At 57.0% G+C, this 121,637-nt stretch overlaps 2 protein-coding genes across 4 annotated transcripts in view; one reads left to right on the forward strand and one right to left on the reverse strand.

Moving 5' to 3' along the window:
* GBX1 (gastrulation brain homeobox 1) overlaps positions 1-347 on the forward strand; it is a 6,971-nt gene extending 6,624 nt beyond the window's left edge. The window contains exon 2 of the mRNA XM_005532093.2: positions 1-347. This exon is cut by the window's left edge and continues 177 nt beyond it. Coding sequence (XP_005532150.2) covers positions 1-347 — 347 coding nt within the window.
* A 6,956-nt stretch (positions 348-7,303) lies between these two features.
* Positions 7,304-120,218, reverse strand: AGAP3 (ArfGAP with GTPase domain, ankyrin repeat and PH domain 3). Of its 3 annotated transcripts, none has more exons than XM_088054141.1 (18): positions 119,939-120,218; positions 78,731-78,789; positions 73,904-73,991; positions 73,632-73,717; positions 73,327-73,468; positions 71,919-72,053; positions 68,936-69,063; positions 61,086-61,241; positions 56,262-56,354; positions 48,146-48,250; positions 43,338-43,521; positions 27,291-27,464; positions 21,926-22,087; positions 11,268-11,422; positions 10,726-10,816; positions 10,150-10,372; positions 8,847-9,102; positions 7,304-8,578 (listed from the first exon to the last, which is right to left on the reverse strand). In XM_088054141.1, the coding sequence occupies exons 1-18, from the start codon at positions 120,216-120,218 to the stop codon at positions 8,354-8,356; spliced, it is 2,742 nt and encodes a 913-aa protein (XP_087910267.1). In that variant the 3' UTR covers positions 7,304-8,353. The 3 variants fall into 3 exon arrangements, with proteins under 3 accessions (XP_087910267.1, XP_014116165.2, XP_087910272.1); XM_014260690.2 differs by lacking the exon at positions 119,939-120,218 and adding an exon at positions 89,019-89,829; XM_088054146.1 differs by lacking the exons at positions 7,304-8,578; positions 8,847-9,102; positions 10,150-10,372; ... (5 more) ...; positions 48,146-48,250; positions 56,262-56,354 and adding an exon at positions 57,632-57,766.
* Between the last annotated feature and the right edge of the window lie 1,419 nt (positions 120,219-121,637).

Raw genomic sequence — 121,637 nt, forward strand, 5'->3', positions numbered from 1 at the left:
CCGAGCAGCCCCCGCCGGGCTCCGGGGCCGGGAAGAGCCGCCGGCGCCGCACGGCCTTCACCAGCGAGCAGCTGCTGGAGCTGGAGAAGGAGTTCCACTGCAAGAAGTACCTGAGCCTGACGGAGCGCTCGCAGATCGCACATGCCCTGAAGCTGAGCGAGGTGCAGGTGAAGATCTGGTTCCAGAACCGCCGCGCTAAGTGGAAACGCATCAAGGCTGGCAATGTCAGCAACCGCTCGGGAGAGCCCGTCCGCAACCCCAAGATCGTGGTGCCCATCCCGGTGCACGTCAATCGTTTCGCCGTGCGCAGTCAGCACCAGCAGATCGAGCAGGGCGCCCGGCCCTGAGCCCGGCGGGGCCCCCGGACCCTGGGGCGGGTGGCGGCGGCGCGGGGGGGGCCCGAGCTCCCACTCCTGTGTACATGTACCTTATTTATTCCGTGTAAACTCTGTACATACGGCAGCGTGTCCTTCTGTCCGTGCCATGGGGAATGCGGCTTCTGGCCCTCGGGTCCTGGCCGCCCGCTGGGCCGGGCCGAGCCGGGCCGGGCCGGGCCGGGCCCGCGCTGCCACTGGCACCCACCCATGTATAGCTGTGATTTCAATAAATTATTTTCTATGGAGCAAGACCACGTTTTCCTCGCTGCAGGGACGGGGATCCCGCGGCCCCGGCCCGGCGCTGGCAGAGGAGAACAGGGAAGGGAGAGGGATGGGAACAGGGACAGCGACAGGGACACGGGCATGGGCAGCGGGCAGAGGTCGGGGACGGCGAGCGGACAGGGGGAAGGGGAGGCTCCGGGGCCGGGGTCTGCGGAGCCGGAGGCTGTGCGAGCAGCAGCTGTGCCCTTGCGGGCTCCGTTGCACCCGCCGCCGTGCCGGTGCCGAGAACAGGCGGGGAGGAGACGAGGGCCGGGAAGCGCCCGGGAGCATCCCCAGGTCGGCCCTCCCGTCGGCGGAGCCGGGTCCAGGACTGGTTCGGGACCGCCTCCGCAGCTCATCCCGGGGTGGGGGAATGTATGTGCTGCTGCAGACTCTCAACACGGCTGCGGCCCCTGCCCTGGCTCTGACAGCCAGCTCCCTGGTGCCGACAGCAGGAAAAGGGGCTCGCACATCCAGGCCAGCCGTTCATTCTCTGCTCGTGAGAGCTATTGCATGAGATGCTGCTTCTGAAGCCAGCCATCTCAGATACTGAGCCCAGCCCCAGAACCCCGTGAAGATCCAGTTTTGCACAGGGCACAACAGCACAAGGGCCTCCCTGGGTGTGGCTCCCTGGGCTCCCAGCTTGGGGAAACTCTGTTCTGGTTTGACAAACATCATCAGTGATGGGGCAAATGGTAGCAACACCCTTTGCAATGCCACCAGAGGTTCCTGGAGAGGAGGAAGGTTCTCTCCAAGGTTTTGCTGAGGTACCAATTGCTCACAGGTTTGATAGGGAGTTTGGGTCACAAACGGTCCAGCCAGCCATTGTCACCTTCCTTGGGAGAGCAGGAAATATCCCTGAGAGCCAGAGCTGACTCCACCTTCCTGAGCACCCTCCCTGAAGCCACAGCAAGGGCTGGGCCATCCCTGTGCTGCCTGGGGAGCAGTGCTCCCGTTCCACGTCCCTTCCCTCTTTGGCAGGTGCATTCTGTTCACCTGGAGTGTGGGGTACATGCTCGCTCAGCCTGTACAGCTGAGTCCTCCTGCAGTGCCCTGGAGTTTCGGAGCAATGGGGGGTGGCTGGCCCTGCCCCTTGGCTGTGGGCTGCAGTTGACTTGTGTGGCCAACAGACACAGCTCAGATCAGAGCAATCACTTGGACAAAGCTGTGCTTCTAGACATCCTTGTGGGTGCCTCTTTCCACAGAAAAGAGAGTCCTCTTGCTGCAGGTCCTGAGAGGGCTCTGTGGGATCCTTTCAGGATTTGGTTTCTCAGCATAGCTGGCTTCCACTGCAGGACACCTGCCTCTGTCCCTGCACCACTGGCCTGGAAACAAGAGAGTATCCTAAGGAAATGCCTGGCCTGGTGTTGCTCACAGCATCCCCAGCATGGATTTGCCCTGTTCAGGTAGCAACATCTCTTGGCATTCCCTCTGGATCAGGGGAGTAAATGTCCTTTGGCAGCAGTCCCCAGTGCCTTGCTCTCAGGAGAAGTGTCAGTTCCCTTTTCAACAAGCTGAGGTAGAGCTGCCTGCACCTGCACCACTTCTCCATCCTCAGGTGGGTGTTGGTCTGAGACAGGAACTGACCTTAGCTGTGCTCTGTGGCTGCAAAGGGGACACAGCTGTTTGTAGTGACTGCAATGGCTCTGGCTGAGCCATGAGAGGTGAGAACATGAGCTGGTACTCACCTCTGTGTGGGAGGGCAGGAGCAGGGTAAAGCCATTCTGCAGCTACACACAGGGCTCTGCCACTACAAATGTGTCCACATGAGGGGTCTGTGCCACTGCAGCTGATCACAGCACAGCAGTGCACGTTAACCATGGAACTCCAGAAAGTGTCCACAGCTCCAGGGGCAGTGACATTAGAAGGAGTCAAATTTTATTTCAAGGTCCAAGAACTCCCTTATTCCCAGTGGGCATTTCTAACTGACGCTGGCCTGATATGTCCTGCCCAGTGGCAGCAGTGGTTTGTTGTGTCTTTAACTGACCTCCCCACACGTAGAGGCCACTGCCCACCCAAAATCTGTGTGCAGAGCACTCCCACTCCACTGCATGCTTATCTGTGGACTGCTGCTGAGGTGGTTCCAACACCTACAGTTTTTAGCTGCATGGAAGATTTTTTCGTTGTTGTTGCTGTTCTATTAGACCAATCTCACAGCCCATACACACTGCATCCCTACAAAAGCCATGTTAAAATCCCCACAAATGCTGCAGAGGTGCAGCTCTGTGTAGTGCTGCTGGAGGTGACAGATGCATGCTGTCACCAGCGCTGCTGGAGAGAGCTGCAGAGCAGCAGAGTGTTCCTGGCACCGAGCAGAGCAGAGCAGAGCTCCCTGTAAACCCTGAGCATTGTGATGGCTCTGGTGCCTCCTGCACAGCTGAGAGCAAAGCACTGCACAGTGAGCACATTGCACAGCACTGCCCACACTGTGCAGTGAGCACATTGCACTGCCCACACTGTGCAGTGAGCACATTGCACTGCCCACACTGCAGTGAGCACATTGCACTGCCCACACTGCAGTGAGCACATTGCACTGCCCACACTGCAGTGAGCACATTGCACAGCACTGCCCACACTGTGCAGTGAGCACATTGCACTGCCCACACTGCAGTGAGCACATTGCACTGCCCACACTGCACAGTGAGCACATTGCACTGCCCACACTGCACAGTGAGCACATTGCACTGCCCACACTGCACAGTGAGCACATTGCACTGCCCACACTGCACAGTGAGCACATTGCACTGCCCACACTGCACAGTGAGCACATTGCACTGCCCACACTGTGCAGTGAGCACATTGCACTGCCCACACTGCAGTGAGCACATTGCACTGCCCACACTGTGCAGTGAGCATGGTGCATGGCACTGCCCACACTGTGCAGTGAGCACGGTGCATGGCACTGCCCACATTGCAGTGGGAAGCAGTCTGGCCACTCCTCAGATGGGAGAGCTGTAGGAGCCCCCATGACCAGCTCTGGGTGCTGGGTCAGACTGGGGCTGGCTGGGAGAAGGAGGGCCACAATGAAAAACTGGGCAGTAAAGACAGACCCAGGGCAGTTGAGCCATGAAGCTGGACAGGGCCTTGGGATGTCTCTGCTCCAACACCTCCTAGAAGCTTGTCCCATTCAAGATGCTGAAGAACTTGCCCATCTGACTTCCAGTATCTCCAAGGGTGGGCAACCCCACCTCTTCAGGCCCTGTAACAGTGCCCAACCACCTTCCTAGTATGTTTTTTCACTTGCATCTATCTGGAATTTTCCATCTACCAGCCTCTGTCTGTTCCTGTGTCCTGGAATCCCCACACACACACTGGTACACACATATGTGCATGGATACACACACACACACACATGCACACAGAGTAAAAGGTAGACACAGGTACAGAAACACACAGAAATAAATACAAAGAGTGTGCATATACATGGGCATGCGCTTGTTTATATAAATGTATTTATACACACTTATATATATATATATATCCACACATTCATATGAACAACTTATTTTGCCCTAAGGAAGGCAAGTTCAGCATTTACAAGTGAATTCTCCCTACTCAAACCTGTCCACTTGTTTACCTGTATGGTGGTTCTTAAAGAACTGGGAAAGGAGCAGAGACTGCATCCCACAGAGTGTTTATTCACTCAGCACAATAAAGCTGGTCCTCAGCATTCCCTGACAAGGGGCTGGTATGAAGATGTGATGGCCCACAATAAGGTGCTGGTGCTGTTCATTAGCCAGTGGCTCCAGGACTAGCTCAGGTGCAGGAGAGAAACAATGGGCAAGAGAGAAACAATGTCCCAACGGCTGGAATCTGGGAAGGGTCGTGAGCTCCCTCTGACCACTGCCCAACTCCTCTGCAGCCTGTGCCAGCTTGTCCAGTGTCCCCATCAGCCAGGGTGGAACTCCTCTCAGGGCTTTGTGACTGCCTGTGCTGTGGTTGTCTGCAGGCTTGATACCCGAGACTGGGCACAGGGTGCAGGTGTTGTAGTGAGTGTGTTGGTGCTGTACCTTAGTGAACACAGGCCAAGGGAGCTGGGACACTGTCACACCTGTGCCTTTTTCCCCAGAGGAAAGGCTGACTGGACACACGAAGGCACAGCCCTGTGGCAGGATCTCTGCTCTGGCCATCTCTCCTAAAAGCATCTCTGCATGTGCTCAGCATGTGATTCCAGCAGCCTCAGGGTGGGTGGTGCTGCCCCATGCCCTACAGATCCCCAGGAGGCTGTGCCTGCTCAGCTGGGGCTGCAGGAAGGTCTGTAGTGCTTCGATTGTAAGTTGTACTCTCTGGGGCTTTTTCTGGCTGTGCCCAGGCTCTCTGGGAAGTGCTGCTAACCTGTGTTATGGCTGGTTTCCAGACTGAGGCTGCAGACCGTGGATTTACTCAAGGCACGAGGCTGCATCCCATGTCTCCTGTGCTGGGGCACCCACCTCCCTCCCCTGGCTCCAGCCTCAGCTCGATGGCGAGTGCTGCTGGCTGCCTGGGGCAAGGTCCTCATGGTGCTGCCACAAGATCCATGCCACGCACGGATCTGCAGCGGTCACTGGTGCTGCTCGGGGCCACGGAACACAGGGACAGTCCCACTGCTGCTGCCTTGGCACAGTCTTCTGTATACAGCAGAGTAGAGGGATGGCTTGTGCCTTCCCTGGCATCAGCCTGAACACAGACACCTGTGCCCCGAAAAACAGGCACAGTGCCCCTAAACACACACAGCTCCTGCCCCTGAACACAGACACACACCTCTGCTCCTGAACACGGGCATGGAGCTCCTGCTTCATTCAGCCTGTCCTGGCCCAGGGCCACCTGAAGCCACACTGGTCACCGTGGCACCCAGATGTGCTCCAGCACTGGAGTAATGCTGGGCTGGGGCAAGTCAGGACAGGGCACATTTGGCTCCTTGGGACGGTGTCAGAGCCTGCAGGGATCTGGTGGCATTCTCTGTCCCCAGGTGCCAGCAAAAGGGCATCACCGGGATCCTCAGCACCTGTTTGCAATTTGTGGGCAGCAGGAAGGCATCTGCCTGTCCCCACAGGGCTGTGCCCACACCAGTGCCTCTGCCAGCAGAACCTGGCTAGGGCTCTGGGTGCCCTGAGGGGGCTGCACCCCCATGAGCACTGCAGTGGGGGGCTGCTCAGGGCTGTGTGGCCCCAGACCTTGGACATTGGTGATCTTTGTGGGCCCCTTCCAATTCAGGGTATTTTGATTCCAGAGCCATCCCCGCGTGGCTCCTGGCGGCGTGGTCATCACTCGCAGCCCCAGCCCAGCAGTGTGGGGGCAGGCCAGGGCTGTCCTGGGGTCAGAGCTGGGTCCAGCCTGGGCACTGGGGGCCTGGGGCAGGGCTGGGATGGGAAGGGAGGTGCCAGGGCTGGGTAGGGCGGGATCCCGCGCGGGAGATGATGTATGGGCAGATGTATCAGATCGCACAAGATAAACAAGCAGTGAATTTCATCAGGGCCCATCATGGCTTTAATTTGGCTGCCTAATGAGTCAGATCCAGCCGCGCAGATAAAAGTTGTCAGAGCCGCAGCCCTAATGAATTTCTTGCCACTTGTAATCAAGGCAGCTTGTCTGAGGGGGATGATTAATGGGCCCCAGAGGAGCTGCCGTCCCTCGGCTTCCATTCCCGTTAATGCAGTCGCCAGGAAATTAACCAAACCCAGCACTGGGCTGGGGCCGGGGCCGGTGTGGGGGCACCCATGGGCACCACGAGGGGGTGGGAATGAGGGGTGACATGGGTGCAGGGGCCAGGCTGGAACTGGGGACCAGGAGCAGGAGCAGGATGAGGGTGACGACATGGGCGCACACAGCCAGAACACATCAAGGAGTGGAGGGGCTGGGGCCACCGTCTGCAGCCCCCAGCAAGGCAGCCCTCTGCCATGGGAGGGGCACAAGGAGAAAGCAGCAGGGGTTTGACAGGGACATCTGAGGGTACCTGAGGCAGCTGGGGGTGTCCTGGCACCTCCCTTTCTTTCAGCACTGCCACACAGGCTTGGGGCCCAAGGCCTGTGGCCAGTAGAGCCTGGACCCCAGCACAGAGACACTGCAGCCCTGAACTGCTGTTTGTGCTGTGGCCTGGGGTGCAGCCAGCCCAGAACTGTCAGCACTGGGGCTCTGCTCTGCCCACAGCTATGAGAAGCATGCGAAGTCAGGGCTGGCAGAGCAGACACACAGTTGCCTTCACTGCTCAGGGGTCTCTGCCTGTGCCTTGGGACTCGACGATCCCCAGTCTTCTGCAGCCGCAGCAGACTCCTTGCTCGCTGTGGCAGCCCATCACTCCCTGCTCATCTCTGCCTTCCCCCGTCCCAGCTTCACACTTGCTACTCAGTGCACAGGGGCCAGCTGGCCCAGCACTCCTGCCCTGCGTGTCCCCTCTCCAGCACAACCCTCTGCTGTGCCCATCTCCCATCCTGCCAGAGCTGTGCATGCCTCTGGGGCCACGTTCTGGCATTGTACCTCAGCGCCCAGGGTCGGCACATCTCCCCTCCACACCTAAGCACACTGTCGTGTCCCAAGGGCCTCGTTTGGCACAGGACTGCTGTTACCAGAGCCCGAGCCGGAGGAGAAGAGGCTGAATGTTTGTCAGTGTTGGCAGGAGAGTCACCAGACCCAGCTGCAAACCAGGGCTGCATCGGAGGCCCCAAAGGCAGCACACTGAGACTCTGGCCTGGCAGGAGGTGGGTTGCTTTATTGGCCTTTATCTCCTTGGCTGCAGATAACACACACAGGGCAACTCATGGAAAAGAAACCATATATACAGAGTGTCCATATAAATATTTCCAATGTACATTTTATACACAAGTGACAGAGACATTCCATAGCAGTGTCCAAAGCCTTGAGGTTCCAGCATTCAGCTAGAGGCTTGACCCTAATGCAAAGGGAGATGCTCCTCTCCTCCTCTTGCTCAGCTGGAGACCAGCCCCACCTGGGCAGCAGCGGGAGCCAGCGGGAGGCTCTGATGGAGACACTGTGTATGGCTTGGAGCTTTAACCTGGAAGGACAGTGACTCTACAGACAGACAGACAGACAGAGCTGGGGATCCTGGGGTGACCATCCTCCTCCCCCTCCAAGTCACCAGGGAGGCTGGGGAGGCCTTTGTCCAGGGGCTGCGCTGGGGAGATGCCATCCTTGCATCAGCACACGGGGAGCAATATCGGCATGTGCATTCCTCCTGCACCGGCCCCAAGCAGAGGAGCATGGGGGTGCAATGGAGAAACACACACCTCCTGCTGCCCCCCACCTCATCACTGCAATGGGGGGTGTGGAGAGGCCAGCATGGAGGGAGAGCAGGAGGAAAGTGCCCAAACAGACCTGTCTGAGGGCGCAGGTGCAGCCGTCAGCCTCCTTGGTACTGCTGCACAGGGGAGAGCTACACACCTGAACTGCCCCCAGCCCCTGCTTTATCTGCAGATGGGGGTGGCAGGAGAAACTGCCTCCCCATCCATGTACCGGTCACGAGAATGGGGTGCACTGGAGCCACCCCAGTGATTATGCAGGAGCTCCTCCACAAGCTGCCAGCATTGGGTCTGCGAGAGGTGGCTGGAACCAGCGCAGAGGAGCAGGATGCTGGCTCCCAGCCTCCTCCTGGCTGGAATGGGGGTTCTGGTGCAGGCAAACACCATGGGGGCCCATCTGTGCTGCTCTCAGAGCCACTCCTGCGGCCCTGGTCCCCGGCAGGGCTAGAGGGCAGCTGTGGCGACCAAAGGGCCCGTGCAGGGCTAGACTGTGCTGGGGCTGGTGCTGAACTCAAGAGGCGCCGCGGTGCAGGCGTTGTTGTTGGCATTGGCGTTGCGGCGGGGCAGGCTGGGGGTCAGAGTGGCGCTGCTGTCGCTGGGGCAGCCGTGCTGCAGCAAGATGTCGATGCACTCCTGGCTGCCGGCTCGCCGGGCATAGGCCAGTGGGGTCAGGCCCCGAGCATCCCGGCTCTTCACATCCACTCCGTACTGAGCAGGAGAGAAGCAGCTGGTCAGCGTAGCCGGGAACAGCGTGCCCAGGGACATGGGAGTGGCACAGAGCAGAGGGGCTCTGGGGAAGGCAGGAAGAGGGTGCTGGGAGGGTGGGCAGGGACAGGGTGCTGGGAGGGTGGGCAGGTCAGTTCCTGTGGGCACGTGGGGGAACCCACGGAAGCATGATGTAAAGGGTAGCAGGGAGGTAGGGAAGCACCTGGAGAGCACAGAAGGGCTGCAGTGGAGGCTGCAGGTTCAGTCTTACCCAGATGAGCAGCAGTGTGAAGACCACGTTGGCCATTGCGCAAGAGAGATGCAGCGCTGTGCGCCCGTCTCCATCTCCGTAGGTCTCGTTCACTTCCTCCTTGGTGCCATGGGCCAGAAGCGTCACCACAAGGCGCAGGTCATCCTCCACCACGGCCCGCAGCAGCTGCTGCCCCAGGGGGATGTCAGACTGGGGCAGTGGGGCCAGAAAGAGCTTCTGCTCATACTTAGCCCGGATCCAGTGCTCCTTCTCCTCCCTGCCAGACAGGACATTGTCACTGTCACAGTTGAGACAATTTGCCTGGGCCCCATGCACAAAAGGACATGAGTATCAGCTCTGCCATGTGACCATACTCGTGTGAGCAGTGGACATCTGTCACACCCAGGTATGTTCCGCATATCCCCTGCCGTGCCCCTGTGCCCACAGCTGCCACTTGAGGTTCCGTCGCCCCACTCTGGACACCTGCCTGGCACCTGCTTGACTCACACTGCACCTCCTGACAGCCGCCTACGGACACTGTGTGCTTACATCCGTGCCTGTGCAGCAGCAGCGTCCTGCACCCAGACCCCACACCCGTCTCTACGCACCTCCGTGCTGGAGCCCCTCGCCCGGTGCCGTGTGCCCGTGCTGAGGCAGCTCGGAGACCGTCCCTATCCCGTGCCTGTGTGTGTGCCACGGCCAGTGGCAGGAAAAGGTTAGTGCTGCACACGCCAGCCCAGTGCCACGGGAGGCACCTTATCGCTGCCGCCGTCTCGCCTGCTGCAGACAAAGGCTGTGTCCGCGTCCGTCCCGCCGGGGCGGCGGATCGATGCGCGCCGGCCGCCGCTATCTGCTGCCATTCTATCCATCTGCATCTGGCGGGTGGCCATCAATGCCCCGCGCAGAGCATGCTCACTCCCACCAACCCCTGACCCGCGCTCCGCCGCTGATAAGCTGCAGAATGGGCTCTTGTTGGGATGAGTGACAGCAGAGTGGCTCCGATAGGGACAGAAAAGGGCCTGAAAGGGACAGACCCTGGAGACCTGCACGACGCTGCCAAGCCATCTCTGTTAACCCCTTCGGCTGTGCAGCCAGCCTCAGCTCTCAGAGTCACCGCACGGCTGTGGCTGCCATGGAGCCCCACTGCCCCACCAGGGTGGCAGGAGACAGTGGTCAGAGCCTTGCAGGCAGGCAGGACCCTCAGCGCTGGAGCATCCTGAGGAATCCTTCCTGCCTCAATGGCTGTTCCCAACCCCTGTAGTGTCCCCCAGCCCTCCTGGTATTGTTCCCAAGAAGCATCCCTGGGGTTCACCACCTCCCTTACCGACTGCTCTCAGGCGTGGGCTTGGGGTACCCCTCCACCATTCCCTCCCAGACAGCGTTTGCAAGTGCGTTGCCGATGGCAGTCATGACCATAAGAAGCTCGCTAGGCCAGTCATCCAGGTCCAGGGAGCGCACACGGGACAGGTGGGTGCCCAGGTTGCGATGGATCCCAGAGCACTCGATGCACATGAGAGCACCCAGGTTCAGACTGGCCCAGTCCGGATCTGAGGGCAGCAGGATCAGTGGGGGAGAGTTAATAACCTGCCAAGACTCACCAGCCCGTCTCCTGTGGTTCAGACTCGTATTTGCAGGCACCTGCCCACCAGACCCCTTCCCAGTTCAGTGTCCCTGGGAGAGGTGCACATGGAGGGGCCAGGACCTCAGGCTGGCCACTGAGTGGTCACAGGCCAGTGTGGCAGTGTGGTCTGTACCCCAACCCCGAGGAGCAGCTCCACTACAGGAGAGGACAGGACAGACACACAGAGCAGGTCTTTCTGGGCTGAGAGAGGGGGTGCTGGGGTGGCTGGAACCCCCTCCCCTCCTGGGTGAGCCCCCCGCCCAGTGTAGCATCTCTTACTCGGTGCATCGCAGTCCACGCAGAAGCTGTTCCCACGTGCGGTACGGACGGCCTGCATGGCCTGTGCATCGCCCTGGCTGCCCAGCCGAGCCTGGAAAGAACCCCACAAAGCCCCCTTCACTGCAGGCCAGACACCCTACCCCATCCTGCACCCCTCCTGGAGTGCCACACCCGCTCCATGAGGCTAGCCAGCATGTGGGCTCTGACAACAGGGTCTGGAGTGGCCAGGTGTGTCCCAGAGGAGCAGGGGACAGTGGGCCAAAGTGGGGAGAAAGGGCAGAGATATCCAGGGAGGGAATGAACCATGTAGGATCCACCCACATGGGATGCAGAGTACTCTGTGGGGCCAGGGCCAGGCAGGGAAGAGGTGACAAGAAACCTGAGGAAACTGCATAGTCCCAGAGATGGGACTGAAATCTCACTGGGAGAAGAGGGATCAAAGCAGGATTCAGTGTGGACAGACAGGCAAGTGTGGGACATGGAGGAATGTGGCAAAGCAGATGCCAGAGAAGATAGAACAGAAGTTGGCCAAGGCCTCCTACCTTGTTTTTGCTGCTCTCACATCCCTGCAGGCTGGCCAGGATCTGGCTCTCAATGGCCTGCACCCAGAGCTCCCGCTCCTCTGATGTTGAGGCTTCAAAGAGCCATGTCTGGCCCGTCAGTGACACGATAATGAACTCAAATGGCTCATCTGGTTCTGGAAGAGAAAGGTGTGCCATAACACGGGGCTGGGAAGGAGGACATCTGCCACGGGACAGATCCTGGCAGTCCACCACCATCCCCATAGGGCTGAGGCAGCAGCAGAGCCCAGGAGGCTGGGACAGGCAAATGCCTGCAGAGAAGAATCAGAGCTTGGTGCCAGTCCTCCCTCCCTCTGCCCCACACAGCTCCAGTGGCTTGTGCCCACTCTCCCTGCCCTGTGTCCCACCCTCAGAGAAAGCTGCCAACTTCTGGAGCCCTGAAATCAGCTCCTCCACTGAGCCAGAGCCTGCAGACAGCCCCTGCACCAGTTCTCAGTGCCCGCCCTCGAGCAGCTTTGGAGCAACAGGCCCTGCACACGGAGTAAGCCAGGCAAGAGGGGTCTGTGTGGGGGCTCAGCACAGCTCCTCACCTTAAAACGTGTTCTGCCCTGCTAACACCTGCCAGCATGGCTCTGCCTCACACAGCCCCCCACGGGCACAGTTCATGGGGTGTTGTGTCAGCCTCACACCCAGCACCAGCATTTACCTTTTATTGCCAACTTCAGTAGTTAGTGCAGTAAATGACTTAACTAAGCGGGGCCTGAATGGAATGACTAATAAACGTTATGTCACAGCACACGCTTCAGCTCATAGCAAAATGATTTGTAATTACCTAATTAGCGTTATGCAAATAACACCCTCATCTCCATAATGTGCCTTCCCAGCTCTCTATTAAAAGCAGGGAGTCAACTGCTCAGCTCCAGAGACAGCACGGAGGCCGAGGGGCCTCTGGTCCACATCAAGGCAGAGCTGTGCTGGCCTCGAGCCTGGTGGGGCCAGGCATGACGTGGGGAGGTGAGCAGGGAAGTCTGGAGGGCTTTGAGGGGAGTCCCCTTCTCTCCCTGACTTCTCTGCAGCACAGAAGCCCCTCACTGCAGAGGGCAGCAGCAGAAAGGCAGGGACCGAGGAGCTGCTGCAGCCCACAGTGAATGGCTGCAGAGGCCCCCAAGGGCACGGCCACCCTCAGCTGCTGTGGGGTCACCTGGCCCATCTGAGCCAGGCTGCGTCCATGAACATCCCCAGAACACTGTGCAGCCTTGGGAGGTCTTAGGAAAGCCAGGTCTGTAGGGCATGATGGGACTGCACAGCCCTTCCTCCCAGGCTTGTGCTCAGCACCTGCACTGACAAGTGCCAGGCCTGGAGATCACCAGTGCTCCTGAACTGGTGTGGGAGCACAAGGCTGGGTTTCCACACCATCAGAGCCTGGGGAGGATGGAATTACTCCGGCACGAGGGCTTGTCCTGGCTTGCCCTTTCCAGATAGGATTTTACTCATTTCACCCTAAATCAGCCTGGGACCCCCACTCTGGGGAAAGATGTCTGCAACTGCCTCTCTCCTGCTGGACTCTCCTTTCTCTGTGATGTACAGGCATAACTGGGATATTCCACTTGTCCAGCACTTTCCTCCAGCTCTCAGCCACAGGAGAGAACCCACAGACACCAAGTCCCAGCTCAAAAACAAGATTCTTGGAAAATATACAGCTGCTAGCTTGTGAATACTGGGAGAGGAATAAACAGCCCACAGCCAGGCCAACAGGCATTGCCTCCTTTGCTTGCTGGCACCAGCCTCTGTGAGTGCTGCCAGAGCCTGGCATGGGCAGGGAGCCTCCGGACTGCCGGGGAGCCAGGACCACCTCCCCACAGCCACAGGACTGGTGGCTGCCTAGGGCCAAGCACTACCAGCCAGGAAGGAATGGGCAGCAGCTCCCTGGGGCAGAGGCTGCCCAGGTGCTGCAGGGAGCATTTGCAGACAGCACTCTTGAGGAACACTGACACATCAGAACAAGCCCTGTTCTCCTCAAATCTCATCCTGCCTTGGTCTGAGCCACCTGTGGCTGCTGCCACTGTGTTGCACAACCCAAGCCAGCTGCCTGGACTCAGAAAGCACATCATGGCCAACAGGACACAGTGAGGATTCCTGCTGTGGGCTCACATGGCTCCATCCTCCTTGTTCCTGTTTCCTGTTTGCTCAGCACCTTCCCACCAAGCAGGCAGGCAGGAATCCCAGTCTCAGCCTTCCTGCACCTATACGCTTCCCAGCGAAGAAAATGCCTGCTCTGCCTACCCGGAGCTCTGGTGTGGGGGTCACTGCTGCTCCTTGAGGCACCGTGCTGAGGCAGGGCACTCCATCTCTCAGGGCTCCCAGCACTCTGCTCAGGACATTCACAGTAGGGCAGGAGGTTCCCTCCTTCTGGGAGAGAAATTTCTGTGGCTCCAACCCAACTCAGACATACTTTCCTACTATCACAGCTGAGGGACATCCCAGAGCTCTAGGGCTGCTCAGTCCCAGCCGTGGGAGCAGTCCCAGTCCAACCAAAGCCCTGGTGCCAGCTCTGCAAGACACAGGACCTCCATTCCCTTCCTTCTTTGTGCCTTCTGGATTCCAGCTTCATGCCAAACAAAGGCCCTGTTGCTCTCGGAGCTTGGAAAGAGCTATCAAAGGACCACAGCTTTTCTGCTGTGCTAAGACAAATTCCCCACCTCATAGTGCAGGATGGCACTGTGGGGCTGGATCTCTGGAGGCCCTAGGATAGCATGACTACGACAGAAGAGCGTGGCACTGCGGGATCACACCCCTGGGTTCACATCTGAGGACCAGCAAAGCTGGGAAGGGAATCAAGGATTTGCAGCAGCTTCGAGCACTGCGCAGGCCCACCTTCTGGGATGGTCTAGGACCAGTTCCTGAGCTCCTCAGGGCACCCATACAAGTTGGATCAGACTCAAGCTGTTGTTTTAGGGGAAGTGCTGGGCATTCTCAGCTTCTTCTGGGGAGAGGTACCGATTTCCAATGTGGCAGGGCCATTTCTGGCTGGATGAAGGGGTAGCACCAAGCAGATGACATAAGCAGAAGGGTCCAGACTACCTCTGCTGCAGCAGAGCTGGCAGAACTCCCTCCCCGGCTCCACACATGGGCACAGGCTCCTTCTCAGAGGCCAGAGAAGTCCAAGAGCTTGCCAGCTCTGATTTGACAGGGCTCAGACCTCAGAGGAAGCCGCTCCTACAGGAGTGGGGAGCCCTTCCCAGCTGCCTCCGAGTGAGCAGCTATCCGGGGGCCAGATGGCAGAGCCCGGCCCCCCAGCCCTGCGGCTGCCCCAGTGCGCTGGTGGGAGCCCATTACACCAGCTACATTAGAATTAGTGGGCAGTGGAAATGATAGCACTGCCTCTCTCTCTCCTGATGATTTTTTGATGATGTTTTAAAGACTGAGCTCCGTGAAGAGTTGCTGAGCAGAGTTTGGTGTGAGCTAGCTCTGCTAATGGGTGTTAACCCCACGACCCCCCTTCCAACACCGGGCAGGAACAAGGGCTCTGAACAGGAGCAGGATGAGGGAGGGCATGGCTGGGACAGCAGGGCCACATGGCATCCAGACCCCACCGGCAGCCTAGGGGACAGGCAGGGACCGCAGGGAGATGAGCAGCCCCAGGACAGTCACCCCCCCTCTGCCAACACGTCAGCCTCGGGGGGAAGCATCCCCCGGACAGCAGAAGAGCACCACGGGGCTGCCATGAATGAGGGAATAGAGACACCCTGTGTGTCCAGCCGGGAGCCAGACCAAAGGGACAGCAGGAGGGTAAGGAAGTGCCCACCAGGATGCAAGGGAGCTCGCACGTGCTGCTCAAGGCAGCTCTGGGGCGAGGTGCACAGTGGAACAGCGTGCCCCACTGACACCTGTGGGATGCCAGAGAGGAAAAGGAAGGGGAGCACCAGTGACACAGAGTGCTGCCTTCACAGCTCGTGCCAAGTCCCCTCTCTATGCTCTGAGTAGGGGAAAGTAAAGCTCTGAGCAGAAGGGGTACACCAGGCAGCTAAAAACACCTCAGCTTTAACAAAGGGCTGGGGCAGAACTTGGTCCTGCTCTGCAAAGGGCTCTGGTTACACCCTGCATTGGTGCCCAGCCCAGACACCCTCCTGTGGGGACCCTGACGTGGAGCAGCACTACTCACCTCCTTTCCCATGGACACCCTGCTTCTCCATGGGGTGCAGCAGGTCACCCAGGCAGCGTGTTCCCCGGGGAGCTGCAGCGGGACAGGCTGGCCCCATGCCACAGCCCTGCCCAAGGTGCCCCCACACAGGTTGGGGCAGCACTCTCAGAGCACAAGCAGCAATATGGAGGGCTGCTCCCCTGTCTCAGAAGCATCAGGATACAAAGCAGCTCTCGGAGGAGCAATGGCCCTCTGCTCCCCTCCAAGTGCAGCAGGACCGTGTTTCCAGCACTTGGACACGGCACTGTCCAGTGCCTCTCTACACAGGGCACTGGACAGGCTCCCCCACCCCAGCCCAAAGGCCCAGGGCAGCACTTTCTTCCCCCATGGGAAGCGGGAGTGGCAGGAGCATCTCCATGCCAGCACACCAGGCAGAGAGCCTACCATGCCAGACAGCTTCCCAGCTGGCTCCTTCCTGAGCAGTGGGTGCAGGATAGTGTAGGACACCTTCCCTGCATCCCAGCAGGTCTGGCAGAGAGGAGCAGGAGTCCACTCAACATCAGCAAAACAGGAAGCAGAGCTGGCACTGAGCCCCACTCTTGAAGCAGAAATCTCCTCTGTCACCTCTGCTCTTCAACATCTCCCAGTCACATCCAGCCTCTCCCGCATGCTGACCTTCTCCCACTCCCATCCCTTCTCCCACTTTTTGCTGGCATAGTAGAAGTTGCCTCCAGAGGCCCTGGGGAGTGGGTAGTCACACAGGGAGGAGGTGGGGGGATGCCTCCAGCATGTGGGGCACACGGCAGAAACCAGGGCAGGTTCTGTCTGACATCCAGGGAGACCCTGGCCCACAGCTCTCCTCTCTGCCTGCCAAACCTGTGAGGAGGGTCCTGGAGCTGGCAGCCCCTGGCCTCAGGATGCTTGTTTGCAAGCTGCGACTGTACCATATCATTATGAGGTGTTTGGGATATCAACAAATTAGCAGGCGTCTGGGAAGGGAAGGATGCAGCACCATTCGTAAATGTCAGCTTGCTACCTCCTCATTTTGCAGATCATTAAACCCAATATTCCCAACCTGTATTAGTGCGACACGGACAGGCCCCTCCGCAGGGACAGGAGAGCACAGCAGAACAGCGCTGTGGAGACCCCCAGCCTGCTGTCCCAGCACCCCCAGGGCCCAGAGAGCCCCAGGCCGAGCTGGCACGGCAGCACGGGGGACGGCAGCCGGGCTCGAGAGTGGATGGGCACACCGAGCTGTACAGCGGGGTCTCAAACGGGTGGGGTGCGTGTGGGGAAGGACATGGTGTGTCAGGAGGAGCAGGTGCTCCCAAGAGACACCACAGGTACACAGGGCTGTGCAAGGGAGTCGTGGTCAGGTCAAAGAGAGTCATTTGTGTGGACATGGCAGGGAGGATGTGATGTGGGGTGCAGCGGGGGCAAGCCTGGGAGGAGGCAGAAGAGCCAGGGGCTGTGTGCAGGCATCGGGGAGGGAAGGTCACAGGAGGGAGGGCACGGACAGCGCAGGCTTCATGGTGTGAGCAGAGGCTTGTGGCAGGGTCAGGGGTGCACACACGTTACCCCTCCCTCTCAGAGGGGTAACACGGAGCTGTATAAGGTCTCCCAGGAACCACAGACTAGAGGCTGGGAGCTGATGGAGACAGGAGACCAGCTGAACCAGCGAGATGCCCAGCACATACTGCCTCCCTCCCGCCAGGACAGAGCAGGGAGCTCCGGGGTCCATAACGAGCTGGAGTGACTTGTTAGCACTGAATTAAGAGGCTTGGTGGAAGGAAGCGCACGGGTGACACAAGCTGTGTGGGGCAGGCGGGAGCTGAGCGATAGCAGCTGGAATCCCCAGCAATCTGGTGAGCACGGCTCAGCCTCACACTCCTGGCTTGCCACGATCGGCCTCGACAGCCCCTGACAGTTGGCATTAATCACGCACATCGCCCCAACACAACTCTTTACTGGCCATCAATTTCCTGTGGGTTTTAAAACTAAAAAACAAAGACAAAACCGCGTCGTTTGGCCGCCACTGAGAAGCACATTAAGGGGCTGTCAGCTTCTCGCCATGCACCCTGCATCACTCTTTAAGCACATGAGAAGTTCATTATCCCCGGAGCTCTGGCAGCCATGGGGAGACTGGAGCAGGGAGCGTCGCAAAGGTGCTGCTGCCCTCAGCTGTGTCTGGTGGCTCCTTGGCCCTCCTGGCAGCCTCAACAGGGGCCGAGGGTCCAGGCAAAGAGGAGTGTGGCTGCAGGGGGGCTGGAGGCTGCTCCATGGCAGGACAGGGCACTCCTGGCCACAGAGCTTTGCTAGGCTCTGATGAGAGCAGACTTTCCTGATGGTCCTTGCAGGATGACACTGCACCTACACCATGGGGATGAGCATCTTTGTCCCCTGACAGCCTGACACGCGTTTACCAGCCTGTGGGTGCTCCCTGACAGCCTGAGCTGCACTCCCCAGCTTGGTGACATCTCCGGCAGCCCAATCCCACGCCTGCCATAGTTTGTGGATGCTCCCTGGCAGCCTGACACGGAGCTCTCTTTAACATGAGCCCATGTAAAAAAGCAACAGCTCGTTTGATTTATGATACTTCAGAACAACTAAGATTCAATTGCTCTGCACGTCCCTGGCTCTGATTACCTCCTAAATGAGATAAACTGATGGCAATTTATCCCCAGACCTCACCAACTTTCCCAGGATGCTAACCTGAGCTGCTCGTGCCTAGCTCACGGGCGTGGGGTGGGTGCAGGCAGGTGCAGGCAGCCTGAGCACAGCACAAACCTGTCCCTCACATACCCCCAGGCTGCTCCTGCCCGTAGGGATGCTGTGACAGAGGCTGACCCTGATACCCTGCCTGGCCCCATGCAGCTCCTGGTGGGTGGGAAGTTCTGGGGTGGTGTCCCTCCACAGTACTCCCTGCACCAGCACAGCCACACTGATGTGAGCTAATGGAAACCACGGCTCCACACTGGGCTGTCCCCATGTTCCTGCCACAACAGTGAACCCTCCGCAGAGGGATGAGCACCACAGGGGAACAGCAGCTTGGCCACAATGGATGGCAGCTCTGCCACAGGGCCCAGCAGCCCTGCTCCTGGTGCAGCAATTCCACACTTTCACTGCGTTGACTATGTGGAAGCAGAAAACTTGAATTGCCTGCTCTGAAAAAAAACGCCCTAACTGTTCAAAAGCAGCCAGAAAAAATTCAAGGGTGTATCAGTTGTACTTATGGACACCAGTCCATGGCACAAACCATCGGCTGTGCCCATGGTGTGGGGCAATGTTCAGCCCAGGGTTCACGGTTGGACCATGCAGACATTGGGATGGGACCTCAAGCAGAGGCTCAGCACCTCCTTGTACTTGTTGCCAGTCTCCTGCCAGTCATGCAGGACAGCAACCCATCACAGGTGGCCACCCAAGCACCAGCCCCAGAGTCACCTGCTCTTCTGCCTCTGCCCTGGCCTGCTGGTCCTGGCAACGAGCTGCCACAGTGTCCAGAGCCGAGTCAGTTCTTGCAGCAGTCCTGGAGCTCAGAGCAGGAGACCAACCAAGTCACTCACAAAGGCACCAGGGGCAGGAGCCATGCAGCAGACATGTGGCAGGCAGGGAATGAAAAGGATGTGTGACCCAGCTCCATAATTCATACTGAGCACAGGGATGCACACAGTCCTCTCTTGACCAGGATGTCTCCCTCACACCAAAATGGAGCACACAGCTCATTGATGCTGCAACTGGCTAAAACCAAGCTGGGAAGCTCCAAGTGCAGCAACAGTGGCTGCTCCCATGGACTCCAAGCACGGTTCTACTGGCACAGACGCTGCCCACAACAGCAGGTCCTGTTGATGCAGGGCAAGTTGGGAGCGCGACAGAACTGACCCAGCCTCTGGGACTCCAATTTTGCAATTGGATCAAATTTCCAATATTTCGAGATTATTTCAAAACATAAATGCAAGTTCAGTTTGTCAATACCTGACCAAAACCCAGAAACTCACAATGCAGCAGCCCACAGCACCCCTGTGCCCCAGCACAGGGCAGGGAGCAGCTGGTTCCGTCAACTCTGCCCAACTGCAGCACTGAGCTAGCAGATGTTGCACCCAGTCACCCACTGGAGAAGGACACAAGGGCTTGGAAAGTCTGCATTCACGCTGGAGACAGGGAGGATGGGCTGCCTGTGTGCCTGCGGGTTACAGATGCCCCTTCTGCTGTGCCGTGCTCTCCTCACCCCTCCCATGGTGCTTGCACCGCTCCTTCCCTCTGCAACCCCGGAGCTCAGCCACCTGCTGCCATGCACTTTGGCACCAGCAGCTCTCAGAGCGGGGATTCCTCCTGCTCCCGGTACCGGTGCCAGAGGCGCTGGCAGCCGGAGGATCCACAATCTGCAAGGGCTGTGCAGCGACAGATGAAGTTTGGTAACTTCGCTGGCAAATGAAGTTCTGTGTTGATAAACGCCAAGGAATGCACGTTGTAGAAAAAGGTTACATTGCTGGAACACCTGCTAGGGCATTAAATTAACCATATCAACCTGAGACAGGGCCTGTACTTTAGGTAAGACAGACCTCCGCCCAGCTCACCACCACAGCCAAGGACCAGTGCAGGAAACAACAAAAATGCTCTGATGCCCTCATGCTCGCCACATGTCTCCACCCCCATCACTCCACTTCCAGGGATGCTGCCAAACCAGGAAGGACAGAAATAGTGAGTGTGTGTCTGAAAAAACATCCCTATGAAATGATGGAAAAACTGGGATTGTTCAAAGACTCCTGGCCTGGGCACACAAGGAGAGGGGTGACAGTCCTCTAGCCTGTGCATCTGGGAGCAAAGGGCTGGGAATTCTGCCAAGCACACACGTGTTGTTGAAAAGGAACTAATCAAATTTTAAGACTTCAAGCAGTGGTTAGTCTGTGTTACTGCTTCATAAAAGTGTTCCCACATTCAATTACCTTTTCCAATAGGAAATTGCATTACATTCTGTGTAACGTGAGGTCCCAGCATCTGCACCTCTCACATTCCGTCAGCTGCGCTGAGCAGCCGCAGGACCCAGACCTCCCCTGCAAGCGCTGACACATCAGTCCTGTGCTTCTTGGTCTTTGTTGTGGTCAGATGAGAGCTCTCATGTCCACATCATAAACCCAATCAGCTTTGGGATCAGAGGTCAGCTTTGGGACCTCCTCTATAACTCTTTCTTAGCATTTTATTTACAGGATAGGACATACTACTCCAGCATGTGCTTTCTCAGTCTTAAGTGTGGGGGTGCAAAATCATCCCCTCCTTCACTATCCCACTATTCACACAAAGAATGAGCCTCTCCTTTGGCCAAGCACTGGGCTGAGAACTGCAAACCAATTTGGGAAAGGCAACAATGGGTCTGAGGAGGCAACATACACACAGAGCTAAGAACAAAGTGCAACTACAGGCAACGCTTCTTGCTATCCAAGGGACACCAGTTTGACAGACTCAAATGATGCTCAAGGTGCCTCAGCCACTGCAGAGGTGAAGCCTGTCTTAGACTTGGTGCATTTCAGATGCAGACAACTACAACAGCAAAAGAGGAGCAACAGAGCTGCACATCATCAAAGCAATGATTCCAAGAAAAAGAACTTGAGCTGTTCTGCTATGGGACACCTGGGCTGCTGGACTGCAGGCAGAGATGAGATTTGGAGCAAGATGCCAGGACAGCTGCAGCACCTTCAGGTACAGACTAATATTTCCTGGTTTGTTTTGCAGCAACTGTTAGCTTCAAACACTCATACTGAACCCTGCTCCCCTCTGAATTACATCTTTACTTTGAGTAAGTTATTGAGCGCTGTGGGACAGGATGACCAAGAGTAAAGTCATATCTCACTTTTTCCAGTGGTTAACCACAGATGCTGGTTTGCAGAACATGGCTGCCAGGCTCATCTCTGCCTGGACAAATTTGGTGTCTTTTCCCAGCAAAATGCTTCCCCATGCCTTGCAGCCTCCCTGTCAAGTTTTGGGTCCCTCTTCAGCAACCACAGACACCAGAATTTCTCAACACAAATCTATCAGTACTCTGAGCATTGAGAAAGCAACACACCAGCCTTCAGCTGGTCCCCTGAAGAAGACAAGCTTTTCCAAAGGACTCTTGTCTTGAGGCAGGTGCCCAGCAGAGGTGTTTTAAACTATGGAAGTTTGGCCAATTTACAAGTCAATTGAAATAGGTCCTTGCAGTGGAAAGTGTCTGAGAGCACACCTTAACCATAGGGTGCACTTTCAGGTCTGCTACTAGAGTTAACAATTTTAATTACCAGTGACTGACTGTGCACACACAGGCATGATGGTGGTTCTGCACAGCATGTGGGAAATGGAGGGAGAGGCAGATCAGAGAAGCTGGCTGCTTTTTCCTCAGCCCAAGCTACTTGGACAAGGAGTGCTCTGAGCCCCAAGTCACCACTGAGCCCCGCATGAGAAGGAAGTACTGCAAGCCCCAGGCACTCAGAGAGCTCCACAGGATGCTTGGCTGCCTGGCACTCTGAACACTGAGCCAGCAGAGCTGCCCCTCGCAGACCCTTCCTACCTTCTGCTGCCGTGCTGGGGCCATCAAGCCGAGTTGTCCCTGTGCTCTTTTTCCTGCGATGCTTTTTCCTGTTGGCATGTGGTGACGGAGGCGGTTCCAGCTTTGGGCTGGCAGCACTGGAAATGTTTGGGCTGGAGCTGAGTGAGTCGGCAGTACCGTTAGCTGGGGACAAAAATCAAGCAAGTCATGTACAGTGGGACAGACAGTCTCCTCTTTCCAGAGACACTGAAGAGTTCTGGAGCCAGCTCCAGTACCTGGCTGGCTCGACCCAAGCAACTCCATGAGACAGGGCAGGACCTGCCCAGCTCTGTGGCACAGGGCCACTCCCACACCCACTCTAGCTCAGGGCTGGCAGCTCCTCGGGCAGCCAGGCTGGATCCGCTCCCCATCGGGATCCACGCAGAGTGATCACACAGGGACAGCGCCGGCACCCACGCAGCAGCACCTCTGGAGCAGCCCGATATCCCACCCCCAAACGCATGTTCCCAGGGAAGCAGTTCCCTCACAGGGCAGCGTCCTCACAGGGCTGGACAAGCGCCTTGGGGAGGGACAGGCCCAGAAGGTGATCTTGGCCTCCCAGGGGCAGATCCAGCCCCCAGGATCTGCAGAGCCTCTGCAGAAGCGTTGCCCTCCCAGCACTGCTCTGCCAGACGAGGTGACTGGGGTTGCCACACTCAGGAACCCGAGCATGATGGGCTCAATAGGCTTCCGATACGGAGCTGAAGAAGCTGCATCCCCAGCAGCAACGCACCAAATTTATCCTCAATCATACTGTTCCTTACAATTAATAGCAGAATTAGAAACAATCAGGGAGCTGCCTAATTACTGTCAATTAGAGTGCGCTAATCAAGCTCCGATCACACACACACACGCTGCCGCTGCACTCACCATTAAATGTCAAATTTCATTAGAGACCAGCAACAAAATCAAAAGCCTGACATTCAATTTCAGCAGCACACACAGCGCAGGCTTCCAATCAGCATAAAAATGCAGACTCCGGGGAAGGCAACGAGGCGCAGGAGCCCTCGCTGCACTGTTAACCCTCTCCTAAATCCACTCCTGCCTCTCCAGTGTCCACCCACCCCCAGGGCATAGATGGCAGCTCCATGCCCAGGACCTCTGCCCCAGGCAGCCTGCCATCCTCTCTGCCACAGTCCAGTGTCTCCATCAAGTCCTGACTTCCCATTTCCATGTTCTGTGGCACCTGGAGTTAAAAAAGGAATCACTGCATTGCACAAGGGCAGCAGCTCCAGCAGTGGGATGGCAGGGACCTGCCAAGCCTTTCTACCACCCAGCCCATCCTCTGCTCCCCTGGTTCACCCTGGTTTGGTCAGACTGGATTTTGGGGCTTAATCTGTCTCAACAAACACCAACAGGGGGTGGAGGCACAGAGGGACACAGGCCAGGACCGGCCCCAGGCAAGGACTGAGGTGCAGCTGGTGTCCCCCTCACACAGCTGAAAGAGGTTGCAGCATTGGAGCTCTCCCAGCTCTGGTTTCTCCTGCACTGGCACACACCAGTAGGGTGTTTCTGCTGCTATTTATCCATGGGGAAATAGCTCACCCTTGACAATTAAGAGAGATAAATCTAATAAAATCAGACTCCAGTTTTCTACATGTAAATTACTGATCCTGCTACAGGACTGTGCTTAGAGCAGGTGTGAAGCACCTTCAGCTCCCAGCCATATGTCACAGGGGACCTGAACTTTCTCGTCAGTAGTTACATGTGGTGCCTCCATCCTCCCTCTGCTGCCCACCTGCTCACCAGGATGCTCCCTGGGCCAAATCCCACACCTCTGGCACCCTGACCCACTCCAGGCTCAGTGAGAGGGGCCACACATTTCTGCACTCTTCCTGCCGTGAGCCTGGCAGCTCCTTTCACCCACGTCCCTGCTCTTACTGCCCAGCAGCCAACGCCAGAGCTGGGGCCCCTGTAGGATGGGGGCAGGATTGCAGTGGGGTGGGGGCACCATATGCAACACACTCCCTCTGCTAGAACAGGCATTGCTCACTCTCCTTCCCCAGTAGGACATCTGAAGGCCTCTGACCCACCCAAGGACTTCCAGAGCCCCATCTCTCCAACGGAACCTTCCACAGGCACACCTGGGACCTCCAAACCAGTAAACCTTAGTGGAGGACCCTGGGACCCCACAGGTGAACTGCAGAGCTCCTGCATAAGGGACAGATATAGAATGTGCTGGAACATGTTTATATGACTGTATGGCCCCATCCCATGGCTCTTCCATGTACTCTCCAGGGCACAGCCAGAGCAGACATTCTGTCCCCAGGAGCTGGGATGGCAGCTTACAGCCTTGCTACATGCCCAGAATCAGCTCTGAGCACAGGAAAATTCCTCACCTGCCCTGCCATGCAGAACTGGAAACACAGCAGAGCCTGGACACTGGCAGAGCTGGGGCTCAGGGGTGCTGCAGGACAGCCTCACTCAGCTCAGCTCCTTGATGGAGGGGTGGTTGTGCTGCTTAGTTCAGCACATGCTGCCGTGTGGAAAGCGCTGCCCACCCAACAAAGGCCTCCTCTTTCATGACACTGAGAATCCACTTCTGTCAGCTGTGGGGGACACAGAGCAGGGATGCAGTGCTGGGAACTGCCTGGAATGCAGGGCTTGGGGTCCAGCACAGTGTGGTGGGACCTGAGAGTAGGTGAATAGCCACCATGCAGGACAACAGTGAGCACTGAGATGACATCTCACCACGTCACTGGCAGGAGCAGCAGCATAGAATCACAGAATGGTTTGGGTTGGAAGGGACCAAAGTCACGAAGTGCCACCCCCTGCCATGGGCAGGGACACCGTCCACTGTCCCAGGCTGCTCCAAGCCCTGTCCAGCCTGGCCTTGAACACTTCCAGGGATGGGACCACCACAGCTTCTCTGGGAACCCTGTTGATTTTCACCATCCTTTCCTTATAAAACACCTCTTCCTTATATCTAGTCTAAACCCACCCACTTTTAGTTCAAGAACGTTATTCCTTTTCTGCTACAACAGATCGTGCAGATCAGCTCTCATTTGAGTCTTCAGTTACTGTGCATAGAGGAGGGAGATTGGTCCAGGTGCTGTGAGCATGGACAGCTCCTCCATGGACAAGAACAGGACAGGAAGCAGAAGGATGGGGGCAGATGGACAAGGGTCAGAAGGACAGGGAGCAGAGGGGTGGGGGCATGGGCTGGCTTGCTCTCCTGTGCCACCCAGGGAAGAGCAGGGCACAGCACGGCCGCACCAGCCCCCGGCTCCGCAGAGGAGCAGCTGGGAGGAAGGATGAGACCTGCCATGACAACTCCTGGGGCAGGAGGGAACTGGGGCAAGGAGCCGCTCTCCAGAGGGCTCACGTCACAAAACCGATCTGTGCCAAGGCATGTGCCAAGGCAGTGCTGCGCGAGGGCATCAGACATGCTGCTTGTGCAGATGGGGCTCGGAGGTCCCGCTGCCTGCGCTCATGGCTCCTGGGGGCCAGGCCAGGTGGGACCCTCTCCTGGCCCGGAGACAGGCAGACACTCCCATGTCCCGTCCCCTCAGCATTGTGCTCCCTCAGCACTGTGCTCCCCTCAGCCCTGTGCTCCCTCAGCACTGTGCTCCCTCAGCACTGTGCTCCCTCAGCACTGTGCTCCCCTCAGCACTGTGCTCCCCCTGTAGCTGTGCTCCCCTCAGCCCTGTGCTCCCCCTGTAGCTGTGCTCCCCTCAGCCCTGTGCTCCCTCAGCACTGTGCTCCCCCTGTAGCTGTGCTCCCCCTGTAGCTGTGCTCCCCTCAGCCCTGTGCTCCCCCTGTAGCTGTGCTCCCCCTGTAGCTGTGCTCCCCTCAGCCCTGTGCTCCCTCAGCCCTGTGCTCCCTCAGCCCTGTGCTCCCTCAGCACTGTGCTCCCCTCAGCACTGTGCTCCCTCAGCACTGTGCTCCCCTCAGCCCTGTGCTCCTCTCAGCACTGTGCTCCCCCTGTAACTCTGCTCCCCTCAGCACTGTGCTCCCTCAGCCCTGTGCTCCCCTCAGCCCTGTGCTCCCCTCAGCACTGTGCTCCCCTCAGCACTGTGCTCCCCTCAGCACTGTGCTCCCCCTGTAGCTGTGCTCCCCTCAGCACTGTGCTCCCCTCAGCACTGTGCTCCCCCTGTAGCTGTGCTCCCCTCAGCACTGTGCTCCCTCAGCCCTGTGCTCCCCTCAGCCCTGTGCTCCCCTCAGCACTGTGCTCCCCTCAGCCCTGTGCTCCCCTCAGCACTGTGCTCCCCTCAGCACTGTGCTCCCCTCAGCACTGTGCTCCCCCTGTAGCTGTGCTCCCCTCAGCACTGTGCTCCCCTCAGCCCTGTGTTCCCCTCAGCCCTGTGCTCCCCCTGTAACTCTGCTCCCCCTGGCACTCTGCTCCCCCTGGCACTCTGCTCCCCCGGCATGGCTGCCCTGCTGCCCCCGTGTCCAAGACGAGGGGGCTGCCGGCACATCCCCGCTCAGCGCTGCGCCCTTCCGCTCCCCTCGCCCGCGCTGCCCCATCAGCAGTAACAGTCTGATTAATTCGCTTCCAGCAGGGAGCTGATGGGGCCAATGATGGAGCCGCTGCATCAGGCGCGCTGAAATTGATAGTTTTTCACAGTTACAAATGAGGAGCCTCCTCAGCTGCAAATGGCGCCCGCACAGTCGGACTCCGGTAATGATCATAAAGAGGCTCCTTTAAACTGCGAAAGCCCCTGGGAGCGGGCGGGGGGGCGGCTGCCGCGCTAATGAGAACTACAAGGGGCGAGCAGGCATGGAAATGGCTCCTCCACTCTTGATGTGCATTTAACTGCTTTTTTAGTGCGGCGGCAGAGCCAGGAACGAAGGAGTGATGAATGCAGCACAAAAGCATTTATTTTCCAATTCGGCAAAGTGGCTACGTTGGGAAATGTATGAATTATTTTAATTCACTCAACTGTCCTGAAACATCACTGAGAGTGAGTGAGCGTGGGGGGAGGGGGCGGGCCGCGCTCAGTGTGTGCTCCAGAGACAGGAATCACTTCTATTCCTTCAACTGCCCCGAAATCTGGGGGACGGGGGTGCCAACAAGGTGCAGTGTTGGGGGAAAGCAGTGGTACCCCAGTACAGAGAGCTCAGAGCAAAGTCAGAGCAGAGGGCTTGGAGGCATCCTGCTGCAGAGCAGTACCCCTTGGCTGGAGCTTCCCAATGCCTTGCAGGACAGCTTCTTCTCTGGCTGGGACACTGCCAGCTGACCCTCACTAAGGGGGACAGCCACAAGGAGGCCCAGAGGCTGTGTCTGACACTCATGAGCAAACTCTGGGCTCACAGCCACGGGGAAGAGCTCAGAACTGCCCCACTGCCGAAATGAGTTCCCGTACCCGGTGCAGCTGAGGGGAGAAGGGCCAGAAGTGCTACTCACCGGGGTTGGGGCAGCTGCCAGGGATGGCCACAGCCTCGTTCCACTGGTCTGCACTGGAGACAGAGTAGGAACGCTGGTGCATCCCGTCTGGCTTGGAGCTGAAGCCCACAAGGTTGATGCCACTGATGGAGCGCTCGGAGTGCAGGGAGGTGCTGCTGGTCGAGTGGGGAGCACCTGCAAGAGAGACGAATGAAGCACTGCCTGGAAGCACTGTGGGAGAAGGCAAAGCTGTCCTGTACTTGATGTCACACTTTTTGGGTGGCTCCACATGAGGACAGGCTCTCTCTGGCTCTCCTCTTCCAAAGGGTGCTTGTGTATCACCCCAAAGGTGCTGACAGAAGAGCCCCGGACGCCCCACTTGCCAGAGGGACCTGCTGCTTAGAGGGTTGCAGAGTAGCACCCCAGGATGCACAGCTGGGGATTCCGGCACACAGCTTCCCCGCAGCTGGAGTTCAGTCATGATTTTCACTACAGCCTTCGGCACCTGGGCAAACCCAAACCCATCCCACAACCAGCACACCCACTTTCATCTCTCATCTTCACTTTATTGTGTGTCCCTGGCAGGAACTCCAGCCATGCTGGGGGCACTGGGAGAGAGCCTGAAATCACATGGACAGTGTCAAAGAAACAAGCAGGGGAACAGATGTCTGTAAGGTGGGGATGGCAGGTGGAAGGTCCTTTTCCCACTAGCTCAAAACTACTGCGGCTGAGCCCAAGAACCTGAACCCTCAAGAGAGGAGTGCTTTTGGGACTAGAGGCTGTCAGAGAGGACAAGATCATGCAGTGATGCAAAATGGGTCAAGTGTTTCAGGATTATAGGAATACCCAAAATGTCCAGAATAGCAAACAATGACAGGGAGCACACACCCTCCCGTTCAGTCTGCAGGCAATCTGCCACAGAGAAGGACACTGGCCCAAGGGATCCCACTGCACCTGCCCACCACCAGCCCTGTCCCATGCTCCCCTCAGGCCATTCTGCTCCAGCCACTGCAGAGCAAGTATTCTGGGAGCTCAGGGGTGAGAGAAGGTGGGTCCCTACTCCAAAGCTACATCTCCTCCTTCCCTGCCTGGAGGCACAGACACTGAGCTGGGACTCCCACTGCAGCCCACCTGGCCATGGCCCAGGGCAGGGCCACAGAACAACAGCTCCAGATGCTGCACATCCACAGCTCCAGCCCTGCAGTCATGATGAAGCTGGGCTGCGAGGAACCAAACACTGCTCCGATGGGACTGGTACCAGTGGGAGCCTTCCATGGAAGCAAATGAACTCCTGTAGAAGCAGGTCCTCAGTGGGAGCTGCTACACCCAGCACAGCTCACCTGTCTTCCTGTGTGAAACCAGATTCACTTGGCCCTCATGGACCCCAGGATGGCTGAGGTAGAAAGGAGCTCTGGCTTCATCCTGTACAGCCCAGTTCAAGCTGGTCCCCCCAGAGCCAGTGGCCCTGGACCGTTTCTTATGAGTTTAGAGCATCTCTAAGAAGGGGGATGGCATAGCCTCCCTGGGCAACCTATCCCTGCACTGCGCCACCCTCTACAAAGAGCAGAGCCCCACAAAATCCCATAAGAAGCTCCAGAGATTGTACATAAATACATGTTTCTGTCCCTGCTGTTTCCATGAAAACCCAAGGGATGCTATTCAGATGTGCCCAAGCGCAGCCAGGGCTAATGAGTGCCTTACAGGACAGCTCAAGAGGCCAAATACCCCCCCACTAAAGGCAAGTGCTGAAAGTAGGGGTGATGTGGCCACCAGCCCTGCATCAGGCATGCCTGCCACCCACCATCCCCACCACCACTACTGTCCTTAGCAGCAGCAGCAGCAGCAGTACTCCTTCATCACCAGCTTGGCAGGCACCTCCCACGCTCCTCTTCCCCGTCCTCATCCTGGACCAAAATGCCCTTTCCCTGCAGAATTGTGCAGGGATCCCCTGCGAGCCTTGCCTGCAGATCCTGCCTGCCAGCAGTGCCAATGGAGAGCTTGCTGGGACACGGAGTCCTGCACCCTGAGCTGCCAGGACCCTGTACCCTAAACTGCCAGACCCTGATGCCCTGCACCCTGTGCTCCCATAACCCTGACCCCAAGCTGCCAGGACCTTTCTTGCAGAGCCACATTGCCTGCCTCCAGCCTGGCTGCTGCATGTTCCCCCTCCTCCCCTTGCTCAGCGCCACAGAAACACGTGTAAAACCATGACACTGACTTTGCCTCTAATTAGCCCTTAATTTACAAGACACACTCGGAAGGGTAATTAGCTGGCGCTCTGCTCCTGACTGCTGCATCCATCTCCTCTCTGCCTCCTCGTGGGAGGGAGCCTGCTGCTGCTGAAGCAGGGACAACGCTGCTCTCCTGGGACCAGGATGAGCTTGGTCCTGGGAACAGTGCTGCTGGGCTGGGCTAGAACTGGATGGGATGGGATAATGGGATGGGATGATGGGATGGGATGGGATGGGATATGATGGGATACTCAGAGCTCAAACAGTGTCTGCCAGCACAAGCCCCAAGCACCCCCAGCCCTGGTTATGGCCACAGGCATGGAGCAGAGGAAGGTGAAGAAGTGAGAGCAGGAACAGAGGGCCTGGGAGAAGGTCCTCCTGCAGAGGGAGAAGTCCAGCAGGGCCCTAGGGAATGCAGATCTGACCCCTGCACCCCCACCCAGCCAGGCCAGGAGCCCCAGCCCAGCAGGACATGCCCTTTCATCACACTTCTGAGAAGCAGCACAGCCTGCCACAAATGCCAATGTTTCATTCTGAAACAAGCAACAGCTTCCATCAGCCTCTGCAGCCCCTCCAAGCTCCCTGCACCTCACTCCAGCTGCCTGGAGTCACCCAGCTGTGGAGGAACTCCCTCACAGCCCAGCCACTTGCTCACTCACAGACCTCACACTGTGCAACTCCAGCTTCTCTGAGGGAGCTGCTGGGTGGTCCCTCCAAGGCCAGAACTCTCAGGAATCGTTTTCCTTTGGAAGTGACACCCTGACATGGATATGTTCCCTGTAAATCGGGTAAGTGACAGGTGACATGTAAATACTACCTGCCCCTGAGGCAACACCTGCAGGAACTGAACTCCCAAACTGCTGACAGTTCCCCAAGTCTCTCTCCCAACCCCCCCAAAAGAAACCCACATGGCTCCATGGTGCCTTTTCAGTACAGCCCCACTGATGATGTGGCACTGGATGGAAAATTACCTAAAACCAGAATGGCCTTTTCCCAGGCATGATATGTGGCAGCCCAGATGCTTTGGTGGAACACCTGGATCAGAGCAAACTGGGAATTTTTCATTAAGGTGTGGCTGCCCAGGGAACAGGATAAAGAGGAGTTGGCCAAAAGTACACCACCAGTGGGGAAGGAGATCATTTGCAGTCACTTGAGAATATTTTTAGGATCTCTTTAATATTTTCAAGAAAAAATTGGCAAAACAAAACACAGAGGCTGGTGAAATTTCCTGGTGACATGCTGGATGCTGCTGTCAAGCCCTTATAGTGTAGAGGAAACTAACTTTGGCACAGGGAATGGGCTATGCTGAATTTTAAAGAGGCACGAGCTTGAGAGCACTTTTGGGATCCCCCTGGGCCCATGACCAAGTACAGGACAGGTGTTTCCTCTGGAGTGCCAGGCCCTGCTCCCTCACAGGCAGAGGGAAGCTGCTGCTGCACCACAGTGCAGAGGGACTGTCAGCTGCAGAGGGACTGTCAGTGTGGCTCAAGAGGGTGATGGAGGTGCTCCAGGATGGGTGAGGACACCCTGGCATGGAGCAAACCCTGTTTTCTCTGGTACTGCAGAGGCCAACAGCACAGAGCAGAATAATGTTATTGACTGTCTGCCAAACAGTGTCCCAAGGAGTCATCTGTCACTCTGCCCCTCAACCACTTGTTGCCAACACATCATTTATTCCAAATAAAAAACAGGATTACTGTGAGTCACTTTAGCCTACTGGCTCCCCAGAGCCTGGCTGGAGCCTGCAGCTGAACATGGCTCAAAGCCTCCCCAAAAGCTATGACTACTCAGGACCCTGAGCTGGACTGGAACACAACTCCTGCCAGTGGGAAACCTCTACTCCCAGAAACCAACGGGTTCTTGAAGGGAGGTGAGAGCCAAGGAGCCTGGTAGAGGTGCCTGCCTGTGAAAACACTGCTGGGGAGGATATAAGTCACCCCCAATGTCCCTGGGCCAGCAGCTGCTGTGGCTGGAACACGGTGATCCTGGGTGCCCCCGAGGCTGCTGTTCCCTGAGCCACCTGTGCCACAGAGCCAGTCCAGAGTCAGGAGTCTCTGTCAGGTTGGGCTTCCAAACAAAGCACTGCATGCTCTTACCTGGATACTGTTGGCTCCTTGCTCCTGAACAACTTCCATGAGTCCAAAACACATGGGCTGGCTCCTACCAACCGGGAGCCCCAAGATGCAGACGTGTCATTTGAAAGACACCGACCTCTGTGCTCTCCTCGGGAGCCCACCATGCAGAGCACCCATACACCTCCCAGACACGGTGGGGCACGTTCCAGGGTGACAGACAGGTGTTCTTCCCAGCTCTGCCAACTGTGAATGTCTGTGTGGAATCACTGATCCCAAGTGGGCCACTGAGGTTTCCCAGCCCAGCTCCATAGCAGGGCCATCAGGATCTGCCAGCTTGCACACAGCAGGAGCCATTGCCTTGCACTGGGCCTCACAGATGCTCTGACACAGGGAATCTCCCTCCTCTCTCAGTGCTGCCTTGCAGAGCATGGTTTTGGACATCTGCACGTGCTAAGTAACTAAGTGACACCTCAGCTCCTACCAAAGCTGACTCACGGTGGGTAAAAACCGTCAGGACAAAAAACTGCATGGTGCTGGTGTCTCTGGGACAACTGAGAGCCTGGGCTGGCTGTGGCAGCAGGACAGGACACCCCCCATTCCTCAGCCAAAGCTGCAGGACACGCAGGATGAGCCAGTGCTTCTCCAGCCAACACACCAACTCACCTCTGGTTTAGAGGGCGACCGGCCCCCGTACAGCCCTACAGGGCCCAACAGGACGAGCCTGGGAACGGGTACTTCAGTGACACTGCCCCCAAAATCCTGCACCGAGAGCACACAGCCAGCCTGGGAACTGCAGGCAGCTGCAGCTACTCCGTCTGTCTCCAGCCTGAGCTCTGCCTGCACCAAGCCCCCACACAGAGCCCTCGCTGCCAGCTGAGCCACCCCACTCTGCCCACGGAGCAGCTCCATGGCCAGGGAAGGCGAGCTCTGCAAGGAGAGGCAGATTTGTGGAAGAGCAATGGCAGGCCTGGGGCCAGGGAGTGGCCAAAGGAGCCCCCGGACTGGCCAAGCTTTGCTGCACAGCCCAAAGTCACATCACAGGTCGGTCCCTCCGTCACTCCTGCCTGAACAATGACGGACCTGCCAGAAAATCTGATCCTGACTTGAATATTGCCAGTGCCAGAGAGATCACAGTGATGCTAGGTAAGTGATTCCAGTGGTTAATTGCCTTTAATTCTGAAATCTGGGCCTTATTTTTGGCCTAAGTTGTCTTCCTTCTGCCACTGCCACTGGATCCTGGTACATTTCATCTGATAAAGAGCTCTCTCACCAAATTTCTGCTCCTATACAGGTATTTACAGATGGTGCTGAAATTACCTCTTAACCTTTTCTCCACTAAGCTAAATATATTGAGCTCGTCAAATCTTCCTACAAGGTGATTCTGAGAGCAGTTCCTGGTTTTTACAGCCTTTCTTGTCCATCATCTTTCGTCTCATCCTGTGGACACATGAATCCATTAACCTGAGCCCTGCGGAAGTCCTCTCCACCCCAAAACTGACTGTTACCATCCACACATAAAAAAGACCTTGACCACGTCTTCTAAAATTTCTGAATTAAGTAATTCAGCCTTGCTGATTCCAACATGTCCACATCTCCTACCTGCTGTTTAATTTGCTGCCTAATTGCAGCTGGAATATGAAGAATTCATCACTCTATGCCGAGATACATCATCTTGCCTCTTCCCAAACACAGATATGAGCGTTCACTGAACATTTTGCTTTTTCTCCTTATTAACCATTCTATTATTCCCATACAGTAATGAAAGAATGCTGGGGTTAGGATTCATTAGTTCCTAATAAACTTGAAAAAACCCCTTTCACTGCCTGTAACTCTCCTGGTTCCTGTTCTGCATCCCCTGTGCAGCCATGGCAGTGCAGGGTCCTTTGCCAGCCAAGGTGGAAGGTGAGCTGGGAAATGAGCTCCCAGCACTGGATCCATCACTTTTATTTGTATGTGATGTGGAAACTTTGTGGAACGTGTAATAGCTGAGGATTAGAGACTTGGTGAGATACATAAGCAGTGACTGTTCTTGTGACTCTCAGGCTGAACAATTGTCACAGGGTCAAGCAGTCACCCAGGCAGCCACTCACCCAGAACTGGGCAAAGATGAGGCTTTGGCATGGGATGGTGGTGAAGGAGACCACGCTGCACATCCACACCAGGCTGTGGAGACCAAGACAGAGAGAGCACCAAGGAGGACACAGGAGCTGCCCTGTGCTCAGCACCTGGAGCGAGAACTGAGACACAGGAGTTGAGTTTTTGCCAAGTAAAGCAGCTGTAAGAGTGATGAAAGAGAGGTTTTCCTCTGGGAGAAGGGAACAGAGATGAAATGACAGACTTGTGCAGTTGCCTCCAAAACTGAAACCTCTCCATGGGGTGGGCAGTGTTGGTGTCCCCATCAACTGGGACACCCCTGTCCCCATAGAGCAGGGGATGGAGGATTCTCCCCAGCAGTTGTGCTGTGCTGGTGCTCTTCATCAGTGACTTTGTTCCCAAATTCCTCATCACCACCATCATTTGTCAAATGTTTAACTTCCTCCCTGGATCTGGTGGGTGTGGAGCATGACCCAGGGCAGTGTAAGGCCGCCAGGCTCCCCTGTGAGCCCAGAGCAAACGGTGACACAGCCTTTGTGTGGCTGCAGACACAGTGAGCCTGGGAATGCGAGGAGCTGGAATAGTTCCCATAAAGCCAGGAGGGTCACTTCAAAGGCTGCTCCCAATTAATCACTCATGGCGGATGTTGGGCCAGGAGTGCTGGCACGGGACTGAAGGGCAGCAGGAGCCTCCACTTCAGCTCCAGCTGGCTGTGCCAGGCCACACCAGCGTCACCAGCCTCCAACTGGCTGCAGCTTCCAGCTCCTGAGCAGCACTTACCCATTACTTTATCATGTTGCTGTTCATTTTATCACTTTTCACACACACACTATACAGCTGCACAAACCACAGCAGCACCATGCTGCCAGCTCCCTCCACCCGCTCCTGCCCCTTCTCACTATCAGGACAGAGAATGAACAGTTCACATCTCCTGCCAACCAAAACTGACATATTTTTAAGCAGTACAACCTTCCTTTTAACTTTCTGGTATCCAGTAAAATATTCTTTAAAAACTCCTAATTACACTCCACTTTTTTTTCCCGTTTAAATTCCTTTTCCCAAAAGATCTGGCACATAATTGCTTCCAGCTTGGTGAAATTGGCTCAGATACATTTTTGTGTGCATGTGTCTGTGCATGTGTGTGTTTAATACCCTATTTCTGATCTGAATTTTACTCTGCCTGAACACCAGCACAATACAGCCAAGTTACTTTTACGTAAGGCACTACTGAATTTAGTCTGGTGTTTGCTGAAGGGGGGTAACAGCAGTGCTCTCCTTGGGAGCCGTTCTGCTGTCTGGAACCACCATTCAGAAAGTCCATGAAGGCTTTAGAACAACTCCATAAAGTCCTTCAGTGACTTTACTACATTAATGTCATGTGCTCTGCAACACATTACAAAGAATTATCTCAGAAAACCAAGGCACTGGGAATGAAGCAGATGAAGGAAGCACGGTCTATTCCAGATCACTCTCCTGGTCTGTTACTGTGAAGAGAGGTGTCACTTACGGTCCCTGAAGAAATCTGTTATCACAAGCTACAGGAAACGTGCAAGTAGTGCTGTCTAAAACACAACCCAGAACAGATCCCTGAGATCCCTGTGGTGGTGGTGAGAGATGGATTCTTACCTCAGGCAGTACCTCCATGGATCCCCATTTACATTCACAGGTGGAGCAGGAATCTGGGTCTGAGACAGAACTGCAGGAAGGGAGGAAGCAGAGCCAGAACTTTCTAGGCTTGCTAAGGAGTGTGGACCTGGACCAGCACTGCAGTGACCGATGAACAACAGCCCCCAGCTCCCAAGTGCAACTGGGAAAGAGCCATCCAGGGATGCTGGAATTGCTGTATTTTCCTACATAACTCTGGTTTCTATAGCCATTCACTCACACAAAGCTTTATCCACCCCTGCCTGCTTTGTCCAGAGAGGCTGCTTGGCATGCAGCACAACCTCCTGGGGTACACAAATTCAAGGGGATGGAGCAAGCCCTGCTCTGTTTGGAGAATAGCATGGCTCTGTCCCTTGCCTGATAGTGATGAGCTTTTCCATGTTCCTCTGGGACACCTCCCTGTCCAGCAGCAGAGTGCAGACCCCAGGCAAAGGCCCTGTGTGCTGATGGCAGAGGCAGGTCCAGACAGACTCACAACTGGAGTCACTGCCTGCGGTCAGGGACGAGCTGGGGCTGTGTGACAGCAGAGTAGGACTTTGTGGCCTGCAACAAGTCACTTCCTGGACCCTCTCCCTCCTGCAGCACAAGCCTAGGTTGTACGGATGAGGAAATCTGGTTTGCTGGAGAAGGCTCTCAGTCCACCTTGGAGAACACTCTGCCCCTCCAGCCCAACCCTCCCTGGCAGCACCAGGCAAGTTATTTACCTGGATTTTCACAGGTGGCCACTAATTACACCCTTGTAGCTTTTCCAGGTGCCCCCATGCAAGGCATCTAAGCTAGATGTTCCAGAATTCAGGATGCTGAGAGCTACAGCTGCAGCCCCCAGGCCTGGCTATCTGCCCCATGCCCACCCTGTGCCCACCTGGCTGCCCTGTGCCCACCTGGCTGCCCTGGACACCTTGGCCAGGGCTCTGATCACCATGGCACTCTGCTGCCTTGTGCTTCTCCCTCCCTGCTCCTCTTCTCCTTCTTTTCTCCAAGGCCTTCTCCCTGCTCAGCCCTGCACTGCACGGCTCCTTAGCGATCTGGTAAGGAAAAAGTATATCAACTCCCTGTAATTATCTCTAATTAGGGTTAGTGATTATGCTGTTGGGTAGGAGAAAATCAATCTGCTTTTCCACTGGGGAGGGCAGGTAGAGCTGGGGTGTGGAAGGAGGAAGCACCAGCTCCCTTCATGCTCTGATCCCTGCATGAACCTCTCCCAGGCTGCACAGCGCTGGAGCTGCCTGCTCCAAGAGCAGGAGCCATGTGGGAGCTGTGGCTGTCAGGACACGGCCTCACTCTGTCACTGGGCTGGACAAGGAGGGGATGGCAGAGCTGGGGGCACAGCACAGACTCTCACACCTTGCTGGGCACTCCCACAGGACAGGGCTGCAGGGGCTCGGGGCCATGGGGGCACAGAGCACTGCACGGTGCTGGAGCTGCAGAGGCTCCCCAGAACAGCAGCATGGAGCAGAGACCTGAGGGCATCCTCCATCTCCTCTGGGCACAGGGCTCGCTCAGCAATGGGGCAGGGACTCCTCCACCAGCCCAGGGTGCTCAAAGCCCCAACCAACTTGGACACTTTCAGGACAGGGCAGTCACAGCTCACGGGTGTCAGCAACTGAAAGGGCCTCAGGGTCTCAGAGCAGAGTATTTGCTTTGGGGACATAGGATCCAACCCAGCCACCACTGCAAAATACCCAGAACTACTGTTCAGGTGACTTATACCAACCCTTGCCCAAACCAGCCTCTAACAACATGTTCCTCCTGTTCCGACTGCCTGGGGCAGACTGATGCCAGACAGGAATGGTGAAAAGGGCTAAGAAAAGGCCAAATTCTTGAGCGAGAAAAAGCAGTCCCTGGGCTCCAAACTGGGGGCACAGAATTAGCACGTGCTTTTGGCTTCACCTTCTCTTTGCCTGAGTATTCCTTCTTTAGAAAGAAATAACAGCTGAGATAATCAGGTTGCAATGCCTGGAAATACAAAATTCATCTTAACTGCAGCATATCTTAGCAAATAAAAAAAACCTTGAGCTGACCCAGCAGAATCTCAGCCCTCCTTCTGTCCAGCACTAGAGCCAGGCACCAAGGACTGCTGGTCCTGTCCTGCCTTGTGTCATCCCACTGGTTGCAGCCACACTCCTCCTCTTCCCACGGAGTCCTGACAATTTCTAGCTTCCACTCATTGCGAAACTTTAAACCAACAGCTCAAGCCTCACATTTGAATTCATCCTCCACCTTCAGACATGCAGATAAACATTCGTAAGAGGTTACTGTATGACTGTAATGGTGAATGTATAATATTTATAATATACATATGAATTTGCAGTATTTTATACATGATTCATGATGCAAAATATTAATTACAGATCAATTTCAGTAAATCTCTCATCTCAGCTTCATCTTCAGACTACAAACAACCCTTTAATATGTTATTGGGAAGGGGAGAAGTCCCACATGGAGGAATAGACAGACCCTCACCCTCTTCCTTTCAGCTCGGCATCCCCATGTCCGAGTTTCAGAATCCCAGACTGGTTTGGGTCAGAAGTGACCTCAAAGATCATCCACTTCCAGCCCCTGCCATGGCCCTTGGCTGAACGGCTGTGACTAACACTGGACTTTCACAGTCAGACTCTACAGAAAACCAAGTGAGCAAGCTGAAATCACAGCTGGAGGGAGGGAGGGAGGGCAAGCGTGTCCCCACAGCTGGCACAGCTGTGCATGGGCACTGCCCCCACCCCAGCCCAAGCAGTCCCTCAGGCTGAGCGGGAGGCACTGGGGGCCTGCTCTGGCTTTCATTCTGCTGCCCAGCTCACGGGGACCACAGTAACGAGCACAGCAGACAGGATCCTGCCTCTGCAGAACACACCGGAACGACACGTGGTGTCTGTGGAGCTGTGCATGGAACAGAGCAGCCGTGGGACCAGGGGCAAATCCCAGGGACAACAAATTCCATCCGGCTTTCCCTGCAGAGTGTGGAGCACAGGTGTAACTCGGGATGCTCCTGGACACGTGCCAGGGCAGGGCGACACAAGCTGCTGCTGGGGGGGGAAGCAAAAAGCAAAACCAACTTTGTTTCAGAAGTCAGAGCTGAGCTTTCCCTCCAGAGCCCCCAGTTTTCAACCTTTTGTAGGACATTAATGACCCTGCTCTGACCTGAAGAATCTGTCGGGCAGCCATGACCAGGGGAAAGGCAGGACATGATCCACCAGCCTCCTGTCTGCCATGACCTGCACCACCCTGCTCTCACTGCTCTTCTTCCCTCAATGTCATTGTCCCCCACGGCGAGCAGCGGTGTGCCAGGGAAACAGGTTTTCCCTTTTCTTTGTTAATTCTTCCCTCATTACATTTGAAATTCCACAATCAGTGTGCACTGTAATTGTCGAATTTGATGCTAATGATTAATGAATTAAACATGGATCCATCAATTAGTCCTCGGAGAATAATTCTGCATAAAGCAGCGGATAATGTAATTACAGTAACAAAGATAATGAGATGTTAACATCGACGGAGCCCGACGTGACATGATCACAGCAGGCTCAGCAACCCCGGCCTGGGGGAGCCAATCCCTCACTCTGCAGAGGCAGAGCATCGGGGGGCACGGGCCTGGCGGGGGGGCCCTGCCACCGCGGCGCTCCCCGGCACCGTGCTCTGCCCTGTGCAATGGCTCCCGGCCTTCCTCCCCAGAGGCCACAACAGAGCTGTCAGGCGTCAGCATGAGCCCAGCCAAGATCCCAAGCTGCCTGGAGACCCAGCATCATCCCCTGCCATCCCAATGTTTGGAGCAGCTAAGCCAGCACAGGCTCCCTCCCACCAGAGGCCCAGGGACGGACACGCTGCCCCGCTCTGCACCCACGGCTCCCCAGCCTGCGCTGTGGAGCCAGGAGCTGGTGCCAGCACACAGAACTCGGCCAGGGACAGCTGGACCCTCATCACCTCAGAGCAAATGGGAGCATCAAACAAGCCCTGCATCCCAAGCGATGCCTCCCACCACATTCCAGAAAATGCTCTCCCTGGAGGAGATGCAGGAGTGATGCTGCAGAAGCAGGAGGAGGAAGAGGACTCACACTGGCACTGGCCCCAACATGCTTGTCAGACCATGCAGACTGTTCCTCGGGCCGGAGGGAACTGACCCACAGCAGTCCCTACCCAAAAACCCTCCGGAGCTCAAGCTCACAACTCCTTGCTGAGTCGTTTCCTTCTGCTGCTGGAAACACCTCCAATCGCTGCCTGCAACCACAACCATCTCAGCATTGCTGCAGCCTCCTCCTTCACTTCTCCTCACCTCCCACTCCAAGGCAGGCTTCCTGGTGTTCAGCTCTTGGCATCCCCTGCCTCAGTGAGCTGTGACACAGAGCCAGCTCCACGCTCCATGCATGGCTGTGGTACGAGTGTAGGAACCTGCACAGGTCACAGATCACGGGTCCAGTGCCCCCCTGCCTGGCTCCCCTTGCAGCAGGTCCCTACAAACCTCTGCGAAGCACGAACCAGGGCTCAGCTGGGCTGAGGCTGGGCTCTTGTGCTGACTGACACTGTGTCTTGTGCAGCCAGCTTTCCTCCCTCACTGAAGTCCCTTTTCATCCCATCTGCACTTTGATACGAGCTCGTTGAGCCAGAAACATGAGATGCAGCACAACACAAAGGTAGGTGAACCCGATGAACCATAGCACGGATCCACCTGGGGGACTGTGAGGGACAGGGCAAGAGAACTGACATTCCAGCAGGAAGAGGAGCAGCAGGGATTTGCAGGAGACACTTGACCCAGCAGTGCCACACCTCTAGTGAATACCTGCCTTCAGGCCACAGCACCTGTGAGCTCTGGCACATCTGCTCATCCCTCTCCTGCCCTCTCCACCCCAGCCACTGTAGTCCCACCCCTGCCATGGGCAAGGACACGTTCTACCAGACCAGGCTGCTCCAAGACCTGTCCAAACTGGCCCTGGACACTTCCAATAATGGGGCAGCCACAGCTTCTCTGGCCAACCACTGCCAGGGTCTCACCACCCCACACGGAAGGACTTCCTAATATCCAATCTAAACCTCCCCTCCTTCAGTATAATATCAGTCCCCCTTGTCCTGTCACTTCAGGTCCTTGTCCAAACTCCCTCTCCAGCCTGAGGCACTGCAAGAGCTTTAAGGTCTTCTCTCTAGGGCCTTCTCTTCTCCAGGTTAACACTTCCAGCTGTCTCAGCCCATCTCTGTAGGAGGGGGCTCCAGCCCATGGAGCATCTCCATGGCCCCCTCTGGACAATGGGAACTCATCCCACCCAAAATAAAACCAAGCTTAACTAGAGTAAAGTTGCCTCTTGAATGGTTTAAATACTGGGTCACAATCATGACTGAGCTCAGAGCCCCCATTGGTTTCACAAACACAAGTCCCTTCCTCATTTCTACTGTATTTAGCTTGAAACTGTCTATACCTGCTTTGGAGTTATTCTGAATCCTCACCAGAGCACTGCATCCATCTATTTCATCCACATACAGGGCAAGGCGACACTGTTTTATTCTTCTTCTCCCCCTCTATGTCCCTGGTCTTTCCTCACTCCAAGTAAGGACTGTGTGTGCACTGGACATCAGCCAGCACATTCACTTACCTCTGCAGAGTTCAGGTCACAGAGGAACCACAGATACTTGCTCTGAACTCTAACCACCAGCCACCTGGTTTAGCCCAGAGACTCCCGGGGCAAGACAGCAAATCCCTCATGTCTCCAAAGCTTGTGTCCTCTGAAGATTAACTTGTGACTGGCAAAGAACTGCAAACTTTGAAGTGCTTCCTCTCCAGTTCCCAAAATACGTGTCAGATGAGAGATGCCCTGTGGATCCAGTAACAGTCCCATCCACAGTCCCAAGGTGGCAAAACTGTGAGGTCACTGCTAATTTGAAGCCAGGCAGATTCTCCATTAACTGTAAATCCAGCCCTGGGCATTGCACAGGGATAAGAGCACATCACATCAGAGGGTCTGTGTCCCATCAGTGCACTTGGTGACTGCATCCACTGCTACTGGGCTTGGAGGCATCAGAGAGACAGATAAAAAAATTCCTCAGAAAAGTCTTTACTGATTGTGTACCAGAAGGAAAACCTTTCTGACACCGCAGACACAGCCTGAGCCAAGACAGGCACACCACATGTGCTTAAAGTGCTGAGCCCTGTGTGGACACACCCAGGCTGGGCAGCTCCCAGCGCTGCTCTGCTCGTGGGCCCAGGACAGGCAGCCAGCAGGGGATCCCAAAGCCACAGACCCGACCTGGCAACGACCACCGTGCCACAGCCCTGCACACACGTGCCCAGCAACACCCACAAGCTGGACTAAAGCACATCTCGTGAACAGAAAACTGGTCTCATTCTAAAGGCTCAGGCAGTGCTAAGTCAAACTGCTCTCCAGATAAACTATTCCAACATTAATTTCCCCCCTGCTAGGAAACTGCATCTCCTCTAATGTGTGTAAACTGCTCTAACTCCAGCCCCTGTGCACTGTGCCTGCTCCAGCTCTGTGGCCCACTCAAGGGTCTCACGCCGTACCCCGTGAGTATGCACGGCTTTTCCAGCAGCAGTGATCGGTAATCCAGGTACATCCCAACCCACTCCTGCGAGCCCAACCCGACTGAGAGCACTGCTGGAAGCAGGACATGGCGTTGAGCAGTTGGTTTGACATCAGCATAGGCTCCTCTGTGGTCTGAATCCTTCCCCCTGCTCTGATAGCTCTGCTAAGTCAGAGCTCAGACAAGGCACCTCTGACGTGCGGGCAGAGAACTGTCCCCATCCAGAACCAGGAACTGTCCCCGTGCTGGGACACGCTGTGGTGGTGAAAGAGCGTCAGTGTACAGTGGAGAACCAAGGCAAGGAACAGGCAGAGCTGCACAGCCCTGGTCAGAACAGATGGTTTATCACCTCTGATGTGACAAGAACAGTGGTTTGGGTTTGGGAGGGCTCATGATGTCCTCCTTGGCACCCTGTGAGCAGTGATGTTACTGTGCCCCATTCCCTGTGTGTCTGTGTGTGTGTGTGATGCCAAGGACTCCAACAGCTCCTGACACTCACCCCAGCTGCATCCCACCTCCCCTCAGCCCCAGGACACTCTGAAACACTGTGCTCACATCATCCGACCACAGGGCAGAGCTGGGCACAAAGCAGGAATGAACAAGATGGGGATGTGTCACCCCAGTTCACCCTCAGTGGCAGTACTGGATTTGGAAAGACTTCTGTGATCAGCAGCACCACCAGCACTCCCTCAGCATCCCAAACAGCCTTCTCCATAACCTGTGCACCAGACTGTGCCAACAGCTAGCTGGGAAGAAGGCAGGTGGAAACTGCCCACCCTGGCCAAGGACACCAGCCCCAAGGATGCAGTAAAGGCTCTGGGAAACGTGGGTAGGAAGGCTCCAAGCTCAACCCAGGCAGGGTGAGAACCTCCCATGGCAGCAGCAGCAAGGAAGAGCATGGCAGGAACTCTGTGAGAGGAGGAGTGTGACAGGAACTCTGTGAGAGGCCAGAGGGGCAGCCAGCCTCCCCGTCTCACCTCACCACACTCTGGGGCAACTCCTCAATGTGCACACAGAGTGATGATCCCAAACCACATCTTCACCATTTCTCCAGGGGAAAGTGAGCAGGAAATAGGGTCCCAAAACCAGAAAGGAACAGAAGACAACTTGTCAGAAACCAAGAAACCAATCCCAGAGCCGTGGGATTTCCTTTGGTTTAGGGAGCAGCAGCTTCCACCATGCGCAGCAGCTCACCAGCCTCAACACTCTCCTCAGGGTGAGGAAATTCCTCAGGGGTTCACACTGACACTTAAACCCTTTGACATTCTTCTGTCCTGGACATCAACCAGCACAAAATCCTAGGAGCAGCTTGCCTCTGGGACCTGCACAGAAATGCTGAGGCCCACCACAGGGACTCCCTGAGGGTGGTGAAAGCAAGACACCTCCGAAGGGGTTCTGCTCTCAGCTCAGCAAAGCTGGGGGCTGCTGATGCATTGTGGAGGGACAGCTGCTGGCTCTGTGCCATCCACACCAGCTCTTACCTGTTCCTCCTGCCAGCTGCGAGCTGCTCCGCTCCTTGGCCAGCCCGTTGGCTTTGGGGCTGGCGCTGGGCGCTGCTGCTGCTGCTGCTGCTGCTGCTGTGGCCCTGGGGAGCCGCTTGCCCGGCACCTTCACCGTAGTTCTCAGCAGATCAATCTCCTTCCCGTGGACGTTCTGCATGTAATCCTGGAGCAGAGGCAGGAAGGTGGAGGATCAGCCCTGCCCCAGCCGAACACGCTCAGCTCCCCCATCCTCAGAATGGGCACTAAGCCCTGTCACATGCCAGGATGAGCCCATTTGGGAAAGCCTGGCTGGGGATCAGAGATCACCAGGTGGGCAGCACTTCCTCCTCCCTATCATCCCTTGTGTAATCTCAGCATTCAAATGCAACAGCTAATAACAACATAACATAACGTAAGGTAACATAACGTAACGTAAGTAATATAATTACTGTAAGTACAGCATAAGCAGTGGGATACCTAAAAATTCCCTCTCAGGTCACAGCTGGGGTAAGAGAAACCCAAACCAACAGAACTTGGGTAACTCCCTTGCTCATTCACCTGCAGAGCTTCCTATTACTCCAACCTTGGTGCTTCCACCATTTCTTCTAGCAGACAATTCATTATACAACCAAAACCCCATGTGCAGACTGTAACTATCACTCTGCCCTGTCTTCCAAGAGCATCTCAGCATTCAGTCAGAATGAGGGTGCAGACTCCCAGTCTCTCCTGAGCACTGTGTCCCTTCCTGTGCCTCCCACCCCTCCCTGCTCTGTGGGGCACCGGGGCTCTCCCGAGCCCTCTCTGATGAGGCCAGCACCTCCTCGGGCTTGTGTCCTCAGAAAGGGAAGACCCAACCAATGTCACAGAGGGGAACTGCTGGTCAGATCCCAAGGGAGCAGGGACCAGCACTGGAGCTCAAGGCTTTGGCAGAACAGGGAGCTGAGGACAGCAGCCCTGGGCTCCTGTGCTGCTATCAGGAGAGGAGCCATGGCTGTCCAGGGAGAGCTTGTGGCTGCTGTGGGGGGCTCAGGTTTACTCCAGTTCACAAGGAGGTCACCAAAAAGATTAACTGAGAGATGGTCCCTGTCTCACACATCCAAGAAGATAAAGACATGAACTAGCTCTGTTTAAGAGCAACAATCCTCCCATCCTGGACCCAAAAGCAGGTGACAGGGGCTGCACAGGCCATGCTCTATGCTCTCAGGTAGGTATTTTCAAGGGCCATGGTCCCCCAGAGCACCTTCATGCCTCGGTCTGATCTCCTCTCTTTCCAGTGACCCCTATGCAGGCATCCTGCCCTCACAGCACACCCTGGACACGGGGCAGCACACCCTCCCAATGCTCCCAGGGGCTGGGCAGCCTGGCCTCAAAGCTTGGCACACCCCATCCCTGGGTGACTCTGACACCGCCAGCCTAAGCAAACACCACACCAAGCTGCTCCCAGCTGGGTGTGGACCTGGTGACAGCCCTGGGCAGGGACCCTCAGAGGGGCTGGAGGATTTTCCCTCACTCAGCACAACTGCTGCAGTCACCGGCTGCCTGCCGGAGCGAGCGGTCACTGGCGCTCGGCTTTTATTACCTACCATAAAACAGCAATTTCTTCCCAAGCCTCCTCGCTAATTACCCAGCCAGTTCTCTCATTTCATTTTATTACTGGAATTAACAACGAGTTCAAAGCGTGGAAAGCTATTAAGATGTGTGATTAAGCCACATTCAATTAGTTTCTACAAACAATTTAATTGATGTTGCAGATAGAATTAACAGAAGGTGATTGTGTGAATGGCTCCACTGGCTGCAAAATGGGAGCTGCTTCCCTGGCTCTGTGCGGCGCGGCCGGCGAGCCTGGGCTCAGCCACGCACCTTCCCGGCAGCAGAATTCTCTCCAAGGCTTTGGGGAAGTGATGGGAAATTGCACCAGGCTCTTCACACAACTTGTTCTTTTCCTGTTGCTGAACACACTCACAGAAAGGTAGAAATACAGATGCAACAAGGAAAGCCCTGCTGAATCCAGGGATCGGGCCCCCAGCACTGCTGCCTCCATTTCCAGGCATCCTGCTTGTCCCTGGAACCACCAACTGCTCCAGGGCAGAGGAAGATATGGCACCTCAGGGCAGGAACCCACAAACTGCCCCACAGTTCCAGAGCATGAGTCCAGGCTGCTGGTCAAGGCAGATTTGCTTCCAGCAGGAAAGCAATTCCAGGGCCAGGGCCAGCTCACCAGCACGCGTTTCACCAACCTGCGACTGCAAACCCAGAGTTTACGCCTGATTCCTGCTGAGGAAACTTTCAAGTTGGGCTGGAGGGGCCACAATCCAGATCCAGAAACAGACTGAGTGATAAACTCCCAAAAGCAGATGAAGAACTCCACCAGGAAGCCTTGGTTGGTAAAATCAGCACTGCCAAAGTCAGGCCCTGACCTCCATCCAGTGGGGCATGGACACACCCTGGCCAGATGTGCACTGGAGGAGAAAGAAATTAGGACTGCTGATCTCCGAGGTCCCAACACCCACCTTAGGAGGGACAGGGAGAGAATGTAACAGAGATGGAAGAGAAGACAAGCCAGGAACTGCCCTGACTCATTCCAAGAAACACCACTGGGAACACAAAAAGAGCACAAAAATGCTCTGGGGCATTGAACATCCTGATGGACAGGGAAGACTCTCCTCCTGCAAGGCTTAGCATGCCCTCAGGGACCCCTTTGCTGCATCCAGAATTGTGCCATCCCCCAGACACATGGAGGCACAGGCAGGGAAGAAGCTGAGACTTCCCATCCCATGGCAAGAAGTGGAAGCTGCACATCCCCTTGGCAGACACTCTGGTTTGTTTTAGCCCTCAGCTCCCTGCAGCCCGTGCCAGCCAGCCTGGGATCTTCTGCCACACTGAAATGATAGAAGAGTACATGTCCATCCTCGGGAGCACAGGTTTGTTCCACCCCTAACATGCTCTGCTTGTGTCATCCTGTGAAAAGACATGGGGGTTTTGCCTTGGGCCACAGGGTACAAATCCATCACAGCACCTCCTGATTCACTTTGGAAGATGGGGAGGAGCAGATGCAACAGGAGATCCTCCTCTGCACTCCCTCTTCCTCCTGCTTGTCCCTGCATCCACCCCTTCCAAGCAGGCTGTACAGCAGGTACCAGAGGGAAGGGGAGGCAGACGCTTTGCAGACCCCAGCAGCATGCTGCCAAAACTGCAGCACACAACGGGACACGAGGGTGGTTCCTAGGCAGAAAACGCCAGAGAGGAGCACGCAGAACCCCAGCCCCACGCTCTGTGCCCACATGTAATCCACCCTCGCTGTAGGTAAACACACCCAGCCATACAACTCCTATCTCAGGTGCAAGGTTCAGAGCTCCTCGTGGAAACCAGGCAGGAGAGGCCCAACTGGCATCACCCTCAGCAATGGGCTGCAGATCACCTGTGGCACCAGACGGAGGCAAACCAGGTTTTTTCCCAGGGCAAGGCAGTAATGAAATGAAACACGGAAGTGCAGGAAGGAAAGAGTGGCATCAATCCCAATCACCCCCTGAAGAAGAAATGGTGAAAAAAGGAGAGAAACCTGGTATGTGGCAGCAGCATCTGAGAGTAGCTAAACAACAGCCCAGAAATTGCTCTGCCTCCACAGCTGATGCTAATGGCATGGTAATTTCCATGGTGGAAACATGATAAGCCCATACACACAGGTGCACAGGTGAGTACACATGAGATGGCAGCAGCAGCTGCTCCCCCCTGGTGTGGTGCTCCAAAAACCAAAAACTGGGGTTACAAAGTTAGAGAACTGCAGACTACAGCACAGTACTGGGATTGAGGACTCTAAGAAAAAGCTCCAACAAATTAGAGAAAGGAAATGCAATGGTTGGGTCTCCAGTTCAAGGACAGGAGGGTCCAGGGGCTCTGGAGCTGGATAACTGAGCATGGTAAACCCTGGAATGAGGGTGCAGGGTTAGCAATGAGGAGAAAGACTCTAAGGCTTGAGGCACTCCAATACCACACATCTGAGGAGATCAGGGACAGACTGAGGGCCTGGGAACATTCACAAGAGCTGCAGCACCTTGTTCTTCTACTTGCAGCCCCCTAAACCACCCTGTGCCCCCCGCCACTGCCCGTCTGTCTGTCCTGTGGCAGTACGTCCTTGGCAGAGGTGCTGAGCCTGTGTCACAGGTGTGTCTGTCCGTGGCTGCTGCTGCAGCAGCAAACTGTGCTCAAGAGGGAATAGGGAAGAAGCCATTAGCCCCACAGTGGGGAGGCGACAGAGATGGATGGGGCGGCAGCTGCGTGCCTGAGCCGAGCGAGGACAAGGATCAGAGCTGCACCGACGGCAGCTCAGCTCGGCAGGCTCTGCACAGGCACCTCGAGTCCATTACCCAATACCTAGCAGCCAGGAAAATTATTCCACACCCAAATGGCACCATCAGATATGGGTGCAAGGAGCTCTCTACCTGCTCCTCATCTGGCTGCAGGGTAGGCCCTGCTTTAATGGACTGAGCAGGCAAACTGGAGAGAACTGCAGCTTGTCATTGTAATCCTGCACAGAGTGTGTTTCCACCAGCCTAGCACTGAACAAACGGCCTGCAGGAGAGAGTCTCCTCCAGACCCTGCTTAAAACCAGGTCTGCTGAAAATGCTGCCTTGGAGGTGGCCAACACTGAATTCCTGCATAGGGCAGAGCCCAGAACTTCCATCTGCTACCCAACTCTTCCCCAGCCTCTCTCTGCCGTAACAGCTGCTGCAAGAGCACCTGCAGCAGCAGCCACAACATGAAGGACACTGCTCTGTCCCACCCTGCTCCTCTACTCAGCCAGTACTCACGTGCAGGCTGGGGTGGTAGGTGAGGACCCCATTGTCACACAGTGTCACATACTTCTTCTTCCACTCCTTGTTGAGGGACTTGCCACTGCGTTTGAGGAGAATGCCCTGAAAGAGAAGAGTCATGAGTCTCAGATGGTGTCTGGTCCAGGCTCCGCTCCATGCCCCTTGGAGACTGGTCTTTGAGAAGAAACGATGAGCAGACTCAAGAAAAGGTGGGCTTTCCCACATTTCTCTGGGCTGCACTCTTTCATTACCAACCCCTCAGTCCCCACAGACAGCCTCCTCCCTTTCAGGGATAAGGGTCTCCACATGACAATGCCAATGTTCAGGTCCTCTGAGGGACCCATCAAATCCTCTGGTGTCCCAAACCACTTCCTCTGAGAAACTCCTGCCATGCTGCAGTGCCCACGCAGGACAGGAGCCAACCTCACTGCCACAGACACAGACTGCTCCCAGACCTTCTCCCACCACCCGGAGTACTGAGGGATAGTCAAGGCAGGAAACCTGGGAACAGGCAGGGGCCGATTGAGAAACAACACTCCAAATACAGATCTCCCAAGGGATGCACATTTTCTCACCTGCTTGTGATTCTGAGAGCTGTCAAACAGAGTAGGGACACATCCCAGGAGGGAGGGTAGGTCCTGGGCAGTTGAGAGTTAGGGTCATCCCCTTTTCTCATCAGGCTTTTACCTGAGACCCATCCTGCTGTTGCTGGCACAACGCATTCACAGGTAATGACTGCACTGGCATGTGCTGAACTCCCTCTTCCCACCCAGAACTAACTCCATTGATTTGAGCCAAGGCTCAGAGCACAGATGATCCTCATCCTCTCTCCATTCATTTTTGCCTCCCCAGGAAATCTACCTCCAGCAGCAATTTATCATGTACCAGGTAAGGACAAAGGTGGAGAGGAAGAAGGAAGCTGGGACAAGACACCAGGTGCAAGGGCTCTGGAGCAGGGAGAGCACATCATGCACTCTGTTGGCAGGGAGGGAAGCACAGCATGGGGGGACAAAAGTAGGAATGAGTAACAAAGTCTGGGAAAAAGCTGAATCTATCAATTGTCAGGCCTGGCCCCTCCAAAAGAGCTGTCTGGACAGACACCCAGACTGCCTGTTCCGAACTTGGCAAAAATCTGGGCCCCAGGCCAGCCCCTCCTCAAAAACCTGGGCAGAAAGTCTCAGCTCCACCAGCCTTGGCATATTTGAGGGCCCAGTCCCAGTGCCTGGAGACTGAGCTGCTGTGCCTGCACGGTGCAAAGGCCCAGCAAGAAGTGGTGGGGGGACAACACTGCCAGACGTGAGCGTGAAATCAGCAATAAATGGTGCAGAACAGGCAGAAGTCCCCGTGACCACTCCAGCTCAGTGCTCGGGCAGCAAACAGCAGGAAAAGGAACTGCCTCCTGCACACACAGGGATGGAACAGCAAAACAGAGTGGTGAGGGCAAAGCTGTGTGTAGGCAGGATCAGATCCCTTGTCAGGATCTGATACCTGGTCCTCAAAGGACATGAGCTGAAGAACTCACTCAGGAGCAGTCAGAAGGTGCTGATGAGAACATGGCATGGAATGTGGCTGACCAACAATTCTGCTCTGCCAAGGTCTGCCAGAGGACAAGCAACAACCCCTGCAGGCATGGCTGGATGCTCACACCAAGCAAATGGAGGGAGAAGCTATGGCAAAGAGAGGAGAGAGGGGAAAGGAGAGGGGAGAGGGGAGAGGGGAGAGGACAGGACAGGACAGGACAGGACAGGACAGGACAGGACAGGACAGGAGCCAATGCCAGCAGAGCAAACAGGACATTAGAGGAGCCTGGTTCCCCCTTGGGTAAAACACAGTATGTGATGGCAGCAGTGACTGTGCTGATAAGTGGTTTTAGCTTTCTGTCAGGTCTTTAACTGAGTAACAACACCCTTAAACACCAGTTGTACAAAACCCATAGAGCCAGAAATGGATGGAATGAGAAGTAGTCAAGTGCAAGGTCTCCAAACATATCCGTGCCTGAGAACAAGCATGGTTATAAATGGTAAACCTGTGTCCAACAGAAGGACTTACAGAGGTGCAGCCAATTGACTCAGACTAGTTCCTCAGTGTCTTGCTCAAATGAACTCCAAGAAAACATAAAACAGAAAACCTGGGGGAAAAGGGAATGTGGCAACTGTATGGTGTAAATCAGTGCAGTGACTGGTCCTTAACCCCAACTGCCTCCTATCACTGGGCAAAATGAGCTGCTGAGGACAGCAGGCACGATCCTGCTCAGGGGCCAGCTGGCAGGACTCTGCAGTGGGCTGTCAGGGATGGGCCAGCACAGGGATGGGGTGGGAGCAGCCCACGTGTGAGCTCCTGGGCTCCATGTGCTGACACTGAGCAGCTCCCCAGCCCCCAGCGCTCTGTGGGAAAGGTACCTCAGTGTGGCAGTTCTTTCTGGGTCAGACAGGGCAGAGTGCTAACTCCCATCTGTGATATTGTCACCACAAAGCAGAGCTGGAGGAGTTCTGGGAGGTCACCTCACCCCTCCCTCCCTCCCTCCCTCCCTCAGGCTCAGCTGTACCATGTCACTCCAACCTCTGCACAACACCTGCACTGGTGGGCACTGGTCCTCCCCACTGGAGATGGGATCCTGATGTCCCTGCACGTCCCAGATGAGATGGCAGCCGTGCCATGCCATGCCAGGCCAGGGCAGCTGCCCGGGTCCTGCGTCCCCTCCTCCCACACACAGCCAGCAGTACCTGTGTTTCTGCAGCACTGCCTCTGGGCCCACCTGACACCACAGCTGGGCCACACATTCCCCACACAGCGTATGAAAATGATTGCTCCTCCTGCCACACAAAGCCAGTTTAACATCCACCAGCTCACCCAGGTAAATGGTGAGTTCTAATTCAGAACATTTGCATGGTATCTCTCAAACAAATCTGCTGCAGACCAGGCTGAAGTTACAGATCTAACTCAAAGTCACTGCGTGGAATTCTCTGGCTTCTGATTGTGACAATTCCTTCTGGGCACAGTGATCTCTTCTGGGCATGAAGATTCCTCCAGGGCATGTAATGATCCCTTCTGAGCATGATGATCCCCCTTCTGGCCTTAAACCCAGCTCGGTTCCAGCCTGACCTGCCCTTTTGCAACATCCTGCAGAACAGCTTCTCTCCTCGATCTGACTTCAACCTGATGCAGCTTGATGCTACAAAACACCAGCACTTGCAGCCTGCCCCAAACACAAGCTGCCTGCACAGAACAGTTTGGCTGCAGTTTTGCTGGCCTCAAACCCAGCAAACTGAAGCACAACCAAACTCAAAGCCATAAAGGAGGACCCTACAGCCTCTTTTTGCAAGCCAGAAGGAACAAGAGTCCAAAGGGGGAACGACCCACGGCAGAGGCCATCCATCCACGCTCCTGTGCACGCTCCCCACGAGCCTCCCGGCCAGGCTCCCTGCGACACCCCTGTGCTGGTGCCCTCGGGTGCTCCTCAACCTCCCTCTGCACCCTGTGGGAAGAGTTCCAGGAAATAACTCTTCCACAAGTTTCTTCCCGTGTCACACACAAAGGGAGGGGAGTCTGAACCCTCTTGCTCTCCCCACTCCCCTCTCGCGGCATTCTGTGCCCGTGTGCGGCTCCGCGCCGCGCTGGGCTGAGCTGCTGCACACTAAAAGCAGCAGCAGCAGCAATATGCAGCGTAATGAAGCAGGCAGCAGCGATGGCCCCCAGAGGACTCGTTTACTCCACAAATCTCCCTTCCACTCACTTTTTGCTAAGAATTTTAACACCAAACTTAATTGTGAAGTCGCGTATTGATTGGAAAATGCAAATGGCAATTTAAATGTAATCTAAGCTCCCAGCATGATCCCAGCTCCCAAGGAGGAGGAGTCACCCGCCCTGGGCCCTGCTGGAGTGCACGGCCCGAGCAGAGCCAGGCCAGGGGCCAGGGGACCCCCGGGCTGCCAGCACGCTCCACGCAGCCTTCCCAGAAAGATCTGGAAGATGTGCAATTAGCAGCTCGTTCCTGGGAACAAACAGCTGAGGAAGCTTCATCTCCCGGCCTAATTAACCCACTTCGCAAGACAAGTGTCCAGCTATGAGAGAACTCTTCCAGCCTTGCAGGACTGTCACCAAAGGGATGCTGTGGCACACGGACCCCGAGTTCCTGGCACAGGGCAGCCCTGGCAGAGGCACCAGCTGCCTGGAGGGTGCGTAGGTGCTGTCCCAGGTGTGGAGCAGCCCCAACACCCACAGTCTCACCTGTCCCCTTGGGGAGTTCCATCTTTTCCAGACACGCATAAGGGAGACAGAACAGGTCACACAGAGATGCTGCGCTGAAGAAGGCAGTGACAAGTGACAACCAAGCACCCCGTAGCAGCAACACACATCCCTCTCTCAGCCAAAGCTTCCCAATGTTCCTCTTTATGCAGCACCCAGCCCAGCCTTCTGCTTCCTGGCTCCATGCAAACCCCAGGCCTCGCATGCTGAGGAGGGCTGCCAGAGCTTCCCAACGCTTGTTCTGTCCTCACAGGGACCAGGGAGGGATCATGGATCACAGCAATTGCAGCCATGGGTGTCATGGGTGAGCCTGCTGCCCCACAGCACTCGCTGCCTTCAGCCCTCGGTTGGCAATGCAAGCACACACCAACCTCGTTCTCCCACACAGAGGAACCCAACTGCTCCTGAGGGGAGCTGCCAGCAGCCCCAGCACTGAACATGCCAGCCCAGCAGTGCCCATGCCAAGGCAAGCCAACAGTCCAATGCTGGCCACAAACCCAGACAGGAGATCCCACCCATTTGCCACTCACAGCCCCAAACCCACCTACGGCTGGGCAGGACCAGCGAGCGATCTGCGAGGAAAACCAACCAAAGGCCCCACTCTCCCACTGCCTCTCCGAGCCAGCAAGCAATGACACCTCCACCATCCTCCAGTAGGGGCAGGTCCGTAGCAGAGACCAGAGCAACCATCCCCTGTCCCCAATCTTTGTGATACACAGCTACACCTCCAGGGAGTCTTTGCTCCTCTTGCCATTGATGGTACCAAGCCATCACTCCTTGTGGCGTAGGGCCACGGCAGGAATGTGCCAAGCTGTAGTGCTAACCTCACTGTGGACCCCCTGACAAGCCCTTCCCCACAAGCCACGTGTCAGTATCTGCTGGCACAAGCTAGTGTCCACCTTTTCAACACCACTTCCCCCCGCATATGTTCCTCTGAAAACACTGCCAGGATCTCTGATCTCTGTGAAATTGCCTCTCACAACTCTGGCTAGAAGAGGTGCCAGTCCTGAACCCAGCATGGACCTTGATCTCCCATGGGAACTCTGCTCCAGGCTCTCCTTGTGAGCTGCTGCTGCCATGAACTGGTCCCACTGCTTAGCCCAGAACCAGGCAGCAGCACGGCATCTCCTCCTCCCTGCAAAGCCCAGAAAACATGTACAGCTTGTGTTTGCAGGCCCAGGCCTCTGCTGGTCCCAGTTCTCCCCATTTCACACAGGAACGCGTGGAATGACTTAATCCCACTAAACCAGCACAGTGTCTGGCAGAGCAGGCAAGGCCAGGCCTTGTCAGCAGCAATGAAGACAGAGGGGTAAAGCAATTACCCTGCTCTGCCGAGTGGAGGGAGATCCTGGAAAAAGGAACCCAAAGGTCCAGGCACGAAAGGCTGTTGGGTCCCTCTCAGGACCAGCCCTCCAGCAGGCAGCAACAGGACCTGGGGAACCAAGTCAGGTCTCACTGAGGGCTCCAGCTGCTCTCCACTCAGCCTCCCCTACCTCATCACAGAATAAGCCACCCACTGCTTCTCCTGCTGCCCAGGTTGGGCTGACCCCAAACCAGAGCATATGGGCACTGCCACTGCAAACCAACGACCCACCACAAACAACAACCCACCTCACAGCAAAGACTCACCACAAACAACAACCCACTGCACAGCAACAACAACCCACTGCACAGCAACAACAACCCACTGCATACCAACAACCCACTGCATACCAACAACCCACTGCATACCAACAACAACCCACTGCATACCAACAACAACCCACTGCACAGCAACAACCCACTGCATACCAACAACAACCAACTGCACAGCAACAACAACCCACTGCATACCAACAACCCACTGCATACCAACAACCCGCTGCATGCCAACAACAACCCGCTGCACAGCAACAACCCACTGCATACCAACAACAACCCACTGCATACCAACAACAACCCACTGCACACCAACAACAACCCACTGCACAGCAACAACAACCCACTGCACAGCAACAACAACCCACTGCATACCAACAACCCACTGCATACCAACAACCCACTGCACACCAACAACAACCCACTGCACAGCAACAACAACCCACTGCACAGCAACAACAACCCACTGCATACCAACAACCCACTGCATACCAACAACCCACTGCACACCAACAACAACCCACTGCACAGCAACAACAACCCACTGCACACCAACAACCCACTGCACAGCAACAACAACCCACTGCACAGCAACAACCCACTGCATACCAACAACAACCAACTGCACAGCAACAACCCACTGCATACCAACAACAACCCACTGCATGCCAACAACAACCCACTGCACAGCAACAACCCACTGCACAGCAACAACCCACTGCACAGCAACAACAACCCACTGCACACCAACAACAACCCACTGCATACCAACAACAACCCACTGCACAGCAACAACCCACTGCACAGCAACAACAACCCACTGCACACCAACAACAACCCACTGCATACCAACAACAACCAACTGCACAGCAACAACCCACTGCATACCAACAACAACCTGCTGCATGCCAACAACAACCCACTGCACAGCAACAACAACCAACTGCACACCAACAGGCCCTGTGCTGCAGAGAGCAGGGCATGGCCCAGCACGTAGCTGGGCTGCCTCTTCCTGCTGGGGCTGTGCCAAACCTGGGCACCTCAGGAACAGAGCCCCCATGTGTGAGATGCCACAGTCCCCACCCTGCCATTGCTTCTCCTGTCATTGTTCCCTCTGCCCCAGAGCTGATCCTCCCAACCTGCCTTCCCAACACCACCCTCCTTCCAGCACAGTCCCCTGCCCGGGGCACCAACAGCCCTGCACAAACCTGCCCCAGGATTAGTCCATGGGCAGGGAAGGGCAGGAGCTCTGGCAGCTCCAGCAGTGAGCAGGGTCTTTCTCTTCTGACCCACCACTCCACTCCTCAGCTAGCCTGGCCTCACTGAGTCCTGCCCTATGGAATCTCAGCATGGAATTGTACCAGACAGCCAGAACCTGGTGGGGATGTAGACTCCACTCTCCTGCCTCATGTCCCAGCACTCCTGCAATGCCGAGACACAACTGGCCCTGTGCAACTCGGCCCTGGCAGTGTTGGGGGGCACATGGGGCACAGAGGGCCCAGCAGAGGGTAAATGGATCCACAACGGGGGCACAACGCGCAAGGCAGGAGCACAACCAGGCACTGCCAGATCAGTCTCTGCAGTAATGCAAGGAAATCCTGATGGAAACACCATCCAGCCAATCCACACCACTCGGCTCGCTTGGACATCACCCGGCACTGCTTGCCAGTGACTGCCACAGGGGCAGACAACACTCCGGCTTGGATCCAGACAGTTCAAGCCTCCCTGGAAGCCAAGAGGCAGGAGCAGAATGCACTGCTGCTGGAGGAAGCAGTGCCTCCCTCAGGTTCCCAGCGGCTCACGGTGTGGGCACTGTGTTCACAGCTTTTCACAGTAGCCCATGAAGAGGGGACTCCCCTTCATGTCCTGCTAGGAGCAGGAGTAGGAGAGGAAAGGAAAGGGAGAGGAGCAGGGAAGGAGCAGAGAGAGGCTGCGGCGGGGGCTGCAGCGGGCGTGGGGCATGGATGCCATCTGCTGGAACCGCTCTGCAGCCGCTGCCGCAGCCCCTAGCACCACCCTGCCACAGCCCCCACCACAGCCCCCACCAGAGCCCCCCACCCAGCCAGGGCACAGGGCCCACACCAGCACCCCCAGCCCCACGCTCGCTGCTGGAGCTGCGGGCGTGCAGCCCCTCGGAGCAGGGGGGCACCAGCCGGCCCCCAGCGGGGGCTGCCCCAGCCCACGGGCCCCAGCCCCTGCTCTCGCAGCGGGGCCAGGGGGAGCTCCGAACCTGCTTCATGGGAATGGCCCGCCCGCTGCCAATACTGTCCGCTTTACACTCCGGCACCTTCTTGTCGCGCTCCGGGTCCGCGCCCTTCCGAGACTGGAAGAGAAGAGACACAGGCGCGTTAGAGCCGGGCACAGGAGACCGAAACGCACGGTCCCCTGTCCCCAGCAGGCTCCAGAGCAGTCTGCTCTCCCCCAGGCCAGCTCTCCCAGCGCACAGCGCAGCCGGGCCCTCGCCCGGCCCCTCTAGGGACACTCGGGACACTCCAGCCCAGCCCCCCAGCAAGCTCTCCTCTCCCCCCTCGGCAAGCAGAGCTGTCCTCCTCCTGGCAGAGCGGGGCTATGTGGGCCCCCCCTCCCGTGGGGCACACAGGACCATGGCGACAGACAGAAATGGCATGGGATGCAGGTGGAGCATGGATGGAAGCAGGAGAGGCTCAGGCAGTGAAGGAACTCACACCTCTACTAATCCAACAGATTTATTCTGGTAACACACTTGCACCATACAAAGTAGCACAGGTCACCGGGCAAAGATACCAGCCCCTTACAAAAGAGCATGGACAATAAATATCTACCACACGTCTAGAGCGGCGAGAGCGGGACCCACCAGCACCCGAGGGCCGCAGGGAGAGCAAACTCCGATAAATACAATATGAAATTTACAGTCTGTTGAGCAGAACTCATTCAAAGTGCTTAGGACAGAGGGAAATACCAAGTCATACATGGCATGGAGCACAACCAATACATTCAGAATCACAACAATGGCAGGAGGCAGCGGCAGCGTCTCTCTGGAGCGTCCTACACACCCCCTCAGTCCAGGAGGGCCCCGTGTGCTTTGGATCAGAAAGGGATACGAGCCCCGCGCGCCTGGGACACCGATTCACCAGATTATGGGCCCAGAACCAAACAAAGAGATCGAAAGAGAAGAAAACTAAAGAGACACAGATGGCTGCTTGGCTGCGAGGAGAAGAGGAGGAGGAGCAGGAGTCCATGCAGGCTGCAGAGGTGCAGGAGGGAAGAAGGAGCGGAGCGCTAGCGGCAGGCGCTGCAGCGGCTCCCGCAGGCAGCAGCAAAGCGTCTTTTGGCCCATCCAGCTCCATGCGCGGCTGTCGCCCGGTCCCGGTGCGTCTGCAGGTCTTCCCGTCCCAGGAGGGTCGTCCGCCTGGCATCCCCGAGAAAGGGCAGTGCCTAGACAGCATCCAGCAGGCCCAGAAATGTCCCAGCTTAAAGTGCAGGCGCAGGCCGTCTCAGCGCTTCCTAGACTTTACATTGGGGGGATTTAAAAGGCTCCTGCGTGTCTCCGAGGGGGGGACCCATGCTGGCTGGAGGGCGGGCGAGCCTCTAATCTTAGATCAATCCCAGTGCCCATCCCTTATCCGGCCCTGGAGAGGCAATGAAAAGTGAGAGAATTTGTACAGAGGTGCCGTGTGTAACCACCTGGATCTTCTAATTTGGAAGGAGTTGGAAAGGCCTTTTTGTTGATGAAAAGTTGGAAACAGTGGCACATATCTGCAAATATCGAAAGAATAAAGAGTTTGGCAAGTTATACTCAGAACACGGACACGAGTCTGTCAGTGATGGGTGCCAGTGGACAGCACGGACAGGCCACGGAGTGGGCGCCGGCGGCAGCAGCAGTCGGGGCTGGGGGTCAGGAGTGGGTGGGCGCCTCGAGGCGCGGGTGGGCGCAGAGTTTGTCTCCACCTGGAGCTCTAGGGCACGCAGACCCCCCAGGGGGGAATGCGATCCAGTGGGGAGTGGGAGGGGAGCAGGAGAGGAGCTAGAGCAGGAGAGAGGAGAAGGAGAGTAGAAGAGAGAAGGAGAAGAGTAGAAGAGGAGAGGAGAAGGAGGAAGAGGAGGAAAACAGGGAGGAGGGGGAGGAAAGGAGAAGGGGGAGAGGAAAAGAGGAGCAAAGGAGCAAACGTAGCTCGGGACTGGGGCTGCAGCGGCTCCCAGAGCCGGGCTGAGCACTGTACCTAAGAAAGGCCTGTGCCCACCTGGGGACCCCACGAGGATGAAGGCTGCTGGCTACACCTGTGCTGCCTGCCTGGGTAAAGCTAATGGCAGAAAACAGCCTGCCCTTTCCTTCGCTTCCCTTCCCGCCCTGCCTGGTCCTGTCCCACTGTGGGAGGTGTCGGGAGCTGCTGCTGCTGCCACGACCAGATGGGTGAAGACGTCAACGTGAGCCATGGATGTGCAGCAGCACACGAGCAAGCAGGTGAGGTGAGCCCCAGCCCCGCGGCGAGTGAGCGCGCGCTGCCGAGCACAGGTGAGCCCGCGGCGGAGAGCAAGCGTGAGCCCGGGATGAGCGAGCACGTGAGAGCCCTACACGCACGATGGAGCCCACAGCGAACAAGCGCAAGCCGCGCAGCAAGCCGCCCTCCTCCCCCCCAAGCGCGTGCCCACCCCAGTGAGCGAGCATGGGGCTCTGGAGAGCATGAACATGAGCCGGCGGCGAGTCCAGAGGCGGCGGCGCGCAGCCAGCAGGATGGGTGGTGGCACCGCGCGAGCACGAGGCACAGAACGGCGGGGCGGAGGGGCGAGCGGCCGCCGGCGCTGCGTGCAGTGGGAGCACGGCCACGGGACGGCTACGGGGCATTCCAGAGGCTGTGAGCACACCGAGGGGAAGGCAGCGAGGGAACGACCGTGCGCTGGCACTGGCGACCTGCTGCGAGGGGCAGCGTGTGCCGGCAGGACGGACGGGGTGAGCGTGGGCCTGGGGCGTGCACAGAGAGCTGGGGCTGCACCAGATGCAGCCGGGGGGAACGTACAGAGTATTCGGGAGGTCAGCGCAGAAGCTTCCAGGGTATCAGAAGCCAGGGGAGATGGGCACATTCCCGGCACAAAGGAGTGGGGAATCTGGGATGCCAATGGTGCAGTGAGAGGAATGGGGCATAGGACACTGAATTTGTGTGGTCTGGGCTCAGAGCAGCAGCGGCTGGTCACGAGGGTGACACGGTACAACAGGTACAAAGGCTTTGTGGTGGCCGGTTCCACAAACAGCAGACACGGTGTGCTGAGCAATGGTGGCTGGAAAGCACATTAAGACGGGGAGAGGAGCAAGGCCGGAGTCTGCACATGTACACAGGGAACAGAGGCTACACCTACACTAGACACGGGACTGGGACACGTGTGCGCTCACAGCGAGGGGACACTCGTGGCTGTGCTCAGAGCAAGGGTGAGTGTGAGGGCAGGACCTCGCACACCGCGTGGACAGCGTGTGCGTGGTGTGAGAGCGTGCAGAGAGGCAGGCTGCAAGGCAACCAGCACAGCTGAGGGCTGCAAATGCACCCTGCTCCACCTGGGGCCCACAGCTTTACTGCTTCCTCTCTGTCTTCCCTCCCTCCTCACCCACAGCAGCTCCCACGTGTGCTGCTCAAGTCACGCAGGATTCAGGAACGGGAGTGAGCAGGGCCCCATGCCAGGTGCTGAGCTCTGCACAGCACCACTGGGCACAGCATCACCGGCACCAAACAGGAGGCCAAGTGACCAGGGGCTCCGTGCCACGCTCAGGGTATGAGCCCCAAGGAGAAGATGAACAGAGTCACTGGTGCTGTGCACGCACAGCTGCGCTCCCCGTAAAGAGCAGGAGCTCACTCACACTACACACCCACACGAGTGCACCCTTGCACACTCATGTGTGTGAGGAATGTCCTGCTCCCAGACGCTCCCCGTGCACGCACACCCTGCCCGAGGCAGCCTGCAGCACCACGGGCCCTGCACACGCACAGGGTCCCCCCCACGCGCACGCACGCTCCTGCATCCCCTGCCTCCTGCATCCCCGGCCTCCTGCATCCCCTGCCTCCTGCATCCCCGGCCTCCTGCATCCCCGGCCTCCTGCATCCCCTGCCTCCTGCATCCCCGGCCTCCTGCATCCCCGGCCCTCCTGCATCCCCGGCCCTCCTGCATCCCCGGCCCTCCTGCATCCCCTGCCTCCTGCATCCCCGGCCTCCTGCATCCCCTGCCTCCTGCATCCCCGGCCTCCTGCATCCCCGGCCTCCTGCATCCCCGGCCTCCTGCATCCCCGGCCCTCCTGCATCCCCTGCCTCCTGCATCCCCGGCCCTCCTGCATCCCCGGCCTCCTGCATCCCCGGCCTCCTGCATCCCCGGCCCTCCTGCATCCCCTGCCTCCTGCATCCCCGGCCTCCTGCATCCCTGGCTCTCCTGCATCCCCGGCCCCCCTGCATCCCCTGCCTCCTGCATCCCCGGCCTCCTGCATCCCCGGCCCTCCTGCATCCCCGGCCCTCCTGCATCCCCGGCCTCCTGCATCCCCGGCCTCCTGCATCCCCGGCCCTCCTGCATCCCCTGCCTCCTGCATCCCCGGCCTCCTGCATCCCTGGCTCTCCTGCATCCCCGGCCTCCTGCATCCCCAGCCTCCTGCATCCCCGGCCTCCTGCATCCCTGGCTCTCCTGCATCCCTGGCTCTCCTGCATCCCCGGCCCTCCTGCATCCCCAGCCTCCTGCATCCCCGGCCCTCCTGCATCCCTGGCTCTCCTGCATCCCCGGCCCTCCTGCATCCCCGGCCTCCTGCATCCCCAGCCTCCTGCATCCCCAGCCTCCTGCATCCCCGGCCCTCCTGCATCCCCGGCCCTCCTGCATCCCCAGCCTCCTGCATCCCCGGCCTCCTGCATCCCCGGCCTCCTGCATCCCCAGCCCTCCTGCATCCCCGGCCTCCTGCATCCCCGGCCTCCTGCATCCCCGGCCCTCCTGCGGCGCAGCACGGGCTGCCGTGCAGGAGAACCTGTGGGCTCAGGCTGCTGTGACCCGCTCCCCTGCCCCCTCCTCTGCTCAAAACCCTCCCCAGAGCCCCCGGGCTCCCTGTGCCGCTTACCGTGAAGATGTTGGAGCGCCGCTTGGACTGCTTGCGGATGGGGGTGGGGGTGTTGGAGGCAGCGATGGTCTCAATCCGCAGCTCCCGCTGGCTGATGCTTGGGGTGGAGGGCACAGAGGAGGAGTAGTCACTGAAGGCTCCTCCACCGTTGGTGGCCTGCAGGAGGAGATGGATGGTCAGAGAGGTCAGAGATAGGCTACCTGGGGGCACAACTGCAGGAACACCACTGTGCCAGGGCACGGAGTGCCGCGCAGGACTGGGACTGGGTCGCATCCAAAAAATCGTGGAATCGTTTCAGTTGGAAGGGACCTTAAAGATCATTTAGTTCCAACCCCCTGCCACGGGCAAGGATAACTTCCACTATACCAGATTGCTACAAGCCCAAATCAACCTGGCCTTGAACACTTCCAGAGATGGGGAGCTCACAACCTCCCTGGGCAACCCAGAGAGACATACAATGCCAGGCACTGCTCCTGCTCAACAGAGGGGCTTGTGAAGCCTTTCCTCTCTTTCTGCTCTAGTTTTTTCACCAGTAAAATGTTCAGGTTCTGAAATCAAAGAGAAGGGCAGCAAATGTCCAGAGAAACGCAGCTGAAGCCCTTCCAAACATAGGTGTGGAACAAGGCCTGGGGCAGCAGGGTCCCACGTGGCTGTGTCCAGCAGAGGGGCACAACTAGGGCACCTCCACCTGCTCCCAGAACAGAGAACCAGAGTCTCTCTCCTTGGGCAGTCATACCCTTCCTCTCCCTGAGCCCATCAGATATGAGGCTGCGAGGCAGCCCAAAGCCTGCCCAGCTCCAAGTCCCACTCACCCATTCTGTGTCTCACGAGGACAGCCGTGATGCCGATGGGGATGCATGTCCCCAGGACTCCAACCTTCATGTTGCCCGTGTCCTGAAGCACAGAGTGCCACACCCCAAGCCCAAGCTCTGTGTGAAGCCCATCTCTGCTGCTGGTTTGGAGGTCTGTCTGAGCAGACCCTGAGGCTGGCACACACCTCCCATGCCTGCAGACCACCACAGCCATGGCTGTAGTGGCCTGTGCCTGGAAACACAAGGGGCTTCCCTAAAACCTCACTGGACTTCATGGCAACAGGAAGATCCAACTGTGCAGCCATGCAGCCATGTCACCAACACAGCTCTTCCAGACGAGGCTGCTCACTCCCACCCTGCTCATGCCAGCAGTGTGGGCAGCCACTGGACAGCAGCTTAGGGACATGCCAGAAACAGCATGGAAACAGTTCAGGTCTGCAGCCCAGGCCATGTCACTATGACATGGCACACGGCAGCCTGAGCTCCCTGGCAGCTCTGAACAGTATTTCAGAAACACGTGGAGGAGCTGCCCCTGGAAGGGCAGGTGAGTTCCAGCACCCCAGAAGAGACAGCCTCCTCCTCCTCCTCCCAGCTCCACGCTTGCAGAGTGGTGGCTTCAATGGCCCGGTGACTTCCTCCATCCCACCTACACTCTGAGCGGGAATGGAGCCCACACAGGGTGATGATCTGCTGCAGGGGCTCCATGAGAGACCCCCAGCCCCAGTGGGATCAGAGCCTTATTCTGACACAAGCAGTTCAGAGAAGTATGAAAGGGGCTGCACAGGCAGAGCAGTGACCATGATCCACAGCCCGGTCTCAGAAAGAGGTGCAACCTTCACCGAGCCACGGATCCCCTCAGCTTGGACAAGAGATGTGGGAGAACACACAATGAGAACTTGAGAGAGGAAAAAGCCACCCAAGCAGCATTTCAGCTTCCTCCTCACGAAGGCAGAGCAAGGAAAAGAACTCCATGCTGTAAGCAGGTGGGTGGCTCTGACAATCTCCGCCTGTCTGGAAACAGAAACCATTCTGAAGTCCTGCAACACAGAACAAGAGGGAACCTGGTCTGGTTGTGCTTTTCCACAAGTACAAGAGGCTAGGAACTCTGTCCAGAGAAGGGAATGTTACCTGGGAGCTCCTCTGCAGGGTGAGGAACCCTGTGCTGGACAAGAAGGTTCTGCTGTCCCAGGGAAGGGGGACCACCAGGGACACAAAGGGTCGAAGCAACATGTCACCTGCCAGTGACTTCTGAGCCTTCAACAGAGACAATCCCAGAGCCAACAGCCACACAGGAGTTTGCAGGTGCTGTGATGAAGGAAGAGCTGCAGAGAGCCAGGGCCACTGAGTGCACACAGGCACAGTCTGTGTTCAGCTGATTCACCATATGTGAACTAGGTCAAAGAAAGTGAAATATTCCAAGTGTTAGGAAGAGAAGGAGGGTGCAGCAACACAGACAACCTGCCACATGGAACAGTGAGCTGGGCATGGCTGCCCCTCCAAGACCAGCTCCTGGCCATGCTTGGCATATCTCGGTGACCTTGGCAGCGTGTTCACGATGCTGTGACTGTGGGGAGAAGCCAGTTCTGAGGAGGCTGCAGAGTCTGAGCTCCTGCCAGAGCAGCTGTAACAAACCCTGTAGATGCAGGTGATGGACACGAAAGCATCAAGGAAGAAATTCTGCTACATCCTGGTTTATATTTCACTTACTCCCTGCAGTCCTGTGTGTCATTTCTGTCTGGCCAGAATAACCTTCCTTAGCCTGTAAGTCTGCCTTGTGCTGGAACCAAGGTTACTGTCCTTGAGTGACGAAGGACACTGGCCTTTGAGCCTCCCGTGTCCCACAGACCAAGCCTCAGGAAGGGCTCTGGGGCTGGAGGATGGCTCACACCAGGCTATGAAGGCAAGCTATGACGAGTTTCGGGGCGGAGGAGAAAATCCTTCAAAGACAGAGAGTGGCTCAGGCAATCCTGAGACATAACTGCTCCACTGGAGCAGGGAGCTCCAGAACTTCTGTGGGATCCAGAGACACAGAACAAATCTCAGGGATGTAGGAGAACCCTGACAAGATGACAGGTCTGGGCCAGTACCATGTGTCTGCTATTGGCAGGTACTTTGCTGGTGGACCTGAACAACCGCCTGTGGTCACCACTGGAATCTGAGAACACAGCAGAACACCCGTGGGACAAATCCTTCCCATCAGCGTGTACCCGGTGGAGGAGCATCCATCAACAGTGCCATGGGGTGCCTGGGAAGGGCAGAACACAGCTGGAGCTCAGGGCAGTAATTCCTGGCCTAACAAGGTCTGAGACAGAAAAGGTAGTTTGGGCAGGGCTCTGAGTGGAAGAGCACAAAGAGCAAACACCAACCTGGTGTCTGCAGGAAGAAGGGAGAAGCCAGAGGAGCATATGGACGATGGAAAGTGGGCAGGAGCAGAGCAGGCAACGGGACACGGGCTTCCAGGAGGAAATGCCAACACCTGCTGCTGCAGCTCCTGAGCTCTGACGGAACGTGCCGCAGCAGGCCAGTGAGCGCTGTTACCAGCTCAGGTGAGCTGCCCTTGGGGCTTCACTTCACTTGCAAACTTTGATTTTCCACCTCCTTCATCTGATCTCTCACTGAAGTCTGGGTGAAGGCCCTCCAAGTGGCCCCAAAGAGCCCGTGCAGGAAGGCAGACCGAGGCCATCGGAGAAGAGCCATGATACCGAGCACAGCGGGGATGGCAGCAGCTCCCAAGGCCCAGGGGAGCACCCAGCTCCCTCCACCAGCCTGTCAGGTACCTGCAGGAGGTACCTGTGTAACCTCCTCCAGCTGCTGAGAACCAGTTTCTTGGCAGAAAGACAAACTGCCATCCCACAGCAAACACAACAGTGACTCACCCACAGCCTGGGGAACTCCCAAAGGCATCCCAGAGGCCCTGAAGAAAGACTGAGAACGGGGCAGCAAAAGAGAGGAAATCAGGTAGAACAACTCTGCAGGTGTTGCAAGCACCCACTGGCCTGAGAAACTCCCATCCCCTCCCTGTAGGCAAGGGCCAGGAGCTGCCAGGAGGGAGCAGGGTGGGAGGCAGGGCCAAGTGAGGAGTGGGATTCCCAAACCCATCCAAGCTGCTCTCTCAGCAGCAGGTGTGGGCCAGATACAGAGAGGACAGCCCAAGGCAGCAGGCAAGAGCTTTCCCTGGGGCTGCTGGGCTCTGGGGAGTACAAGGTGCCTGCTCCAGCGGGTGCAGACCCACACACCTCAAGCCACTGGGAAGGCCAAAGGGACAGATCTATGTCCCCAAGGGAGGAGTCCAGGGCTGGCCCTGGCTCCTGCCGTACCAGATTGATGCTGAACACAGTACGCAGGGTCACGGACCCGCTGAGCACATCTAGCGACTCATGAGAGCTGGTGGAAAACACTGACCAGGGCTGACCTGCTCCTACAGCTCCCTCTCCCTCCCCATGGATGGAGCAATGTCCTCCAGGCTCCAGGCACTGCTGCAGAATAAGAGAAAAAGCCCCAAACTCCCAAAGGCAGAAAGGAAACTAGGGCATTTGGCTGGTTCCCAAGACAATCATCCACTGTGCAAGGAGAACGGGACGCATCCACAGCACCACTGTCCCAGGAGAAGAGAATCCTCCAGACATATGGGTAACAAAATCACCAGGGTCCTCTGGAGTCCCTCCTCTCCCAGTAACCATGCAGGACTGGTCCAACTGACAGACCACACAATCAGGGGCCATTTCCAAGAAAGTTAGTTTGGCTCAGCCAGTAGTGTAAAGCTATTTCCAGAAGAGTTGTGCCCAGAACAAGAGACAGGACAGGGCTGGGTCCCAGCTTCTACCTACCATAAGAAGCCCTTTGAGGGGGCCCCCTTGTTTCCATTCCAAGAAAAGTGCCTTTGCAGCTGGAAGCTCCCCGCAGCTTGGGCCAGACCAGGCCCACAGCAGGACTGCCAATCCCAGTTCCAGGGGCTCCTCCTGCCCCTAAATGCCAATCCTGTTGTTCCAGGGCCTCATCCGGTCCCCCAAATGCCAGTCCCACTGTTCCAGACTCCTCCTGCCCCTCCCAGGCAGTACTGGAAGGGAATCCTTCTGTCCCACGTGCATGTCACACCTGTGCACACTGATACCTGTGGCACAAGGCAAACGAAAGCTCCTAACTGTGTTTTTTCTCTGGCTTCTCTCCACCTCATCTCCATGTTAAGTCCTGTGCTCCTAAACTCTTTTTCCTGTTTTCTCTGTGTCAGTTACAGCTCTCTGACTTGCAAAAGCAAACGAGAAACCCTGGTGAGAGCCCCAGGCCCTGAGGCATGACAGAGTTCAGCTCTGCTCCACAAACACCTCGTCACTCTCCCGTTGGTCCTTCCTGGCAGAGCGAGCCTGTCCACCCCCTCCCAGAGCTGCCCCAGCACGGACTGCTGGGCCAGGAGCAGGGGACACCAGGGCACTGCTCCCCAGTACCCACCTGGGCAGCCTGAGCACACACCTGGGTGTGTGGGCTGCTCTGCCCAGTTCCCTGTCAGAACCATCACTTACGGGTGAATTTGTTTCCCAAAGCCACACGGATTTTCCCTGAGGGCGGTGGGGAGCAGCTTCAGAATCTCACTCCTGAGCCCATGCAAGGACAGGTGAACAAACACTCCATGGCATTTTAGCATCACTCACCATTGCTTCACTATTTTCAGAAGTGTCTTTAGTAATGGGGGAGAGAAGGGCAAAGATGACTGCACGGGCCATTGGCACCAAGAGGGTCTGTGGTGGGACCACACAAGACCCCAGGAACACAAATGGACTTTGATCACCCTTGTGGGGCCCAGGGCTGCTGAGGGCAGGAGGGGCACGGCTTGGACAGGCACAGAGCAGGTCCAGGGAGGGGCACAAGCCGCAATCCCTGTGAGCTGCACGCTGCGTTACTTCCCTTCACAGCTCTGCTTCCCACCACAGCTCCCTACGTCCCTCCAGCCAAGCCAGGAGCACAGCAAGGCACAGAGAGCAAAGGTCTGTCCCTGAGCAGGCGGCCAGAATTCACCTCTACACAGACGTCGTCCGCAAGCCGTGCTGAGAGCTGCTCTGTGGGAAGGGAAGGAGAGGAAAGCAGGGGCAGCTCTGAGCAATCACCTCACAAAGCTCATGACATGCAGTTAGAAAATTCTTCCAAAATTTGCTTCCCCACAGTCAGTCCTAAATCCACCTTTTTTTTTGAGTGACACATTTCCTTAAGGAGCTCTTCTACGTTACACCTGTGTATTTTAGGTCAGGTTTGGCCTATCTCTGCACTCATTCCTCAGCCAACTCAGTCAAGTGCTTACTTTCCCCATACTTTGGGGTCTCTTTCCTCCCACACATTTTTGCTACTCCTTCAGGTTCCATGCAGTCACATGAGTGACTGGATTCAGACTGGGGAACCCAGAGGGTCTGACAGCACAGGGAACGCTTTTCAGCTTCATGGTAAACACACTGCCTGCCTGGCACAGCCAGTGCCAAGGACACATATTTATTGGAACTCTTCTCACACTTTGAACATGAAATAAAACACTAAACAAGTGTCCAGCTCCCCTCAGAAATGCTGACTTTGGCCATCAGCCTCTTGCTTCCTTCCCAGGATACGCGGCCGCTCCTTCCCAACCAGGCTCATACTGTACAGAGTTTGCTAATAAAACCCTCAAATTACCAGAGACACTCAAATCTGTATTTCCCTAGGACTTTGCTCTCCACCTTGGATGTCTCCCACTGAACTTGTCCCCAGCTTTCTGGACACAAGCACACTATGACAGAACCTGGCTTCGCAGCCTTCCCCAGCAGCCACACAGACTTTACCTGAACTTGCTGGTGTCCCGGTGACCTGGAGCACCAGGAAGCTGGCACAGGTCTCTGCAAAAACCTGCACTCACCTACTTGCAATCCAGCTTTAGAAGCCTCTACAACCAGGTAGCTGGTGGCTGCAGATATGGCTCAGGTCTGTGCAGGGACAGGCTCCCGTGGTGGGCCCAGGAGGTTCTGACACACAAAGAGTTTCAAAGGCAATCCCATTAACAAAAGCTCATCAGCTACATGTGCTGTCCCTCAGTCACAGGCAGCCTTCCTGCAGCCCCGGTCACAGCTCCTGTGATTCCGTACACCCGTTGCTCCAGAGGTGGAATCTGTTGCCTGGGGAGCAATGGAGCCCAGGATCTCTCCTTTCTTCCTCACCAGTCACCCGGCCAGTATTTCTGCGGGCACTGGGGATGTAGCAAAGCTTGAATGCAGTGAGGTGGTTGCCCAAAGGCTCTCCTTCCCCAGCCCCTCAGCATGGAGCTTGTCCTGCCCTCAGCTCTGCTCCAGGACCACAGAACAAACACCTACATCACTATCTTCCCCACACCAAGACCTTGGCAACCATTACCAACAGCACAGAGCCCTTCCTGTGGCAGAGCGGAGGGAACCTCCTTCCCTGTTCTGCTCCTTCATATCACCACTGAACCCACCTTTCCACAGGTCCATCCTCTCAGAAGCCCTCAGATGCATGTGCACACAGACCATCAGCTTCCCGAGTCCAGGGGAAGCAGGACCTGAGCAGCCCAGCTGGGGCAGCCAGAGCATCACCCTCTCACACACACACTGTGCTGCCCAAGAGCTCCCCACACACTGCTCATGGCTCTGCTGCGTGTCTGCCAAAGCACGACACGCTCTGGAGCCCTGGGCCAGACCCAAAGGCTTAGACATGAAACTTGACCTCAAGGCAAGCAAACTGTCACACAATCATAAACTCATGGAGTGCTTTGGATTGGAAGGGACCTTCAAGTATATCTCACTCCACCTCCTGCCATGGGCAGGGACATCCTCCCCTAGACCCAGCTGCTCCAAGCCCCACTGCTCCAACCTGGCCTCGGACACTTCCAGAGACGGGGCAGCCACAGCTCCCCTGGGCTATGCCAGAAGTAGCAGGGTGACAGCACTCTGCTCTTCCAACGAGCCAGCCCAGAGCAGCGGTGCAAGTCTGAGCCTGAACTCTTGGGTACTGAGCTGAGGGTGGCGAGAGCACAAGAAGTCCTTGGCTTTCCCCATTCCCATTCCCCACCTGGTTGATGTGGACAGAAGGAATGGAGGCTGCGGAAACAGATGAGTGGCTGGGTGAGTTGGGCAGGGACTTGCAGGGGCCGATGGACAGCTGGTGCTTCTTCCGGAGAGCCACCACCTTCTGAGCCACTGGAAAAGGGAGAAAGGGACAGGGTCAGAGTTCAGAAAGCAGCTTCCTCCACCCACAGATTTCTGGAGGGCTTCAGTGAGACCCAGGCCCTTCCCTGCACTGCTCAGGCTGCGTCCCCAGAGGCCACCTGCCCTCTCGGGCATCACAAAGAACAGCAGCTCTCTGCCATGGACATCACGGAGACACTACGAGCCCTGGTCTGCTATGAGCTACAGGCTGCAGGACAATCCCTGGGCAGTCCAGCACTTCTCAGTCACCCCTCATGGCAACTCCAGGAGCCAGGTACTGGACAGAGCTGCCTTGGCAAATGCCACCTCCATCAGTCTGGGCCTTGTGGGTCTGTAAGGTGACACCCTGAGGAGTTCTCTGTAGAATCCCTGGTGGGTCACTAGGGACCTTTGCATGCTCTTCCTCTGTCCAGACTTGGACTGCTGGGTTTGCTCTGAAACACAGTGATACTCAGGTGCTGGTACTCACAGCAGCACTGGGCAGTGGGGCTGCTCAGGCTCTGCGGGCAGGGCACACCTCACTGGTTGTACAGCAGAGCTGTGAGTGTCAACCAGAGAAACTGGAACAAAGATTGGTGTAAGGGATGGCAGAAACTAGCCCAGAAAAGTCTGACTGTTCAGGAGGTAGAGGAGACTCTGGGCCCAGCACACAGAAAGGTAAAGGTCACCTCAAGGTGCCTCATTTCAGGACTGGGGAGATGTTGTCCCTCCAGTGTGGCCTCATTGGCCCCACAGTTAATTTCTCATTAGCGGCAGTGGTGCGGAACAGATGATGGGCAGAGCCTCTGCCAGGCTCCCTGCCCACAACAGCAGTGCCTGAGGGCTTTTCCTGGGCATTTCCTGGCCCCTGGGGGGTCGGAGCTCACAGTGTGCCCAGCCAGCACTGGGATGGGAGATGTCCCCTGGGCAGGGGATCCAGAGCCTCCCTGGGGGCTCGTGCTGGATGTTCCCCGTGTTTGAGGGGGACAATGGAGAGCAGCAATGCCACCAGCACCTCAGCCACAGCTCCTGGGCTATGGAGCTGCTGGCTGTCCTCTCCTGCCCTCCCCAGTGCTCAGGGCAGAGGAAAGGCAGGACCATGCACTTGGGATCTGCAGCACAGGTGAAGCTCAAGAAGTCACCCACAGCCCAGGGCAGCACAGCTGCTGGGTCAGTCAGTCCTCCTCAGGAACACCGCCAAGGTGACCATGGCTAGGCGCTCCCTGACCTTTTCTTGGTACAGAAACACCCTTAAAATGAAGCCCAAGAATTGAGACCCCCCACACCGATGGCTCCTTGCAAACTGTCCTGACATCTACTGAATCTGAACCCCAGATTTCTGCAAACAGGAACTGGCAATCCTGAGAATAAATTCTTTAATCAGACCTCTCTGGAGCCAAGAGGACAGAAGGCACATTCCATACCAGCTCCCACCTCAGCAGGGCTCTGCCATGAGGGGACCACGCAAACCTCGCCTTCAGGGAGTCCTGAAGCACACACTGCAGGACACAGCCCAGCCTAGGGCACTGTCCCTGCTTGTGCCAGGGCCACCTCCTGGCAATACCAAGATCCCATCCTATCAGAAGTCACTGTGACATCTGTGGACTGGGGAAGGATGGAGGAGCACAATTCCCACAGAGTGAGCAGCACCTCCAGGGGGAATTCTGCCAGCAAATGAGAAACCAGCAAGGGGGAAGTGACCCCTGTTCTCCTGCCACGTGTCTTTCTCATGGTGACCTTCAGCAGCCTGGCTGCCCAGACACAGCCTCAGCCACAAATGTCCCAGCAGCATCAGGTACACACTGCAACATGCTCAGTCCAGACACAGCACAGCTCAACCACACACAGCTCCAGGCTACAGACCCGACACCAAGACCCACTCTGAGGAACAGGGTCTCTGCTGCTCCTGCCTGCACTGTGGTGGCACAACAGCCAGGGCCAGCCAGCTCTTGAAGAATCCCCGTGCAGCTGGTGAAGAGGGAGATGCCAGTTTTTGTGTCTTGGAGCATCCCCCCCAGCCTGCAGCACCACGTGTGTGTGTGGGAAGAGCGGTCTGTGAACACCCAGGGACAGGGCGCTCACTGCCTCAGGCTCCCGTGCCAGCACATTGCCCTGCTCCCCAAAACGGCCAGCAGCCACTGCTTGTGGACACCACCCAGGACAGGGGCAGGGAAGGGCTCTCCAGAAACAGAGCTGCAGCACACACTCCACACAGCACAGGCAAGCAGCAACCTCTGAGGGCGGCTCTTCCTGCTCCTGCTGTGGGAAGCAGACATCCTCCCCAGCCTGCCCAGGGTAGGTCTGCTGGGATCTGGGCTGGCAGCTTGTGTGGAAGAAGTCATATAAAGACAAGGTCTGATGGAAACTGGATTGCCATGTGAGGCAAGGTCATCACAGAGTCTGTGACTGCCAGGACTCCACAAGACCCCAAACCAGCTGCACCAGGATCCAGCAGATGCCAAACCAGCTGCATCATGACCCACCAGTGCTCACTAGGAAGAATCACTTACCCACACTCCAGAAACACCTCATCCCATCAGCATTCAGGCCATTCCCCCTTGTCCTGTCCTGTTCCCTGTTCCCCTAGAGGGAACACACAATCCCCTTTAGGGTAAGGCCACAGTTTATTTAAGCAGATGGCAAACTCCCAGGAGGTGGTGCAGGTTTCCTGTGCCCCTCAGCATCACTGTGCTGCAGACCCCTCTCCAAGCCTAAGCAGGAATGCTCCCTCACACTTGTTCCCATGAGCAACAGCTGCCCCATCCAGTTTAGGTGCTGCTTTCCTACTGCAAGGGCAGCACAAACTCCTCTGTGAGACCACACTGCTGCCCTGTCCTGCCCAGGCACCCCAACATGGCTGCAGGTACCGTCCTGGAAGACCCTCTCCACATTCAGGCCGTAGGTAGCACAGGTCTCGTAGTAAGTGCAGCGCTTCAAATCATTGGAGAGCTTCCGTGCCCGGGAGTCGTCGATGACGCGGGGGTTGGTGGCACTGATGGCATCTGCAAACCAAAGGGACAAGAGGTTGAAAGACAAGGACCCTGTCCCACCTATCCACTGGTCCTATGACACTTCTGGCCTCCCTCTCTTCACAGAGAGGAACCCCCTCCATAGCACTGCCCCATAAATGCTTGTGTCGTAAGTCCCACGTTCGTAGAAAAATGGATGAATCTCCGTAAATGAACCAGACTCAATTTCCTAAACCACCCAGCCACTGACATTTCAGTGGCAGAACACCTCTGGGAGGGGTGGGGACCAAGGCCAGGCAGCCCCAGCTGCCAAATAAAAACACATTTGTCAGTCTCCACTATTTTAGGGCTCATGGCCAAGCCCTACATGTTAAAGAATCCAAGGGAGAAATCCTCCTGGTTTAATGAGGAAGTCAACTCTGCTGGGGTGTCTCCACAGCCAAGGAATTCCTGGACAGCTGTAAAATACAGGCTCAATTTGTATCCCAGATAGTCACCAAGTGCTTGCCTGTTCTGGATAAACCTCCTTTCGAAGAGGAATCCAACTCCTCGAAGCCAGGGACAAGTGGGGGCTGTGAACAAACCTTCTCGGGTGGGGCAGAAGAATTGGGACCTGCACTGTGAGGAAGCCCTTCTCGAGCTCTCCAGATGGTTTTGTGCCTGTATCAAGTCTAGGACCTCACCTGGTCTGGAACAATGGGCACTGACCCCGTTACCTGCCCACTCCTGTGCGTCCACAGTGCTGCCACCCCACTCCTGAGCCACGATCACTCAGTCCTAAAATTCATGCCACGATCTCTAAATATCCAAAGTTTAACGATTTTGCTCTGCTTTTAATATGGGGGTCTGGAGCAGACCCCCTGTGACTCCCTCCCAGTGCTCCTGCCTGTCTTCCTGGCCTCAGAGCTTCTTCCTGGCCAGGAACAGGTCACACAGTGCTCAGGAACTGTCCTGCCAGGAGAGTTTTTCCCTACATCCATGTCCTGCTCCTGCTCTCTACTGTCACACAGAAAACTCTTCACCCCGGGTTCCTTCCTGCCTGTGCTGGCAGAGTTAGGGGAGGCAGCACCAGAGAATCGTGCCATTCCCAAGAGGAAAGCAGCCCCATGGAACGAGGCAGCTCTCTGTGGGGAAGCCGAGATGGTGTGAGCAGGAACTCCCTCCTCAGCACCCTGGGCTGGGGTCTCAGCATCATCCTTCAGCCCCACGGAAGGCTCAGGGACCAGGATCACCCACGGTGCTCACGGGGCTGGCCTGGGCTCCCGCCTGAGGCTGGGGGTGTGGGGGAAGCTCCGGCACCGCTCACCCTGCGTGCCCACCAGCACCATCGGCACCTCCGCTGTGTTCCGGTAGCTGCAGAGCCGCAGGTAGTAGTTGTAGACGGTCTGGAAGCTGATCTCATCCTCCAGGCTGAAGACAAACACCACTGCATCCACCCAGGCAGCAAACTGAGGAGACGCAGCAGGATTACAGCGCGGACGAGCAGCTGGAGACCCGAGCCCGGAGCAGCCGGCAAGGGCAGCCACGCACCGGGCTCAGCCAGCACACACCTCCCCCAGTCCCTCCAACAGCACAGCTGGGAAGGGGCCACAGGGAGGACAGATCTCCTACCTGGAGCTCAGGGGGGCCCCCTTCATCTCGAATCAGCAGCAAGTAGCTCTGACCATCCACCACGATCTCCTTCTTAAAGCGGCCACCTTGGGGGGGCAAAGCTGCCGGTCAGTAAGGGGGTGCAAGCAGGGGACACCCCAAACGAGGGCTGGGGGAGCAGCAGAGCCCCATGGCAGTGGTGGAGAAGGTGCAGGGACTGGGATCACCTTCAGCACCAGGGAGAGGAGTGAGGACCCAGTCCACCCCCAGGCACCCCAAGAACCAGACCTTACCCTCTGGAGACTCCTCCTGCACGTAGGTGCCGGTCAGGTAGCGGTGCACCAGGGCAGACTTGCCACTGGACAGGTTCCCCACGATGCCCTGGAATGGATGCACACGTCACCTGTGTGCCCAGCACAAGTCCCTGTACACGAGGCCACCCCCATGAGGTGACACCACCAGTGCTGGGGCACACGCTGATGAGAGGCAGAGGTGTCCCTGAGAGGACACGGGGATGATGTGACCCAGCCCAGCTTTTGGTGGGAGGCCAGGGGACTAACTGGGCTCAGTCAGGCACAGAGCAGCTGAGACTGGGGCACAGCCAACTGGACAGAGAGCAGTGAGTACTCTTGTCCTCCCCTGAACAGGCCCAGCAATGTCAGAGCCACCTCAGCTCTTCCCACAGCCTTTCTGCCCCTCGGAGAACTCTTGCTGTCCCACGTCAATTCAGAAGGAGAAAAGCTCTTCTCCCAGCCCACACACGCCCAGTTTTAGGGTGCTGCAGCTCTGGACAGCAGCTGCCAGTAGAAGGGGAGCAGAGACCAGCTGCAGGGTGGGAGCCCAGCCTGTGCTCATGCCCAAGGCAGCAGCACCACAGCAGCTCTACGTGTGTCTCCCAGAGGAGCCAACGGTGCTGCCCACACAGGAACACCCAGCACCAATGTTCAGCCAAGCCAAAGGATAAAGCTACCGAGCACCGAATTTGATTAGGTGGAAGCAGATCTGACTGCAGCACCCTCAGGCTGGCTATGAAATGCAGGTGGGTGTCCTGGGATGGGTCAGTCAGAGCCCAGCTCTGCTCGTTGCCAGGGTCCTCCTGACCACTAAATCCTGCTTAATTGTGGGACCAGGTGTGTACAGAAGGATCTGGAGCACAAGTCTGATGAGAACTGGCTGAAGGAGCAGGAGGGGCTCAGCCTGGAGAAAGGAAGCTCAGGGGGAACCTTCTCATTCCACAACTCCCTGACAGGAGGGTGCAGTCAGGTGGGCATTGGGCTCTGCTCCCAAGTAACTAACAACAGGACAAGAGGTAATATCCTCACATTTCATCAGGGGAGGTCTAGGTTGGACATCAAGTATCCCTTTCCCACAAAAAGGGAAGGGGTCACTTTCAGCTGAAGGTGAACCAAGTAACCTCCTCCAAGTGTTCCAAGAATGTGGACGTGGCACTTGAGAATATAGTTTAGTGATGAACATGGTGGTGGTGCTGGTTGATGGTTGGACTTGATGACCTTAAAGGGCTTTTCCAGCCTTAATGGTTCTGTGATTCTGTACACTCATGTGGCCACACCAGTGCTGGAAGACGTGGGGTGAGGAGTGGCTACGAACACTGAAGCTGCCTCTGCCACCATGGAAGTTTACAGCCAAACTGTTCCAGGCACAGGGATGAGCTTGGCAGGTGAGTCACCACCAGGCAGGTTCTCCAGCTCCCAGCCAGGCACTCAAATGCTCCTGCTGCCCTGGGTGCTGCCAAGGGTCCTGCCCTGGGCCATGCACATGTCCCCCACGAGGAAGAGTGGCCCCTCTCCGTGGCACAGAGCACAGGACAGCACCCTGCGCGCCAGCTCCTCTTGTACCGACGGAGCCAGCACTTGTACCAGGAGCACTGATCAATGGGCTCCCAGGGGCTGCTCTCACCACTGCCACATCTGCCACCCCTCAGAGCAACTACAGATGCTGACAGTGCCTTCACACAGGCAACAACACCGAGAACACGGCTGGGCTGCAGCCCTGCCCGGTCCTGCGCACGCGTCCCTGGAGCCACGCTGGGCCAGGGGCTGCACCAGCTCATGGAGATGGGAACAGCCCATCCCCTGCCTGAGCCCTGCCTGCTCTGCAGTCTAACCAGGAGAATCACACAATCACGGAATCCCACAATGGTTTGTGCTGGAAGGGACCTTCAAGCCCAGCTCGCTGCACCCCTGCCATGGACAGGGACACCTTCCACTATCCCAGATTGCTCCAAACCCCATCCAGCCTGGCCTTGGACACTTCCAGGGATCCAGGGGCAGCTTCTCTGGGCAACCTGTGCCAGGGCCTCACCAGTCTCACAGGGATGAATTCTTTCCCAATATTCCATCTAACCCTGCACTCTGTCCATGGGAAGCCATTCCCCTTTGTCCTGTCACTCCAGGCTCTTATCCCAAATCTCTCTCCAGCTTTCCTGGAGCCCCTTCAAGCACTGAAAGCGATCTAGTGTCTCCAGAGCCTTCTCTTCTCCAGGCTGAACGCCCCCAGCTCTCCCAGCCTGGCTCCAGAGGGGTTTCAGCCTTCAGAGCATCTGCATGGCCTCCTCTGGACTCACTCCAGGTCCATCTCTATGTTTTGGTGGGGGCTCTGACATGGACACAGCTCTCCAGGTGGGAGCACTAAAGGTTTCACAGGAGAAACTCCGAGAGCTCAGCTCTGGGCTCAGGGCTTCAGTGCCAGGCTGGCCATGGCTCCAAGCGGTTCCTGAGGCCATCTGGCTCCAAGGGTGCCACACCACACCAAAGATAAACACTCCAATGGCATTTAGCTCTAAAACTTGGACAGAGGCTGCAGTTACACTTTGTTTGCACACAGTACAAACCCTGACCTGTATCTCACCAAAATCTGGCTGCTCTGCCGTGTCCTTGAGCTCACCTGGAGCTTCAAGCCAACCACAGAACTGACAATCCTGAGGAGCACAGCCCCTGAGAGGCAGCAAACTAGAGCCATACAAGGTGTGTAAGCACTGTGGGAGCCTCTGTTCCATGATTTTTGGGAGAATGTGGGAACGCAGTCAGCTCTGTGCCGGCACTGCCCAGTGCCAGGTCCAGGGGACAAGTCCTGCCAGGAGGCACTGTCAGTGCCCCTCTGCAAAAACTGCTCAGTCACAGCTTCCTCCTGGCCTTCAGCACTGGGAGGGAGCTTTTGGGGGCAAACTGAGGGAGGGAAAACTGCTGAACGTATCTTAAATACATCAAATTATTCAAAGACTTTGGAGAAAGCATCCTGAATGCTTGGGAACACAAGCAGGGAGAGCAGCGAGACCCTCAACTCCTGCAGGAGAGACAGAGGAGACAGAATTACTTGAAAATGGGAAGGAATTGAAACTTGGAAACATTTCTTGCTGGGGTCAGTGTTGGGGCACTCATGACAAGAAGGACCCTGAGGGGCTGGAGAGTGTCCAGGGAACAGAGCTGGGAAGGGGCTGGAGCCCCAGGAGGGGCTGAGGGAGCTGGGAAAGGGCTGGAGAATTCCTGAGGGAGCTGGGAAGGGGCTCAGCCTGGAGCAAAGGAGGCTCAGGGGGAATTTCTGGCTCTGCACAAGTCCCTGGCAGGAGGGGACAGCCGGGGGGGTCGGGCTCTGCTCCCAGGGAACAGGGACAGGAGGAGAGGGAACGGCCTCAGGCTGGGCCAGGCAGGCTCAGGTTGGGTGTTTGAAAATTCCTTCCTTTGTTAGGGCTGCCCAGCCCTGGCACAGCTGTCCAGGGCAGGGGTGGAGTCCCCATCCCTGCAGAGGTTTAAAAGCCCTGTGAATGTGGCACCTGGAGACACAGCCAGTGATGGCCTTGGCAGTGCTGGGGAAGCAGCTGGACTCAGTGATCTCCAAAGGCTTTTCCAACCCAAATGATTCTGTCACTCTAAACTAGGACTCTAAAAGGCCTCCAGACTTTTAGAAGAGCTGCTTTGGCTGGATCAAATCCAGGAGCAACAGAGATCCCCAGAGGTCATGCAAAACCTGGGGAAAGGGCTGTGCTACTTGAGGAAGAATGAAAAGCAATAGGATGGTTTAGGTGGCAGCATGGCTTCGCAGCCTTGCAGGGCCTCAACATCAGGCAGCAACACCCAAACAACTCTGAGAGTGTTTTTAAAAATGCACTTCAGAGGTAAATGAACAAATGAATATATGAAGTTTGGTTTGATTTTCACTTAACTGCAGGTAAGAGACACTGTGGCAGGACGGTGCTGGAAATGTTTTACACAAAGAATTTTCTTCTTTTGTTTTTTCAAGTAATATTGAAGAAAGTTAATCTCACAAAAGCTGAGGGGAATAAAAACTGAAGGGCACATGGCAGGAGCCTGTAAGGGGAGCTGAGGACTGGCACAGAGAGCACAGGAAGAGCAGAGGGAGGAACTGCAGCACCTGCAGCATCCTGCCCACCCCGACACCGCCTCCTGGCTCCCCCGAGCCCACAGCACTGACCCTGTCCCACTGGAGGGGCTGTGCTGGGGCAAGAGGGTCAGGGCAGCCCCCTGACCACAGAGACCACATCCCACAGGAAGATGGTGAAGCCTTGCAATGGCATGACCTGGGGAAACCCACCCTGCGCTGACAGACCCGGGGAGCCTCATCCCTCAAGTCTGGCAGGACTGTGTCACCCTCCAGCACCCCGGCAGGGCAGGGACACCTTGGCAGAGGCAGGGGAGCACCAGCACAGAGCTGAGATCAGTGAGGCTCTGAAGGAGCAGTGACAGCTCCCATCCCAGGACAGCTGCTCCAGGGGTGACTGCCAGGGGCCTGTACCTGAACCACCAGCTGGGATCTGCACCTCCTTCTGCTACAGCAGCTTGAGGAGCAGCACCCAGACAGCATCACAGCTCTGCCAGGCCAGCAGCGAGGCTGAGCAGCTCAGATGGTGTCTTTTCACCTTCTCATCCAAGTGCTCTCACAGATCAACAACCTCTGGCTCACCCCTCAGAGGATGAGCTGCTGAGAAACCCCTGTCCTTCCCTGGCACGGCGGCAGCCCCAGCTCCCCTCTCCCTTCTGAGGCTGAAGCCTCTGTGTGTTTCCACCTGGCCACACAAAAATGCAGCATTTTCTTGCTGGTTTGGGGAACCAGGGGTGTCCCAGGCACAAGCCACAAGTACTTACCACCTTCAGCTCAGGTACCGAGCGACTCAGGGTCCATTCCTGGCTGTTCACAAATGAATCTGCAGACAGAGGGAAGAAATCATCAGGTTACACTCAAGATCCCAGCAAGGATCCTGCTACACTCTCCCTGCTCCCTCCAGACAGATATATGGCTCTTCCTGCTCTTCTGCTCCAGAGACACAGCTGCACAAGCACCCAGCACAGCCCGAGCCCCACACGGGGAGGAGCAGGAGCAGCTGAGCCAAGGGCAGGAGCAGTATGGCAGCAAAGAGGCCAGGTACCACTGGCTGGAACCCTCCCTTCAACCTTGCAGGAGCACAAAAACGCCCTCAGCATCCCCTGCCCCAAGGCACAGAGAACAAGGGAAGCACCAGGGACCAGCCATCCTTTTGGGGAGCAGCAGCTGCACAAGAGCCCAGAGCTGAGCGCGTGTGGCAGCACCCCGAGCCCTGCAGGCTGAGCAGCGGGGGAGCTGCTGCCAGGATTGCAGCCACGCTCCTGACTGAACACAAACACAATTTATTGTTGCATATTATGGAACTGGCAGCATGCTGCAATAGGCTTACAGAGGCTGTGGCAATCCAGAATGGCTTGAGGAAACACCCCCACCCTGCCACAGAGCATCTGGAAGAGGAGCAGGAGCCTGTAACAGGTTTGAGTTCCACAAGCAGCCAGCAGCCCCTCCTGACAAACCTCAGTCCCTCACTCGCCTTGGGGAGGTCAGACCTTCCATCCAACACCAGCTCCAGGGCAGGACCCATAGGAGCAGCACCTCCTGCGTGTTTATCACACACAAACAGCAAGGATTTTTGGAGACCAGAAACGTGTGGGAGCTCTGCATCTTCAGGAGCCTGTAACAAACCTGCCAGATCTGTGGCCACAGACTATCACAGGAATGGGAATCTCAGATGGGCTCAAAAGGGAAGCAGCAAATCCACCAGACCCAAAAGCAGACAGCAACCAAACACGGTGACCTGGGCATTGCCACTGCTCCAGTGTCACCTGAGGCCACAGGGAGGGTGGCTCCAGACCTCCCCCAGCAGCCCCAAGCCCACAATCACAACTCCTAGTGCCTGCTCCAGCAGTCCCCAAACCACCCTCACAGGAAACAATTCCTTCCCAATACCCCATCTATCTCTGCCCTCTGGCAGTGGGAAGGCATTCTCCCTTTTCTCTCCCTCCATGCCTTATCCAAAGTCCCTCTCCAGCTTTCCTGGAGCCCTCCAGGTATTGGAAGGGGCTCTGAGCTCTCCCTGGGGTGCTCTCCTCTCCAGGGGAACATTCCCAGCTGTCCCAACCTGGCTCCAGAGCAGAGGGGCTCCGTCCCTGGGAGCCTCTATCTTGTGTTGTGGGCAGCACTCCAGAGCCTGCCAGAGCCCACCAGCGCCTGCCCTTACCCCAACTCATGTCCCAGCCCTAGTAACTCCTTGGGGGAGATTGGACAAACAACCTCCATCTCCAGGCTAAAGCTTCCTCTGCCCTCTCTCACCTCACTGGACAGCCCAAAGCCATGGGGAAGAGCCCACTCCTGCTCCCCCTGACAGAGGGCTGGCTAAGCTGCTCAGAGAGCACAAAGCAACAAACCAGGACCCGGCACTGTGCTCTTGCCACCCTTCTGTGCAGCCACCAGCACCCACAGGCCACAACATTCATCCATCATGTTCAAGAAAGGTGTGAACGTGGTGCTCCTACCTGCAGATTACCTTCCTTGGCTGACTTAGGAACACTCCTTTTCCACGAGTTATGGACAAATAATCCCCAAGTCTGGTGCAGGAACACCAGGTTATTTATAGCTATCCTGAGGAAATTGTTTCTCTGTGGCGTCTTTCACCTGCCCTTTCCTTTTTTAGGCAGAGGTAATGTTTTTATTAATACAATTCATCAGTCAGGAGGAAAATGATACATTTTTGAGCCCTTTCCAAAAGGTTAACAGCACACCTGTATTTCCAACTGCATCACTGGCTCTAAAAAAAGCTGTCGCCTCCACTTGGGACTTCTGCCCTGCTCAGCTTCTTTGGCAGGTAACGTGACAGACAAAGCACCATCCAGGCCTTCTCTGTCCGCAGCATTCCCTGGTGGGAGCAGGCAGTGCACACTCGAGCTGTTTCTCTGCACACAGCGGGGTTTTGGCAGGTTCTGAGTGGAGCACAAGGCACACACACTCAGTGGTGGGCCTTGGGAACAAGGAGGGGCAGGGAGAGCCCCGGAGGGAGCCAGCTGGGCTTGCTCTGGATCTGCCCAAGGATGACCAGGACAAGCTGCCCCAACAGCTGCCAGCTGCCTCCCACACCAACCGTCCCAACAGATCCTCGTCCGTTTTTTCATCCAGGTTCAAGAGTGTGCTACACTTTGATTGTCCACTTGCTGAGAAAGCCCCAGAGTAAACCTCAATGAACACTGACAATACAAGGTCAGCAGGACTGTATTCAGCCACACAACACACCCCGCTCCTCGCTCCCACTAGCACACCTTACCCCAACAGCAGGCACCCCTGCGTGCCTGCCCGCTGGCTCCAGCATCTGCCAGGCCTGAATGTCAGCCAGGCCACCCACAGGTCCTGGTGACCCACCTGGCACGTGTGGCACTGACAGAACAGGGGTCCTGGAACAGAACAGGGGTCCTGGAACAGAACAGGGGTCCTGACACAGAACAGGGGTCCTGGAACAGAACAGGGGTCCTGACACAGAACAGGGGTCCTGACACAGAACAGGGGTCCTGGAACAGAACAGGGGTCCTGACACAGAACAGGGGTCCTGGAACAGAACAGGGGTCCTGACACAGAACAGGGGTCCTGGAACAGAACAGGGGTCCTGACACAGAACAGGGGTCCTGGAACAGAACAGGGGTCCTGACACAGAACAGGGGTCCTGACACAGAACAGGGGTCCTGACACAGAACAGGGGTCCCAGCACAGAACAGGGGTCCTGACACAGAACAGGGGTCCCAGCACAGAACAGGGGTCCTGACACAGAACAGGGGTCCTGACACAGAACAGGGGTCCTGACACAGAACAGGGGTCCCAGCACAGAACAGGGGTCCTGACACAGAACAGGGGTCCTGGAACAGAACAGGGGTCCTGACACAGAACAGGGGTCCTGGAACAGAACAGGGGTCCCAGCACAGAACAGGGGTCCTGGAACAGAACAGGGGTCCTGGAACAGAACAGGGGTCCTGGAACAGAACAGGGGTCCCAGCACAGAACAGGGGTCCTGACACAGAACAGGGGTCCCAGCACAGAACAGGGGTCCCAGCACAGAACAGGGGTCCTGGAACAGAACAGGGGTCCCAGCACAGAACAGGGGTCCCAGCACAGCCCAGGGGTCCCAGCACAGCCCAGCACACTGCCTGCACCCACCCTGTCTCCACTCAGCACCATGCCAGGGTGCGAGCACCACTTTACACAGTGCAGCTGGAGTCTCCCTTCCTTCACAATTGCCCAGGAGTTACTGAGATGCAGATCTTGGAGGGGCGTGGTCCCTCTGATCCTCCTGGAGCCAAGGTCACAGTGTCAGGAGAAGATGACCCCTGTGTTCCTTTGCCAGCCTGTGCCAGACCTGTACACACCAGCTCTTCAAGTGAGCACCACCTCAGTGAACACACACCTCTTGTTCAGTGGAACACCCTGCCGTGACTCTGAACACCTGTCTGGAGCAGCACTTTCACTCAGCCCCCAGCCTCTCTCCTGCCTCATCAGCTGAGCTGAAGCAGCTTCCTCCTGCACAGATTAATTAAGGATGAGGAGGGCAGTGCCTGGCAGGCAAAGAGGCCATACATGTCCACACTCCAGAGCAGGCTTGTGTCCTCTGCCTGCACTCTCAGCATGTGGGAAAGCTTCCCACCTACCACCTGGACAAGGTACTCTAGGCCATCAGGATATGACAAGAGGAAATGGCCTCTTGTTGCACCAGGGGAGGTTCAGGTTTGATACTGAAAATACTTCTTCCCTGAATCAGCTGTCCAGCCCTGGTGCAGAGCAGTGGTCACCATTCCTGGAGAGATTTAAAAGCTACGTGGATGTGGCACTGGGGAACACGGGCTGGGGGGGGCCATGGCACTGCCAGGGGAATGGTTGGACTGGATGGTCTGAGAGGATTTTCCAGCCTCAATGATTCAGTGATTCTGTGACAATCAGCCAGTCAAGGAAGGCCTGAGGGTTTGGAGCACAATCCACTTCCATGTGTCAGGCTGTGGTCCGTGCCACAACTGCATGACTTACAGTCTGTCACTGTAAGTGTCCCCTGGTCCTTTTTATACCCCCTGTTCTGCCCCAGGACACGCCAATCACCCTCCTCTCACCACACAGGGGTCACACACAACATGTGCACACCACCCTGACAGCTGGGGGACCCACATCTGCACAGATGAGCCATCCACAGACCTGAAGACATCTCTCACATCACTGGGGCTGTGTCCTGAAGCCACCTGCACACAGGAACAGCTCGCAGGGACAGCTCTGTCACCCAGGCCTCAGACACCCCTCAGGATGGAGCCTCCTTCTCCCCTCCCCGGATTTCTTGTACTTGCTTCCCTCCTCCACCATCAGCTCCCACAGCAGTGTGTGCGGGCAGGCACGGATCACACCCACAGAACTGCCAAAGGGCAGCTCACGAGCAGTTTCTCCACCCAAAACAACCTCAAACCAAGCAGCCGGCTGCTGAAAACCAGTGACACGAGCCCGATGTCAGCTCTGTCCATACAGGTGTTCGTCCTTGGTTGCCAAAATGCAGAACACAGCAAATCCCTGCACTCATGGCTACGAATGTCAGTGTGACATTATACACACACCCTGTGTGTTGCTGCAGCTGTTACACACCAGAGCAGCAGGAAAGGTCCAAGTCTGATATGGAGCCCCCCTGGAACAGCACCATTCCCTCTGCGGCTTCCAGACCTTCCCCATTTCCTGCCGGGCCTCCCGACCCTCCCCACCCAGCACACTGAGCCGGAGGGGTGCAGGGGTGCCCAGCCCCTCTGGAACAGGCACCACATCCTCCTGGGTGAAGCTGGAACCGTGGGGAAGCACACAGCCCCAAATCCCGGCAGGCAGGTGAGCAGAGCACCTTCCCCGCAGCACCTGGGCGCTGGTGCCAGCTCCTTCGGCAGGGATTGCCTCCAGCAGGAGACACCTCCAGGGACTGATCTCCCACTGAGCACTGAGCTTCATGTAGCATCAGGGAGTCATGATTTACTGGATAGCTTCACTGCTGGACTGGCTGCATCACCTGCAATTCCAGATGAAAATACACCTGGTCACTTTTCCTGCATCTTCTCCTTGTTCTTTAATCGTACAGAAGGGACCAGGATGTCCGTGCTGCAGTTCAACACCTTCACCAGGTGTAAATGACCTCCAAAGCCAAAGCCGTGGGCTCAGGCAACCACTGTCATTCCAAGAGCTTCAGCACAGCCCAACAGCATCCTTGGCTCCACCACACAACCATACAAGAGGAGATCAGTCCAGACCGGCCTAGGAAAATTCAGGAAAATTCTGTTACTCCCCAGAAGCTTCTGTTGATGGAGGTTTCCCGGCACAGGCAGCTCTACTGCAGAAGGTGGGAATTTGGAAGGTGGGATGGGCAGAGCCTCTGCCATGCAGAAGAACAGACAGAAGAAGGACATAAAGAAGGCACTCTGCAGCTGATGTCCCTTGGTCAGTTGGTCATCCTGGACACCTTCAGGACCTACAGACCAGACCCTGCTGTGGGACAGCAGTGTCGCGCACCAAGGAGGCAGGATCAGCACGCTCCCTCATAGAGCTCGCACACCGCAGCTCTCTGTGCCCTGAAGACAGCCTGGAGGGGGCTCAGCCACAAACCCACAGCTCCCAGCACCCACATGCTGTGGGGAGGCTGGGAGGAGAAAGGGGATGGCCGGCCAAATTCATCTCCTCATCCCAGCTGCTCGCTCCAGGGGATGATGTGCAGCAGGTTCATCTACCCTGTGCTCCAGAAGCGCCAGTGCCAGACACATCTGGTCTCCCTACACAGCAACTAATAATTAACCAACTCATTATCCAAGCCATGATGGAACTCCCTTGGACACTGCAACCCTGGACATGAAGCCAGCCTCGAAACCAGGTCAGAGGCTGCGCAAACACAGCAGAGGCCACACACACTGAGGCCACTTGTGACCACCACTGCGGTCACACGAATGGACCCACCTGATCACACACAGAGATCAAAGGGAGGCAGAGGCGGCGTGCTTGGGCACAGCCACCCTTCCTGGGCACAGCCCCCCCTCCCAGGCCAGCCTGATAAAGCTTCTACCGCAGCAACGCTGGCAGGAGGGGGATTTCTCCAGGTCAAGGACCAGCACAGGTGCTTGGTCCCAATGTTCCAGTCAGCACTGAGCCAGTATGGAAACCCACTGCAGGACACGACTTTGGCAAGGATTATCTCAGCAGAGCTTTAAACACTCTGCAGCAACTAAAGGAGACAATGCTGCATCTCTCTGGGAAAGGGCATGCTTAGGAACTGCCACCCTTGCTTTGTCACCATGCCATGGGCAGCAGCAGCTGGTGTCACTGTGCTCTGAGGTCAGCGCAGACTCTGGAAGATCCAGGCATTTCAAACTCTTGGCACCTGCTGCTCTCCAGCCCCCATCCAAACACTGTCAAAAGACCCAGACTAAACCCTGCTGTGATGGTGGGACAGGGTCTGCTGGAAGGGAAAACCCAGCAGAGAGTGACACAGAAAGACGGGTAACTCAACCTCCCATCACAGCACTCCAGCAAAAACCTCTTCCCAATGTGCCTGACCTCGGCTCCAGCTGCGCAGCTCCACGAACACTGGCAGGTGAACACTGAAGGCACAGGATTCCCCCTCCCTAAGGCAGCCTGTGACTGCAGTCAGACACCTCTGCACCCACCACGCACACCCTCTGACCTCGTCCTAAGAACTGAGCTCTCCAGAGTATTGTCCCAACAGCTCCCCCCTGACCTTCCAGAACTCTCAGGCTCTGCCAAAGTGCAAACACCAGACTGGCATCAGCATCCAAGGCATCCCTAACCCCACCAAGACACCTCTGCCTCTCATCAAGGCTCCCAGCTCAACCAAGGCAAGTACCAACATGAGGTGATACTTATCACGACCTACCCAACTCACTATGCAAACTTCACTCAATTCATGAGAAAACAGTTCTGTCTTCTCTCAGAAGCCTTCCCTCACATGCCCTGCACATCAGTACTCCATACACGAGAGTGAAGGGAGGTACCCTAAACAACCTCAAAAAGCAGGGCATCTCTCTGGGAGAGGGGACACAGCTGTGATCACAGAATCACGGAATATCCTGAACTAGAAGACACCCACAAGTCTCACCCCTGGCCCTGCACAGACACCCCAACAATCCCATCTTGTGCCTGTGAGTGTTGTCCAAACATTCCCTGAGCTCTGGCAGCCTCAGGGCCGTGCCCATTCCCAGGGGGGCCTGGGCAGTGCCAGCACCCTCTGGGGAAAGAGCTCTTTCCTGATATCCAACCTAAACCTCCCTGAGGCAGCTCCATGCTGTTCCCTCAGATGAGGAATGCCTCCTGAGCCATCAGAGATGCTGTACCCATCACAAAGTCCCTTCATGAACAGGGACAACTCCAATTCCAAAACAGTCCAGTTTTTCCAAGACCATACTTATTAGAGAGCCTCTCTGGAACGGCACCAGCCAACACCTGGATACCCAGAAATGCTCTGAACCACTGACCATGATCACCTGGGTCAGTCTAAGCTGGCCAGACTCTGTGTTAACTTTGCTCTCCAGTCCCAAGGGTGGTTGCCCTCCCTCGCCCACTACAAAAGGATCAGCTCTTTACATCTTTCTTGGGTAACAAACCCTGAAATCCCCCATCACCCCTCAATCCCAGCCGAACCCCTCCAGGGCTGGGAGCAGCACTTGGAACATCCCCCTGACTTCTGTGGGTATGTCTGGATGCAGATCGTGGTGCTGGATGGCTATCACAGCGTGCTGTAAACAAAGCACTCCAGGTTCTGGAAACAGAGAGCGCTGGCTTGGCTTTCTGCCAGGACTCCTACATCCAGCTTTTCCAAGGGCTGATAACTGCAGCTGCACCCCCCAGGAGGGCAAGTTGGGGCTGCACCAGCAGCTCTCCCAGGGCAAGGTGGGCAGCGCCCACACAGAGCATCAAAGTCTGTGGGATGTCAAGCGGGTGTTTGGAACACCATGGGCCTGCAAGACTGTAACAGGAGCGGGGCAAAGACCCCCTGAGCACTAAGGCACTAAGGCTGTGCCCCTCCAGCCCTGCCACAGCTCCCACCCCCCAGAGGAAGCCATGGACCAACATTCTGAGCAGAGAGACAACGGGAAGATGGGGCACAAGAGAGGACAAGCAGCAACTGCTTTGCTGTGCAGACTTCACCACCGACCTCGCTGTCCCCAGGAGGACACAGGGTTGGTGGGTACAGGGACTGTGCAGGTACCAGGCAGGTAATGAACTGTGTTCTCAGCGTGACTGAACCCGCTGCGAGCTTCGCAGCACCAGGGACTCCTGCCAGGAGCCACAGTGCCAGTGGCAGCCTGGAGAGGTCAATCCTGAGCCTCTGCCTCCAGCATGAGCCACAGTGGCAAACAATAATCCCTGCAACGAGCAGTAGTCCTGCATGAGCTGGCTGGTCACTGCTGCAGGGACCCCAAGCCACCCACACCACTCCCCACAGAAGCCTCAACAAGGTCTCCCAAAGACAGATCCAAAGGGAGCTCCTACCTGTCTCGTGGAGGAGCCAGGTGAGACACAGGACGCCAAGCAAGCGCTTAACCTCGACGGTTTCTTTGGGAATGCGGCCGCCAGGCCGGCTGCTGCTGGCACAGCTCCCACTGGAAGCGGCAAGCAGGAACAGGCCCCCCGCTCCAGGGGCAGGGCCCGGCCCTCCCTGCCCGCATACACCCACATTCCCCAGCCATGAGCGCAGCCGCCCCTCTCCTGGGAACCTCCTGCCACCCAGCCGGCAGCGGCACACGGCCCGGCCGTCCTGCCAGCACCGGAACCCCGCAGCGCAGCAGCATCCCGGCCCTTGGCCTCGTGGCGCATCCATCGGAGCCTCCAGAACCTTCCCCTGGAGCACAGCGAGCCCGAAGGACACATGGGGATGGAGGAAGGCGCTCCCTGAGCTCCCTGGGCAGTGGCAGAGCTGCTCCTGTGCTGATCCCTGACCCCAGCACTCCTGGGCAACGTCTGGGCTGCCCTGGACAGCCACTGCCCCAGGAGCAACCGGGTTCCTCGGGAGCATGTGGGTTCCCTGGAGAGCCTGCCAGCCCTAAGACATCCCTCTGGCACGTAAGCCAAGCACAGAACTGCCTCCACAACACCCAGATCCAGAGCAGAGCTATGGAAGCCAGCTTGGCCCAGCCCCCAGCTCCATGCGTTCCATGCCTTAAAAAGCTGTGGATGCTGCTGCCGCCTCCCAGCCCTGCCAGGCCACAGGGTTTGCCTGCAGCTCCTTCCACAGGGCCCAGAAGGGGACAGGGCACAGAGGCACAAGCAGCACAGCCCCAGCTGAGGCCCCACAAAGCTCTGGCACCAGAGAGCTCCCCACCAACATCAGAGAGTCGAACACCCGAGAGCTGCTTCAGCTGCCAGTGCCCAGGGAATGCCCATGGGGGTCTTGTCCCCCTGCCCCATCACTGGTAGTGCCACACCTGCTCTCTGCAGGCTGCCCCACACGCGGTGAGGGTCTCTGTGCTCCCAAACACATGGTCTCCGCTCAGCCCCAGTGAGGGACCTTGGCAGGGGTGGCCAGGACTGAGCATCCCCCAGATGAGGCCTGGCACCACGGAGCCGCTCACAAGAGGGGGGCTGCAGGCACATTTTTGGGCTCCCCAACCCCCTGTGCTGCCCCACACCTCTGCTCTGGCAACCTCCCAAAAGTCCCACTTGCCTGGGTGCCCACCAACAGCACCCCTCTCCCCATTCTGCCAATGTTGTGGGGCAAGGGAAGGAACACTCCACCCTTGCTAGGTCACCACCAGGGCAAGTAGGACATGCAACACACGTGCTTGACTCCCAGGTGTGTGTGGCCAGCAGGGAACCAGACCCCAGAGCACATCCTCCTAAGCAGCCACACCACGGCTGCTCCAGCACCATTCTCAGGGCACCGGAGTACAACGTGACCCTGTGGACACTCACACGACCTCACTGCAGTCCAGTGCAAACCTTGCAGAGCACTGGGACAGAACCAAGTGCCAGCACACAGCCCAGAACCTCAGCCGGGACGGGACAGCCACCCATCCCTGCAGGCAGCACGGGGACGGGGGCCCTGGCCAGCCCAGCACTGCTCCTGTGCTTACTTACCCAGAGCCCGCAGAGGACCCCCACCCAGGAGGACAGGCTCAACACTGCCATGGGGGTCTTTGGGGCACACGCTGCCAGTGCTGCCACGCTCTCGCCTTCGGAAGCGACTCGTGAGGAGTTTCCAGAGTCCCCCTGTCTGCACGGGGTCGGTGTGCAGCCGGCCCCCGACCCTGGTCAGCTCTGGGTACAGCAAGTCCCGCTTGCTGGGGCAGGTGTGCAGGGAGCTGGCGTCGCCCTCGCTCTTGGTGCGGAGGCGCGTGGGGCGCAGGAGCCCCCCAGACTCCGACCGCCGCAGCTCGTGGCCCCGGCGCAGGCGGAAACTGAAGCTTTTCCGCAGGGAGCTGAAGTTCTTCCTGGGGCTGGAGCCGCTCCAGCCGCTGCCCCCGAAGAGGTTCCAGCGGCGGCTGCCCCACAGGGAGCCCCCCCGAAGGAAGCCAGGGCTGACGGCGGGGTGCGGCGGCCGGGCGGTGGGCAGGAAGGCCATGCTGCTGGGGCGCGGCCGCTGCGCCTCATCGGGGCCGTCGCCCCCTCCCTCGGGACTCTGCCTGCGGGGCGAGCGCAGCCGGAGCAGCTCCAGGAGGCGGCCGCGGGCGCGGGCGGGGGGCGGCGGCGGCAGCAGAGCCCCGGGCAGCCCGGTCCCCGCCGCGCAGAAGCTCTTGGGCCGCCGGCGCTGCTGCTGCGCGGCGCCGAGCGCGGCCTGGACGGCGGGGACGCCCTGCAGGTCCAGCGACTCGCAGACGCTGACGGCGCGGCGGGGGCTCGGCCGCGGGGCGCCCCGGCCCGGCCCGGCCCAGCGCCAGCCTTCGGCCATGGTCAGCGGCGGGGCTGCCCCATGGCCCCACGCCCGCCGCTCTCGGCCGCCGGCGCGGGGCTCCCACGACGCGCTCGCATGTCCGGGCCGTGCTCGGCGCCGCCAGCGCGGGGCTGGGCCGGCCCGCCCCGGGACGGGCCGGGGCCGCCATGGGGATGGGGCGGGGGCCGGGGCCGCCCCGCCCGCCGCGGGCACCGACGGCACCGAGTCCGGGAGACGGGCAGCGCTCCGGAGCGGCGCGGGGCTGCGGCCCTGGGGCAGAGCAGCGCCGGTCCCTGTCACTGCCCAGCCGCGCTCAGCGCCCGCGGCGGAGCCCGCTCCAGGGAGCGGCGGCGATGCCCGGCCGCCCAGACCCCGCCGGGGCGCTCACCGGGACCAGAACCGGCCCGGACCCCGTCGGGGCGACCCCGAGCGCCGGGACCAGAACCTGCCCGGGCCCCGTCGGGGCGTTCACCGGGACCAGAACCGGCCCGGACCCTGGCAGGTACCGACCGCCGGGCAGGGCACGCAATGGGGCCTCCGTGACCGCCAGAGGGCGCTGCGCCCCCACTCGCTGCTGCTGCTGCTGCTGCTGCTGCTGCTGCCCGTGACCCCGGCAGCGACCCCGCGATCCCGGCGGGACCGGCTCCAGAACCGACCCCGGATCCCGGCGGGACCGGCTCCAGAACCGACCCCGGATCCCGGCGGGACCGGCTCCAGGACCGACCCCGGATCCCAGCGGGGCCGGCTCCAGAACCGACCCCGCGATCCCGGCGGGACCGGCCCCGGCACCGACCCCGGATCCCGGCGGGACCGGCTCCAGAACCGACCCCGGATCCCGGCGGGACCGGCTCCAGAACCGACCCCGGATCCCGGCGGGACCGGCTCCAGAACCGACCCCGGATCCCGGCGGGACCGGCTCCAGAACCGACCCCGGATCCCGGCGGGACCGGCCCCGGCACCGACCCCGGATCCCGGCGGGACCGGCTCCAGAACCGACCCCGGATCCCGGCGGGACCGGCCCCGGCACCGACCCCGGATCCCGCCGGGACCGGCTCCGGCAGCGACCCCGGATCCCGCCAGGACCGGCCCCGGCACCGACCCCGGATCCCGGCGGAACCGGCCCCGGCACCGACCCCGCGATCCCGGCGGGACCGGCCCCGGCACCGACCCCGCGATCCCGGCGGGACCGGCTCCGGCAGCGACCCCGGATCCCGGCGGGACCGGCTCCGGCAGCGGCCCCGGATCCCGGCGGGACCGGCTCCAGCAGCGACCCGGCCCTTACGGCATCCCCGCGCCCCCCGATGCCCTCCCCGGCCGCAGTCCCGCCGCACGTCCCGGAGTTCCCCCTCTCCTGCCAGGACCCCGCTCTGGGCACCCAGCCCTCCGGCCCCGGCCGCACCGGCCCTGCACCAGATCCAGCTACCTTCTGCCTTCTCACCTTTCCCAAAGCTGTGATGGGGCAGCAAATTCCCCAGCAGTTGCGTTATGCCCAACAGCCCAACCCTGTGCTCACAGACACGTGAAAACCGTCAGTGTGGACCCCAGGGGCTCGGGCAGCGCGGAGCATCCACACCCTGGAGCACAGACCCCCAGGAGCACCGGATTCCAGAGCCCCCTGAGCCCGAAGTAGAGGGCACCAGGTTGTGTGACCAGCTCAGGCAGAGATTCCTTCACTCCTGTCTCGTTCCAGGGCGGTCACTTCCTTTGACCAAACCCACCATCACTAAGCACTGACCCACTTTCTCGGCTACTGGAGTCCTGACTGTGGTACCTCCTCCACCTGTTCCCCAGCACTCCTCATTGCTGCCTGCAGCCCCCTTCTCCAGCATCACCCCAGGGCACTCCTCCTCCTTCTTCCTCCACACCTTTTCCCTCTCCCTGGCTTTCCTCCCTTCACATTGCAAGTATGATCTGTGCTCCCTCTAGGGAGAAAAAAAAAAAAGATGCCTGACTCCCCCTTAAACTATTTTTACCTTACTGAAAGTCCTGTCTGCTAAGCCAGCCCAGGTCTTCTGCTTCTCTAGACCTCTCCAGGGAACACCTTAACATCAAGCACCTCCCTTTCCCCCTCTTTATACAGGAGTCTTTGACTCCACCGCCTTGACTCTTCCAAACTCCCATCACCTTCTCGGACTGTGCCTTCTCTTTGAGCCCTGATCCTTTCTCCACAGCAGACCTCATCCTACTTGTCCAGTTTTCTGGATGCACCCAGGCCTTGGACACAGCTAAATCCCACCTACAGCTCTTCCCCTTCCTACTGCACAGCCAGTGCCTGGGCCAAGCCCCTTCCTTCTCCCTTCTCCCTTCTCTCCTAAGGCCACTGGTCCCACCATCCACCTCCCCTCCCATCTCTGTCAGTACCACAGACCCCATCACAGCATGCAGGAGCAGAGGTCCCACCCAGAGCCTCTCCTGGGGCTTCACGTCCTGCTCTTCCCTCGGGTGTTCACACCTGTCAGCAGCAGCTCTATGGCAGCAGTTCCCTCCCCAGTACCCGCTGCCCAACGCACAGAGCTGCAGCTCAGAGCCGCCACTCCCCGCCGTGGCCATGTCCTGTGGGCACACAGTGGACACATCCCACTCCCCTGCCTCCCGAGACAACGGGCACCTGTGCCCGGGACTGAGCAGAAGGCGCCTGCCAAGCCGCGGGAGCTGCAGCTCTGCCATCTGTGCCAAGGTCACAGGAACACACGAAGTGCCAGACTGGCTCTGACCCGCATGCACAGCATCTGCCATCTCGTCTCCCGAGCAGCCGCACTGCAGCGAGGAGGAATTCTGCAGGAAGCAATTACAAGGGAATGTCTTCCGAAGTACTGAGCACCAGACAGGGCTGGCTGTGAGGACCAGGCTGTCAGAGCTGACCTGTCAGGGGTACCTCAGGCACAGGTACCTGGCTCTGGGCAGAAAACCAGGTGAGGAGCATCACAAGCTCTTTTCCACCATGCCTGGCACAGCTCTGTGCTCCCAGGGATAGAAAGTTCTTCCTGTAAGGAGACGGGACAATCTATATCCATCTCTTTCCAAACCCTGGGTTTAACACATACTCCAACAGCACCAGATGGTTCCCCTTCCACATGAGTCTCAGCTTTTTAAAATATTCTGGCAGGTTCTGGTTGTGAGGTGTCGCTGAATCACAGACTGTCTACTGGAGAGATGATGCACCTTGTGCTGCTCACTGAGGCAGGGCTGGACATGCTGGATCCCCCTGACACGGTGTGTCTGACCCATCCCTACAACCTCCCCAAGACCCCTCCAGCCTGTGACCTCCTTCCTGCTCCAACTCTTCCTCCTCCTGTGACTCCATCCAAATTCTGATTAAACCCACTGAAAAACATTGAGAGTTCCCTTTAGCTGACAACATCCTTTCCCTGTCCTACCAGGATCATATTTTTAAAGCTATTCTGTGTTTTTAAAGCCTTCCAAATTCTCTGCAGTTTGTCTCCACCTTTCTTAAACACAGAGTCAAAACTTGGCCACAACACTTAATTGAAACCTCCAGTGGCCTAAGAAGAAATACAGGTACATCTGTCCTACTGCATCCCAGTAAGATACTGGTCTATGGCACAGTAACAGCATTAACAACTGTTCTTACCTAATTAGGCTGTTTTGTGGCAAAGATTTACAAACACTGTGTGAATCGATATGTATACTGACTTGACCCCCTTCGTTATTCCAAAAGACTTCTAAAATAGGCTAAAATTGAGCCCTAGAGTTAAGTCCTGGGATTGAGGGCTGCAGGGCACCTGCACACAGGCTGGGAATGTGTACCCCAGAACGGAACCCTGCCAGTCTCAGCAACACATGGGCTCCAGCTGCTTCAGCCTTCCACCCATGGAGGAACTGCTCTGGAAATGAGGCCAGAAAACACCAGGGTTTGAGGAGAGCTATCACTGAAACTCCCCAGATGCCTTTAATGTGTCTCTTCTCTGGCAGTTCACACCATAACCATAGTGGGTTGGACTGGAGCTGTGTCTATGTCTAATGCAGATGACAGGTGACAGCTCACCTGCTCACAAGCTACTGGTGGGCAGCAGCTTGGCCAGAGTCCCCAGGGCTATGTGTGGCTGCAGAAGCATCTCTGAGAGCTGGGAAAGTAACAGGGTTTTGGCAATCTGACCCAGAACAGGTGCCTGGGAACAGAAGCAAGTTGGTCCCTTACCAGCCCTTCTTTGAGTCACATGCATGGTACAAACATTATGGCCATGAACATCTGGCTGAAATTAATATAATCCATGAGAGGCATAACAACAGCTGCATGGGAATAGTCCGAGAGCCAGGGAACATTCCAGTGCTGGCGAGCCCTGGTGTGACATTCAGGGTGGAGCCCTGAAAAGGAGTCTAAGCCATGGTCAAATGCTCCACTGTGCTCTCCAGACCCCGTGATGCTGGTATCACTGCTCTCCCAGACCCACCGGCACTGGTATCCCTGTGTTCCCCCAGACACAAACGGTACTGCTGCTCCAGAGATCTGCAGATAGGGCGATTTTGTTGCCAGGGAGATGCCCAGCTGGGAGGATGGGACACCTGCACCCACCATCCCTCCTGGGTTCAAAGGTGCTGTCACTGCAGGGGGAGCAGTCTGGTGGCCCCCCTGCAGCCCGACACATGCAGCATGGATGAGGGACCAGCACTGCTTTGGCAGCCGGGGAAGGGATGAGGTTCCTAGCATGGATGGCCCCAGTGGTTCCCAGTGCCCGTAGAGCGGGCAGACACCAGCAGCACACCAGGAGCACGTGAGGACAGCAGCCAGCTCCAGCCCCCAGGTGCTACCACGGCTGTGAGTGCCCGAGGCCAACAGCCCTGCACAGACTGTGGGACTGTGGACAGCAGCGCAGGCTAAGCACCACTGCCAGAGACAGTCAGGACAGGTGACAACACAGAACCTGTGCCAGGCTGCGGGGCACCCAGCGCCCCGGCACACGCTGCCCAGCTGGAGCAGTGGAGCAGGAGGGCTCTGTGCAGTGCCAGGGATGGCAGCCAAGCCCCCCTGCAGCTGCAGGAGGACCCTGAGCAATGTGTCAGGACCATGCTGGAGCTACCGGGCTCTGCAAACCAGCTCCAGCCGGCTCAGCCATGCTCCAGGAATACTGATGAGGCTCTGCCAAACCGGAGCTGGGGGCGCAGGCTCGGTGGCCCGGCCGTGGGGTGCAGCCCCCGCAGCCCCACGTCACAGCCCACACTGCCAGCGCGTCAGCAGCGCCGTCACTCGGAGCAGGTGGCGGGGGCCAGCCTCCGCCTGCTGGCCCCACAGGGCCAGGATGGAGCCAGAGACATCCTCAGCCCAAACAGGAGGAGGGAGAAGGAGACAGAGGCAACCCCTGACCCTGAGCAGGGAGACACATTCACACTGAGGGCTGTCACAGGCTCAGCATCCACCGCAGCACACGGCTCCACTGTGGTAACGTTTTCTGGTCACCCCAAGCACCCCAACAACTCCTGGTCACCCAAACCACCCTGGGCCTAAGAGACAATGTCCTCCTGCTCTCCCCTGACAAACACCCACCCACCCCACAGCCGCTGCACATCCCCAGGGTCTCGGGACAGAGAGATGGGGCACTGCTCCAGGTCTGAGCTGTGCCACACCCTCAGTGCCAGCTGGACCGTCATACCCTGGCCTGCCCTGTCCCTGTGCCCATGCCCGCTTTGCAGCACACAGCCCTGGCTTTGACACTTGACAGGCTGACTGACTTTCCAAGGCCTCTTGCCGTGAGAGGTGCCTCAAAGCAGGTTGTTCCCTACAGTTTCCATGGAGAGGAGGAACAGGCCAAACCAGCAGAGAGTTAATACCAGCTGGGAAGTAAGCAACAGTCACAGGAGAGCCCAACTCCAGCATCAGCTCCCTCCCTCCTCCCACACTGCACACCCCCAACTCGGGTCCTGCCGCAAACCTCGAGCTGCTGATGAGGAAATTGCCACTTTCTCCCCTCCCACCCCGGGATGCAGCACTGAAGCAAACGCCTCCCTCCCTCACACGAGAGGTCAGGCCCGTGTCACCCAAATGGGGCACGGCCACGCTCTTGTCCATCGAGGAGAGAAGCTGAGCACCAAGTTGCTGCCAGCCTTTTGAAGAGGGAATCCTGCCACGGACCCTGTGGAGGTGGTCATGCTGCAGATCCTGCACCCACATGCTCAGGTCAGACGCAGGAAAGACAGATGTAGGGATGACAGATGCAGGGATGATGCTTCCTAAGCTGCTGGTCCTGCCCCTGGTGCCTCAGGGAAGCCCTGGAAGATAACGCTTTGGGATGTTACCTACAGGGTGTAATACCAGATAGATCAAGGCAGCAGCAGTCACTTCTGCTGCTGAAGCTACCTGAGGGCCCTTCTGCGTGCAGAGACATCCATACCAGCGCCCTGACCAAACCTGCAGCTAGTCTGGTACCCGCACTGCAGGGATGAGCAGCCCCACCATGGGCAGGCCCCAGGCACCAGGCTGTTTCCAGGTACACAGATGTTCCCATGGAACAGGCTGTCTCCAGGCACCAGCATGTTCCCAATTCCCAAACTCCCCACCACCGATGCAGGTATGAGCAGCATCAACATGATTGGGCCAGACATAGTAAAATCTCCCTGGGATTTTGAAATCCAAAGACAAAAGGCCAGGTGAAAATTTGGTTAGAAGACTAAAGAAAACCTCCTCAGGTCCTCAAACCTCGCTTTAAAATCTCTCCCATAACCATCACAAACAGTGTAAACCCTCCAGTTTATTCCAAAAGCAGCAAATAAAAGAAGAAATGCCATGAAAAATAGCAACAGGGTGAAACTAAGAAGTGAATGGTGCAGCAATGGAACTCAGAGGACATGAAAATCCACATGGAGGTCAGGAGGAGAACGTGGCAGGAGATGGAGGAGGCTGGAAAATCCCTCCAGCCTTGACAGAAAGGCAGAGACCCCGAAGCAGCCTGCAAAGGATGGTCACAGAGCTGTCCTTCAGCTGGACCATGGAGCTCCTACAGACATCAGTGCACCGTGGTGATGTTTCAGGATACGGATACAGATACAGATACAGATACAGATACAGATACAGATACACGACATTTCTGCACCCACAAGCAAAGCTCCCACCCACCCCAGCAGCAGATGGAGCCTGTGCTGACCAGACACACCACCCACCCTCATGCCCTTCTGGCTCTGCACACGTGGCATAGCAGACACCAGCAACAAGAATTTTGGGAAGAGCCGACCCTAGCAAAAGGTAGGACTGGAGGGTCATCAAGCTCCACAGAATGGGAGCAGCTCAGAATCCCAAAGGGATGTTCCCAACAGTGCTTCCCAAAGCTCTCCAACACCACTCCTCCCTCCCTGGGAAACATCCAAAACAATTCAAGCCATGGAAAGATCCCATCCTTCCACCCTGTTCCCAAAGGCACCTGCTCAGTAACAACAGAGCAGGCAAAGGAAGTATTTTCAAAACACAAGCTAAAAAGCTACTGAGGCTGACAACATTACAGGATGCTCAGATGGGCCCCAGCACCCCAACAAACACCGTGTTACTGCTGCTCCCACCTTGTCATCCTCTGAGGCAAGCACAGTGACTAACAGCATGTGTACACACAGGCAGAGATTGTTTTGCCGCAAACAACAACAGCCAGTTGTGAGATCAGTGTTAGTAATAGCCCTGGATCCCACCTGGAGCAGGGGGACTGCAGTGCTCCAGCCCCCAACAACCTTCTGCAGCTCCCTCATGGTGGACAGGCCCCAGACCTCATGTGGAACTTCAATGCTCACAAGCAATGGACTTAGAGAAGGAAGTATCAACCTCGGGATGTTAAAGAAGTAGATGTCACCTGGCACGTGGAACTCACTCCCACAACAAACACTGTATGTAAGATTACCCATTTGAGTGAACCCACTCACACCTCAGGTGCTGCCCCCAGGTCCTGGAGACAGTTGGAAGCAGCCCCAGCCTGAGGGATGCTGAGCCAAAGACCCTGCTCCAGACTGGCCAAGGGTTTGATGTCTCCTGCTCTCACTTTGGCACGAGGGTCCCAGCTCTGACCCCTGGAGCAGCTCCTGCTGGAAGGGCCCTCCCCACACCAGCCCATCTCCATCAGTGCTCACCTTTACAGACCCCAGTGGCCCGAAGAGCCCACCTGTGTTTAACTCAGGCGTTTCAGGTTCCTCCCCAAGGCCACTGCACAGAGGCCAACCACCGACCACAGAAGCAGAAAAACCCAGAAACTGAAAGCCACAAGCCACAGCCGGAAGGTGAGATGGAAGGTGAGATGGAAGGTGAGATGGAAGGTGAGATGGAAGGTGAGATGGAAGGTGAGATGGAAGGTGCAGATCTTGCACGTGGCTCTCCGTTCCCACTATCCCCTGAGGCTTCCCTGCTGCAGCCACAGACACCTCAGCCTGCACAGGCTCACCCTCCCAAATGGGAATGGGTGCCACGTCTCCCTCCAGGGCCCCAGGAGGGACCAGTCCCTGCGTCACTGCCCAGCTCAGCAGCCTGGCCTCAGCAGCCCTCACCTCGTGTCTCCCCACCAGCACCAACAGGCCCAGCAGGGTCCAAAGGCTCCCGGCTGCCTGAGTCCCAGTGGGGCCCCTGCCTGACGTGATCACACAGAGCAACAAGGGAGACCTCAATTCCCCCAGCACCAAAAACAACTTCCCATGTGGTTGAGGCAGAAGAGGATGGCTTCGAGTGCCTCACACCACCTTGGATTTGGCAGGCAGAACAATTCTTGATGATTTTTCCAGGACCCAATACAGACACCAAGCGCTCACAGGAGAGGATGGATCCCCAGGAATCCCCCCAAACCTGCCTCAGCCCAGTTTGTATTCACAACTACACACTGAGGGCCCCAGTTCTTACTCCACACATCTCATGTTGACCATTGACCCTTCCAGTTTCTTCCTGAGATCACTCTGGACTAACCCAAATACCACAAAGAAGCCTCAAAGTATTATTTAATCACTAACACCTTTCACTAATCCCATTGCTCGGGAGCTGTTCTCAATGTCATGGAAAGTAGATCCCATCAAACTACGTCACTCAGCACCCACTTCCCTCCTTTAATTCTCCACTAATTCGGATTATGTCAGGCACTCCACTGCTCTCTCAGGGATTGGTATCAGCCTAACTGTATCCTAAATACCTGAGTCATCCATGGATCCTGCTGAAAGCTGGCATTGCATCAGCCCACTCCAACCTCACTCATCTTGTCACAGCCAGCTCGCAGGGAGCTCTGCAGCCAGCTCTGGGTGCCAGCTGCCCAAAGCTGGGAATCTGAAAACACCTGGCTTTGGCAGCTGCTGTTCAGAACTGAACAACCATTTCAGGGAAAGAATTCCACCTCTCCAAGCAGGGATAGAGATGCTTACACTGCACAGCTCCCCACACCCCATGTTTCAGATGGTACAGAAAAACATCACAGCTAGAAACATCCCTGTTCCCAATTAGCCTCCCAATTCCCAATAGGCACTGACCAGCTGGATGCCAATGGCCACTTGTGTCCCACCTCTTTTGCTCACTTCCACTCTTGGTCTGTGTTCTGTAACACCAACTCTTCCTCCATGTAGCATCAATTCTGTGCCAGTCCTGCTGTTTGGATGTGCCACCCGCTCCCTGCACCAGGCTGGCTGTTGGCACAGCCTCCCTCATTAACAGGGATTTATATGATTTGGGCACAAACATGACATTCTTTGGAATTACTGCATTTGATATTCATGTTCTCTCTCCCAAATCCTGTGGCTTGTCATTCTATTGGTGTTTTGGCTTTAGTGACACCAACCTCCAAAACCAAATGGCAAGGGGTGAGTGTTACCCAAGCACCTTGCCCAGGCCAGATCTGCAGGGCTTCCTGGGGGCTGTAAGGGACAGGGAACATCCTTCCCCAGCTGCAGGCAATCTGGTACGGAGGAAAGGGCTGTGATGGCTCCCAAGAGATGACCTTGGTGGAGATGAAACACTGCTGGGAACTTCCCTGGGGAGGCTCAGGGCTGGCACCAGACCAGTACCACTGGTAACATTGTGACACCAGTCCCAGTAACTCCAGCATTCACTGTGTGCTCCTCAAAATCCACAGTACAACTGGGGCACCTGTGTATTGCCTGGAGCAAGTCCTGGGCGAGGCTGTGGGGTTCACACCTCCACCAGGCTCTTTAGATGCAGCTGGTTCTGTGCTGTGCTGAGGAGAAGGTGGGAACCAACAGCTGAGACACCAAGGCTAGAGGAAGCGCTACCAGGGAGCAAATGCAGCCACTAGAGTAGGAGGGCTACCAGGGAGCATGGTGTGCACCCCAGGACCATGGTGTGCACCCCAGGACCACGCTGTGCACCCCAGGACCATGATGTGCACCCCAGGACCATGGTGTGCACCCCAGGACCATGGTGTGCACCCCAGGACCATGGTGTGCACCCCAGGACCATGGTGTGCACCCCAGGACCACAGCATCCCTCCCTGGGAGAGCTCTGCTTTGAGAAGAGGTGGCTGCAAAGCTCTGCCATGCTGTGCTGCTGCAAGGCCAGCAGACAAGAAGCCTGTCCTGGCTGCAGACACACAGGGAACAGGCAGCTGGCTGGGGACAGCTTGGGACAAGGGACAGATGCAGTGGTGCTCAGACCAAGGTTTGGGCTCACAGGGAGTCCTGCCTGTCTGCCGGCCGGGTGGAACAGCTCTCACAGACAGTGCAGCCCCAGTCTGCAGCCCTGGAACTTCAGGGGAGGAGGGTACAGAACAAGTATGGGATGTGTGACAGGCACAGGGAGAACAATACAAAGCAAGGAAACCCCAGCAGATCAAAGCATTACTCAAGGAGGCAGAAACAAAGAGTGTCAAAGGACCTTAAAATCTCTTAGAGTGTCCAGCTGCCAGAACAGCAGGTGACTGATGAGAGGTGGAATCATCAGAGACAAACAATTCTGATTTTACATCTGCAAAAATAAGCTGCAAGTTCTCACCACTCAGATGAAATCCTGGGGTTATTCTCAACAACTCTATGAAAACATTTCCCAGAGAAGCTGTGGCTACCGCATTCCTGGAAGTGTTCAAGACTAGGTTGGACAGGGCTTGGAGCAACCTGGTCTAGGAGAAAGGGGGTGGAACTGGATGGGCTTCAAGGTCCCCCCAAACCCAAACCGTTCCATGATTCCATGAACATCAGTTTGCTACTCAGCAGCAACCAAAGAACAAAGAGAGTGCCAGCCATTACTAGGTAAAGAATGGAGAATAAGCGAGGGAATATCCCAACACTCTCATCCTGACCCACAGCCTTCACCAGGTACCGAGGGGCAGATGACTGACAGGATAGAACAGCTACTGTACAGGGAGCCTGGAAAAGAAGATGGCAGAGGGGAATGAAGTTTTCCATGCCAGGAGAAGAAAGGAGGAGGCCACTAGGGAACAATTTGTTCACTGTTTCTTCCAAAGCAGGAACTTGGGGACATCACATCCAATTAAGCAGGTCCAAACCAGGAGATTTTTTCACATAAAGCATCACTGTGAAACGTCTCATCGGGGCTGCGGCGGCGCTCAGTGAACACGCACTCAGAGGACGATCAGCCAAAGCCAAGGACAAAAGCTCCATGCGAGGCTACAGAAACACAAGACACGGCTTTGGGCTCGGGAATGGCTTCCTGGGAGCAGGAAAAGCACAGCCCATGCCGAGCAGGGCAGCAGCACAGGCTGGGCAGGGGGCAGAGGAGCCCCTGGAGCCCCTTTGACAGCAGCACAAGGTGGGGGTCCCTTGCCCCCCTGTCCCCACGTGCACACGCCGGGCCGCCGGCAGTGCCGAGCCTGGGGCTGTCACACCGTCCCCTGAGGCCCAGGGCTGCCAAACCCACATTCCCACTGACATTTTCCATGCTCACTCACTGCATCGGGATGGTATTTATAGAAGTTCCAGCAAAAGCAATTCAGACACTTCCCAAAAGCAGGCTGGGGAAAAACACGGCAGCTTGGCAAAAGCTGTACATTTTTCCAGCTTTGAGTGAGGGACTGAAGAGCTGATCAACCTCCCAGCTCCAGGCTGCAGCACAGCACTCTAGATTTTGATCTGCCAAGCCACAGTGGGCTCTGCTTGGGGCTCAACAAATGTTTCCTGCATCTCCAGTCCCAGCATCTCTCAGATGGAATCTTGGGGTTATTCTCAACAACTCTAAGAAAACATTTCCTAGAGAAGCTGTGGCTGCAGCACCCCTGGAAATGTTAAAGGCCAGGCTGGATGAGGCTTGGAGCAACCTGGTCTAATGGAAAGAATCCCAGCTCATGACAGGGGTGGGACTAGATGAGCTTGAAGGTTCTGGGTTCTATGACCATTGTGACTGCAGGACTTCCCTCCAAGGCATTACCTGATACAGGGAAACGTGAGAAATGCCAAGGCCACTCAGGCAGATAAGAGAGCTTGGGGACCTGGGAGAGGAGAGCTGCACAGCCCAGCTCCCCAGCCTCCTGAGAATGGATCTGCCCTGCAGAGCCCAGTTTCCCTGGGCAGCTCTGCAGGGAAAGGCCCTGCTGAGCCCCGCCAGCCCCACCACGCTGTGCAGGAGGGTGCCAGAATTAAAGTGGGTCCCACCACAGCTCTTTCTCCTCCTCTTCTCGAGCTGAACTCCAGCCATCTGCAGTTTACAGTTCCAGATCTGATCCAGCACCCTCGGCTCTCCCACAGCATGGAGAGAAATCAGCACTTCTAGTGCCCAAGTCACCCAACCTACTTATCACTCCTACTTCAGCCTGAGACCAATGCTGATGACGCGGAACCTGGGGGAGCAGACTCAGGTGATGTCACCTCCATCCCTGACACCGCATTAGCCAACTCCCCCACTTCTGGATCCCACAGTTTCCATAGAGGGCAACCCACTCAGGCGACACAGAACGAGCTACACCGTTGCTCGATGCACCTGAGGAGGTTCTGCCAGGATCCTTGGGGCAAGGCAGGGCTTCTAGACACCTTTCTGAAGGCAGGAACCCAGACTGCTGAGTAAGGGCAGGTGTGTGTCTCCTCTCACAGAGACACAATTGTGGGAGCAAACAAGGGCCTGCACCTCCAAAGGACCAGAGAGCTGCCACCTCAGCCTCACATCTTAATCACAAGATCATTCTATTTCCATGGAAACGGCAGAATTAGAGACTTCGACAGAACGACAATTACCAGCACTGGGAATTTAACTGTTAAACCCATCACACTCCTTTACCCAGTGCCAGGAGAGGAGACGGTGCCTGCCCGCACCACTGCCCTGCACCTGGTGCCAGCAGCACGGCCAGCCACGCTCAGGTGTTTGCTCCTGCTTCCTTCAACAGCCAGCTGGCTTTCCAGAGAGCCTCCCATGTCAGCACATCAGGGGATGGAAGCTCACAGCTCATGGGGGCTCAGTCCAGTTCCGACTTGTCTGTCAGCAGCTGATCCTGGAGCACACACAGAGATCCTGCTGACCAAGGCTTCCCCAGTGCCTCAGCAGCAGGAAAAGGCTTCATGTGCTGTGAGTCACTCAGGGAATTACGGGATGGCTCTGGGCACAGCAGTGCCTCCCGGGGCAGGCCCTTTCCCTGACACAGCGAAGCACCACAGTGGTTCTGCTCAGCCGAGGACAGTGTGGAGCCAAGGTGCTAATTACCATCCCTGGCACAGGGTACCCTGTCCCACCCCACTCCCATCACTCCACCGTGCAGCCACGAGCCTTTCCTGAAAGGAAAGCTGGGAAGGACCTGGCAGCATCATAGAACTCCCCGGACTCATATCCTGGGTTTGCAGAACACCACGACGTAAACTGCAACCCTGGGAGCATCAGCAAAGCTGTTGAGGTAGATGAGGGGAGCTCCCTGTGCCCAGGAAACCCTCAGCTAACATAGACACATCTCCCAGAAGAGGAGAGAAGAGCTGCCCCTCTGCCTGCTGTCCAGACAGGGGTCCACTTTGAGAGGGGACTGCCCAAAATCCCCTCCATGTGCTCCATGCCTTGGCCCTGCTGTGGTCAACAGGACCATTAGCTGAAGGGCCCAGGCCTTCCCTGGCTGTTACACCCAATCCAAGGACTGAAATTGCTCAGCCCAGCTCTGATCATGTTCCACCACACAGACCAACAGTCAGACCGTGGGCAGCTTGCTGATGGAGAGGAGTTTTCCATGGCACGTGCATTCCACTGCGCTGCCCGTGCCTGGAAGACAACGGACACCTGGTCATGAACCACACTCCTGCCGTGATTACAGACACTCTTAGAGCCCTTCCTGCAGGTCTGGACACTGATGTCCAACCCCAAGGAAAGCAACTTCCCACCCACAGAAAATTCCAAGCCAGCTCCAAGAGCCCAGACCTGGGGCAACTGGAAGGATGTCATCTTCTACACTGGAGTCTGTGGGACACAGCAAGAGCCTGCTCCAGCAGGAGCTCGCATGGAGCCATCCCCACCCTCGGACTGGCAAGGCTCCAGGGCTGAAACTCCTTCTACAGCTGATCTCCCATGAAAGCAGGGTGTGCTCCAGGCCAGACTCTCCTCCAGCCTCTGGAGAGAACTTCCCAGGACACAGCTGCACACCTGCCTGCCCAGACTGCCTGTACCGACAGGTACCAGCAGGGAAGAGCCACCGTGAGCTCTGATCCATCCTGAGCCCGTGAGCACCCTGAACCCTGCAGTCACCTACTCCAGTTCCTCGTGTCACACAGGCAGCCCCGCTGCTGCTGCACGTCACGCGTGGCACCGGGGAGCTGCTGCGGAGGGGACACGGCGAAGGACACCCGGCACCATCACACCGACCCGGGCTGCTGCCACGCTCGTGCTGGGACCCCCATGCCACAGCTGCAGCTGGTCCCCTCACAGTGTCCTTGTCAGGCTGCTGCCACGCTCGTGCTGGGACCCCCATGCCACCGCTGCAGCTGGTCCCCTCACAGTGTCCTTGCCAATCCGGCTGCGGGCTGCCCGTGCAGGGCCAGGCCTGGCAGCGCGGTGCCTCAGGTGCCAGCAGTGCAGCAGAGCCTGCGGCCCTGGCTCACCCTGGACACGGCTGCAGCCGGCACAGCTGCACTGGTCCCAGCTGCAGCTCTGCTCACGGACTGCTGCTGCCAGCACAGCAGCACAAATGCAGCTCTGCTCACAGACTGCTGCTGCCAGCACAGCAGCACAAATGCAGCTCTACTCACGGACTGCTGCTGCCAGCACAGCAGCACAAATGCAGCTCTGCTCACAGACTGCTGCTGCCAGCACAGCAGCACAAATGCAGCTCTGCTCACGGACTGCTGCTGCCAGCACAGCAGCACAAATGCAGCTCTGCTCACGGACTGCTGCTGCCAGCACAGCAGCACAAATGCAGCTCTGCTCACGGACTGCTGCTGCCGGCGGCTCGCCGGGCCCTGGCAGCGGGCAGAGCTCAGGCCTGGCAGTGCCGTGGGCACAGCTCTCCCAGCCCTACAGCGGTGCTCCACGGACACCGAGCAGGGTCCGTGCCTGTCCCCAGACACGCCGGTGGCTGCACGTCAGCCCTCAGGCACACCACAGCTGCCACAGCTGCCACTGCCCTGCTGCCTCTGATGCCCAGCCTAGGGCTCGCCCCATGCCCCACACGCCCACCCTCTCATCAGCTTCGACATCCCCTGCCCTGGGCACGGGCAGCCCAATGGCCGGGCTGGGCCAGAAGAACAGTTTCTCATGGAATCACACAGCCCTTAAGGGTGGGAAAAACCCTCAGAGACCACCAAGCTCCCCCAGCAACTGCAAAGGCCAACACCACATTCCCAAGTGCCACATCCACATGGCCAGGGCACAGGGACACGTCATTCAGTGCAGGGGGACTGAGGGGACCGGACCTGCCCTGTCCCTCTGACCACGGCACCCTCCTCAACTGGAGAAAGCCGCTTAGCACCTACTTCAGTAATAAAGTAACCCAAATTCTCAGTAACTGCACTTATTTTACTGTGCCACCTAAATCTGGCAGCACTGCCGCACTCTGGGACCAGCAGAACTAGCTCAAGGAGAGGAAGGGACGCTGCACTAGGGCCAGTGCTGTGAGGAGACCACCAGACACCACCATGGGCACAGTGGGAGCAGCAGGACCCCACACCTAGAGAGGAAAGCAGGGCAGCCGGGGTTTTCCCTGAGCAGCTGTGGCTGAACCATCTCTGGAACTGTCCAAGGCCAGGTTGGACACGGCTTGGAGCAACCTGGTCTAGTGGAAAGTGTCCCTGGCCACAGCAAAGGGGTAGAATAGAAGGAGAGGTAAGGTCCCTACCAACCCAAACCATTCCAGGATTCTAAGCCCCACTTCAGGCCTTTTGCTGCGGTTTGCATTTTTACACTTCCATAATAATTGATCAGACAGCCCAAATGCCAACACTTCATAAAAACACGACAACAATAATTTGGCTAAAATTCCTGAACCCGCCTGGACGCTAGTGACATCCAAACTGCCCAAAAAAGGGTAAGAAGTAGGAAGAAAGAGGAGGAAACAGATGTCAATAAGATCCTGAACGCAGGAAGCATCAAAAATGGTGTAGGAAGCCGAAAGCTTCAGGAAAATGAGTCTGTAACAATGCTGAGAGCAGCAGGAAGCGGCTGTGAGGAGCACAGGGAGGCACGGCTCACTCCCCAGAGCAGGGCCAGGGCACAGACGGCACCAGAGCCACTGACACAAACACCAGGGAATAGCAAACGCAGACAAATGCAGAACGGCAAAACCATTAGCAGAAACCATTTTAAAAATTTCATTAAAAAAACCTAACTTTAATTTAAAGGCACAAACAACCTGAACACAATGGTGCGAGGAAGAGCGAGGAAGAGTGAGCTCACACTCCTGCTCATGCTAATTTTATTAAATATTGAAATAACAGAGATATGCAGGAATGGCTGGAACAGAGAGAAGTGACCTCATACCCCGCAGCAGTGCCCATGGGAAGGGGAACCCCTGGCCTCCCCTGCTGCCCCAATGGCACCGGTCCCTGGGAAGGGGGTGGAATCAATGAAACAACAATTCATGTTACAGCTGATTGCATTCCTCCAGGTCGTTCAGGTGTTACTGACACAGGGTTTGACTGAACAACCATAAAGATCCTTGCAACCCACCACAGTGATCTGTAGTTCCATGACACAAATAACTCTGCCCATGTTTCCATGATCATGTAACCCATTCCCATACAACATTCCCTCTATAAACCATCACTTTCCAAAGTCATTGGCAATAAACACAGTAGGACCAGACTCAGAATGGCCAGAGATTCACATCAACAGGCAAGAGGATTCCAGTGACATCTGGAGCACTACCAGTGATGTTGGGAAGCTTCAGACCACTGGGAAAACACTTTTACTATGCCAGCTCTAAGAGAGGTGAAATGGCAAATGCCAGGAATGCCAGGACAGTCAGATCCCCCAGCCCCAAACCACAGACCACATCCTTTTAATGTTGTTTCCAATACAGGGGAAATACCTGGGTGACCGGGAACCATCAGTGTGGATTCACATCATCCACCATCAGGAAGTGGCAGATGGATACCCTGGACAACAGAGCTCCAACGCACACAGAGCACAGATGACCTTTAAGGTTCCTCCCAGCCCAAACCACTCTGGGATTTCATAAAAAAGAGCAGCCAGCAGTGAAAGGAACTGGATTTACAGTTCATGCAACTGTGGCTGGGTCAAGTGGGAGTACACTGCCTATAATTTGATGATTTTCATTTTAAGAACACTAGGTAAGGAAGAGTCATAAAAATTCTTTGAAGACCACACAAAACGAACTCATGAAGAGACTTTTAATGAGAATTATGCAATTTATTTCCCAAAAAGAACATCATGAGAAAATTGATGGTGAAGTAACAGTAAACTTCTCAGGGAATAACGTTCAGGTAACAAAGTTTTATTTAGTCCAATCTGAAGATACAAGTGAGAAAATGAACTTTAAAACAGATTAATGTAAATTGAGAATTAAACAGGAACTATCGGCAGCTGGAAGAATTAATGACTGGAACAACCAACTGAAGAAGCAGTGATTTGGCTCCCTTCAATTGTTGCCCCGGGAGGGTGTGAAGACCTCCAGGAATGGGGATCCAAGACCTTTCCAGCTGGACAAAGTACTTCCCAACCTGCCTGGAAGGCAATGCTGTTAAACTGAACAAGGGGATGGTGGTACCGTTTATAAATTCATGATACATGTCCAGTTACAGAATAGACACTACAGTGTCAAAGTCTGTGTTTGAAATCAAATCCCACAAACCCCACAGAGCCTGCAAACCTGATGGCTAAGCCCAAGACACATTTAGGCATTTTCTCCTCCAAGAGGAGTATGTTGGTCTTCCCCCTCACCTGTCACCACCAGAGCTCTCCAAACACCTTGCGCAATCCCCTCCCCAAAAATCCACTCCCAGCCCTGCAAACAGGCTGGGCACCTCTTCCCATGCCCATTTATCACTTGCACCAGGCCACGTGTCATTTTGTCCTCAATTTTCTCTTAGATTCTCTCCAACCCAATTTCCAGGTCTTGCAGTCTACCAGAGCACCCTTCAGCTGACCCTCTGAGAGAAGCCAACGGGAGGAGGCAGAGCAGGAAGGACTGTCCACAAGTTCTCAGTGTCTCTGGGAGGAAGGACAGCAAACTGCAGACACTCCACCAAGGCAGGCATTGCCCAGAGAGACTGTGGACTCCCCAGGCCTGGAAGTGGTCCAGGCCAGGTTGAACGGGACTTGGAGCAACCTGGTCTAGTGGATGGTATCCTTGCCCAGGGCAGGGGGTGGAACTGGATGAGCTTTAAGGTCCCTTTCAACCCCACCCATTCTGGGATTCTGTGATTACCAAACTCCACAGGCAAGATCTTATTAGAAGCAAATCCACAAGGAAAAAAGAGAAAAAAATTACAAAAAACTGTTGTGCCTCTGAAGCAGCAGTGATGGCACACACAGAAATCATCCCACTGCAGAGGAAACCAGTGTGGTAGGAGATCAGCTTGGCTCACCCAAGCTCCATACTGAGCTTGGCACAGGAAAGAATGCACAGGGAAACTGGTAATGAGGTCAGATTAATCAGGATAAATAAAAAGGAGTGGCAGGAGCAGCCTAGTCTGAGCCCAGAGCAGCTACACAAGGAGCGAGAGGTGACCAGTGACAAACAGCAAAACCTAGAGGTGAATCCCAGGCACATCAGGAACCAACATAAGGACACAGGAAAGCTTGGCTTTTTCCACAGGAGACAGAGAAGACACTGAGGAATGATGCTGAGGACAGGGAAGGTTTAAGCCTCTCTGTGTAAGTTTCCATGACTAAGAGCAAAGAGGAGGTCAGCACAGGCAGAGCCCAAAGAACCCACCAAAACTTCCAGTAAAAAATGCAATTTCAGATGTTTTACATGGGCAAGTAGTGACAGACCAAGGGTGATAGTTTTAAACTAAAAGAGGAGATTTAGATTAGATATTCTTCCCTGTGAGGGTGGTGAGGCCCTGGCACAGGTGCCCAGAGCAGCTGTGGCTTCCCCTGGATCCCTGGCAGTGCCCAAGGCCAGGCTGGATGGGGTTTGGAGCAGCCTGGGACAGTGGAAGGTGCCCCAGCCTGGACTGGTACAGCTGATTGGCCAGAACCAGATGCAGGACCTTGCACTTGGCCTTGCTGCACTCTGTGAGGATCCCATGGGCCCAATCCCCTGTCAGTGTCCCTCTGGATGCCATCCCTGCCCTCCAGCCTCTCACCTGCAAACACACCGAGGATGCACTCAGTGCCAGTGTCTGTGTCATTAATAAAGATATTAACCAGTACTGGTCCCAGTATGGACCTGGGGTGGACAGCGCTCAGTACTGGTTTCCATTTGGCCACTGACCATAACCCTTTGGATGTAGCAATCTATGCAATTCCTCAGCCATCCAACAGTCCATCCACCAAACCCACCTCTCTCTGAATCCTCTCCAGTCTCCTGGGAAGGTGTCTGATGGCACTGACACACCTTCCTTTCCCAAGAGGACAGACATTCCCACCTCAGGATCTCCTGCTGCCCTTTTCTCTCTCCAGGGGACTGCACAAGGTTGTTCCTGTCTCACCAGCAGATTCTGGGCTCTTTCGGACCCTGCAGCTCCTCTTTCAGGAACCAAACTGGCCACACCTTGTCCTCGTTGATCCCAGCAATTCTTTTATCCTCTCTGCTCTCCTCCTGCTTCTCTACAGCTTCTTTCACCAGCCTCAGAGACCATCCTCACTCTCCACCTCCAGTGTTGCTTTTTCTCGGGTGTCTCACATGGCTCTGCCCATAGCACCTTCCCTTCTTCCACGCTTCCTCCAGCCAGCCTTTAATTTAACGCCATCCCTCAGCTCTGTGTGATGATTCATAGTTCTGCTTTTCTATTCCTGGACTGTCTCCTGTCCAAAATGAAGTCTCAGCTTCTTTTCCCCTCCAGCATTTCAAGTGTGCACCCACAAGCCCAAGGTCCACATGATTAAAGAGCTGCTGCTAATCCCAGCTTTGTCCCATCTCCCCCCAAGCCCTTGCTGCACAGTGACTAGGGACGTCACTCAGACCCTGTCTGGGACTTAAGGACATGACTCAGACAGAAAGAGTTCACAGATTCTCCTTTCCCTCTCCTCACTTCTCATCCTGGCTGCCCCTAAACCCCTGCACAGCTACACAAGCTCCAGTCCCTGAAACCTCCTTGTCCCCTGGCCACGCAGCCAAAGGCCCACAGGTCCACTCTGCATTGACCCCTATCGCTCCTTTTCCCCAAAAGTGCCTCTAACCCATAAAATCCTGCCTCATTCCTATTCAGGCACAACACTGCTGCTGCTGAAATTATTTCCCAACCTCTCTCTTCAGCAGGCGAACGCTCCCCCTGAATCCCCCTCCGGGCCCTCCTCTTCTGTCACGTCAACTGCGAGCTGCGTGTCTTCCCCCTCCCAAATGCCTCATTCCATAACAACCACCCTTCCTCCACTGTCTCCCTCCCAAACCCTGGCAGGAGCTCCACTTCCCAGATGCTGAATTACAGCAAACACCTCCCTGCTTCCTCCTGTTTGTGCTTCATGGTGGAATAGCTCTGTGTAAACCACCTTAAATCACTTTATTAATTTAGCTCTTCCAAAGAGCTCCTCAAAGCTCCCCTAAGCTCTGTGCCCACCAGGAACACCCAAATTACCCCAGGTGGGGTGGCTGACCTGGGAGGTCCGTGTCCTGACACAGCCCCCCCAAGTGCTCATCAGCACCTGCCTCTCACCTTTTAATCAACTCCCAGCCCTCCACGGCAAAGCTGGCCCTGTCCTGTGCTCCCACACACAGGACTGGACCAGGTGAGGTTCCAAGGGTGACTGCAGTGAAAAACCAGGGCCAGGAGCAGCTTCTCCCACCGAACCGCCCCCGAGCAGAAGGGCCACAACACCATCATCCCTGCGGCCCCCACCTCCCAGCAGCCTGCACGGTGCCCCCCACGGCTGTGGCCCCTCCAGCCCTGCTCAATCCTGCCGACACTGCGGATGGACAGCACTGGCCAGAGGCTGATCATACAAACAACAAATGGTTTTAGTGGAAAAGGACCTTAAAGCCCATCCAGTCCCACCCCTTGCCATAGGCAGGGACACCTCTCACTAGACCAGGTTGCTCCAAGCCCCGTCCAGCCTGGCCTTAAACACTGCCAGGGATGGGGCAGCCACAACTGTTTTAAGCAAACAGTGCCAGGGCCTCACCACTCTCAGAGGGAAAAATTTCTGCCCAGTATTCCATCTAACCCTGCTCTCTGTGCACAAGAGGCTGAATTCCCCCTTGTCTTGTCACTCAAGTCCCTTGTTCAAAGTCCCTCTCTGAAGGCCAGAGTCCTTTTCCCTACCACGGGAGTCACTGCTGGGGTAAATACCCAAAGCTGCCCCAAACCAAGAGCACGGAGCCCACCGCGGGAGCCAGGGCCAACAGCCCACGCTGGCCACCACGACAGCCCGGGGTCAGCGGCTCCCACCCCTGAACTGCAGGACCAGCAGGACCCCAGCCCGGATTCCAGATGCAGCAGCTGGGAGCGTGGCACAGAGCCCCGAGGCTGCAGTGGATTTCATCACGGATCACATGGCCAGAACCAGATCTCACACATGACCCCGGGCAGGAATTCTCCAGTGACTCACAGCCAGGACTTACAGAGTGGAGATGCAGTCCCACTGCAGCCAGATACCCTGGAGAACTACAAACTTCCCTTTCCCTCTGCGTGCCATGAGCTGGGGTGCTCTGCTCTGTCTGGAAATCTATCCCCTTAGGATTTGTGGGAATTCAGAAGCAGCAGGATTTGGTTGGTTTGGTTTCAAGTGGACAGCAGGTCTGAAAGTCACTGAGGCAGGAGAGGTGAGCAGGCATTCAACAGGTCTTAATCACACAAACCTCCTTCCAGCAGGGAAGCAGCTAAAATTATCTTAATTTTTACCTTTCCTGCCCCAGAAGATTTCTTGCACTCACTACATCACTTCAGGAAATCCACCTGAATAGGCAGCCATGGGATCCATGCTCCCAGAGCTGCCCAGAGCTGCAGGAGGCAGCACAAGTGAGACAGGTGTCCTCTCCATGAAGGGCACTGCTGGCAGGAACACAACAGACATGGACTCCCAAGCCCTGCAGCTGCTGCACGGCCAGAAAACGACTCGCAGGAAGTCTTGGAAAACAATTTAAAAAAAGAATGCGATGCCAAAGCAGGAAGGTGGGACCACAAGGAGAAAAGGCCTCCTCCTGACAGGGAGGGATGTGATAAGAGCATCACGGTACTGCCGAGACGCCCATCAAGTTGCCAGGCTCTGACCACAGGCTGGGGCAGCTCTTGCATCCCTTGATTCCCAACAGCCAGGCTTCTGTGCCAGCCCTTCAGCCCACAGCTGCTGCTCCAGACCATGTGGCCACTGCCTGCTGCCCCCACATGCATGCCAGCTACGAGGGGATTTTAGCCCCAGAGCTGTACCCCACTGCCCCAGGCACAAGAGCACCCAGTATTCCCCAGTGTAGGACCATCCCAGGTCAGCCAGCCAGCTGGAAACACAGTTTGGGACCAAATCAGACATCATTTAGATCTAATTTGGCCACCTAAATTAAGCGAAAAGTCCCATCCCTAGTTCAGAACAACCAGCCTGGATGCACCCACATCTTACATTCCCATCTCAGTGAGACTCCAGAGGAGGTGAGAGCCCAGGAGCGCCCAGCACTGGAAGGTGTCTATGCAGAAAGTGGACATGCTCTGTCAGGAGCTTTGGGAAAGCTCCTGAAAGCCAATGGCAGATGAATGATTCACAGGCAACCGTGCAAAGCTGGCCCCAGTCACACTGCTCCCACCGGGTACTCCCAGCCAGAGCCCGGCAACTCCAGCCCAAGCGCAGCAGGAATGTGCCAGGCTCACCCCACAGCCAGCACAGGGACAGCTCTGAGGACAGGGCCACTGCTGTCCCCATTCTGACAGAGGCCCAGGTCAGCAGGACATCGCTGCCTAGAGTAACAGTCACTGCAGAGCATCCCTAAACTGGAAAAGGCTCTGTGCAACCAAGCTGTGAAACTCCTGAGGAATCTGGAGCTTATGCTGGGACAAGAGTTAGGTTGGGACTTCCCACAATGGTTGTGATGGGAAGGCAGAGAGCTACCAAGGACTGACATCACACCGACCACAGCGAGCAGCCAGCGCCTGGCCAAGGAGCATGTCCCTGGAACAGGCACCAGGCTCCCAGCTCCTCCCCAGGTACTGCTGGTGCTGCTGTCATGGCCAGGAGATGAAGCTTTGCCATCAGTGGTTGCACAGCTCCGATCAGCGCAGTCCAGATCTTGTCTGCTTCCCCCAGACCTGACCACGCGTGCCCCCTCCTCACCACCAGCATTCACACGGTCCCACCACAAGCAACTGAGAACTGACTGAACCAAACCCAACACATGCCTGGCTCCTGCCAGAGTAGCTCCTGATCACAGGGAGGGGCAGGTGGAGCTGCCAAGTGGGCAGAGCTGCACTGTCCCTGCCCACAGCAACCACGCTTGTATTGGCTCAAGGGAACTGAAACTGCAGCCAGAGACTCCCAACTCTCTCCTGACCCCACCTCCAAATCCTGTTCTTCCCCTGTGTACCTTCACATCCCCAGATTTTCCTCTTTAGTCACAGTACCAAGATCTTGCCCCCAAAGCACCAGGAACCACCTTCACCTCCCCCAGCACAGCACCTGCAACTCCATCCTGCTCGGCTCCCAGCCATCAGGACCATCCTCAAGCCTTCCTGCTACAGTTTCACCATCTCTCACAACTCCTATGATGAGGGCACCAAGCAATGCCTTTTCTGATTCTTCCCCAAGACTGGATTCTCCATCTGTAAGCTCGGCAAAGATGCCTCCAGATGACTTGGGCCACAACATGAAACTCGGTAGAAACAGGGGATGTATTTGTTCATGCATGCTAAAGGCTCCTTCAGCTGTGCTTTGGCTCTTTCCCATCAGTCCTGGGGGTCCAGTGTCTCCCATCGCATCAGAATCTGCGCCAGGACTCTTTCCAGGCAGATCCTTTTGCTGGTGCTGCTCATGCCAGGCACTGGCACTGTAAGATGCTGAGCAGTGCCAGCCCTGCCAACGACCTCAGCCACGCCAGGGCACACACAGTGGTGGAGGACCCAGGCTTCTCCCTTGCCAGCAGGTAAAGAGGCCCAGGAAGCACTTCCCAGTGCCCTTAGGAGCCTCTCCTGGGAGTCAGCCTGGAAACCACAGCACCCCTCACCCAAAAAACAGAGCACATGACCACAACAGGAGCTGCTCCAAGGGCTAGAGCCCCTCTGCTCTGGAGCCAGGCTGGGATGCTCACCTGGGGAAGAGAAGGCTCCAGGGAGACCTTAGAGCTCCTTCCAGTGCCTAAAGAGGCTCCAGGAGAGCTGGAGAGGGACCTGGGATAAGGGACTGGAGTGACAGGACAAGGGGGAATGGCTCCCCACAGACAAGAAGGCAGGGGCAGATAGGATATTGGGAAGACATTTTTCCTTGCAAGGGTGGTGAAGTCCTGGCACAAGCTGACCAGAGAAACGGTGGCTGCCCCATCCCTGGAAGTGTTCAAGGCCAGGTTGGATGGAGACTGGGGCAACCTGGTCCAGTGGAAGGTGTCCCTGCCCATGGCAGGGACAATGGTCTGTAAACCAAACCATTCTCTGGTTCTGTGATCTACTCAACCTCCCATTTTGTGCTCTTTTAACCACCTTTGCACTTAACTTCCAGCAAATCTGGAGACCACAGTGCCAGAGGAGCCTTGCCCTGAATGCAGGGGTAATACAGCAGGAACTACCCAGCTGCCCAGAATGCCCAGCTCCAGCCCTGGAGCATGGATGTGCCGATGGCTTTGGAGTTTGCAGCTCCCGCTACGGCACCCCAGCACCATGGCCTGTGGTTTCCCAGCCCTGGGGAACTCACAGCATACATAAACAGGGCAGTTTTCTGCAGAGGTCATAGAATTAGCAGGAAAAAGCTGGCTAAGCAGAATGCTCTCCTTCCCAAAGGGTGTAATTTACTCGAGGCTGATTCAGGAGAGAGAAGACATGGTGAGCTCTGAGTGCAGCCTGGCAGTGTGGGGCTCCCCAAGCCTGGCAGGGCTGGAGGGCTCCAGAAAGGAGGGTCCTCATCTTCCTCCAGGAGATCCTGCATCAGTGGCAGCTCCTGCCTCAGTTTGCTTTGTGAATCAGCACATCAGGACCAGTTTAAAAAGATGTTGGGAAAGGATGGGGAATGGAGCTGGAAGACTTGTGCTGGATCTGAACAGAATGATGACATTCAGCCACTTTAACTCATGAGAGAGACAGGAAAGTGGCCTCACTAACTGGTACCAGCAGCTTTAAACATGAAAATGCCCAATATCAAAGCAGTCCTTCCTAAGAGAGAAATGTAGAAAATACCCAGGATGTTGGAGATGCCAGCTGGAAAAGCCACAGCAGTAACTGACAGCAAAACAGGTCATGATGGAGTAAACTCCTGAGGCAGAGGCCCAGGTCTGTACCTCCAACAGACCTTAGCCAGAAGCCTTATTTTTTAAGGCTAAAATCCTGGGATGGGCTATTTACAGCAAGTGACCCAATGGTCCATGCTGAACTCACACCCAGCCAACAGGCAGGCCCCGGAGCAATGCAAAGTGCCAGCAGTGGCAGAGCAGATGTGGAGGTCACGGACATCCAGGCTGCTCCCAGCCACCACAGACATTCTGCAGGGCTTCTCATCCCGAGCCTCTGCCACAGCAGCAACAGCTGGAAATGGTAGAGGAGAGCTTTCCCAAACTAACCCTGCCTCTTAAACTGCAGAGACGGTTTAAGAAGCACAGGTTTAGAGAGAGGTGCGAGAGGTGAGGAAGGACAGTGAAGGGAAAAAACATGTGCTCCAGGAAAAGGTGACTACAGAGAGATTCCTGGTCCTGCTCCCCGGACACCGAGTCCTCACAATGGCTCAAACCCTCCCCAAGCTTTACCATAGAGCTGAGCTTTAGGTGGGCTGCAAGGCATGTGCACAACCACAAACGTTAGAAGAAAATTCCCACCATCTGGCAAAGCTCTGTTGAAGGAATCTCACCTACTTCTTCTCTCCCTTTGACCTCTCCCTCCTGCCTTCACCACTTTACACACCCAGAAAACCTCTGTGTAACCATCTCTTCCTCACACATCATGATGTTCTTTCACTATTCCATCTTGCTGGTGCTGTCTCTCCCACCTGCCCATGGATCCATGCTGGTTCCTGCAGCCCCATGCCACTCACAGCCTGTCCTGCATGTCTCTCAGGTCTCTACCCCCTGCACCAGAGCAACCACTCATCCTCCTCAAACCTGCATTCTGGTCACTGCTCAAAGTTCATTTCTAGGAAAGAAATTAAGCACTGTGCAATTATTGCTCTAATTACAAACTCTGTTAATACAGATCTGTCTGTAGCCTGTTCCAGAGTCGTGACGTTGAAGGCCACATTTACTGTGAGCAGGGCTGCACCAGCCCCAGGTTGGTATCGTTTTGCTTTATGCAGATATGAAATCTTTTATAGAACTCAGCAGCTTGCAGCAGTCTCCACAACTTGGCAAGGAAAGCAGCCTGGGATGAGGGAATCGCTTTTTGCAAGCCCCCTGAAAATCTGTCCAAATTTGGTGGTTAGAAACTACAAAAAACTCCGGGTCCTGCCTGTGAGGCAGCTGATGCTGGAGACCAGCCCAACCTGCCATCTCCCCCAGGCCCAGTGCTCCTCAGCCCCTCTGGCCCCATCTCCTCAGAATAAAGCTCCAGCTCAAGGAGGAGACCAGAGCAGAGCAGATTTCCCTTTCTTCCCACAGTGGCACCACTGATGCTGGCCCATGAGCAGGCGCAGCTGGCTCTCACCCCACCGTGGGCTCCAAACTTCTCAGCAAAGGCTTGTTCCCCAAGGCTGGGGGCCTGCCAGGGCTCTGGCTGCTGCAGCCCCACAACACCCACTCCACCCTGCTCCTTGCAGAACCACACTGTCATAGGAAACCCCCCCAGTTCTGTACAGTTATGCCAATGCCCCTGACTCCACTGCTGGCACGGCTGCAACAATGACACCCTTGTGGTGACACATCCACAGGGACACTAGCAGCCCTGGCTCCCGGCAAAGGGTGGGCAGCAGGGACTCCCTGCCCCCGCTGCAGCAGCACTGCCTTTGGCTTTTCCCCTGCAAAAATGCCTACAGGAAAGGAATCTGGAAGGAGGATGTGAGCAAGCCTTGCAAGGCCCAGTGCTCAAGTTTTAGGAAATTGAATTTGGGTTTCACTGGCAACTTCTGTCATGGATTTTCAGACCACGAACCATCATTCCAGTCACCAATTCTGATCTTCAGATCAAGAACATCAAGAAACAAAATCCTCTTCCAGACATTTCTGCATCAAGCCCCAAACCTGCAGTTTAAAAAGAAATTCTGTTCCAGACCAAGGCACTCCACCGAATGATAACATCTCCAGCAAGGCTCTTCCAGCTGTTAATTAACCCCTGTTAATTCGCTCACACACACCTGGTAACGGGTCACAGGTAACTGTGTCATCACAGTGCATGTGTCACCAGGAGCAGGATTCATCCCAGCGCCTGCCAGGTATTAAGGGAACGCAGCCCAGACATGGAAACCTGTGGGATTCCTGCTACAAATCCACAGAGAAGGCTCAGAGGAGACAGGACGGGGCTGTGACTCGAGCAGGGAAAGCCCCCGAGGACACGCAGCCTCTGGCACCATCCCACAGCCCTGTGGACACCAGGCGAGCCCTGCCAGGTGCCATGGGCAGCCAGGTGCAGGGCACCCCTCAGCCCTCATTCTGGGTGACACAGGGTGCTTCGGGAAGCACCTCAGCAGCACACAAGAGGACGGTGTGTGTGTTCACACCTTCCTGAGCAACAGGAGAAACCACGCACCAGAGGAGTTGCTAAGAGACGTGCGCCTCCCACCACCGTGCCCAGCACCCACTGCTGTGGCTGGGGGTGCAGGACGGGACACGCACCTAGCGCCTCGGGCAGCTCGGCATCCCCGCACAGGGACAAGGAGCAAGGACACGGTGCCCGGGATGGCTCTGCCCACAGAGGTGACCCTGGCAGCACCTCAGGCACAGCCATGCCTCAGCTGGCAGCCCCTCTGTCCCACAGAGCAGGAACCACACACAAGATCAGATCATGTCACCACTGACCTCAGGGCTCCCACCACAGCTGTCATTAGAGGCACAAAGAAGGGAGAGCTGCAGGAGCCCCATGGGAACAGGCACAACACAGTCCTCCCCCACCAGCCCACTGGGACTCCCTCAGTTGGACTGGTGGGACTGCAACATATGGACCTGAGCCACTGCCACGGCCTGTGCCAGCCTTGTGCTCCCACCCATCTCCATCCAGCCCGAGTCCCTTTCCTCTTCTCCTCAAATTCCATCAGCCCAACAGCTTTCTGCGGCTGGAGACCTCCATGGAGGTGGAAAGGCCTCTCCAGCATCAGCCCAGGGTTTTACATCCTCCCTGTCTTAACTCAACTGAGTGTCCTTGGTCGTTGCACCATGAGGCTGATAAAACAAATTCTGGGATTTACATCCCCTCAACCCATGCAAGATGATGACATGTAAGACCCTTCTTACAGTCCATGTTCCTTTCCTGCTTTCCACAGAAACCCGAAAGGACCAAAGTGGGATGTAGGTCTCTGGAGAAGCACTCAGGCTGCTGCTCCCATGCAGCATCACCATGATGGTCAGCACCCCTATAGTGGGGCCACCACTCCCCAAAACCACCTCTTGTGCCCCTGCAGTGACATTCCTGGCATGAGGCAGCAGGAACGGAGCTGAGCACACTGCCACCAAGCTGGGACAACAAAACCCAGGGCAGGGAAACAGCAGTGCCTGGCAGGCACCGAGCTGGACCGGGGCTCCTCATATAGACCAAAGGCATCTGCGGCCCTGCTGCCTTCCACGCTGTGGGCCAGCTGCAGAAACCTGGAGGTTTGGGCTCACCGAGGGCAGAGGGACCCACAGTGGGCCTCAGCACAGCACGATCAACCTTCCCCTGCTCTCAGCTCCACCGCAGCCCCTCGCCCATCCATGCCTCCAGCTCCATCCTAGTGCTCCCCTTCATCTCAGCCCACCGGCCGCACCGCCGTCCCTCACCACGGCGGTGCCCCCAATTCCATCTCAGCCCCACGGCTCCATCGCATTTCCTCAGCTCCTCTGCAGTTCCTCGGCTCCATCCCTCCCCTCGCTGCCGACTCCCGGGACCAGGGCTGCAGTTTTCTGCATTTCTAATGTTAACGGGCTCCTGCGGATCCCGTTCCCCGTCGACGCCGGGCACGAACCCCCCCGGAGCAGCGCCCGCCCCCCCCCGCCGCTCCCGGCAGGGGCCGGGGCGGAAGTCCCCGGCCCTGCGCAGGCCCGGCCGCGACCACCATCGCTCCGGGGCCGGGGCCGGGCCCGGCCGGGCCGGGGGCGTCCGACCCGCGTGTCCCCTCCGCCCCCTCCCCTCCCGGCCCGCCCGGCCCCCGCAGCCCCGGCAGGCACGGCCCCGCTGCCGGCGGCGGGGGCGCAGCGCCCGTCAGCCCCGGCCCCGTGCAGGCCGCGCGCGGCCCCCCCCCCCCCCGGCCCCCCCGCCGCAGGGCCCGGAGCGACCCGGGGCCCGGGGGCAGGGCCGGGCCGGGCTCCGCCGGGCCCCGCGGGCGGCAGCGGGCGCAGGTGCAGCGGCGGCGGGGACAAAGGCGGCGGCGCGGCTCGCTGCCCCGCTGCCGGTGCCCCGTTGCCGGTGCCCCGCTCGGTGCCCGGCTGCCGGTGCTCACCCTCGATGGAGATGACGTGCTCGCGGATCTGGCTCTGCAGCGCCAGGTCCTCCACGCGTTCGATGAGGTCGTAGATCGCGTAGATATTGGGGTGCACGGACTCGAAGCGCCCGATTTCGGCGCGGATCGCGGCCGAGTTGGGGAGCCCGAACTGCGGCGGGGGCGGCCCGCCGGGCTGCGGCCCCGAGGGCCCGGGCACGGGCACCGGCACCGGCCCGCCCGGCGCCGCCAGGCTCTGCTGCTGCCCGGGGCTCTGCCCGGCGCCGCCCGGGAAGTTCATCGCGGCGGCGGCAGGGCCGGTCAGCGGCGCGGGGCTCCGGGCAGCCGCTGCATGGCCGCAGCCGCGCCCGCCCGCGGGTCCCCCGGGCCCCGCCGCCGCCCCCGCCCGCCTCCCGCTCCGCCCCGCCCGCGTCAGCGGGCCCGGCCCCGCGGCGGGCGGGGAGCGGGCGGAACCGGGACTGGGGAGGGGGAGAGGGGGGCCTGGGGGCCGGGGGGGGGGCGGGGGGGGGCGGCACCGGGAGGGGGAGCGGGGCAGTGTCGCCGCCCGGTCCTGCCCCGCTCCGCCGCGGCCCCTGCCCGCCCGGCACCACGGTGAGGGGCACTTGACCCCCATGCCCGGCCCTCGCCTGGGTACGAGTGTCGGCTGCCGTCCCTCAGCATCCCACCGCGGCCACCCCGGGACGCTGTTGTGCGGCTGCCTGTGCCCGTGGGCCCCCCAGGCCTCCCGTGCCTGCCCCACGGAGCACGGGAGGATTCCCGCACCCCGGCCTGGAAACTCCCTGTGCCAGCCTGGAGACCCCTGTGCCAGCTTGGGAACTCCCTGTGCCAGCCTGGGAACCCCCCTGTGCCAGCCTAGAGACCCCTGTGCCAGCCTGGAGACCCCTGTGCCAGCCTGGGAACCCCCCTGTGCCAGCCTGGGAACCCCCCTGTGCCAGCCTGGAGACCCCTGTGCCAGCCTGGGAACTCCCTGTGCCAGCCTGGAGACCCCTGTGCCAGACTAGGAAACCCCCTGTGCCTCTGCCTTCATTACAGAGGTAATTTCATCGTTAATCACCCCAAGGTCATTAATGAAGCTGTGGAACATGACCGGTCCCAAGAAGTTCCTGGGAGCCCAGCAGCTGCTGCCCCACTGTGGTGGGGTCTCCTCCCTGATCACCCCCTGCCCACAGGCCGACTGCTGCCACCCTGCTCATCTGCCCGCTCCAGGCTGCTCCAGGCTGCTCTGGTGAGGGCTGGTGCCATGATGGAACTAGGCAGGGGAGCAGCATGGTGACACTGCAGCCATCTCAGGGGATGCCTGTTGGACAGGGACTGTTAACACCCCTCCCATTGTGCCCATGCCTGAAACAGCTTGCTCGGGGTGACCTGGGCCACAGGACGGCTCTGGCTGGGCACAGAGCTGGCAGCCCCTGGCAGCACCATGGGACCCAGTGCAGGTCACTGGGGCATCACTGGGGATTAGCTGAAATCTTCCAAATGGCTGAGAAACATAAAAAAACAGGATCATGGCCCCTGGCAGATTAAATGAGAAAGTGGCATCTGGGAGAGAAGAAGGAACAGGAAGGTGAGCAGCTGAGAGAACCAAGATTGCAATGGATTTCTCCCTCGGTCCCACTGGGACCAGAGTCATGCTGGGCAGCAATGCCCCAGTGCCAGAGGGGCTCAGAGGGCAGCTGGGGCCTTGTTCCTACCCTCTGCC

The sequence above is a fragment of the Pseudopodoces humilis genome, chromosome 1 (assembly GCF_049639895.1).
Source record: "Pseudopodoces humilis isolate 2021_Gansu_Grassland_sample_001 chromosome 1, ASM4963989v1, whole genome shotgun sequence".
Lineage (NCBI taxonomy): Eukaryota > Metazoa > Chordata > Aves > Passeriformes > Paridae > Pseudopodoces > Pseudopodoces humilis.

Coding starts and splice junctions, on each gene's coding strand:
- AGAP3 (XM_014260690.2), bottom strand. CDS start 89,829: ATGGCCGAAGGCTGGCGCTGGGCCGGGCCGGGCCGGGGCGCCCCGCGG. Junction 27,465..43,337: donor GCAGCTGGCAGGAGGAACAG/GTAAGAGCTGGT, acceptor TCTCTCTTGCAG/GTGCTCCCCACTCGACCAGC. Junction 11,423..21,925: donor CCCCAGCACGGCAGCAGAAG/GTAGGAAGGGTC, acceptor TTTCTCTTCCAG/AACCAGATGAGCCATTTGAG.